This window comes from Squalius cephalus, assembly GCF_949319135.1.
Source record: "Squalius cephalus genome assembly, chromosome: 5".
In the NCBI taxonomy this organism is placed as follows: Eukaryota; Metazoa; Chordata; class Actinopteri; order Cypriniformes; family Leuciscidae; genus Squalius; species Squalius cephalus.
Window position 1 is genome coordinate 6,008,258 of NC_137126.1, and position 144,179 is coordinate 6,152,436.

General features: G+C 37.8%; 3 protein-coding genes across 3 annotated transcripts; all 3 read left to right on the forward strand.

The window, feature by feature from the left end:
• Nucleotides 1-8,306: 8,306 nt before the first annotated feature.
• flrt1a (fibronectin leucine rich transmembrane protein 1a) lies at nucleotides 8,307-80,182 on the forward strand. Its single transcript, XM_079872326.1, has 3 exons — nucleotides 8,307-8,764; nucleotides 58,176-58,841; nucleotides 74,422-80,182. Exon 3 carries the CDS (start codon nucleotides 74,548-74,550, stop codon nucleotides 76,633-76,635), a length of 2,088 nt encoding a protein of 695 aa, XP_079728452.1. The 5' UTR covers nucleotides 8,307-8,764; nucleotides 58,176-58,841; nucleotides 74,422-74,547; the 3' UTR covers nucleotides 76,636-80,182.
• Nucleotides 80,183-105,100: 24,918 nt separating this feature from the next.
• stip1 (stress-induced phosphoprotein 1) lies at nucleotides 105,101-118,640 on the forward strand. Its single transcript, XM_079872723.1, has 14 exons — nucleotides 105,101-105,202; nucleotides 107,975-108,184; nucleotides 108,299-108,440; nucleotides 110,361-110,502; nucleotides 111,977-112,142; nucleotides 112,244-112,370; nucleotides 113,122-113,224; nucleotides 113,399-113,519; nucleotides 113,628-113,724; nucleotides 113,839-113,963; nucleotides 116,987-117,023; nucleotides 117,116-117,219; nucleotides 117,316-117,488; nucleotides 117,813-118,640. Exons 1-14 carry the CDS (start codon nucleotides 105,185-105,187, stop codon nucleotides 117,883-117,885), a joined length of 1,638 nt encoding a protein of 545 aa, XP_079728849.1. The 5' UTR covers nucleotides 105,101-105,184; the 3' UTR covers nucleotides 117,886-118,640.
• Nucleotides 118,641-121,652: 3,012 nt separating this feature from the next.
• On the forward strand, nucleotides 121,653-141,691 carry fermt3a (FERM domain containing kindlin 3a). Its single transcript, XM_079872720.1, has 15 exons — nucleotides 121,653-121,922; nucleotides 122,771-122,895; nucleotides 124,695-124,928; nucleotides 125,220-125,336; nucleotides 125,722-125,890; nucleotides 134,273-134,375; nucleotides 134,859-134,966; nucleotides 135,105-135,233; nucleotides 136,865-136,911; nucleotides 137,200-137,324; nucleotides 137,400-137,506; nucleotides 139,146-139,361; nucleotides 139,499-139,623; nucleotides 140,900-141,041; nucleotides 141,158-141,691. The coding sequence occupies exons 2-15, from the start codon at nucleotides 122,772-122,774 to the stop codon at nucleotides 141,335-141,337; spliced, it is 1,926 nt and encodes a 641-aa protein (XP_079728846.1). The 5' UTR covers nucleotides 121,653-121,922; nucleotide 122,771; the 3' UTR covers nucleotides 141,338-141,691.
• The last annotated feature ends 2,488 nt before the right edge of the window (nucleotides 141,692-144,179 follow it).

Sequence of the window (144,179 nt, forward strand, 5' to 3'; positions counted from 1 at the left end):
CGCTGATGTTTCTGACATCACAAACTACCTTGTAACCAATCACGTCAACATGTGATTGACAACAAGTGAGTGGAGGCGGGGCTAATTTGCATATTCATAGAACCGCATATACTAAATGAGACAAGGGTGTAGAGTTACATTCAAACTATTTTAAAGGGGTCATATAATGTCATTTTTGTAAAAGCTAATATGATTCTTTAGGGTCTAAATTAAAAGTTTGTAATATACTTTAATTAAAAATTCTCATTAGTATTGTAAGAAAACACTCATTTTACCTGGTCAAAAACAGCTCTGTTTTCAGCACGCCGTTTCAGTGCATACGTCTTTAAATGATAATGAGCTTTGCTCACCCCGCCCCTCTGTTCTGTGTGTACACCGTTTGTAACACAATAACACAATAACGCTTCGTTCATTATAAACTTGGGATTATGAATTATATTGATAACGTTGTACATAGAAAACATGCCATAATGTTTCCTGAGTGTAAAAATAGCCACATTCATCGTGAAGCGTGCAAGCTATTTGCAAAGATTAATATAAAGATTCATATAAAGGTCAATAAAACGTTACACTCACTTGTTCTTCTGGAGGTTCAGGAGGAACACGAATAGTTGGTACTGATCCTTTTTTCAGGAGCAGCTTCTTAGCAAATCCAGCTTTATACTGACCCTCGTTTGTAAAGCAGTCTGGTGAAATGATTCGCGCAAACATGAAAGCATTGACATTGATCGTGGGGAATATTCCCTTCGAAAACAAACTCAGCCACTGCGTCTTCAGCTGTACGGATTTAGAAACATCATCAACATGACTGCTGTGTTCGTTATTACACCCAAGAACAGAACACCACAATCCTCGTTAGACGCCATTCTACTCAGAACTCCAGCTATCAACAATGAACGCGCCGGTCGGCGCATGCTATGATTGACAGCTCGGTCACGAGGGCACGAGGGCGGGTCTGTGTTTGAAACGCTGCTGTCAATCAGCCATCGTGGGAGGGGCGTCGATTTTGTGACGTCACAATATCGAACAGCTTGATTTGAGACAGGAGGAAACATATAATAAGATTAAAAAAAACCACTGGATGGATTTTTATCATTTTATGATGGTTGTGTACAGGCACTGCCAACACACATTTCAGTACAATCAACTTGTAAAAGTGCATGTACCATTATATGACCCCTTTAAGGTTTTTTTGATTTTTTTTTTCAAGGAAAAAACCCTTTTTGTTTTGTAATTTTGTTGATCAAAGATTAGTTTTAAGGGATAAAATAATTGACTACAGGGGGACTTGACGTCGACTAGTTGCTGATCATGGCCTTTAGAAGGTGCAACAGGATAATAAATCTTTGAAGTCCACTTTTACGCTTTGTTCCCAACAGTTAAAATGACAAATAAATGTATACTCCGAGAGCGCTCGACAATATATGTTTGATTATGCCATCTGGATTCTCAAAACTGATTGGTTGAATGCACGTTTTAATCAGCTTATTGTGCATGTAAGTTAATCAGCGCTCTGAACTAATGCGCTTCTGCATTATATTACACACACATACAGTCCATTGCTCGCACATCACATGCAGATTCAGGCGAGCAGAAAAGTATTGTCAACTCTATTCTGTAAATAGCTTAGAAACTAAAAAGTTCCAGCATATATTTCTAAGTATAAAACCCACAGCTTCACTATTAGTAGGGAGACGCTGCCAGGTAGAATTAATTCACACGCAATCGCTCTCTCACTAATTCATTCATATAAATGTAATATTTACTGTGCTACTTTATCTGTATCTGATTTAGAACGAGCAGTGAGAAATATAACGGCCCAAAGACAAAATAACTAATTAAAGTAAGTTGTTACATATAGCACCGATAGCCTTGTGGGCAGCGCTATGTTGTATGCCATAGCTGTGCACAAGGCAACCCGATATTTGAGACTCAGCTCGAGGTTTAGCCTTATTTGTTCATTAATGATGTCAAAAAAAAAAATCTTAAGTCGTTCATCCCCTATTATGGGGTTTCTCTTCTTCTCTCAAATCCACTGAAGCCTTGTGAAATCTCATGGGAGAGAATTCTCCTGCCAATAGCGCTCAAGCGTGCGAAATAGAGGCAGGATATCCCACTCTAATGCCTCAGAATATTTCTCCTTCAGCCACAAGAAGCCATCTACAGCTTGCCGTTGAGGTACGCTCATCAGAAGACGGTGCCTGGATTGATGCTCCCCTGCAGTGTTCCGGTGAGTATGATATTTTTCTTTCAGACGCCTTCGGGACTGCGGTGTTGCCCACTCAGAAGCAGCGCTGCACGGGTCCGTCTGTCCTCCATCAGCAGTGGACCTGAAGGACTCCGGTGATGAGCTCATGTCGAGCCAGCGTCCGCATTCCTCTCACCCAACCCTTCAGGACATAAGCCCGGCGTCTCATGCTCATACAAATCACTTCATCTCCTCACTCATTCACACGATCAGGGTTTGAAATGAACAGTTAGCCAATTTGGTGGGTTATTTATGTTTATTATGTTCACTTTGGTGGGGAAGTTTGTGTAAGCCAAATCTGCGCAGATTTAGTGCAAATACTAAACTCATGAGTCATCATGATATATTAAATAGAGCGTATTGCGCAGAATCTGCTTGGCTTACACACGTCACTACGCAACAAATAACGGCGTGCTTGTTTATTTGCATTGAAGCAATAGCGAAGATTAAAAAGCATTTGGTTAACAGAAAAGACATTGCTATTTTCCAAAATCCTACATTTTTTTGATGTTCTTTGTACTGTATTGATCTGTCCATATATATATATATAAAAGCTGTGACTTGACGTTGTTTTTTTGTTTTGTTTTTAGCTAGCAGAAGTTCTGAATGGCCGGTAACTAAAAAATGTAATAGCCAAATTGGCCGGTGAGTTAAAAAGTTAATTTCAAACCCTACACACGATATAAGCAGCCTTCTGTGTACAGAAGACAGAAAAGTTCCAGTCGCTCACTCATTTGCATGATATAATATATAATATTAAAATTAATTATTAATGCAATGCATTTTAAAGTTTACATTTCCCAACATTTTTCATGTTCCGTGCAGTGCATTCAATTTGAATCCATTAAATTCTTCTAGTTGAGACCTGTTAATAAAATAACTGAAAAGTATACATTATTTACAGAAAGTAAAGTTCTTCATTATTTACTAATAAATGAAAGCCATCCTGGCAATGTTGCGTGTGAGTATTCAACACCCCCCAAACTCTAATTTCTCTAATGTGAAAAAAAGACCATTGCCATTTTCTGTATGCAAAATATAATTTCTATATTTTTCGGTAACACTTTATTTTTATAGTCCACTTTAGACATTCTGCCAAGTATATGTCAACTTATTCTACTTATTCTAGTTGACATGTAGTAGCAAAGTTACTTGTAGTTAGTAGAATGTCTAAAGTGCACTAAATAAAGTGTAACCCATTTTTCTTTGATTTAAAAAAAAAATTCACCCTTCAATTTGTTCTCCAAGATTGGCTCTAAAATAAGGAAAAATGTGTTAAATAGATTTAACACTTTCATCATATCCAATTAACCTCTAAAGTGAGTGGTAGCTCTTTCCCCTAAAGCATTGATTAACATTACCAGCCCTACTTTTTCCTGCATTACAATAATGATGATACATCTGACAACAATCGGTCAGTTGATTTTTTTGGGATAAAGAACAAGTCTATGTTTTAAGTAGTCATTATGTCATCATTATCTTGCATTAGTCTTTATATGAAAAACCCATAGCCCATGAGTAACCATTATTCCCTCGAGCAGGATACTTAACCCCGCAGTTAGCCTGGGGAACTGTGCCTGCGGTTTGCTTTTCACAATCTGCTTTGGGTAAAAGGCATTGATTACCCTTTACAATACGGTCTCATTTGTTAACATTAGTTAATGCATTAGCTAACATGAACTAACAATGAGTTGTGTCACAAATTTAGTGTGATGCACTAAATGCACTTATACACTATGTACCTAAGTACTCAACGGTGAACTTTGTAAGGTTATTTTATCATTCAACATCAGAGTCTGATGGAACGTTATTGTAAAGTGTTACCCAGGCATTTGCAATGACTAGTAGGCAGAAAGACAGCTCAACATGTAATGCATGTTTACGTATCTTAACCAAAATATCCAATGGTTCCACTTTCATTAATAAAGTAATATTTCACAAATGCTGGTCTTAATAATTTTCTGGCCAGCGGGGACTTGAACCTAGGACATTCTTGCTGTGAGACAACAATGCTATCCACCACAACTCCACAAAATCCCTTTTTATGGCACCTCTGGTGCTGTCCGGCATGTCTTGTCATTTCTGGTCATTTCTGGTCAAAATCTGTCAAGCGTTTTTTTTTTTTTTTACTTCATCGGAATAGTACGAAACTTGGTTAAGATTTTGGCACTTGCTATGTAAATAAAAAATAAAAAAAAAAATTAAAAAATTACTGCATTGGAAAAATGAATTTCATCTAGTGGAAACATTTGGTACTGCGCCCAAACAAAATCTTACTGAGAGCTAATTTTTTGAGGTATCAACTTCAAATTTGGAACAGAACTTGTTTAGATTTATGTCTTTTGTTTTCTCGCAGTTTTAGAGTAAAACTTGTTTGGGAAATATAAATTTCATATAAAATTATATACATATATATTTTTGTGCATTCTTCATAATAATAAACAAAGTTCTATAACTAACTTGTTTTTAGTTTCACTTTTTTCTTCTTCTTTTTTCACTTCAGCAATAATCTGTCAAGTGTCTTCTTTAAAGAGAGAATTTAAATCTGTGCTCCAAAGCATTAAAGATTTACAGGCTTAAATTGGAAATTTCATTATTAGGTCTATGCTCTTACATGTTAAAGTGGTTAAAGGGATACTTCACCGATTAGTAGAAACCTGGTAGTATTTTCGAATGACCGTGCTTCCCTCCCTCATGTCCCCCTGAGATGAGAGATTTCTGTATTGTGTGTCTGGAAAAAAACCTCCGAAAAATCACCATTTAGCGTCATCGGAGGCTTTTTTGGCCAGAGGCGAGAGACTCCAGCCAGTAGGAGGATCTCGTTCCGCATGTGTTCAACCCGCCCATAGGGGGATCTCACGATAAAACGGCGTCTTTTCAGTTTCCAGTCGACTAGTATAGTTGTATCATTTCTTCCGATACTGCCCTCTGTAACCGGTAGGCGTGGCTTGGCCTCGTAGGGCAATCGATTGTCGATGATGTTTATTCAGCCAGCGCACATACCTGTATTTACATCCTGTTTTCGGTCGAAGTCCAGAGTAATCGATTATCGAGTTCACGCGCGTGATCATAGGTACTAAACCAATGCGCGTGAACTCGATAATCGATTACTCTGGACTTCGACCGAAAACAGGATGTAAATACAGGTATGTGCGCTGGCTGAATAAACATCATTTTTATTCATATCTTTCACATCTACTGCAGTCAGATTGACCCGCGTTCACCACGAAGGAATCACTCACATGACCTGTGCACTTGTAATGACACATCAAGGATGTTAAGAGCCTAAAAGCAGGTTTAAAACTTGCCCCATTGAAGTCAACAGGGTGCAAATTTTAAAAAGAGGTTAACACGGTGTAGGCAACACCGATTTTTGTCGTTGTTCTCTGTATCGACAGCACTCCAAATGTACAAAAAAATGAGCTCAATGTTAAAATTGACCGGAGTTCTCCTTTAATTTAACATGACTTGCAGTATGTTTAAATGAAAGCTTTATCTATGCAGTGGTGTTTCAATAAATAAATTCAAATAAATAAATAAGATTGCACCTGATGAAGACCTGATGGTCGAAACGTTGTGCTTTTAATACATTTATCTTGAGCAGCATGCAGTGTGCGGACTTCACTTTTCTTTTTTTGTTTCAATAAATAAAATCATAATAAAATAATCCTGATAAAAACTACCAGAGGGTCAATAAAACCAGGCATTGAAGTACAATAAAGTCTGCAACCTATAAGAAGTGTTCTTCAGTTCTTCAAAGCAGTTGTTCACCAAAAATCTGTAATTTAACACTACATCATTCCGGTAAATCTTCTTTTGTGTTCCAGAGAAGAAAGAATGCATACCTGTTTGGAATAATATAAAAGTGAAATCAAATGTATTTAAGTCTAGCAGCATCTTGACAGGGAAACATATGGTAGGGGACAAAGGGACAAGAAAAAAAGACGAGCAGACCTCACCTTCACTCTAGTATAATCAATGTTATATTATGTGAATAAGGAACAGGGAGAGATAGAGAGCAGCAAAACCTTCATTGCATATTCTCTAAGGGCTTGTATATGACATTTTACAGCTCAAGAAATACATACATTAAATCATTAATGTGTTTTAGGAATATGCTTACCTGTGTGGAGAACATCACAGATGGACTCGTCTCAAAGGAGCAGTGCTTCCTGTGGAGAAAACAACATGGCCTCCAACTATGGAGCACCAACCAGAATTTGCAAAAATGTTTGGTTGGAAACATTGAAGTGCTTGGAAAACTTGCAGCCAAAATCGCTGTGTGGTTGTCAGGGTATTGCTATGCATTTAAGGTGTTCTGACTCTTTTTCAGTGTGTTGCTATGTGGTTGCTAGGTGGTTGTTGGGGTATCTTGAATGCTCGAAAGGTGACCCACCTCATCCTCTATTGATAATTCACAAACTCACACCATTGGCTGAGCCATAAGTCGACATGTTGGACAACCGAAACAAAAAGGCAGCTGTAAAATCAACATACAAATCATTTATGACAGAAAAGCCTAAATCTATAAGGTGTTCATAATTAGAGAGTTCTCATTTCCTTCCACTGAGAAGCATATATTCTCACTGACAGTATTATTAACAAAGCATAATTTAGATGCAATTAACCTTAAAATGACAAGCCATTTATCATTTTCAAACAGGGTCACCAGTTCATATGCTAGTGCATTTACAGTCTGATCATAACAGCTCTTTCAGCATATTCTTACTTCAAATGGCTATAGATATTATGCAAATATAAAAGGCATACTAGCTGTAGGGTGTGTTCTGTATTCTTCTAATATTTATTTTGAAAGATGTGTGTTACATCATTTTATGTTGAGGCTTTGAATGTGCACATTTAACCCTCTATGGCTGGTTTAAACCAACATCATAACATTCACCTCTAGGGCATAATGCCCACATGTTCACAAGGACGACTGTACCACTGAGAAAACCCACTTTACGCATCACCAGGGTCGGATGCCCATGCCTATATATGCTCACACGTCTGGAGAAATAATACAATTAGTTAATAATTATTATTATTTCACTCTAATGGTAAAACACTGTAAGACAATTATTGAAATTAACAAAATGTGAAATATATATATTTATATTAGTATGTTATAGTATGCTATATATATATATATATAGGCCTATATATATATATATATATATATATATATATATATAGAGAGAGAGAGAGAGAGAGAGAGAAATAAAACTAATGTATATAGCCTACTATATACTATATAACATTAGTTAAATAGGCTACATTGTAAAAAAATAAAAATAAAATAAATAGTAGGCTATGGGTATAATTTTGTACTGACTTTAAAAAAAAAACAGTATTACAATAAAAGCAGTACTGAGATCAATAATTGCATGCTGGTGGTAAATTGTGGTGCTTACAGGGATAATATCTCTAGACTGAAGCTCAGATACTCTAACAAAGAAAGCCCTCTCTGAGGAAGACTCGCTCCCCTGTGATATCTGCACTTCATAAGCACATAACGCTATTATTCCAGTCTCCTGCTCAGTCTGGGGTGATGATGGGCCGCTGAAACATTCTGCGCTTGACATCGCTGAGAAATTGCCGGCGAATCAAGCTGACACGAATGAGACAATACAAGCAAGCTCTCTAACGATGGGACATCCGATTCACTTCAGCGAGTCGGTTCGTTCAGACGATTCTTTTAAGTGATTCGATTCTTTCGAGTCACCATTTCAAAGTGGTCCCAGTGCGAAGTTTCGCTATTTTTTAGTGAGAGATATTTTTGTCAAATACTGTTATTTGTTTTAGGATAATAAGATTGACAGTTTTTAAATATGTTTTGTTGTTGCCGTACTTAAGCATACATCTGTGTTCATACTTCCACGTCTAGTCTGTGGTTTCTCATTGCTTAACAAATATTGTTTAAATAGATTTGTTGATTATGTATCCAACCTATACTGTTAGCCTACTTCATTAAATACTAGACACTATGCGAAGCAGCTCGAATGAATAAAGGAACCGACTCAGACGAATGATTCTTTTGGGAATCGGACATCGCTACGCTGTGAACCGAGCGTTGAATTATGCATTCGGACTAACAAGGGAAAGTGATGCTCAGAGAGGAGGACAGAGGACTCGGAGAAGATGCATTAAAGGGCGATGAAGTTATGTGAAGCGGTCTCTCGTAGCAGCGTTATACGCACGTATGATTAATTTAATATAGTGTTTTATTGCTACGCAGTAGCCTACTACACGGGGTGGATTTTATTGCAAAGGAAAAACGATAGCCGATATCGGATGGTCGGTGAAAGGAAGAGAGAGTGAGTGAGACAGGGGTAGCATATGTGATTTAATGATGACTTACAGACTACAGCGGACCGTCACTTAATTTTGAATTAGCCTACAGCTTGAATAGCGGGAACTTCGCAATTCTGAGGAAATAATAAAAAAAAAGCGTTTTATTCGGCAAAGGAGAGATGGATGGGGAAACAGGCAAAGGAAGGGCTCTCTGATGAAAAGGTAAGTTGACATAATAAGCAATTTTGCCATTTCATTTGCTGAGTGTGAGCAGTTTTCAGGCATTGCACACGAAATCGCTGCTGTGTGAATGAATGTGAATCCACTGGAATATAACAACAGACGCGTTTAGCGCAGTCAAAATTAAACTGTCACAGCATACAAAGCAACTGCTGACACTTTCACCATTTTTTGAGGTAATGTATCCTATAACCGAATACAGCAGGACAAGCACTAACATATCAGCCGTTCACACGTGTTATGTGTTTCTGCGCAATCGTTTAATTGTTGCTCCATGTACACATGCGTGATCGAGGCGTCGCGTAAGTTAATAACAGTTCAACCTTTAACAAAGCGTTCTGTTACATTGTTGCATTCCGTAAGGGGATTAAAATTGGTGTTTTAATCGTTTTACGCAACAAAAAATAAATACAATAAAAATAAAGTTCAATAAGAATTCATGTGCGCGTGCGGGTGTTCATTACCTCATGATAAACCCTAGTGCGATTTCTGGCTTTGGCGCGAATCATTGCCATTCATAATGTGGAAGTGTTGCCAGACGGGCAGGTTAAAGTACAAATACTAGCCGTTTAGACTGCCTTCAAATATTATTTTTTTCATTTGCACTGTAGGCTACATTGTGCTCATGAACAGCTTCGGTCAATGTGCTGTCACTAAATAGAGAACGGTCTGTAATGCCAAAACCTTTAGATTGAATTGTTTAAAACACAAGCCATATCTTCAAGGTGCTGGAAGCTATATTTGTGAACACCAAAAATAAAATGTGCCTTCTACCTGGCAGATGCCATTCAAATATAGGCTAGGTGTCGTGTTGTTAGAAATCATACCTGACAGTGCTCGAAGCAAAAAGAGAGGGAATGAATTGGCCCACGTTTTTTGCTCTTCGGGAACCTCTGCCTGTCCATCATTTTGAATTTTCAGATGACTGACATAGGTTGACATCTCTTTAGAGGGCGGGGTTTCGGAGTGTCCTTGAGGCTAGCCAAATTTTTGATGTTTTTGGTGGAAATCACTTTCAACATTATTGATTGATTGATTGATTGATTGATTCCCATTAAAGTGGCACATTGGGCTTACTGACGATTTAGTGTTATCACAGCAGCAGGTAGGACTGGCTGAACCAAAGAGCATATCATTTGGAAGGCACCTAATTATTGTGTACAAACATCTGATAAATAGCTGAAATGGGAACCTGTTATGCAAAATTCACTTTTACATGGTGTTTGAACATGTGTGTCGGCAGTGTGTGTTCACAAGCACCCTATAATGGTAAAAATCCACTAACTCCTTTTTAAATAAATTTTTTATCCCCATAAATCATAAGCAGTGTCTCTCCGAAATAAGCCGTTTGCTGTTTCTATGCAATGTGAAGTCATGTTGCACAGGCCCCGCCCACGACTGCTGACAGACTCCGCCCTATTAGCATAGACCCCGCCCTGAGTGAGATGTACACAGTCCGCTATGTTTTTCTCTTCGCCAGAGCATTTAACAGCAGCATTTAAGTAAAAAAAAAAAAATTCTTATTAAAGCTACTAATGTTATTCAATCAAGAGCAGTAAGTTACTTTCTGTTTTTCTTTTGTTGTTTGATTCATATTAACAGCATATAGGTCCTATTACGCTGCTTTGACTTTAATACACAAATCTAATGTACACATGCGATTTCATTACTTGCTGTTTAGTGTTTACGTTCACGACATAATCGGCTGTGTTTATGTGAACTTTGTGTTTTCGACATAACATTGTGAGTGTATTTGACAGTTTAAGCGCAATAAGACCTGAAAAAGAACATAGTTTAATACCCAGCTTTCTGTGCACGTGCTTCGCATATGTGCTCTTAGAAAACCATATCAGAAGTTTAGACTGATATGCCTTTAAAACGCATGCAGATAATAAACTTTCATGATGATGAAGAACTGCAACGTCAAATGAGTGTGACAGCGATAGGTATGATAATCAAAACCAAACAGATGTTTTAGTGTTTGGCAGAGTATATGATACACGAGCTGTACAGGCTCCACCCTCTTCTGGAAAGTGGAGCAGGGAGCAGCAGCTCATTTGCATTTTATTTGCAACAGCATGTTATTCCTTTCACTCAAAAATTGTATATTTACAACATGGTGCAATAAATTATCTTTGTGGTATTTTGAGCTAAAATAACTTCTCAGACACATTCTGGCGACACCTGAGACTTATATTACATCTTGTAAAAAGGGGTGTCTCCAAAATAGGTCCCCTAAAATAGGCCTATTCTAAATCATAAACATAATTTTAATGTCAATCAGGGAATGTTTTTGAGACACACTGCAGATCAGAAATAGCTCTATAATTACATTTCCCAGATGAAAGAGCACACTTCAATTAGACTGTTTGACGTACCTGTGTTATCAGAGAAGCAAAAGCATGGCCACATAAGACATGCCTTTGATTCAATAGGAAAACCTAAGCAATATCCTCTTAAGGCACAGCCGGGTTAAAACGGCTTTAATGTTGTGTTGTTGAATGAATAATCCCCTGGCCTTGAGCTTTAGAAAATTTGGAGTGGTTGAATAAACGAGGATTCTGCCTGCATGCGTAACACTCTGGCTCTCCCACAGGGCACTAACAAGACAGTTCACAGATAGATAACAGTCATTGCATTTGATATCTCGGGCTACATCTTGAAATCAGCAAGTTAGCATCTAAAGGAACAGTTCACCCATAAATGAAAATTGTGTCAGTATTTACTCACCCTCAAGTTATTCCAAAACAGTCCATGGAACATAAATGGAGGTGTTTTAAAGAATATTAACGCTGCTATTTTCAGTATAATAAAAGTGAATGGAAACAGGGCCTTTTCTCTGTCAAAAAGGAGAATAATGCACCATAAAAGTAGTTCATATGACAAGTCTTCTAAAGCCATACAATAGCTTTCTGTGAGAAGCAGGCTGAAATGGAATTTGTTATTCACCGGAAATCGTATTTTCTGTCGTAGCTATCAAACCTCTTTCACACTTTTACATATTTAAATTCGGTGTCCAGATGAAATGATAATGCAAGCTTTTGCTTTCCGCGTCATTTTTAAAGATCGCCCCAAAGGCTCAAAAGACATAAAACTTCAGTATGACTTTACAGGGTTGAGTCTTCATCATTCGTTGCGCCATTGAACAGAGTCTTGTGATTGCAGTTGGTATTGAAGTTTTTTCAATTTGATGGGATATCCAGCGCTATCTCACGACCAATTCGTACGTATTTTCTGAGGTGGCTAATTCGTACAAATTTTTACGAGTTCGAACGATTTGTCTAAACCCCAGTGACAGGTAGGTTTAGGGGCGAGGTAAGGGGTAGGTCATTCGAACAAATTCATACGAATTAGCCACCTCGTAAAATACGAATACGTACGAATTGCTGTGAGATCGGGTTGGAATATCCAATCTGTCCGCTTACATGGCAGGCGCAAATGCATGTCTCTGATTCGTATCAGATTTATTTATTATTGGTTGGTTGGTTTATTTATTATTTTTTTATTTTTTTAATTTATTTAAATTAGGTATATAAGGTTGTCTTGAGTATGTGTTCTGTTTGATACATTTCAGGGTTTTGTCCTTCAATATCCTGCCTTGTCCAACTCTAAAATAAAACTAAACTAAACTAAATTTCCACATATAAATGAAGCCTTTGTGGTCCATAGCATGAGATTTCTTGTCACTTAGACCATCTGCCTTTTTAACAAATTAGGTATCGCACAAACTTTATAACTTTAATCTACCAGCAAGTGCCTGCTCTCAGACCTTGAAATACCAATCAAATGCTACTGCTTGCTTCTACTTACCAATGTAGATTGAATGCATGATTGATTGATTCAGCTGCCCTTCAGTTGAATTCTTCTTTGAAGACTAGATGCAGAGCTCCAAGGATATCGATCAGCGCTTAGATCATTTTCGTTTATATTCAAATCAGGGGTCAGTAAGTCTTGGTGGATATCGAAGCCCTATCTCCACGCTGCAGAAATAACTTGGATATATTTTAGTCATAAACATTTCATGCTTTTCCAAGCATTGAAACGGCTTCATGTATTGCCTTTTAGTCATGGCAACATCCATCATTTTAAAGATCATCTTATCTGAATAACAGTTGTTGGCACTTGGAGCAATTTGTTCAGAATTCAGATTGTTCCTTGCTTTTGCTTTTCATTGTGAAGAGCTTCTCTGCTTCCCTCCGTGATTATCTCGAGGGAATGGATCATGTTTTCAGCACTTCCAGATCCAAGGGACCAACCTGGCTGTAAACAAGTTCTCTCTCAGTCTTCCCGACTGTCAGAGTGGATGTGGATGAGTGTGTGCATCATTTATGGCCTCTCTGATGGGTACCGAAGGTCTCAGAATTTCCCTTCACTGCAAATGATTTCAGACATTTGAAGGCCCCATTGTGAATATATGGTTCGAGTATATGAGCTGGTTGAAAGGTCAATGCTGTATTGCCTGCATAGGTTTCAGTGCATTGGTCCTTTATTATTATTATTGCTTTATTTCACTAAAGTAATTTAAAAAATATACAATGCACAGTACAGTGCTGTGTAAACTGAAAACAGGGATGCACAGTATATTGGTGACCATATCAGTATTGGCCAATAGAAGTGTTTAAATTATCATTAGGCAAATACACTAGGGGGAAAACGTATTTTTCAGTACAAATATTTAAACATTATTGAATCAAAATACACAAGAAGCAAAATGACTTAAACATTAAAAATTGACTTTCTGAAAAAAAAAAAAAAGGAGATCAGCGAGTTTATGCTTTAAACAAGCACAAATTAACTCAATTATTAAGCATAAATTTACTTAATTTTGAACCTTCTTTATGGACATTAAAGCTGAGATATTATGGAATATTGTATATATTATATATGTATCTGTGCACATCATTATTTCTTTAAATTCATGTGCCATCATAATCTTTAATCAAAATATCTTCCCCTCCCACTTATTGCAGAGACATTTCTTCTCTGATGAGGGCGGGGCAACCTGTCACTCACATGAGGTCGACCAATAGCAAACCATAACAAACCATCCAATCAATTCCATCCAATTTTCTCTTGTTCAAGAAGCCGTATACGTCACAATAAGGAAGAAAAGACTATCGCAGCTTCCGTTTCATGCTGACTTTAATATCATTTTGTAGGCTAAATGTATCTTGATTTAAGAATGTTTATATATTTGTACTAGAAAAGACAAAAACAAATAGAAAATAAGACAAATATACTAAATAAGAATTTTTTGTGTAATGTATTTGAAGTAGATCATTTCAGTGGAAGATTATTTCTTTAAAATCAAACAAGTATTTTGGACATATGTTGTTGTTGGTTGCCAGGACATTGCTTTGAAGATGCTAAGTTGTTCGAAGGGGATTTTAACATGTTGTCAGGCAGTTGTTATTTGTTCTCAGTGGCTCTCACTGCAGTTGCTAACTGACCCACGACAAGAGCCCATCCCTAAATTTTGGATCAGGTCCCTCCTACAATGTAAGTGCATGAGATTTTCCTGCCTATTTTATTGTGAGCAGGTAATCGTAAGCCTGAACACTTAGAAAAGTAATAGCAACAAGCTGCGTGATTTGAGTTATGTGCAAAAATGGAATACTTTTTGTTCCTTACATTTGAACAATACCAGTAAACAATACAAATAATCAGCTATCAACTAAAATTCTGGTCTGTTTTGTTAATTAAAGAAGGAAACTCCTTTAAACAGGAAGTCCACATTTAGGACAAAGGACAAACAAGGACAAAGATGCAATCATTTGTGAATAGGCACCTCTTGTTACAAAAATGCTTATTTTATAAGATTCACTTCTCATGGTGAATATAATTTCCCTCCTTTCATAGTTATCTCCATCTCTCCATCTGTTATTTTTTTCCTCTTGTTGTGATGTTTCTTTGATCTCTCCGTTGTTCTCGCCTTGCTCACGCAGATGCTCCTCCCTCTCTGTCTGTCTTCGCCAGGCTGTTGTAAATAGCCATGTTGCTTGTGTCATCAGAGAAAAGGATTGAAAAGAGAAAAGGACAGAGGAGAGACCAAGAAACCATAAGATAGTGAGGTTGGGTTACAGATGAGAGACATGGGTGTGTGTCTTTGTCCCCTAACCCTTTCTTATTCACAGGGTGACAGCTGGCTAGCAGTAGGGTACAGTGGCATTGCCAAAGTCAGTCTTACAGTCTCAGTCTCACAGCAGAGATTTACATCCAGAATTCTGCATGTGTACAATACATACTAAACACGTAAGCATGATCATAATACTTTCACAACCAGCAATATGAATGCTGGATTGTTTTAACCCATATTTGGGTCAACATGGACAAAACCAACCTTAAAAATTTTATTTCAAAATGTAAACCAACGGTTGGGTTTGTCCACATTTGACCCAAACATTGGTTGAAACAAACCCAGCATTTTTAGAGTGCATGTTTTGGTCAAATATGGACAAACCCAACATTAATAATTTTTTTTATTACATTTTTAAACCCAACTGTTGGGTTGTCCATATTTGACCCAAACACTCCAAACATTTTTAGAGTGTACTTTTCTTATTATTTCAAATAAACCATTTGGGTGTCAGATGTGCACTGTAAAAAGGATTTTTGAAATGGTAAAAAATAAAATAAAAAGATTATTGGAGTATGTTTTAAAACTATTTCAGTCTTTCTACTTCAACATTTCAATGCCGTTTCTTTCATGTGGCACGTGTAATACATAAAACTACAATTGTAACATTAATATAGCTTATGGTTTACCTCAATGCAAAACTAGGTATACATATTTAATAACAGTAGCTTGTATAATTAATAAAACAACAGAATTAATAATTAATGTTTTTAACCATGTACAGTATGTCATATGCATTTATCCTGCATACATAATGTAGCCTAGAAATCTAGACGCACCCTAGCGGCAGCAAAATGTATTTTGCAGCTAGGGTAGTCTAGCAACTCTCAATTGACTTTCGAGCTGCAAAAACCTAAATTGGGTCAGGCCAATCACATCGTGTATAGAGTAGGCGGGGCGGGCTTAACATAATGACGACAGTTGCGACGATTCTCTGCTACTTGAAAACAAAGAATGGCTGCTGCTGGAGAACAGTCTTTCGAATCGGCTTTGGCAGCGACTCTGGAGGACTTGGAGTTAAGTTTTTCTTTGAGAAAAGAGCAAAGAACGGCACTTAAGTCATTCTTAAAAAAAGGAAGATGTGTTCGTAGTTTTGCCGGCCAGATATGGCAAAAGTTGAATCTATCAACTAGCTCGGCTGTTGGGAAAACGCTCTGGTTGGTTGAAGCGGTGTCCTATTGCGTGCAGAGGGAATTTGAAAGACAAGCGTTTATCCCGCCCCTCGGATTGAGCCGTGTCTATGGTGAGTTGTCAGACCTAACATCTTGATGTAGGTCTGGCTTGCCAGGCTATACATAATGCATAAAAAAGCAAACTTCTAACATTATAAATATGCTTTCTGTAGCCTACACATTTAATGCATGTATAATGCATACAACGGCTGTTGTTATAAATATGCTTTGTATCATGCATAGCGCATTATACAATTTTAATGCATGTAACACACACAATGCATAAAATAACATTTTACTAACATTATGCTTGTGCTTTCCATCATGCCCAGCACATTATAGGCTACACATTACATATTCTATGCATGTTATATGTTCTGCACCCACAGTATTTTGTCGCACTGTTGAGCACTGTAGGACACACAGGTGAATTCACACACATACTTTACCCCTGTACCTTAACAAATGGAGCATATTGCTTCACATCAGCAGTGGGTAAAACGTTAGCATATTGTGTGACCAGATTATAAAAGTGGATTTAGTAGAAAACTGTGAAACGGTACAGCTGCTAGCTCAAGGCGCACACTCTCTTACATACAAATCAAGAGCGCGGCCGGCGGTAACCATGGAAACAGGATTAGGCCCACCCTGCTGAAACAAAAACCTCCCTAAAACATTTTAAATATGGGAGGGAATGACTTTCCTTCTCTTTCCCTGCGAAGGCTTCCTGTTTGATTAATGCGAAACCTCACGCCAGCATAGTTCATGTGTTTGGATCAATGGATTCCGCCCCAGATTCACACTGCACTACACAAGCCATATCCTCAGAGTCTTTCCACTCTCTTCACCTTCAGTGTGTTGGAGTCTGTCCAGACTATTTATCTGTGAGTGTCTGCGGGAGGTGAAACAGTTGTACAGGAAATCTATTTGTCTTGTGTATCCCAAACAAACAAGCCAAAGTTGGCCTTTCTTTTTCTGATTTAATTAATATTTAGATTTAATGAATTTCATGTTACCTCAGAATTAATTTATGTGTATGGTAGTATTTTAAACTGGATGTAGAATGGAACATGAAATTAAATGTCCTCCTTTTTTAGTGTTTTTTTTTTTTTTTTTTTTTTACAAAAAAAAGCCATTTTGCAGACTGTCCAGGCTGCTCTTTACCATATGATGAAAATGAAGTGACTAGAGACTCTTTCAGTAAAAAAAAATCACTTAAAACGATCTTATACTACCAGGCTTTTGAATGCTTGAATCTGATTGGTTGACGAACATTCTAAAGGCTCCGATATACTCATGGCGAAGATCTTTTTCGTTCTTTGTTTTGGGGTAAAATGAAGTTCGAAATACGTGGCCAGCGATATACGTGGCCACACTGCTGAGAGCAACGGTTAGATGAACATGTAAATATGTGCTGCACGCTTTCCTCTCACTAACAAAATAAACACACAACAAAATTAAGAAAACAGCAAGCAGTTTTTAATAAAGCATAAGAAAAGCATCTGATCATAGCAATGTGGATATGTTTGTGCAAGCTCTGCAATCCAGCACTCTAGCAAAGTCACGTCACGTTTATATATATGTGCAATTATTTTCAGTGAAATGCTCGGCTAAAATAGTTCCAGCAGGTCTTGAACACATGTCCATATCACTTCACCAAATGATTTCAGTTATTTCAAAGGTCTTTACGGCCTACAGCAGCAAAAGAACCAAAACCCACAACGGCACTGACCAAGCAAATAAATATAAACAATAGGATAAAAACGACAAAATATTTCCATGTTTTTTGACACAAAATTACGTTTTATAATGTTCGGAAAGCACACAATCTCTTTCTCACTATTAGTAGAGACGCTGCTGCCGAACACTGTTGAGAGACAGGTTATTCACACACCCTTAATCTCTCTCTCTCTCTCTCTCTCTCTCTCTCTCTCTCTCTCTCTCTCTCTCTCTCTCTCTCTCTCTCTCTCTCTCTCTCTCTCTCTCTCTATCTCTCTCTCTCTCTCTAATAACTGTATTAATAACTGCATTAGTCTACTATCAATGGCTCAAGCCTCTGTTACTAGCTATAAAATTACTTTTCGGAATTAGCAACGGAGGCGTCGGATAAAATGCGTAAGAAAATGTGCACATACAAAAGCGTTTTAAGGACAAAAACCTGACAAATGTTTTGAAATACAACAGGTTGACATTTTGAGCATTTTGAGCACAACATTTTGAGGTGTGGCACCCATAGTATAAGCAGAATAATTGACTCCGGTCTTCTTTGCGTCATGGCCACATTACCACCTCGGGTGTGCATTATTTTATAATAATTCAACGGCCAGTCGTCAATTATTCCTTACAAAAAGCATGGCTTGAGAAGACTTGAAATATAGCACAGAATTCATATCAACTAATTTTGGGGTATTTTGTCATTTTTGGAGCTTGACAGCTGAAGTTATCATCCATTTTCATTGATGAAAAAGAGAACTCCTTTTGTGTACTAAAGGAAAATAAAAATCTTACAGATTTTGAGTGACATAAACATGAGCAGATGAATGAATTTTATTTGTTAGTAACTTTTCCTTTAATATGTCATTTTGAACTGATATATGTGTAGTTATATTTTATGATCATTGCTGTTACTGATAAAATTCCACAGCTCTAAGCAGCAGGTTATGAAGTATTTGTGCATAGCATGAAAAATGTCCTGAAGCAAAACCAGTTGAGAATCATTATTTGAAATATAATTTCACGGAATAAGACATAGTTGATTTTACTGTTACAGTTTACACGAGTTCCTGTTGTGTCTCGTTTCTGCGTGTCTGACGTTTACATTTTTTTAAATTTTATTATCTAATCCTAGTAATCCTCCTCATATTGATTGAACAGGAAGGTTTATTTTGTGAAACATAAAAGATGATATTTAGAAGATTGTCCAAGCTGCTTCTTTTTCACCCAATGAAAAATGAATCAATATGACTTGTGTGCAGTATTTTATGCCAGGGATGGACTACTCTAGTCCTGGATTCTAGTCCTGTCCTGCAGAGTTTAGCTCTATCCCTAAACACCCCTGTAAAATCAAATCAACGTCTTCAAGATTACAGGCAGGCGTGTTTGTTTTCTGCTGGAAAGTGGACGTGCTCCAAGACCAAAACTGTCCATTCCTGTTCTAAGTCCTAAAAAGCCAACAAATAGCTGAGTGAAACTGATGATGACAGAATTTTCTCTTAGTGCACACTTTAAAGATGTGTGCAATGGTGCTGTGCAACACAAACTTCACACACACAAACATGGAACATGCACCCATCTGTTTGCTGTAACGCACACACACAAACGTATATAGTGACACCAGACATAACTATCATTTAGACTCACTGCTTTACAAGATGAGGCCACCACACGGGATGTAATGTCACCACATGTTTGGGATTGGAGCACCGGCTCTTTAACCTCGTTCAGACTGTCAGTCCAAATACGATTTTTGTGCATGTCCAGTTGGAATCCATTCATATTTAGCAAGTGTGAACTGCAAAATATCACATGAAATCAGATTTTTACAAATCCATTTCAAGCTATGTTCATATGTAATATTTCAAATCTCATTTCTGGAAATCCGTTTCAGTCTGACCACTCTATTCGGATTTCACATTGCCATTTTCATTGCCATAAAAACCATAAAAGATATTCCAGAAAATGAAAGAGAGCCACAGGACACACAAATTGGATCTGAACAGTTGCGATACACAGTGTGGACATTCAAGTATTTAGATCAGATTCCAATCGGATACACAAATTATAAGATTTGGACTGACAATGGGCCCTATCATACACCCGGCACAAAGTGTTTTTTGCTAGTTTCAGCCCGACGCAGTTATCATTTTTACGTCCTGCACCACGTTGTTTAAATAGCAAATGCATTTGCGCTAATTTGTGCGCCCATGGGCATGCTGGTCTAAAAAGCAGGTGTGTTCTGGCGCATTGTTGGCGCGTTGCTATTTTGAGGCAACTGAAATAGACTGCGCCATTGACCAACTGAAACCTGGTCTAAAGTCAATGGCGCAATATTTTTTATTTTATTTTTAAGAGCGCATTAGTAATGTACGCCTATAGGCGGGTCCACAACGATCGTACACTCTGCTTATCACACACACAGGGACACGCAGCAGCACACAAACTAGCCAAATAAAAATAAAAGGATTACAATGTAAAAGATTATTATTGTGTACATAAAGATATGATGGAATCTGGCTTGTCCCGTAGATGATCTGCTTGTGTGCTTTAACCTCGTGAACGAGCAGATCCGTATCCTCTCTGGAGAAGCGTTCAGTCTTTCCACTTGTAAATTCCATCAAATGAATCTGCCATGGCGCGAGTGCAACTGGCATTTAAAGGGAATGGGAGATGAGACTCTGATTGGTTTATTGCACGTTACGCCCAAAACACACCCATTACTCATTAAAGGGATAGTTCGGCCAAAAATAATATTTAACCCATGATTTACTCACCCTCAAATCCGTGCGGTTTTGTCGTAAAAATATACATATTTAAAACTTTATAAATGAAAATATCTTGCTTCCGGCAACGGTCGACGCGTGTTCACGGGAGATGGATGCCGGTGTATGACGTAGGACGTAGCGTAGGAAGCGTCGTGACGTAGAACGAAGTACAGCTAAATCAAACGCTACGTCCTACGTCATACGCCGGCATCCATCTCCCGTGAACGCGCGTCGACCGTTGCCGGAAGCAAGATATTTTCATTTATAAAGTTTTAAATAGTATATTTTTACGACAAAACCGCACGGATTATCCTCAGAAGGCCTTCGTTTATCCCCCTGGAGCCGGATGGATTACTTTTGTGAAGGATGCATGCACATTTTGTGACTTGAAGGAGGTGGACCCCATAACTTCACATTATAACCACTGAAAGATCTAAGACATTTTCTAAAATAACTGAAAATGTGTTCGTCTGAAAAATGATTGACATATGCATCTCGAACGGCTTGAGGGTGAGTAAATCATGGGTTAAATATCATTTTTGGCTGAACTATCCCTTTAAGAGAATAGGGACAACTATTTTAGACCATGCGCTGGGCGCGCAGGCTATTTTTCCCACCGTTAAACTAGCAAAAGTGGATTCGTACACACCCTAAATTCACTTGCTCTGTGCGCTAATAGACCATGCGCTTAGATCGTTAAAATAGGGCCCAATGTCTTTGGTCGTTTAGGCTTTGCACTGACAGATTTTGAAATCAGATATTCAGTCACTTGCATCTGACCCAAATCTGGTTCTGAACGAAACTGGTCCCGTTTGTAAGGATTGAAATTAGATTCAAATTTGAATTTCTTAGATCTGTTTTTGTCTGCTTTGGATTCAGTATTCTTTGTAGTTTGGGAAGTAACTGCTCAATAGTGTCTAGGCAGGGGTTTGTAAAATACAGCTATGCCTCCTTGTTCATAACCACAGTGGGATGCCTTGGTGGAGGTGAGCAGAGGCTGCATCTGCTTTATGCATCCTGAATTCTTTCTAATTTCACTTGTTGTAGAAATCACTTGGCATTGTGCTGACACCTGCATCATTACTATAGCAACCAATGTAGATATAAACTGAAAATAAAGTGCACTGTCTAAACAACTGGACATGATTTAATCACTTGCTAAATAGTGTGGACAGTTAGTCTAAAGTTTTGATTGTGTAATGTGAATAAATCCATAATGTGCAGCAAAATGCATAGAAGTAATTTAGTCTTGTTAGTCGAGACAAACATAATGAATGGAGGAGAATGCTTAAGTCAGTGCGTGACAAGGAGTCTCATTAGATAAATATCAGAACTGCTGCTATTTTTAGCAATAAACACTAATTAATGATAAGCAATCTTGATTTGGTTTGCATAGGCTGAGCTTTGAAGGCTGTGCTTGTGGCAATGACACTCTCAGAAGAACAGGTGTAGATCTTCATAGTGAATGAGGAACAATTTTTTCCGCTAAATGAATTACAAATAGGCCTACCCTCATCCAGACAATTACAATGAGTTAATTCTTCATTGTTTGGTTGTGTTTATATGGGCAGAATATTTTCTGGATGCCATTTAACAGACTCCGGCTGTTATCATACAGGAAGTATTTGAAATTGACAACTGTATTTTGAACCAGAAGTTGCAAACGACTTTTCTCCAGTGTTGTGACGTATTTCCAAGTGAAACGGAGTATTGAACAGAGGGCAGGGTTTTACTCTAGCGGTCCTCCTCTCCATCTCTGCTCATATCAGACTAACGGTTTGAGGGGAGTGGTTTAGCGTTTTCAATCCAAGCCGTCAAACCTACGTCATCAGAGAAGGAACGCCATTCCAGACCGGAAGTAACTTTTCAGATTTTGATTAAAGATTACCACGGCAAACAATTTATTTCTGTGTATTAACTTGCACGGATCAAATGTTCACCACAAGACTAATATGCGCTAACAAAGTAAATAGGGTCAATTTTGATTTCATGTCGACTTTAACTCTTTACCTGCTATTGACAAAATTTTCCATAATTTACGACAAAACACTTTCCCGCTATCGATGAGTTTTTCTAGCAATCCGTGTTTTCACTGTTATTCAGTAGGGGACGCAGTTACGGACCTTCTGAAGTAACACAGAATCTCTGGATAAAAAACAAGCGAAGAAGGAGATCTGTGTAAATCAGAAGGTGAGGAGAGGAGATTGCTTATGCACAAATAAGCTAACATGATCATCAAACATTCAACAGCATATAAATCAAATCTGCCTAGTTTACAGAATGAAATGTCGACCCAGGATGAGGTATAGGACTGTGCAGTTTTGGAGGTGTTGATGGACTTGATCTACTGTGTTTTGATCATCGTTCTAAATCCGATCCAGACCAAGTCTTTGAAAAAAATGTGATTTTCTCAGCTTTTTGTTCGAAATGTTTTTTTTGATGAAACTTACCTACATTCAAGTGTTGATAAAAAAAAAGAATGAATGAAGCTAGAATAAATTTTCTTTCTTTGATTGTTTAAAAGCAAAGGCTCTGTTTTTCTTTTTCTTTGAATATATTCAGTGTTTCAACAAAATATTCTGGAGCCATTTTTTCTGAATATTATCAAAAATGCAGGCGTTGGCTGGCAACTTAAAAATAAAATACTGGGAAAAGAGTGGCTTATTCACTGCCTGTTTGAACAAATAACGGAAATCGAGCCCCTTTTTGTTCTCACCATCAAAATAACAAGTCGACTTCATCCATCAAATCTTATTTAACCAACAGCAGCTTGTAAAGAGACAAACATCTAAGAATAATTGCTTTTTTCCAAAAGTATGTATTGTCTTCCAAAAGGAAATGTTTTGTTTTTTGCTGAATTTAAAATTTAGTTTTATCATACTTAGTCTTTTTTTGTATGTAGATAAATTCTAATATTATTTGTTTATTTTGTTACTGGGCAAACACTGGTTGACCATCTGTTTCATGAGGTAGTGAAATCAGTCGGTGTGTCAGTCATGTTTGCAATCTGTCAGGGCTTTATGGATATTGTGCATTAAAAACTACTCTGTAACATTTCTTAATTTGATAGCATGCACGTGCTGGGCAAAATTGGATTACATTAACATTCATAATAACAGAAGGAAGGAGGGAGAAAGGGTGAACCTCGATATAACATTAGAAACAAGCTAGTGCACACATACTGTACATGCACAATTTGTGACCGGCTTTGACACATAATGCGTGTCATGATTTGATTCTTCTAGCTGAGGGCTCAGTGGATATTAACATAAATGTGATTTAAACAATTAAAGTCAACATGAAACCTGTTTAATTTTGTAATAGGAAGATTGTATGGGATGTAATTATCCACTGGAAATTCATTGAATGGTGAAAAGTGTGAAAGGTGGTTGGAAAGTTGGAAAATAAGACATAATCTTCAACATGTTTGCCATGATATATTCATTTTGGAGTGAGATATATAATGATTTGTCTAAAAACGTAATACTTGAATGAAGTTAATGATAAAAACAATATGAAACAAACAGAATAATATAATAAATAGGCCAAACTATTTTCCAATATACTAGGATTTGAGGCACAGACATTCTAATCTCATACTATTTAGGGCAGATCGTATGTGAATTGGGACGCAAGCTTTTCTTGTTTTGTGTCTATGCATTGACACTCACACGCACACACTGATGCTTGTTCAGCCAATAGGGATTTTCCCTTAGTAATGTGACATGATGGAACATGCAAGGGCAATAGCACTAGATTATATACTGTAGATTTGAAGCTTTAGTAGTTCTTTTACCAAAGCTTCAAATCAGTGTTGTAAAATATCACAAAAGAAGTGTAACATTAGTGGTGCACAGTTAGACAAACACCCTTGTTTAGTAGCCATTACATTGTAAAAAAACACACACATTAAAGACGATCTGGATGTCAAACTTCTTTTGCAAGCCACAGTGTAGAAGTACGCAGAATAATCTGCTTTTGTGTGGAAAAACACATTATAAATCAACAATTTTCAACTTGTTAGCCATTAAATATTCATTTTGAGGTATTATGGAGTCTGCTACCAAAATAGCCATTTTATAAGAGAAAGGAAAAACAGGTTTGTAACAGATGAGACTAACAAGTATCTGAATAAAACGATTACAGTGATATCAGAGCCATTATATGATTGGCTTTACGAGCAGCCAGTTTTGACTGTTACTTAAGCAACACTGACGCCAAGGTTGCCATCTCCTACTTTAATAAGAAAATGTGTGGACATTTTCACTGCACAGTACACACAGTATCCAACTGCACATTTTGATGAATAATCTCCATTTGGCTAAATATAATATTATATAATATTTTTAGAATTGGTGACACTAAATTGTCCGTTGCTGTGTGTGTGTGTGTTTGCGCTGTGATGGATTGGCCATCCATATAATATGTTTTCCTGTCTACAGCTCAGATAGGCTGTGGCAACCCACGATCCTAGATAGGACAAGTGGTTTGGAAAATTAATGGGTGGATTGATGGTACTGTTGACAGAACAGTTTAAGAAAAGTACAAAACATGTACACATTGTATATTGTTACCGAATTCATCAAAGATTATGAGGGTATACGGAAATACCCCCCAACCAACACACGTTTTGTAATGTACTTTGCAATTTTACTTGCTTTAACCATCTCTTTGAAAATTGAATCTACTTAATTTAAAATTCAATTTTTCTAAGTGTCAAAGAGAAAAGGGTCTTTATAAGATGGATGCAGGCCAGCTTCTCCTGCACTTTTCTGAGAGAAAGACCAAACTGTATTAGCAGTGAATAAACCTAATCAGAGCATTATCTTTATGTTGCTGCAAGACTTTCAAATCTCTATAGTACTGTGTAGTTTACAAATAAATTAAATAGAATAAAGAATCTTTTCTTCCATACCATCAAGCATCTGGAAATCGACAGTTTGCATTAGGTCAGAGTGGCTATGCATAACATATGGTCTATATACTGTACATTGGTGATTTGTAAAAACATGAATAAGTTTGAGCCAAAGAAATGTGAGCTGTGTTTGTTGTGGATGGTTTCACATGATTTTAGTGCATTCCTTTAAGGCCCCTTGTGAAAAATAAGTGTGCTTAATTGCATTTAATGTGCACTTGTAGTTTACTTCAAATCTTAAAATATATATATTTGTAAAAAACTGTAGGTAGTAATAATATTAATGGAAAAAGGTCATTGACGTGTACTTAGAGAGTTTACTTTCATACTGTAAATGTATTTCTTAAGAATACATTTTAAATGTACTAAATTGCATCTGCTTCATTTCAAATGTCAAAATACAAATATATTTAAATACATGACATACATTTTTCAACAGTGTATTAAAGTATATTTTAGTTTACCATACAGTAAATGCTTGTCAGTACATTTGTCAGTACACTTTAACCATATTCCACAGACAATAGAAGTAGTTCTGAAATTACATAAAGATGTACTTAAGTCTTAATTAAAACGTAACTCTCGTCAAAATGCAACCAAGGGTCTTTTTGTTAATCTACCCGAGGCAAACCTTCGTTTAAAAGCATAATTAGAATGGAAACGCCACTTTTAAGTTTGACCGTATTTTCGTTTTCGGTCAAACTGCCTTTTGAATGGGAGTGCTTGGGTCACTACTATGATAGAATCAAAAATTGCTAGTTTTAAAACACTAAGAAGGCTCGACACAACATGAAACTTTGCTCGAAGTATCACCAGGGGCTCTACACATGAACTCCAGCATTGAGCACATTGTTTGTGTACACAAAGTTTACTACAAAGAAAGATTTTGAACAACTCACTGTAGCTGTGTCTGCCCGCATTTTGACAGTCAAAAATAGTCGATCTCCGAATGTGAATGAACTGACTATGAATTTCAGTACTGTTTCTTATATAAGGATCCTTTTTCAAATACAAGGTCAATATTGATTTTCACTAACGACAAAACAACATATGGAACTAAGCTTTAGGAGCTTTCCATCTTTACTCTCCTCCCTGTTACGTTGCATTCGGAGATCGACTATTTTTGACTGACAAAATGCCGGCGGACGGAAACAACAACAGCTACAGTGAGTTATTCAAAATCTTTCTTTTTAGTAAACTCTGTGTACACAAACAATGTTCTCAATGCTGGAGTTCATGTGTAGAGCACCCGGTGATACTTCGAGCAAAGTTTCATGTTGTGTCGAGCCTTCTTAGTGTTTTAAAAATAGCAATTTTGATGCTATCATGGTCATTTTGGCGAGAGTTACGCTTTAAGTAAAAAGAAAAACACTTAAGTTCAACTAATTGCATTTAATGTAAATGTAAACTATAATACATTTTCATTTTATTGTAAATAACATGCCTGAAAACACGAGTATCTAAAAAAAGCATTACGTTTGATTCGCACTGAAGTATATTCTTTTACAATACATTAATTCCATTAGTACTCTTTTTTAAAGTATGCTAAAGTGTACTTCTTTTTCACTAGGTAGGGTTCAGACCTGGTTACAGAACAAAATGGATGATTCTGGAATTAGTGGGGCTGCTCTAGAGCACATGTAAAATAAAGGTAACAGCACATAAGCACCAGCTCGATTTGTTCGAATCCTTAACCCTAAGTATGAACAATAGACATTGCCTAATTAAAGCCTGATTTAAAGGTCCACTGAAGTGCCTTGAAACTCGCAGCATTATTCAATATGTTGACATAATTTCCACTAAAACAGAAAGACGGCAGGACACATCGACCAGCTCCCCACATTTTTTAAAATAGCCAATAGCGTTTATATAGTTTATATCACAGTTCGACCAGAGCCGTTGAACTCGGTAAAGCCGCTCCTAATCTCTAACAGTTCCTCCTCCTAATCTCCAATGCTATCTCACGACCAATTCGTACAAGTGTGTATAAAGTGGCTAATTCGTATGAATTCGTACGATTTGTCTAAACCTCAGTGAGGGGTAGGTTTAGGGGCGGGGTCAGGGGTAGGTCATTCGTACGAATTCATGCGAATTAGCCACCTCGTAAAATACGTACGAATTGCCGTGAGATCGGGTTGCCATATCGGTTTAAAATACAGCATTCTGTGTAGAGTTCAAACTGGTCCGATACGTCTTGTGGTCTGCGCCGACTCGCTCATATGATCCGCTCTGTGTTATCGTGTCTCTGGACCGGAGCTGAGGAGCTTCGTGTGACACTAACTTGAAACCAGACTTCATTCGCCCTCATGGAAAGCACATTTACACTGTCTGAATCGTTCCCTATCCCCTACAGTATATAGTGCACCATGTGCCATTCGAAAATAGTAAGTGTGTGAACAAGTGACCGATATCAGTCGCAGCTTCAGCTTCTATTTATAGTGTAGGGGGCGGAGCTTCAGATTCTAGATAGCATTTGATTGGACAGAAAATCTGATGAGAAGCTGAAGTGTAGATCGATGTCATCAAAATCATTGATCCATATTGGCGGAAGTGAGTGACTGTAAGGTTTGAACACTTATATCTTCTAAATGCGAATTTTGTTATTATTTTGGAGCACACTAGCTTATAGATAACAGTAAGGTTAACATATTCATACTAAAAGCCAAAAAACGTCCATTTTGATTTCATGCAGACTTTAAAGCATGATCCTCTCAGCAAGTCTTCACACCAATCTCGATCTTCTTTTCTTCCCACATTGCCAAAACACAACAACAGGAAGCTTTCTATAAAGCTGCCAGGGAACAAATGAACACTTGCCAAAAACGAATTGCGAGTGAAAATTGGCTTTGGAGAGTAAATAAAATGTTGGCTGATAACAGTGTTAGGAAATGCAAAACAATATGATAGTGAAATCACAAGGTGAGAATGATATTCCGTGGAAAACACACATAATTGAGAGTTTTGTGTAAAGGACGGGTTGTGCTCTTTGCACAGATACTGTACATCTATCTAACTTGCAAGTGAAATGGTTTAATAGTCATAGAAAATATATATTTCAAAGTATATACAGACCCTTTCCAAAAAATTTGAATATCATGGAAAAGTTTATTTATTTCCATAATTCCATTCAAAACGTTAAACTTCCATAGATTATAGATTCAGGGCCCACAACTTAAACGATTTCAAGTATTTAGTTGTTTATTTGTACATAATTTGGGCTTCCAGCTCATAAAACCCACGAAAACAGGATTTCAAAAAATTAGAATATTACATGAAATCACACAGTAATTACACAGTGATACCATGGTCATTGAAGCAGGTTTTGGTTCTTTTGGCGGTGTGGGCAGGTGCAAATCCTGCTGGAAAATGAAGGAAGCATGAAGTGCTCTGGACATGTCCTGGTAGACGGCTGCGTTGACTCTGGATTTAATAAAGCACAGTGGACCAAAGTCCTCTTTTCTGATGAGAGCAAATTTTGCATCTCATTTGGAAACCAAGGTCCCAGAGTCTGGAGGAAGAATGGAGAGGCACATACCAAGATGCTTGAAGTCCAGTGTGAAGTTCCCACAGTCTGTGTTGGTTTGGGGAGTCATGTCATCGGCTGGTGTTGGTCCACTCAACGCAGCCGTCTACCAGGACATTTTCAGAGCACTTCATGCTTCCTTCATTTTCCAGCAGGATTTGCACCTGCCCACACTGCCAAAAGAACCAAAACCTGCTTCAATGACCATGGTATCACTGTGTAATTACTGTGTGATTTCATGTAATATTCTAATATTTTGAAATCCTGTTTTCGTGGGTTTTATGAGCTGGAAGCCCAAATTATGTACAAATAAACAACTAAATACTTGAAATCGTTTAAGTTGTGGGCCCTGAATCAATAATCTATGGAAGTTTAACGTTTTGAATGGAATTATGGAAATAAATAAACTTTTCCATGATATTCAAATTTTTCGGAAAGGGTCTGTAATTCAAAATACAGTTTAATGTCAGGGGGAAAAATTAAGGAGTAAATTTTTTAATTTCTCCAACCACTGCAAGATTTCAAGAGTTCATTTCTCTATACTGCACTGAAAAGATACTTTGGACCAACATATATAAAACATTTTTTTAATTTGTTACAGACAAATGTATTTGTTTTTCAGCAATATATTACTATTTATGGTTTGGTTCAAACCTTAAATTTTCATTTAATGTTAATTTATAATATTTGTTTTCCCAAAGACTAAAAAATTCATACAAAGTAAAAATATTATCACAACACTTAACAATAAGGTTTCATTTGTAAACATTTAACCACACTAGTTTACGTGAACTAACAACTACCAAAACTTTCACAGCATTTATCATTTAGCATTTATCATTTATTAATATTAATTTAAACTTTTATGAATACATTTTAAGATCTAAAGTTGTATATGTTGACATTAGTTAATGAACTAACATGAACATTAACTAACATTATATTGTCCATTGTAAGTTAATGCATTAATTAATGTTAACAAACGAGACCTTATCGTAAAGTGTTACCAAGATTATTTATTATAAAGACCATACCAAACTTAATCAATACATTTTCTTTAAACGCAAGTCAAAAGTGTACTGGTGTGCTTCTTACGATCACTAGCTTAACCAGGAAGACTTTTACAACTTATTTAAACACAATTGTTTCTTATATTTTTTCCTTTAAGGAGTGTTACTTGCTTTGAGATAAACTGAACAAAACAGGCTTAAACCAGAAACCATTAATTTTCGATTAGACCAATATACAAATGCACTTTAAATAAATGACATGGTCATTTCCCTTTTTTCACTGCAGTTCGTGTGCTGTATTTCCCGGAGACTGTAGAATCTGGAGGGATTGATGTGGATTTGTTCTGTGTTTAGGGTCCATGTCAGACAGGAATCTTTAGGAGTTCACGGTTTGCATCATTGCATTGTTAAGATTGATTAGGGTGTGGTTTATTCTGCGTCTGTACTCGGAAGTACTGTAGTAAAAAATACAATCGAGCTAATGGAGTTTTGCTCTCTGGTAAACACCCAAAACAAATTATTTTCATTCATTATATTCATTCTTGATCCTCAGCGTTCTTCCACAGTTAAAATATACACATTCAGAACACACTTTCTGTTGTACTTTAATGAAATTTATATTAATATGTGTGTGTATGTCACCAAAAGACTTGTTTTTGTTTAGTATATACTGTATATAAGGCCATTTTATGATGGGGTGCTTCCTCCAGAATGCTTCCTCATCAGAACTAGAACTGAAAATCTTCAATTTCCATCCCTAGTGGAGTAGAAAATAAAAGGAGACAAGGAGAGTGTGAACCCTATTGAAAGAAGTGTGACAGACTTGCTAACATGATCCAAAAGATAGAGAAGAACAGAGAAGAAAAATTAAATAGAATGCAGATGACAGGGTTACACTGAAAAAAAAAATGGTTCTTTGAAACAATTTTCACTCAGAAATGTATAGTAAATTGCCATTATTTTAATTATTACAAACAATCGCAAAGAAACGGCAAATAATACATAGAATTAAATGTGAAGTAAACATTTTAAGGAAAAAGACAAAAAGTGTTTTAATGTAAAACGTACTCCAATAATCTTGGTTTTATTTACAACTTTGAAATATATATATATATATATATATATATATTTGTTTTAGTGTACTGGTGTGCTTCTTACTGTAACTAGCTTAACCAGGAATACTGTCTTGGTCAACCAGCTTCACTATGCTAGTCGACTAGATGGACCAGCACTAACCATAACCAGTAGCTTTGAGGCCCTGTATTAATTCCCCGTTTACACCTGGTATTGCGATGTATTTGGGTCGATCGGATCACAAGTGGATGACGATAAAATACAGGTGTAAACAAGATCTAAAATGTTTTGAGCTTTTCCACTTTCGACACTTCCGGAGGTCGTCGAAAACGCATTTGACCGGATTGTTTTCGTAGTGTAAGCGCTTAAGTGTTCGAATGCTTTCGATCAGCCACCAACAAGAATGTGTACTCTCCGCCTACTGACCTAATGCGTAAACATTACGGGAAGCGCGCCAGTGTGGTAGAATTTTAATGAATAAAATAGTAAACTGTCTTTTAAACTAACCATGATTCTAACAGTAATTACACATAAACTTTACTTCCCCTTTTTGGGGCTAACATCCTAACACTTTGAAACACATTGTACTAAAACTTTCTGTTCTTGTCTATTTGCGTTATGGAAAATTATCTAGTGCTGACCATAAGAATATAAAAAATATACTGTCTAGAAGGTGACAATGTTAAAGTCATGAGTTAGGCACGATGATTTGGTTTTTATGTGTCATGTCTTTATCCTATAAAACCTGATGTATTATTCTATGTGGCTGAGATTCTCTGAGAACTGCTCGAGAACTCCCGGCCGTGATTAAAGCATTTAAAGGACATTTGCTGAAGTTTGTCTGTCATTTATGCTGCGCAGCAAGAAAACTAGTTAGGGGAACAAGTTAGTTAGGTGATTATTATTGAACGGGGACGTCGATTTGTAGACGAGACCCAGATAGACTAAACGTCGACAGTAGTCGTTTGGGGACGTCGATTTATAGACGAGACCCAGATAGACTAAAAGTCGACAGTAGACGTTTGGGGACGTCGATTTGTAGACGAGACCTAGATAGACTAAACGTCGACAGTAGACGTTCGGGGACGTCGATTTATAGACGAGACCCAGATAGACTAAACGTCGACAGTAGTCGTTTGGGGACGTCGATTTGTAGACGAGACCCAGATAGACTAAAAGTCGACAGTAGTCGTTTGGGGACGTCGATTTATAGACGAGACCCAGATAGACTAAAAGTCGACAGTAGACGTTTGGGGACGTCGATTTGTAGACGAGACCCAGATAGACTAAACGTCGACAGTAGACGTTCGGGGACGTCGATTTATAGACGAGACCCAGATAGACTAAACGTCGACAGTAGTCGTTTGGGGACGTCGATTTGTAGACGAGACCCAGATAGACTAAAAGTCGACAGTAGACGTTTGGGGACGTCGATTTGTAGACGAGACCCAGATAGACTAAACGTCGACAGTAGACGTTCGGGGACGTCGATTTGTAGACGAGACCCAGATAGACTAAACGTCGACAGTAGTCGTTTGGGGACGTCGATTTATAGACGAGACCCAGATAGACTAAAAGTCGACAGTAGACGTTTGGGGACGTCGATTTGTAGACGAGACCCAGATAGACTAAACGTCGACAGTAGTCGTTTGGGGACGTCGATTTGTAGACGAGACCCAGATAGACTAAAAGTCGACAGTAGACGTTTGGGGACGTCGATTTGTAGACGAGACCCAGATAGATTAAACGTCGACAGTAGTCGTTTGGGGACGTCGATTTGTAGACGAGACCTAGATAGACTAAACGTCGACAGTAGTCGTTCGGGGACGTCGATTTGTAGACGAGACCCAGATAGACTAAACGTCGACAGTAGTCGTTTGGGGACGTCGATTTGTAGACGAGACCCAGATAGACTAAACGTCGACAGTAGACGTTCGGGGACGTCGATTTGTAGACGAGACCCAGGTAGACTAAACGTCGACAGTAGTCGTTCGGGGACGTCGATTTGTAGACGAGACCCAGGTAGACTAAACGTCGACAGTAGTCGTTCGGGGACGTCGATTTGTAGACGAGACCCAGGTAGACTAAACGTCGACAGTAGACGTTCGGGGACGTCTATTTGTAGACGAGACCCAGGTAGACTAAACGTCGACAGTAGTCGTTTGGGGACGTCGATTTGTAGACGAGACCCAGATAGACTAAACGTCGACAGTAGACGTTCGGGGACGTCTATTTGTAGACGAGACCCAGGTAGACTAAACGTCGACAGTAGTCGTTTGGGGACGTCGATTTGTAGACGAGACCCAGATAGACTAAACGTCGACAGTAGACGTTCGGGGATGTCGATTTGTAGACGAGACCCAGGTAGACTAAACGTCGACAGTAGTCGTTTGGGGACGTCGATTTGTAGACGAGACCCAGATAGACTAAACGTCGACAGTAGTCGTTGGGGGACGTCGATTTGTAGACGAGACCCAGATAGACTAAACGTCGACAGTAGTCGTTGGGGGACGTCGATTTGTAGACGAGACCCAGATAGACTAAACGTCGACAGTAGACGTTAGGGGACGTCGATTTGTAGACGAGACCCAGATAGACTAAACGTCGACAGTAGTCGTTGGGGGACGTCGATTTGTAGACGAGACCCAGATAGACTAAACGTCGACAGTTGACGTTCGGAGACGTCGATTTGTAGACGAGACCCAGATAGACTAAACGTCGACAGTTGACGTTCGCTGACGTCGATTTGTAGACGAGACCCAGATAGACTAAACGTCGACAGTAAACGTTCGGGGACGTCGATTTGTAGACGAGACCCAGATAGACTAAACGTCGACAGTAGTCGTTTGGGGACGTCGATTTGTAGACGAGACCCAGATAGACTAAACGTCGACAGTAGTCGTTGGGGGACGTCGATTTGTAGACGAGACCCAGATAGACTAAACGTCGACAGTAGTCGTTCGGGGACGACGATTTGTAGACGAGACCCAGATAGACTAAACGTCGACAGTAGTCGTTGGGGGACGTCGATTTGTAGACGAGACCCAGATAGACTAAACGTCGACAGTAAACGTTGGGGGACGTCGATTTGTAGACGAGACCCAGATAGACTAAACGTCGACAGTAGTCGTTGGGGGACGTCGATTTGTAGACGAGACCCAGATAGACTAAACGTCGACAGTAGTCGTTGGGGGACGTCGATTTGTAGACGAGACCCAGATAGACTAAACGTCGACAGTAGTCGTTCGGGGACGTCGATTTGTAGACGAGACCCAGATAGACTAAACGTCGACAGTAGACGTTCGGGGACGTCGATTTGTAGACGAGACCCAGATAGACTAAACGTCGACAGTAGTCGTTTGGGGACGTCGATTTGTAGACGAGACCCAGATAGACTAAACGTCGACAGTAGACGTTCAGGGACGTCTATTTGTAGACGAGACCCAGGTAGACTAAACGTCGACAGTAGTCGTTGGGGGACGTCGATTTGTAGACGAGACCCAGATAGACTAAACGTCGACAGTAGTCGTTGGGGGACGTCGATTTGTAGACGAGACCCAGATAGACTAAACGTCGACAGTTGACGTTCGGGGACGTCGATTTGTAGACGAGACCCAGATAGACTAAACGTCGACAGTAGACGTTCGGGGACGTCGATTTGTAGACGAGACCCAGATAGACTAAACGTCGACAGTAGTCGTTGGGGGACGTCGATTTGTAGACGAGACCCAGATAGACTAAACGTCGACAGTAGTCGTTGGGGGACGTCGATTTGTAGACGAGACCCAGATAGACTAAACGTCGACAGTAGTCGTTCGGGGACGTCGATTTGTAGACGAGACCCAGATAGACTAAACGTCGACAGTAGTCGTTGGGGGACGTCGATTTGTAGACGAGACCCAGATAGACTAAACGTCGACAGTAGACGTTCGGGGACGTCGATTTGTAGACGAGACCCAGATAGACTAAACGTCGACAGTAGTCGTTGGGGGACGTCGATTTGTAGACGAGACCCAGATAGACTAAACGTCGACAGTAGTCGTTGGGGGACGTCGATTTGTAGACGAGACCCAGATAGACTAAACGTCGACAGTAGTCGTTCGGGGACGTCGATTTGTAGACGAGACCCAGATAGACTAAACGTCGACAGTAGTCGTTGGGGGACGTCGATTTGTAGACGAGACCCAGATAGACTAAACGTCGACAGTTGACGTTCGGGGACGTCGATTTATAGACGAGACCCAGATAGACTAAACGTCGACAGTAGACGTTCGGGGACGTCGATTTGTAGACGAGACCCAGATAGACTAAACGTCGACAGTAGTCGTTGGGGGACGTCGATTTGTAGACGAGACCCAGATAGACTAAACGTCGACAGTAGTCGTTTGGGGACGTCGATTTGTAGACGAGACCCAGATAGACTAAACGTCGACAGTAGTCGTTCGGGGACGTCGATTTGTAGACGAGACCCAGATAGACTAAAAGTCGACAGTAGTCGTTGGGGGACGTCGATTTGTAGACGAGACCCAGATAGACTAAACGTCGACAGTTGACGTTCGGGGACGTCGATTTGTAGACGAGACCCAGATAGACTAAACGTCGACAGTAGACGTTCGGGGACGTCGATTTGTAGACGAGACCCAGATAGACTAAACGTCGACAGTAGTCGTTGGGGGACGTCGATTTGTAGACGAGACCCAGATAGACTAAACGTCGACAGTAGTCGTTGGGGGACGTCGATTTGTAGACGAGACCCAGATAGACTAAACGTCGACAGTAGTCGTTCGGGGACGTCGATTTGTAGACGAGACCCAGATAGACTAAACGTCGACAGTAGTCGTTGGGGGACGTCGATTTGTAGACGAGACCCAGATAGACTAAACGTCGACAGTAGTCGTTCGGGGACGACGATTTGTAGACGAGACCCAGATAGACTAAACGTCGACAGTAGTCGTTGGGGGACGTCGATTTGTAGACGAGACCCAGATAGACTAAACGTCGACAGTAAACGTTCGGGGACGTCGATTTGTAGACGAGACCCAGATAGACTAAACGTCGACAGTAGTCGTTGGGGGACGTCGATTTGTAGACGAGACCCAGATAGACTAAACGTCGACAGTAAACGTTCGGGGACGTCGATTTGTAGACGAGACCCAGATAGACTAAACGTCGACAGTAGTCGTTGGGGGACGTCGATTTGTAGACGAGACCCAGATAGACTAAACGTCGACAGTAAACGTTCGGGGACGTCGATTTGTAGACGAGACCCAGATAGACTAAACGTCGACAGTAGACGTTCGGGGACGTCGATTTGTAGACGAGACCCAGATAGACTAAACGTCGACAGTAGACGTTCGGGGACGTCGATTTGTAGACGAGACCCAGGTAGACTAAACGTCGACAGTAGTCGTTTGGGGACGTCGATTTGTAGACGAGACCCAGATAGACTAAACGTCGACAGTAGTCGTTGGGGGACGTCGATTTGTAGACGAGACCCAGATAGACTAAACGTCGACAGTTGACGTTCGGGGACGTCGATTTGTAGACGAGACCCAGATAGACTAAACGTCGACAGTAGACGTTCGGGGACGTCGATTTGTAGACGAGACCCAGATAGACTAAACGTCGACAGTAGTCGTTGGGGGACGTCGATTTGTAGACGAGACCCAGATAGACTAAACGTCGACAGTAGTCGTTGGGGGACGTCGATTTGTAGACGAGACCCAGATAGACTAAACGTCGACAGTAGTCGTTCGGGGACGTCGATTTGTAGACGAGACCCAGATAGACTAAACGTCGACAGTAGTCGTTGGGGGACGTCGATTTGTAGACGAGACCCAGATAGACTAAACGTCGACAGTTGACGTTCGGGGACGTCGATTTGTAGACGAGACCCAGATAGACTAAACGTCGACAGTAGACGTTCGGGGACGTCGATTTGTAGACGAGACCCAGATAGACTAAACGTCGACAGTAGTCGTTGGGGGACGTCGATTTGTAGACGAGACCCAGATAGACTAAACGTCGACAGTAGTCGTTTGGGGACGTCGATTTGTAGACGAGACCCAGATAGACTAAACGTCGACAGTAGTCGTTCGGGGACGTCGATTTGTAGACGAGACCCAGATAGACTAAAAGTCGACAGTAGTCGTTGGGGGACGTCGATTTGTAGACGAGACCCAGATAGACTAAACGTCGACAGTTGACGTTCGGGGACGTCGATTTGTAGACGAGACCCAGATAGACTAAACGTCGACAGTAGACGTTCGGGGACGTCGATTTGTAGACGAGACCCAGATAGACTAAACGTCGACAGTAGTCGTTGGGGGACGTCGATTTGTAGACGAGACCCAGATAGACTAAACGTCGACAGTAGTCGTTGGGGGACGTCGATTTGTAGACGAGACCCAGATAGACTAAACGTCGACAGTAGTCGTTCGGGGACGTCGATTTGTAGACGAGACCCAGATAGACTAAACGTCGACAGTAGTCGTTGGGGGACGTCGATTTGTAGACGAGACCCAGATAGACTAAACGTCGACAGTAGACGTTCGGGGACGTCGATTTGTAGACTAGACCCAGATAGACTAAACGTCGACAGTAGTCGTTGGGGGACGTCGATTTGTAGACGAGACCCAGATAGACTAAACTTCGACAGTTGACGTTCGGGGACGTCGATTTGTAGACGAGACCCAGATAGACTAAACGTCGACAGTAGTCGTTCGGGGACGTCGATTTGTAGACGAGACCCAGATAGACTAAACGTCGACAGTAGTCGTTCGGGGACGACGATTTGTAGACGAGACCCAGATAGACTAAACGTCGACAGTAAACGTTCGGGGACGTCTATTTTGTAGACGAGACCCAGATAGACTAAACGTCGACAGTAGACGTTCGGGGACGTCGATTTGTAGACGAGACCCAGATAGACTAAACGTCGACAGTAGACGTTCGGGGACGTCGATTTGTAGACGAGACCCAGATAGACTAAACGTCGACAGTTGACGTTCGGGGACGTCGATTTGTAGACGAGACCCGGATAGACTAAACGTCGACAGTAGTCGTTCGGGGACGTCGATTTGTAGACGAGACCCAGACAGACTAAACGTCGACAGTAGTCGTTCGGGGACGTCGATTTGTAGACGAGACCCAGACAGACTAAACGTCGACAGTAGACGTTCGGGGACGTCGATTTGTAGACGAGACCCAGATAGACTAAACGTCGACAGTAGTCGTTCGGGGACGCCGATTTGTAGACGAGACCCAGACAGACTAAACGTCGACAGTAGTCGTTCGGGGGCGTCGATTTGTAGACAAGACCCAGATAGACTAAACGTCGACAGTAGACATTCGGGGACGTCGATTTGTAGACGAGACCCAGATATTTAGGTTTTAGGGAAAATCTACTACACCAGCAAGGCGGGATTTAAAGTTTGTCGGCTGAAGACCCAAGTTTGGTTTGAAGACGAAAAACGAATCAAGCACAATGTTCTCTCAACATTCCTGATCTCTAACACACACTTGCGGCTGTCAGAGCAGAAAATAAATCTGCTGCTCTCTGTATGTTTTTCTGTTGTCTCCGTGCACGTTCATATGTAAATTAGATCATTAGATCAAAAGATCTGAAAAAAACTCATACATTTACTCACCCATAGTCCCTCTCCTCGAAGAAATCAGGACAAAAGTGGTTGAAAGTGGACAAAAGAGATGGATTAAAACACTAGTAAACAGGTGTGTGTCTGCCTCTCCCTGTAGGCTGTGAGAAGAAGGGGAGCTGTGGGTGAATCAACACCTTCAGGGAGATTTGCATAACATGCATATAGAGATACATCGGATCAGTTGGATATATGGTGAAAGCTCTCATCAGTGTGGAGATAATTAAATCAGCATCACAACCTCCAAACAAATGCACACATCAGTCCACATTTGCACATCACATATTTACACACAAGATCCACATGCACATGAATGTGTTTTGTGAGCTCATATCCGCAAATACATACAGTATTATTATTTAAAATAATAAAGTTATTATTTATTTGCACATATAAATTACGAAACGTGCATTCATACTCAATTAATTTTGCATTAGTGGATCATTTTGACAGAATGGTTATCTTTTAGACAGAATACAAATGGCTCACATTTATTTGTTCATTAAATGAGAGATTTTAGTATTTGTTTATCCTTTAGTAACTTAATACATTAGGACACTTTTGTATCAATACAACGACAAGATCAGTTTAAAAGATAAGCAATTTTAAAGATATTAATATATTAATTTTAGAAAATAATGGTTATTCTTTATTTTGGTGGTCCACTTTAGACATTCTACTAACTATTAAGTAAATTTGCAACTACATGTCAACTAACTCTCAGTAAACCCTAATGCTCAAAACAATTATTTGGTTTGAGTAGGACTAAACTAATTAGTTCAGTCAAATGAACTTTTGTGAGTAGCACTTTCTTTTTTTAAAAAGTTCAATGAACAGTTTTGAATAAATATTGAATAATTTACATTTAAGATCAAATTTGACTTTTTATTCTTCTGCCACTGAAAATAGTCCCACTGGAGCCAATCCTTAGGCTTTGAGTGCCACCAAGAAACACACGGACTGAAAGCCTATAATAAACACTGAAAGTCTGGAATAAACTGTGAATTATAGACAATTGACAGGATTAAAGTGTTTTAATTAATCCTCTCAAGAGCCATTCTGGCTGTTTTATTTTGGTGTAAGAGAACACACAATGACAAACCCCTCCAGTTTTAAAAGAACTCGCTCCTCGATCACAGACAGTTTCAAAGTTCTCTCTCCTCTCCGCTTCAATTCGTTTTCTTATAATTTCCACACATATTCCTGTCATGAGTGCCACAAACGGATAGGTGAAATGGTGTCAGCACTCGGAGAACAGTTGGATCTTCTTTCGTGACATGCATGTTCTCTTTCATGTCTGCATTCCCAACCCAGCACCGTTGGGCTACTTTTTATGAACGATTATAAACCAAAATTAGGTCAAATCAACCCAGCGTTTGGGTTAAAAAAGAAACCCAGCATTGTTTAAACTGCAGTGTACCGCGTTTTAAAGAGGCCATATTATGCCCTTTTTCAAAGTCTTGATTATGTTTTTGGGATCTACTAGAATAAGTTTTCATACCTGAATGTTCAAAAAAAAAACATTTTTCATTTATTGACTACTTTGTAACCAATCACGTCAACGTGCGGGCGGGCTTTAGCATGTCATTAATTATGACCGCTCTGAAGCAGGGGCATCTCAAGAGAAGACAGGTTATCCCGGTAAATTTTTCTGTTGATATGAAAAATCAGGTGCTTTTAGCAACATAGCGGGTGAATATGATGTATATTATGATGTTATGATGAATATGCCTTTCTCCAGTGAGATTCTTAGTTGTGCAAAGCGTTTCTAAGGATGCTGACTGATGCTGAAGTCAGACTGAGATGGCAAATGGGAACATGGTTTGTGTAACATTAGCAGCACATTATTAGCTGTTTTATAACATAGTCAAACAAAAGGCTAGTCATACTAATTACCGTTATGTGTCCAACAGCGTCTAAGTTGGCAGAGTGTATTTCTGAACTGGTGTGAGTGGAGGCGGGGCTCATTAGCATATTCATAGATCCCATGTATACTAAACGAAGCAAGGGTGTAGAGTTATATTCAAGCTATTTTAAGGCAAAAATATATTTTTTTTAAATATGTAATTTTGGTGATCAAAGATTAGTTTTAAAAGATAAAATTGTTGACTACAGGGGGACTTTAAAATGTGTCAGTTTTGTGAACTCAAAAGAAAAAGAAAAAACAATTACTCTACTTAAAACAATTAATTATTTTGAGCATAAGGGTTTATTTTGAACACAGCTACCAAGTTTTAACACACTACTAACGCGACTCTTTGCGGAGCTTTTCATGCTTAAACAGCAACATTATACTGTATACTAAAGAATAAAAAAACAGAGATATTTTATACTTCAAAAAAATCACATTGTCACGGTTAAGCTCATGAGATATGAGTTTTTTGACCAGCGCATTTTGGAGAAAACATCTGAGGCAGTAAGTGCACCGCATTACATTTTCATCAACTTACTGTAGCTATGTGGGTGCTCAGTCTTTCCTGTCATTTAGCCAAAATGTTATTAAAGACAAAGTGCTTCGTGCGGCACTTCATTCACGATAGAGACGTGTGGAGTTATGAGGTTTGACCAACGGTTTGAGGATCCATTGGAGTTACAAGGTTTAGTCACAAACTTTTTAATACTTTTCAGTGGTTAAATATTTGCAGAACCCATAGACAGATGTAAAGGATGACCAATAGTAATGATTTATGAAAAAAAGAAAAAAGAAAATTGACAGAATATGGAGAAACGAGGTTTCCAGCCAACAGCGATGATATATAGATATTATATATAGGGGGTGGGGGGAAACTGATTATGAAAATGGTACTTGCAGTGTTACAGTGTGCTGCTGCACTGCAGCATAAATGCATTACTTTTAAACAAATCATATAAGTCCTGGAGGTTTTGTGCATTTACATTTAGCTGATGATGTCACAAACCCCCATTTCTCCATCTCTCCAGCAGTCCTGAACGGTTGCCAGGGCATTGCTATGCGGTTGCTAGGGTGTACTTAGTTTTTGCTTGGGTGATCTGAGTGGCTGCTAACTAGCCTAAGGAAAAGCAGTCTCTTTGATATTCTGATCCGTTGATATAACTGATTTAATCTAATCTCGTTTTCTTTGGCCAAGTGATTGACATCTGAAAAAAATAAAAAAAATAAAAATACCACACCTCTCCTCAACAAGCCACATGATTGTAACTCAAATGAAGCAGGAAGACGACATATCAGAAATGGAATAATTTAGGTAAGGGGTTTGTTCCCTAACCCTGAATTTGAAAAAGAGTAATAATGACTCTGCCTAGCAAGCACCACTATTAAACTAATCAGTTTATTATTAAGCCCAGCTTCCATTCCACTCCAAAACCAACCACACCTGCAGTCATTTAATATTCACGCTGCGAGTCTGAGCGCCGAACTAATGCTAGCTGGCTTTCTCTGGCAATCTGAGGACATTTGCACATAGCAACTATTGCACCATTCGGTTCTACTCGTCGAGTGGCGCGGTGCATAGTGAAGCAAGGCTTGATTAGGTCTGCTCTTCTAGATCTGTCATTACAGAACACACTCACACACACACATTCATCGGGAAGAGAAGTGAGGGCTCTACACTAGCGGAAGCTGTCAGTCTGAGAGTGTCTACACATTTTAAGGAGCAGTCGCAGATTGAAAAGGGTTATAAGCGCTCTCAGTACACACACACACACACACACACACACACACACACACACACACACACACACACACACACACACACCTACCTCCATCCGCTTCATTGATTGGATCTGTCATGCCATTAGACTGCTGCTTAGATTGCCGAGTTTCTCACGCTTCTTCAGTTATTGATCAGGCTGTGTGTGTTAGTGTATAGGGTCTCATACATAGATAATAGTTGTAATACGTCTTAAATACGTTACACGGTGAATGGAGTTTATATTGTTTAATATTTTTGCCTGTGGCAGTGGGTCTACAAGGGAATGAAACCCTACATTAAACGCATTCTATCGTGAGGTGAAGCAGTAGTTTTCATTTCACACAGTTAGATAAAGTAGTTACACTATCATATGTATTATGCATTCAAAGGGTTATTTCCACAATTGTAGTCTTTTTAACAAGGCATCTGAAAAAAAAAAGAACTAAGTGCAATGTAGTGTTCTCAAAAATATAGATTTTTCAATATTGATACTGAAATATCTGAAACGCTTCCAATACTCATTTTGCAGAGAATAGACTCACGATACCAGCCGCGCTTTCTCACGCTCTTATCTCTCCGACAGACAAACCCGCCTCCCTTCACTCACTCGTTTCATCTGCTCCGGGTGAATATTGCTACAGGGCATGAATTCCAGCGCGGGATTACGCATAATTTTACTCATTCCCACAGATTTTGTGCTCAAACACCCAAAGTGTGCGTAGATAAAGCCACCTCTCAGTACTAAATTGAGTTCTTTCTAAACAGCCGAATACGCACAAAATAATGTCAAAATGCCGGTCTTGGTGAGTATTCACGTAAACACAGTCAGTTATGTTTTAAGTGAACGTAAACAGTTGAGGAGGAAAACACATGTGCAACAGTATAATAGATCTGTGCATCAGGTCTTAAAGGGGTGGTATAATGCCCTTTTCACAAGATGTAAAATAAATCTCTGATGTCCCCAGAGTGTGTATGTGAAGTTTTAGCTCAAAATACCCCACAGATATTTTTATATAGCATGTTAAAATTGTCATTTTTTGAGGGTGAGCAAAAATGCCTCGTTTTGTGTCTGGCCCTTTAAATGCAAATGAGCTGCTGCTCCCGGCACAGAGGGTGGAGCTTCAACAGCTTGCATTCACACTGATATGAAAATTTCAAAAACTTTTATCCTTTTATGTTCAAACCGGATTCAGACAATGATGGAGAGACTCAAGAAGAAGTGACAACATGTAGAAGCAACAGGACGTTTCTGAATGGTTAGTTGATGAATTTATGTAGCTTATGTGTAGTTATCTTCTAGTCATTGATTAGCATATTCTGTCTTGATAATCTATAAATCGTGTTCCGGGGGCGGGGTTTATGTAAATTTTAGCGTTAGTGATGTCACTAATCCGGGAGGAATGTTGTGTAGTCCCTACCAGCCGTTTGTTGTAGTCCTTAAAAAATAATTTCTTTAAAAGAAAATATCTCCCATTGCTTTGAACTTTGAGCGTCATAACTTTGTAGATGTTGTTTATGCTCAAACAGCAACATTACACACTAGATAAAGTTAGAAAAGTGAAATCATAATCAACCACCCCTTTAAAGTTACAGCAGCCTAATATTCCTGCTGCCAATTATGAGATAATATTAAAAATATCTATATGACAGTTTTCGCCCATGGTATCGATGTCAAAATTGTGGCCAGTGAAAATGGTGAGTGGCTTGTAACTTTGGAAAACCACTAGCCATGGTGGCCGGTGAGCAAAAAAGTGAATGTCAAGCCCTGGTTATTTCACTCAAACATCTCGTTATTAGCTATGTTTCCATCCGACTGTTTGCAGTTTTTTACAATCGCTATGACAATTTTTTCAATACTTTTAACAAATTTCCTAAACTCTTAACGCACCAACACACCTACAACACACAATTGGCAAAACAGTTCATTTCATGCTCAAAATCACACATTGTAAAATAAACTCCAACACTAATTTTCAAAATACAATAATACACTAGCAACAATACTATGTCTACCAAAACACTGCAAACATGTCTCAAAATCAAATCATTTTTCAAAACACTAACATATGTTCTCGTCCAACAGAAAAATTTAGTCAATCATAGCACATTGTCATAAAAACACTAACATCAGATGGAATTACAGAAACTGCATTATTGTATATGTGTCAGGTATGCCCTTATACAACAGACAGTATATTGTATATTGTATTGATCATAGATTGTGTTTTGCACTGGTTTCTTTTGAAGCCTCTCTACATTTTTGTTTTGTTGGGTTTAGGACTTTTGCTGCAGAAATTCAATAAAAAAAGACCCATCTCAGAGTGCTTTACAGAATGTACGGTTACAGTAAACCATATGGTCGTGCGACTGAAAGAACCTCAACACCTGAGTGTGTTTCCTAGATGGGAATCAGCTGTGATTTATATTTTTGCATAATTCAATCAGCTGTTTCTCAGTAACAATAGAATAAAATACAGGGGATATATTTGTGTTTCAATTCACAGTATAAACAGCTGTTTACCTTGACCTGTACCTGTAAGGTTAGGTTTAGAACATGGTGTTATCTGTTCTGACATACAGAGTTAAAGCATTGGTAAATTTGGCAGTAAAAATCCATTGTTTTGTTCTTGTTTGAGCTTGTGTGTAAAAGAAGTTCAAGCATTTTAAATTTGTGTTAATTGTATGCATTTTGTGTTAAAGCAACAAGAAATGTGTTAATAGTATAGCTTACACAGACGGATGTAGTGCTAACTGTGTTAAGAGTTTTGGAAAATTGTTAAAAGTATTGAAAAATCTGTCATAGCAATCGTAAAAAACTGTAATGCAAATTTTGGGACATTGCATGTGAAAACGCCAAGATGCACATAAAATGCACATTTTGGAAATGCATTCAACGAATAAATCCCTTGATGCGCAAGAAAAAACTCGCATGACTTTGCCTCAACAGAGGATGTGATTGGATAACTGGACTCACCAGTGGATCAGTTTCATTGCACAGCATCTCAAATGTTCATTTGGTCGTTCTGAAATGAGTCAAAGTCTGTCATCAGAATGGTTGGGTATAAAGGCCTCTCAGAAGTGTCTCTCATTAATGCGTTCCCGAACACCAGGCATCCGCCTCCGAACGCAAGACAACAAAAAGCGTTTTATTGTGTTGGGTCTGTGTGCTCTGAGGCGCAAGTCATTTATGATGTACGGTTTTTGATGTTCCATTTTTATTACAGATATTTTGCGTCAGTTTGCTGGAAGAGCTTGAACAATTCTCTTGAACAAATTGGATGAAAAAGTGCTCTGATCACAAATGTGCTGTGCGAAAGTTTGCGCATACTGTAAGTTAAATTCACAACTTTGGATGGAAGCAAGGTTGTCTATCTTGACAATTAAAACCTATTTGATTTTGTTCCCTTGAAACAAAAATAGATATATGTAGTAAAATTGTCCAGGCTGCTCTTTTCAGTACAAGGAAGAGATGATAGGCCTACAGTATGTGAGAATTTTATATAAGAAGAACAATACGCAGATATCTTTTTGGTTCTTATTTGTGATGGAAGTAAATTAAATGTTTCAAACCACACAAGGCTGCAGGCATTTTCTTTTTGGTTAAACTAACCCTGTAAAATAAATATGTTTTTATTTAATACATTAACATTTTAAACTAAAACTGTATTTGAGATTATCTCATTATATATGAGATTGATTTTATGGCTTCATATACAGAGAGAACAGAAAAAAAAAAAAATGAATCTGTCCTAAGGGCAAAATGGAGAACATAATACACTGAAGTATTAATGTTGTTCTCTTTTAGTTTAATGCATATGTATATATATATATATATATATATATATATATATATATATATAAATATTTTTGTAATATTTCAGTTTGCTTGTTTGTTTCCTGTTTGTTTATATGATAAATAACTCAAATGTGTATCTTTGTATAGTTTCTGTAAACAGGCTATTATTTCTTATTACTCATATTTCTATTTATTTGACAAGATATAGATACATATTATTTAATCCATACCATACTTTTTATAATACATTGTTTTGTTACAGCTAAAAAATAGTATCATTGATGTACTGTTTGTTTTTGTTAATAATTCAAAAATAGAGTTTCTACTTTTCATTTTAATTTGTGTTTTTTCATTTTTTATATCTCTACACAGTTTTTACAGTTTTATTTTATTGTATTATATATTTATTTTTAGTTCTTTTAAATTAGAAATGTTGCCTTTGCAAGTAGCTGAAATAAAATACGTTTAAGCTTTTTATATTTTATTTGTTGAGTTTTATTTTGGTTGTTTTCATAAATTGAACTTAATTAATTACATTTTGTATTATTTGAGCATATAATTTGTCCTTTTTACATTTGAAGGTGAATATGATCTGTCATAGCACACAATATGTGAAAGAAAAATAGGATGATTTAATAAATTCACAATAAATCTGAAAAATAGATTAGCCATAGAACTTTATGAGATTTTTGTGGCCTTAACTGATGGTTTTTGTCAGCTTCTAGAACATGATTGTGTTCTGTAATTCAGAGCAACTCGACTGGAACTTCAGCGATCTTTAACATGTTCACTCATTCTATTCCTCTTTCATCTCTTTTCCACTGATGCACTGACCTTGCTCGATTCCCACCTTGACAGCAAATGTGTGTGTGTGTGTGTGTGTGTTTGAGAGAGTGGGGCAAATCTCACACTTTAAATTGTGTACGTGTGTGTGTTAAGATGGATCACTGAAGTGTCCAGCACTTAAATTGCCTGTTTATTTCTAGCCACCTCATCATTTCCACTGGGAAGTGATAGCTGGCAGTGTGTGCAGTGGAGTGAGAGTGTGTGGGGGTCTTTTTTTTTTTTTTTTTTTTTTTTTGAAGGTGGATGTTAGAGGGGGTTTGATTAAGCTGAGTGTTTTTTTAACAGTGTGTGTTGGAAAGATCCGACATGAAAATGCTGGAAAGCATTGAAACATGATGAAAATGTGTGTGTGTGTGTGTGTGTGTGTGTGTGTGTGTGGTCCAGATATTTCATATGATGTAGAGACCAAATGATGAATAAATGATGTCTATGTGCAGTGTGTGTGTGTGTGTGTATGTGTGTCTGTGTGTGTGTACTTGTACAACTATCTTTGTGAGAACCAGTTTGAGTTTTATACCATTGGAGTGAGGACAAAGAGAGTAAAGTGAGGACATTTTGGCCGGTCCTCACTTTCTGAGAGCCCTTTAAAGGCCTGTTTGAGGGGCAAGACTTGGTTTTAGGGATAAGGTTATAATGAGGTTAAGGGTCGGTTTAGGGTAGGGGTTTGGGTTAGGCACTAGATGTGATGGGTAAGGTTAGGGTAAGCGGCTAGAGATTGCATTGTGTCAATGAATGTCCTCATAAAGATAGATGTACAAGAATGTGTGTGTGTGGTCCTGGTAAATCCCACATTGTGGGGAACAAATATTTGACCGTGTGGGGACATTTTTTTGTCCCCATGAGTAAAATAGCTTATAAATCATACTAAGTGATGTTTTTTGAAAATGTAAAACTGCAGAAAGTTTTCTGTGATGGGAAGGTTTAGGGGTAGGGGTCCCCCCACGAAAACAGCATGTTTTTCCTTCCACTCAATTGGGCATTTACAACATGGTACAATTAATGATCTGTGGGGTATTTTGAGCTGAAACTTTGACCTGAGACTATTAAAAAGGGGCATAATGGGTCCCCTTTAAACTCTAACCCTGAGTATTAAATTCTGGCATGTAATTCACTGTTTATGCTTCATACATGAACCTCAAACCATGCTTCTTACTCAGGAGAGGTGTGCTGTTCTTCTCAGAGAATGATAAAGAACAAAATCCCATAGACTCTTAGAGGTAGGCTTTTTGACACAAGTCAACGATTAACTACTGAACAATCACCCAAAAGATCCTAGTAAAGTATCACATCCTAGTAGTATCACTGTAAAAAAAAAAAAAACCCACCTGCAAAAAGTTCTTCTGACAAATGTAAAAAAAGGTAGCTTGAGCAGTGATTATTTTGTGTGAACTGAACACGATTTCTCTAAACAAAATAAAAGTGGTTTTGTTGACCTTACTCAAGTATTTGTTCAAAACATGTCCAGAAGTTGTCCCAACTTTCCAAATTGAGTAATCTGAACAAAAATGTTAGGCTTCACAATATCATGTAAGTTCCCAGCATGCATTGCAGCAACTATTTTTAGAAGATTATCATTGCTTTACCAACTTAATTTTTTCAGAGTTTGTTGATCATCACCACATTTGAGATTTGTTTTTGAGGTATATGTGCAACTAATTTAAAGAGATGGACAAAGAGTAGCAAGTAGCTGTCACGTACGTCCAAGGAAGACGACGATGGTGATGATTATAAATATAAAACAAGGTTTATTAAAAAACTCAAAGTAGCAGACATCCCAACCTGCAAAAAGTCATTTCAGGGAGGCCCATGCAATTACTTGTTAATTATGTTAAAATATGTAGATTACTTTGACTATTTATATAAGCTGCTTGTACTATTTATGTAAACTGCTTTTATTTATATTCCATTGGAACTTTAAACAGGAGTTTGTTGTTTTCATGTAGCCTTTGCAACTAGCCGGCCTGAATAATATGCACATGAAATGAAACTTGTTGAACTCACCTCAACATGTCTTTTACAATCATTTAACCCGCCATGGGCAATGCTGAAGTCACTGTTACAAACTGTACAGCGTGCAGGACTGTCATTATGTTTTACTCTTATAAGACAGGGATACACTTTCGTGTAGTCTGGCGTAAAATGTGTCTTATACTTTCGTTTTTTGTGGCACTCTTCCTCTGTCATGGCGCTCCTGTTTCTAGATACACTGAACTGATTAATTTGCGGTTCGGGAGAAGAGATAAAAGCCCGCCCACAGTGACAATTGATTGGTTGATTTACCGAAACAGGCCAATCAGGATGCTCTCTAGCTTACATGCGCTTCATGAGGCACACACGCGCAAGGTCTCTCGCTCTCGCTCCCTCTCTGCCGTGCGCGCGCTACACGGTTTGGAGCACAGTCTCTGTCTCCCATGCGCGCTCTTGCTCGCTCGCTCTAGATTCCGGGAGATTTTAACTCATTTGCGGGCATCAGGGAGCCGCTATCAATATGCGGGAGACTCCCGGAACTTCCGGGAGACTTGGGATGTTTGAAGTAGACAGCCAAATGTGAGACAGTTGTGTCAACCACAAACAGTACCAGACAACTGAGAACTGAAAAGACTGCAACATACCGGTAAATACATGGTAAATGTAGCCTGACAAGCCAGACCCACATCAAGATGTTGGGTCTGGGAACACACCATTGTCAGGGCTCAATCCGAGGGCGGGATAAACGCTTGTCTTTCAAATTCCCTCTGCACGCAATAGGACAGCGCTACAACCAACCAGAGCGTTTTCCCAACAGCGGAGCTAGTTGATCGATTAAACGTTTGGCGTATCCGGTCGGCAAAACTCCGAACACATCTTCCTTTTTTAAGAATGACTTCAGTGCCGTTCTTTGTTCTTTTCTCAAAGAAAAGCTTAACTCCAAGTCCTCCAGAGTCTCGACTGGAAAGACCGCTGTTCGCCGGCAGCAGCAGCTCTTCTTTGTTTTCAAGTAGCAGGGAATTCACGCGGAACCGTCACAACTCTGCCGTCATTATGTTAAGCCCGCCCACCGACTCGATACACGATGTGATTGGCCTGACTAGAGTTTGGTTTTTCCAGCTCAGAGAGTTGCTAGACGACACTGGCTGCAAAATAAAATTTGCCGCTGCTAGGGTGCGTCTAGATTTCTAGGCTATGGTAAATGAGGGAAATGAAAAACACCTGTGCAGATCAAATGAATCACCATGACAACTGAAAAGTGGCTGGAAACTTGAACAAAGGAAACACATGTGACTGAAAATAACAAACTAAAAGCATGAAAATGAAACTAAGACGAAAACAGCATCCAAACAGTAGCGGCCTTTGAAAATGTGAGGTAAAGGAAAAGAATGAGGTTTGTTGCACCTTGAATTGCTAAATGCTAAACAGTCTTTAGTTACTTGCCTGTTACTTATTAGGTGAACGAAAGCATTCAGTCAGTTGTTAGTTGCAACTATTATTATTATTGTTATTCAGTGATCACACGTAACATGTCTTTATGACCAACCAGTTTGCTCCTTAACAGCACTGCCATGCTAAAAGAATTTGATGAGAAATATTTGAGTTCATATTGAGATCTCTGACATTTGATTGCAAATCCGCACAGTCTGAGCCTCAGGGCTTCAGTGTTTACATGTTTCATGGGAATCATCCTACGAATGGCTTCATTCTAGCTGCATCTGCATATTAAAATGGGATTGGAGAAAGAACAAATTATACACATCAAAAAAATGACACACTCCACCTTTAAAGCATCTCATTTGTGTTTTTTTCTTTCCAACAGAACTACCACCCACAATTTTCTTTCTACCTATTTTTCTTTTTCATTCAGAAATAATGGGATCATGAAAAGCCCTCGTATTCTTTAACGCTTTCCTTTTTTGACTTTCTTTTCATATTGCCTTTGACCTTTTTTCTCTTCTCCGTTCTCTGTTCCCTAAAAGAGTCACACCGAAGCTCGTGTCCTCCAGCATCTCTAAAGAAGAGAGACAGACAGAACTCAGAAATAAGGCTCAAAATGAATTATTAACAAAGGGAATAAAGAGAAATGGAATAGAAAGAGAACTCACAGACGATGAATCCAAGCGTCCTCCCTCCCGTCTGTGTGTTCCTTTTATTGGGTCTGATATGGTCATTTGGCACGTGTCGCTGTGGAGGTGCTTGAGCAGAGCTATTTAAACAGAAGTGTGGTGTCTCATCTCTGCGCTGTTCTCCTCAGATCTCGCTCTGAATGACTATTATGCCTCAGTGCATTAAGAGTCCGGTCACGTCACCCTGTATGTGTTTATGTGTGTGGCGTCCAATCATTTCAGGTTACTGCACTTTCTGTTACTCCCACGGCTAATTAATATCACACTGCATTCCTGTAACAGCAGTGTGTGTGTGTGTGTGCGTCTGTGCGGGTGAATCTCATGAAGAAATGCCTTTTTCTTGGAATTTGTATGGAATTATTGACACGGAATTTAGAATAAGTTGTATATTGCATAAAACAAACAAAGCTTGTTTAATTATCATACAGACATCACCATGACTTAAATTTAGTGTAACAAAATAGTACTTATTGTTAGAGGAGGGATTTGTGACGTTAGCTAAAAAGTCAGAGACAAATCAACAAATTACATTTTGAAATATCTCAGAGGCAAATTTCTATTTACTTGGAGCATTTATGAATTATTCACAATAAGACCAGAACAGCAGCATAAAGGGTAGATTTTGATTTTATGTTGACTGTAAATGTGCTTTACTGTCATGAAAAAATATATGAAAAATGGTCCTTATATTAGCTTCATTTTTCTTTGTGCAAAATTAGCTGCTAAATATTTGTAATATGTTTAAATAAATATTTAAAATATTTACTTATGATTATTCTTTAGAATTAAGCAATGTCAAATTTAATAAATACATTAACTGTGTTAACTTAACAGCCCTAAGCAAATTTTAATTTTTAATTTCTTTCTTTTTGATTATCGGGCTGAAAAGTGACCTTTCTTGAATACTCTTTGGAGTAGATGTTTATGCAATTAATGTGCTTTTAATAAGCATGTCTGTCCTTCGACCCGGGCAGCTTTTAAGCTGTGAGTTGAGAATATGATTCAAAGATTCGAGCCCGATTGGCTATGGCTATTAGGAGAAGAAAAAGAGAGATTGTTTTAATAATAAGGGAGTGTAATAAACGCTGCATACATGCCTCTCTTCACATTTTACTGCTCATTAGAAGCCCTGTTTGAGAACAGCTCCGCATTCACACATCAAGAGCCGTATCTACTGTACACATAAAGCTGGAGGTTTATTACCGCTCTACTGCTCTCACATTTTTGTTTTATGGTTTCAACACGCACGCACACACTGTGAAACAGGTTCTCTCTGGTTTCTGCACTGTTTCTTGTCAGTATATGAGTTCTGTGTCCAATTAATTCAAACGTTCCTCCACCTGACAGTAATTCCAGCCTCCAATGTATTCAGAGTTCACATCTCCCACTCAGTCTTCATCATTTCGGTTCATTTTCTCATCCCTCTCTAAATGATAATTGAGAATTGACGCACTGGTGTGTGTGTGTGTGTGTGTGTGTGTGTGTGTGTGTGTGTGTGTGTGTGTGTGTGTGTGTGTGTGTGTGTGTGTCTGTGGTTCAGGTATTCCCTAAATTATGGGGATCAAACGTTCTCACAAGGATAGTAATAATAACCTGTAATCTTTCCATAGACATAATGATTTTTTTATACTGTACTAACTGTATAATATATTCCAAATTTGTGCATTTTCAAAAACATCAATTAGTGATTTTGACACACACACACACACACACACACACACACACACACACACACACACAGAGAGAGAGAGAGAGAGAGAGAGAGGGAGCGAGAAAGGATAGAGAGAGTAAAAAATGAAGACTAGAACCCTTAACTTTTTTTTTCCTTGTGGCATTATTTTCATGACATTTAAACCCATTCCCTGAATTCTCATTACTATAATGCTGTAATGTAATATTAAAGAAATACATATATCATGGTGGTAATTACTGTACTGCCTTCAATATGCTAATTTTAATTGAAAATATTATTTTGTTCAGCCTGTATGAATTTTTATTACTGTACTACTGTAATAAAACCTAATGAGAATCATCAATGAGAACAAACAAGCTTAAAAGAAAAACAAAATCCTAATTAAAAATTCCGGTGGAACATTTGCTTAAATGTCACGAAAATAACATCGCAGAGCATCACGTTGTTAGCGGTCTTAAAATAGGCTTCATTTTCTGGAAATAATTATTTTTGTTTTCACTTGAAATAGTGTGAAATAATATCCAGATGTGAAATCCAAATGTCCTGGATGCAAATTGTTGAGATCACAGGCAGAGTTCTGTATAAATTAAAATGCTAGTTTCTATCACCTCTGCTCTCAATGCAACAGAACTGAAGCTTCATTTCAGTTCTGATGGTATAACTGGTTTAGACATGTATTAACTATCTAACTGTCATGAGTACACCATGCATGGATCAGTTTCTCATAGATAAATGTGTTATGTGTTATTTGTTATTTATTAGATAAATATGACTTATTTGCTGAGGCAAAGTTACCTACAAATTCACTGCAGATCACAGATTATAGTTAACCACAATGTTCTGTCTATACACTGTTGAAGGGCAAAATTCCCCAATGGAAAGAAAAAATAATGAAATGATGAAATAATGAGATGATTATTATCTTAATTGTTTCTACTAGACAGCAGTGAGATTAAATGCATTGGCTAAACGCTTTTGCTTAAGTCTCCTGAAAAAAAGAGAAAGAGAAAAAAGACTTCTAGTAATCTCACACTTGTCTCTTGAGTTTCAGAAGAGTTCTCAGCAATGTCAATGTCACAAACTGCTCTGATTTGCCAAGACACCGAATAATTTAGCCTGAACTCAAAACATTATCATGACTAAAATTTCTGCTCATTCATTTGAAAACTCTATTACCAGGGATCCTGACTGAATTTTTCCAGATCCTTGTGTTAACAGGAAAATATATACAGGTGCTGGTCATATACTTAGAATATCATCAAAAAGTTGATTTATTTCAGTAATTCCGTTAAAACAGTGAAACTTGTATATTATATAGACTCATTACATGCAAAGTGAGATATCTCAAGCCTTTATTTGTTATAATTTTGATGATTATGGCTTACAGCTTGTGAAAACCACAAAATCAAAATCTCAAAATATTAGAATATTACATGAAATCACACAGTAATTACACAGTAATCCCATAGTCATTGAACCAGGTTTTGGTTCTTTTGGCAGTGTGGGCAGGTGCAAATCCTGCTGGAAAATGAAGGAAGCATCTCCATAAAGCTTGTCTGCTGAAGGAAGCATGAAGTGCTCTGGAAATGTCCTGGTAGACGGCTGCGTTGAGTGGACAGCACAGTGGACCAACACCAGCCGATGACATGGCTCCCCAAACCAACACAGACTGTGGAAACTTCACACTGGACTTCAAGCATCTTGGATTGTGTGCCTCTCCATTCTTCCTCCAGACTCTGGGACCTTCAGAGTCAACGCAGCCGTCTACCAGGACATTTTCAGAGCACTTCATGCTTCCTTCATTTTCCAGCAGGATTTGCACCTGCCCACACTGCCAAAAGAACCAAAACCTGCTTCAATGACCATGGGATTACTGTGTAATTACTGTGTGATTTCATGTAATATTCTAATTTTCTGAGATTTTGATTTTGTGGTTTTCACAAGCTGTAAGCTATAATCATCAAAATTATAACAAATAAAGGATTGAGATATCTCACTTTGCATGTAATGAGTCTATATACTGTAATATACAAGTTTCACTTTTTTAAAGGAATTACTGAAATAAATCAACTTTTTGATGATATTCTAATTATATGACCAGCACCTGTACATATAGATTAGACCCACAAATTTATTTCTTTTTTATTTATTTATTTATTGCATGCCTTTATCATGATCTTTTATTATATATGTGCTATTTGTCATTTTTCATGTTTTTTTTTTTCCAAGCATGGTATCACACTTTTGGAATTTTCTGATGTACATCGTATATGCCAACATTTGATTTTTCTTTGGTTTGTATTTGTTTCTGTTTTTATTTCACTAAAGACATTTTAGGAAGAATATGGAACACGTTTAAATGAACAATTTAATTACGTATTTAGAAGAAAAATATCTGAGAACTCCATTAGATAAAAGAGCAACCTATTTCCTCTGGGCCTTTTAACTATTTTGGAAGACTTTGAAAGACTGAAACACTCTGGATATTGGTATTTCTTCTTTTGTACGGTTTAAGATGGCTTTTCTTACCCTTCGCATTTTACATAAAGGTCAGAAGATTCAATTTTAGTAGATTAAATTTAGCATTTTTATAGCTATTCAGCATTATGGCATCAGGCAGAATGGATACGTTTTATTGGCAGATTTTCAACTCTATTGAGAACGACTGTCAGTATTAAGAATGACTGACGGACTTTGAAATTGTCTGTCGCTAAAAGGCCCAGAGACACATCCACTTGCAATCCCTCTTTACATTGTAACTGATCACTTGCCAATATTCAAGTCTTTAAAAATGAATTAAGAATGGCATTAAATTAATATCTGTATGCTGTTGAATTATTCTTTCTGCATTGCATATTCTGGTAGAGTATGTCTGTGTTATGAATTGTTGTTGGGTGTATATAGATGAAACTTGAGAACACAAGTAACTCTAAAACAGGCAGTAATTTAATTTACATTCACACTGTCTATTCAGAATATGATATATCAGCATGCAACACAAACACAGATACACAGTAGTTCTGTTCCAATGCCTTACTGTCTACTGCCTATACACTACATTTTTTAAATTGACTTTAAAACAATTTTCACTCCGAAATTGGTAGTAAAATGCACAAATAATTACAAAGAAGCGGCAAATAAGACATTGAATGAAATGTGACATTTTGAAGTAGAAAGACTGAAATTTCTTGTGAAACATACTCCAATAATCTTTGTTTTATTTACAACTTCCCTTGTAGGCAGCATCCTATGTGAACTAAAATTAAAATGTGTGATTTGAAACTTCATATGCAGCAATCCTGGTCCACACAGATTGCCTTCCACACATGAACCACACAGGAGACTTGATTCACAATTTATTGCAGGAGATTTTGACATTATTAGCATGTTGCTTAGCTAAAAAAATAGCAAAGCACAGAATGCATAGCACTCTTACATATTTGGGAAAATAGTCAATTTTATCAGGATTGAATTACTGAAATTCTTTGAGAGAACCTTGCCAGAATGTTAGTCAAAGTTCTGAGAATGTTCATTGTTAGCTGGGAGGCCTTAACATGTTTTGCTACAAACACATACTGACCGAAGCATCAATGTCATTGTCAATTTAGCCTCTTATTAACTGATTAATGACTGACTACACTGACAAACAGTAGAACTTATAAGACTGTGTAAATAGAGAATTTGGGAAATAGAACTAACCCTAGGATCAGCAACATCTGGGGCCCTATCTCACACCCAGCGCAATTGACTTTGTACACCGACGCATGTATCATTCCTATTTTGCACCCGCGCACAGCGGACTTTTCCCTCCACAGACGCACGTCGGTTAACTAAGAAATACATTTGCGCTCCTGGGGGCGGTTCAGCGCAAAGAGGAGGCGTGTTCCGGCGCAAACGTTCCCTCATGCTATTTTACAGGTTTAGAAAACAATTCCGCCACTGACCGAAAAAAAACAGTTTAAAGTCAGTGGCGCATTGCGCATGTTATTCATATGCTATTTTAAGGGCGCATGCTTGGCCTTAATCAATGTAGCGTGTGCACAACACGCATACACTTTGATTCTCTCATCTACACACAGACGCAGCAGTTATCATTTTTGCAAATCATACATTATTACGATAGATAGATAGATAGATAGATAGATAGATAGATAGATAGATAGATAGATTATTATAAAAGCATACATCTAGCTTACACATTTACCCAAATTATCATACGCCTGTTTAACCGAAGTTAATTTGGGTGTGTTTCTCCATCCCCAACGTCCCTGACGACCCTGACGGCTGTGAACCGCTCCTCGCGTGCGCCTGGCAAATCCGCCGTTATAATAGGAATCCGCTTTAGAACAAGTGCGCCTGCTCTTAAAGTGAATGTGAGATGACGCTCTGATTGGTTTATTTCACGTTACGCCCAAACCACACCTATGAATAATGAAGCTACTTCAGACCAACCCCTTTTAGATTTGCGCCGGGCATGAGAGTCATTTATCCCGCTGGTATAATAGCAACAGTGCCCAAGACCCGCCCACAAAGTTACTTGCGCTTTGCGCTTGACACTTGCGTTTCAGATCGTTAAAATAGGGCCCCTGGTTTCTTATGATTTCTAAGGGTGTGTTCACACTTGGTGGGTTGAGTTTGATTAAAACAAACTCTCTGGTGCGATTTCTCTGTTAGTTCGGTTTATTTGATGAAGTGTGAACACTGCCATCTGAGCCCTGGTGCACACCAAACAAGTGGACCGAGACTCCTGAAAAGGTGAAATTTAGCCCAGAACACAGCATTATACACAAAATATAAGTCATAAAAGACTTTTTTTTTTTTTGTATCTTTAGGTTTGGTGTTTAAAATGACAGTGCGAACACTAAGCGAATCGGGACTAAATGTATCGTTTTCTTTTTTGGTTCTGACCAAAAGAACCAAGAGAACCGACCTAAAGTGTGAACACACCCTAAATTATGATTATGGTGGTAGACATGTTTCATATTGGTCAGGCTGGTTAGAGCTGGTAGAGCAGATTAATGATCTGATTTTCTAAACAAGGTTTTACTGTTCTGGGCTGTGTTTCCCAAAAGCATTGTGAGCTAAGTTGATCATAGAGAACATTGGTGGCAATGGTCTGCGCTTTTGGGAAACGCAGCCCTGGTTTCTTTGAATCCAGTCACTTCCAATCCATCTTTAACAAATGACCCATTTCTTTTCATACAAAACATCAACAGGACTATACTGTCAGTGTAATGTATCTTTAACGCTGCCATCACTGAAAACTGTTCGCAACGCTAGCTTATATCTGATTATTGAATTTTCCCTTTTTGCTTTGTCTACAGAACAACCTCCCTTTGGACTAAACAAAAAAATGATGAATGTGCTTTTTCCTTGACTGGTCCGGCACAACAGAAGGGACTCCACTTCAATTAGTGAGGACATCTGAGGACTCTTCTTTCCTAAGGCCAGAACTGAACAATGACAGTGAACAATGGCACATAATTACAAATAACTCAGTTTTGTGGCTTTTCATTCTGAGTGAGGAAGAGAAGTCAGATATTTTGTGAGCCTGCGTGCCGTGAAAGAGGATTTGAAGTACCGGCTTGCAACCCAATTGGTTAGTTGGAATTCATAAGGAACGTGGGTGAGATATCTAATAGTTTTTCCATTTTGAGGTGCATTTTATTGAAAAAAGGTGAGCCTATTATTGCTGATTTAAATGATTCAAGCAGGTTTTTACTTTTTACTGATTGGATAGTCCTTACGAATCTCAAATTTCTGCATGGACCGCCACTCGCCTGGAATAAAACCGCTCAGGATGTACACCGTTGCATCTCACTGATTCTCAGACATCAACCCAATGAGAAGAAGCACACTCACAGTCTGGCAAACAACAGACAGTCAAACAGCAGGTCAGAGATCCAGTGAGTCGATGTGGAGTCCATTAGCTTTCACTGCCAGATCTCCCTCAGAGTTGAAACAGCACCTATTCAGCTTCAGTGTCAGAAGTAAGAGCTCTCTCTATGTTATCTCCTTCTATCCCACTCTCTCCGGCTAGCTTATCCTGATCCTGGTATTGACAGATCTGATGTCCAAGTCAAACTTAAAAGAGTACGTTAGCTTTGTTGTCCTGTTTTCAGGCTACTTTTGTGCCACCAGAATAGTCAATTGATTTGGACAGTATGTGGTTAAGGTCAATATTAAATAAGCAGATATTGACAAAATATTTAGTGTACACTGAACGGATTTCAAAACCTAGTGAGCTGCCTCCGTAGACAGCATTTTTAGGCATCATAGACACATAACACAAAGATTATTCCACATTGTAGGCTGCTTTCAAAGATATCTTGTTTTGGCCAGATTGTAAAGCAGCATTGCATGAGTTCTCCAAGATAATTCTCTAATTAAATGGCAGAAAAAGCAGAAGATATACTTATATCGTACTTATGTTGAATACTGGTGGCATGGTGGCTGGATGTATGAATATTTAATACTGAAACGTTTTGATAAATTACTATTTTTTCCCATTAAATTCTGTGCAAGAACAGAAAATGAACGTTAAATATGAGATGTTGGTCTTAGGGTCTTAATATATTCAACCCAGGAAAACATGTCTATGATGACATTTATACAAAATGTCATATGTTGCTTCTTGCAATTTTCACAACACTTTTAAAGTTCAAAGTGGTGCAAAAAGCATGTTCAGTTTGAACCGAAACAGATAAATTAAAACTAAACGTAGAAGGTTAATGCTCTACCGCATTTGAAAATAACGTACCACACACACACTAAACCCCTAAACCTAACCAATACTTTTAACAAAAGAAATGTAAATAAAATTAGCTTACTTATCATGACTCAAGTCAGTGTTGTACTACTTGAGCTACAAAGTAAGTTTACTACTTCATAGAGCTGGTTATGTGATACTAACGTCAAAATGTACTTATTATCTGCAAATAATAAAGGTGTTCTGAGGTCAAAGTAACCATACAAATAATAAGCTTTATTAATCAGTAACCTACCCCTGTTGTACTGCCACTAGCGTTCATTTCAGCTGGAAACTGCAGTGAAATGTAGGTACATACAATAAAAATAATAATTAATGCGTTTAATGCATTATCTGTTTTTTCACCTCTTGAGGCTTTGCTTATGAGCAGATTCCAAGCCTCTAATACTATATTGTACTGAATTGCATTAAAATCCAGAGTGTTATACCATGCATCATCTTACTTAGAGCGGCAATATGTTTGGACATAATGTTTTTCATAGAACTATTGAAACTTGTGATACTGACATTATATACAGGAGAAAGGATCAAACACTAAATGTTTTAATTTGTAATTTAAGTAATTACTAAATATAACATTTAGTAGAAGTATTTCTGATTCAAACAGTAGAGCAGAAAGAGTGATGACAAAGACAGAGGAACACCATCTGGAGTTACTTCTCATAAATAATAAACCAAAGCTACAGTAACCAAGACATTTATTATTATAGCTTTATAGGATGATTGAAGTTTAAATTTATCATAAGATACAGTTTGAATTTGTACATATATTTATATGTTATGTGCAATTGATCATGATCAGTCACAGAAGCCATGTGCGATCAATTATTAAAAAAAAAAAATGTATTCATATGCAGGCCTACTTTTTACTTTAATAAATTGATACTGTATCTTTGGGCACACATTAGTTTGCATTGTATTTTGATTTCTCTAGAACATATAGCGAGCCTCATAACAGACAATAGATAAGAGCGCATGTCTTAGAGCTGCCTGCGCTAGAAAGAACATTGCCACTGTCTCTTTTAATAACCGATAACAAATTATAGTCCTGGATTGCCTCTTATTATAATGCACAGCCTGCTGAACAACTAGAGATGTGATGTTTCCTCTGTTTTAGACATATCCACGCTGCAAGCTATTTCATAAAGTTGTTGGGGGGGGGCCCAATGAAAAAGATCCAACTCATTACACGATACGCTGATTAATTAATTACATTTATTACAAATTAATTGCAAATTTCAATATTTGCTGAGATAACCACCCAGATGAAGAATGAATTTGAATTTAAAGGTGCACCCAGTAATTTTTGTTCCAATCCAGCATCTCCAAAGTTGAAATGGATGTAGTGATAGTCTTTTCTTCTCTATTGTGTCGTCTGTTTGAGGGAAACCGCTTTACAAACAAGAAAACATTTAGATTTGTTTTTCTCCATCAGGAAATGATTGGATGGTTGTGGTTTGCTATTGGTGGATCTCATGTGAGTGACAGTTTGCCCCGCCCTCACGCCAGTAAACACATCATCAGAGAAGATAATGAGTTTTATTCAAGATTACAAGGGCACATCATTTTTTTTTTAAATGTATTTAAAAAATAATAATATTAATAATAAATACTGCAGTATTCCATAACAAAAATTAACAATAACAATTTTAATTTCATGGTGACGTTAAAGGATTAGTTCACTTTAGAATTAAAATTTCCTGATAATTTAAAGACATGTAAACGAACCAAAAACAGGATGTGATGTCACAAGATGCGACCCTAAAAAGCACAGAATGCTGGTTTTCTCGTCTGAACAGGCGTCAGAACCGTGTCTTCTTGCTGTAAATCTTCACTTGTGTGTGATGGAGGAATTCCAGGTGCTGTTTTGACTTCTTTACACATTTTCTAAGATCTTTGTGAGTTCTAAGTAAAAATACCATCATATGTACACACATACAACGAGCGCATTTAGTCCAGCACACGGCATATGTTTTGCATGTTCAGTGAGCAAAATAAATGTCATAAAAGCTGTTTTGTTTGTGTTGTTGTACCTTTGGGTTAAATGCTAGGCGAACCTGGACTAAATGTATAATTTTCTTTTTGGTCCGGACCAAAAGAACCAAGAGAACCGAACTACAAGTGTGAACGCACCCTAAATGTGTGACGAATAACGTGAAAGTTCTGCTCAAGTGCATAATTGTAGTTTCCTCCTCTATATTGCATTTGTCCTTGAAGCAAGCCATTTCATAAAGTAATGGTGACGAAATCAGCCAAGCCAAAACTGGTGTGAACAGAATGAAGTTGCGTCAGCGACTTATCAAGAAAACAAATGAATCATTACATCCCTAAACCTTACATTTGGAATGGTACACTTTATTTTACAGTCCTGTTCCTCATGGTATGTACTTATTATAGTGCTTGCAATAACTGGGTAATAACTAGGTACAAACCCTGAACCCACCCCTAAACCTAACCTGAACCAATTACCTTAGATTACCTTTGTACTTTCTTAGGTAAGTACACTGTAAGTGCACTGTAAGTACATGTAAGTGCACGGACTGTAAAATAATGTGCAACCGCTGGAATCCAACCGTTCCAACTGCTCAGCCCATCAGAATTAGATCAGACTGAGGGACGTGGCAGAGGTCACTGATGGCATTAGACATCAGCGTTCAGAAAGCAGATTATCACTGCATTTTTTATTTGTTTATTTATTTATTTTTGTATTTGCATGCACGGCTATCAGAGGATTGTGTCAGCTAAAGGAATGATTTGGGATTAAAGAGTTAGAGGAAGTCAGGTTTGTGGTTTGCAGGAACTGACAAATGAAAAGAGAATCAAATGAAGATGAATTGAGAGGAAGATTATGAAACGTTTCGGCTCAAATGCAAGCGTCGGTGGAAAAGAGAAGCTGGAATTTGAAAAGAACAGTGAAAAATGGTGCCATGATGAAACAGAAGGGCATGAAAGCGGCGCAGAGAAATTACGACTCAATCGTCTGCCTCGCTTCTCATGCAGGGCACGTTCGGAAAAGGAGAGAGAGATGACGGGGTGAGAGAGGGAGGGAGATGTGGCGAGGGGATTGAGATTGTTCGGCCTGGATTTAAACACACTGCCATTTTACAAAGAATGATGAATTGAATACAAATGCAGTTCTCCTGCTGGATAAAATACACACCTTACTGACGCAACCAGACAAACGCACAAATTGAAAGGCGACATTCTTGTGAAAGTGTCATCCCTAAATCTACAGATGAGAGACAACAACAACAACAGACTGCAAATGCAAATGTCACGCATAAAACCAGCTCTAAAGCGTTTGGCGCAGAAGCTAATGATGCAATGACACACCTGGCCAAGAAACAGTCTAAATTTATAATTGCGTTCGGTCTTCTATAATGGAGACAGCATGTATTCATTTACAATTAATGGCTATAGAGCTAAATACCCTCAAACAAGTACTTTACCATACTTGTTGGAGCAACCAATGGTTTCAGTTTTGCATATGTTACAAATGACAGTGTAAAGATGAAAAAGAGCAAATTTAAAACATTATTGCTGGATCACTTATAAAATTGACAGGTTTGCCAGAGAGGACACAGCCCAGCAAGCAATTTTGCGTTTAGAAGACGTCTAATAGCCGTCCAAACCCAGCCCTGACATCTAGGCTAATACAAGGCAAAATTTGGGCTGTCAGTGAAGATTTAATAGATGTCTAACAATAGCCCATGAAAAGACGCACAGAGAACATGTCAAAGAAATGAAACCAAACACCTTGTAATCACTGTTGACTTTGATCTCGCAAGTTATTTTGACATGTAACCAAATTCAAGGGTATTTTAGCTAGAAGTGGGTTTCTCCTCAATTCTGATTCAGTCTCTCTGTGTTTTTTTAGTCATTGGAGTGTAGATTAGCAAAGGGTCAGCTGTGGTTGTTATCGTCAGTTGTCATTTTTCTGTTTAGGCTGTCGTCATATGGATGTGTGGGATTAAGATTTGATTTCAGATTTGTGTTTGCTGACTTTACATGTTGGTTAGACACTCTTTTCCTCTAAAAATAGACAGGATATTACCAGCCAGAATAAGATTCTAGTTGTGAAAATCTGACTCTTCATACAGCAGGGATTGAGTCATTTTATGTCCAACCAAAGCAGAAAATATAAGTATACATTTTAAATCGAGCACATATTTGAGGAACCTTTTGCTCAGTAAACAAGTTTTTTAATATAATATATTTCAGTAAAGATAATTTGCACACAATGAAAAGAAAATTACGTTTGCTCAGAGGTTTATTCGTCATAGCTCAGGAGATTTAATGGAGTTCTTAGTTATGTTATTAACTTTTATTAACTTTTGTTCTCAGAAATTGAGAAATAGAATTGGGTGCACTATGCCTTCAACATAGACTTGAAGATTAGTTTCAATCTTATTCATCCACAACACTTCAATCAAGCACATTACATACATATTCATAAACATCCAAAGACAAAGTTGATACCTAAATTAAACGTTTAAGATAATCATCACTTAGTATTCTGAGTTTAGAACCTGAGTTTGAGTCCCGACTGAAGATCCTTTTCCTGCCCTGTTCCTCTCTCTCCTAACCTTGTTTACTGTCTCTTCTCCTATACTGTCCAGTCTATTAAAAGGGAGCAAAGCTCAGAAAAATATTCCAATAATGGAGTCTTGAAGGGAGATTACAGCAAGAGATTACAGCATTTCTTGACACAAGAAATAGCAGTCTGCCTGCTATTTATTTATTTTTGTAAAGAAGCCAAATTATTCAATTTTTCAAAGTCTTGATTTTGTTTTTGGGGTCTATTAGTACAGGGTTTCATGCCTAAATGTTGCTTAAAAAACACATTATTCTTCACATATTTTACATTGTTGCAGTACATCTCTTCCCAGTCTGTCAGTAGTCTCAGTCTCAGACCGTTGGCTGAACGTCAGATGCATATGACGTACGAAATTGGAAACACTCCAGGAGTTTCAAAGTCGTCATCTTATTGGATGAATTCTACAGGATTTCCAGGAGACACGTGTGTTGTGTTCCTTAGCGGTCCACTTGGAAACAAAGCTGTCGTGACACCAAAATCCCTCACATGAAAGAAGAAAGCCATCGTGTTTAAAACTGACACAATGATCAACTAAACGCTGGATTTTCAAAAGTATGTGAAGTATGTGTAGATCACCGCCTATACTCTTTAAAATACGTCCATTATTGTGAAAATCAGTCCAGACCTTCTGCTCTCAATCTGAACATCTGTCTACAGGAGACTAGTCTGTCAGTAATGCTCTGGAGTGCGCTTCCTAAAAGCATTGTTAGCCAACTGTGGTCGCAATTTCCGTTGAATTGTGTTGTTAACGACAGAAACTGCAACCATTGTTGGCTTTATGAAACGCACCCCTGTTTAGTTCCTGTCTCTATGAAGCCCCTCCTTCTGAAAAGCACAATGTGCTCTGATTGGTCGCTGGACCAGTGTGTTGTGATTGGTCAACCGCTTCAAGCGTGTTTGGGAAATGTCACGCCCCTTACCATAACCGTAAGTTTCAACACACTACTAAGTCAACTCAACCAACCCCCTTTTATTTGCATATGCATTAGCCAGGAATTATTTAAATTAGGAACATTTTGATGTGTATGTTCACGGAAGAAAACTCAAGACTACAATCCAGGCGTTTCAGGGAGGTCAGAAACAGTGTTCACTGATATAGAAAAAAACTCCCATTGGAGTGACTTTGTGCTTTGTAACTTTGCAGAGCTTTTTCATGCTCAAACAACAACATTATATACTAAAGAAAATGAGAAAAAGCATAATAGCTCCTCTTTAAAAAGGTATACAGTATGTATGCTGTGCATAGCACGCAATTTTTTGTTCATATGATATACCCAGATGATTTGTACCATTTATGTTCCCTAGTATCCAGGGCACAACACTATAGTCCAAAGACACCAGGACCAACCAGGACCAACAGCACAAGCTGACCACGGCTCCCTATAGGGTGCTGTTGGTCCTGGTGTTCAGCTTCATTTGGGAGACCTCATTGGCTCAGACTATAATCCAGCAATGTTGATGTATTATATCTTCAATAATCTTATATAACATAAGCACACTACATGGATTACATATCTTACAATGCAATGCCCTTTTGACAAGGCCTTCCATTTTTAATGCGATGGATGAACCACCAAAGCAATATCAGCCAAGAGACTTTTCTTAAATATTTGATCAGACTGCACAGACAAAATCAGAATAAAAATGCAAAATTGTCCTTTTTCTTGATATCTTAGATAAAAACTGGATGCATTAAACATGTAACATATTGTAGTGAGCTCATTTGATAAAATGTGACAAGAGTAAGATAGCAAATGTTGTCATGCACAGTACAGCATATTATTTCACATTCTGAAATACATATTTTCCACAGGCCTATTCTATTGTGAACATAGTCTAGGTAGTAAAACTGCTGTAATTTTTTACTTGGATCCCAGTCTTAAGCTGGTATTATTTAGCTCCTAGAATGATTTTAAATCTGTTATGCAATGTTAAAACTTACAAAGTTAAAAATGATAAACTATATTGTCACTGACAGTGATTTGAAGCAACAAAGCAACCAAAAGTCATTCTTTTAAATATGACCTAACATGCATGTGTGTCGCTTATTATTCAATAAACAACTTTGTAATGTTAAATACCTTCTATCCAAATCCACTTTCATGCTATGAATCTATAATAAAGCTATAATAAAGCCTTAAAATTAAAGAGAAGGCTGACATGAAAAGACGGAGCAGAGAATAGCGCATGTATAATATACAGACATTTAACAACACATTTTTTAAATAACACATTTCGAACTGCTGCCAACAAGCTAGAAGCTTTTGTTGCATATGACACTAAATATATGAATGCAAAGTCTTTAGTAACATGTTGATAGCTCCAGTCGTAATATTGTTTTAGTCACTTTTATAGGCACTACATGGTCATAAATATAAGGATATTATCAAATATAAAAAGCTTGCTCAGATGACAGTTTTATTGCTCGGATGTTGCTCTGTTTTTTTTTTTTTGCTCAGGACTAAAAAATAAACAATATCTTACGGTAAGAGAACAGAGTTGGTAAAATCAATGATCAGATCATTTTCTTTTGGGAGATTTTGATGATAAATATATTTGAGTTCATAATGAGTAAATCTAGGCAAATCTGAGCACATTTTAGGACTTTTGTTGAGATCTCCTGGAGACTTGTGTGAGATCCTTAAGTCTTTATCTCAGGAGAAAAGCAGATTTGAGAAAAGCCTGCATGATCTCTACTTAATCTCATGGGAAACTATGAGAAACAGCTGAGATATTAAAGAGATTTCTTTGTGATTTTCCTTCCACGGAGTGTCCAGAAATGATCTTCATTGTTACACAAATACAAAATTAAAAGAAGAAAATGCATATTTTAAAGAAGAAAATGTTTTTTTCATTTGATCAAATTAAAGCGAAGCATACCCTTTGTGCAAAAAAAGAAAAGAAAGAGAACACGACAACACAAGATTTTTTTTTCTTATTCAGTTATTCACATTTTAATATTCTTTTCTCCTCCAGTTTTCCTCACATGGTTGTGTGGCCTTTTTGTTCAGTCCCCTGCCATTTCGTTGTGGAGGCGAACACAGCTTCAGCGCTAATGCTTCCAGGATTTATTTTTAATCAGAGATTCTGTTGGGACAGACATCGAGCCAAATGAATTCGATGGCAACAGGTTTTGATGGTGGAACGGCTCCTTTAGCATCCAACAGGGATCTGGAATATGTACTTATTTAACGTCACTCTCAAAGAGAGGCGGGAAGGGGAGAGATAGAGATCTGAAGCTTTGATAGTCAGTAAAATGTGGCAGCGCTGACAGCAGACTGCTGACACAAGGAGAATATAAAAACCATTTTTTCTCCCTCTTCCTCAGGTCTTGTTAGGATGTGGGGCTTGTGTACAGTGTGTCAGAGAAAATAAGGAGGTTGGAACCACAATGTCTTTTTTAAAGGTGAAGCCTGTCATTTTTGTCTGTGTTGAATCTCCTTTCCCACTTTACAGCAATAGTTCACTCAAAAATTTGATATTATTCACACTCGTGTTGTCCCAAACCCGAAAGCTGTTACTGTTTTCTGTCGAGAATGGTTAAAGAATATACATGCTTCTTCTTTTACATACAACAACAAATAATTGTGGCCAATAAATAAGTGGCCCATTCAGTTATTTGTCGGATGTTAACATACATGACGTTATTACAGCTATAAAACTAAAAGCTACCGAGCAACTTACAGATGAAAGAGCACTGTATAATGTTACATAAATCAAAAAGGAAAATTGACTTGGCCAACATGTTCGAAAATTATAAATCCATAATATAAATACGCTTAAGACCACCAGATATATGTCTTAGATACACAAGTTACCATGAAACCACCACCAGTTATGTAATTACTTGAGTCTGCTTTACTATAAAACACACACACATTTTATGGTAAGTTAGAAAAGTCTGAACTGCAACCGGTGACAAACAATACGAATATTGCGGTCTTTGTGGCGTGGGAAGTTCAACATAATCTAGGATAATATGCAAATACTGTATGGCAAACAAAATGTGACTTTGGAAAAAAACTAAAATCATGCTATAGTAACCTAATATATTAATATTAATGTTGGAAACCCAATACACTTGGCAATTGGGATTCTTTTTTTAACTTGTTTTAAATGTTTCGCCAATCATTATTACATAATAGATCTGTATCTAACATGGATGGATCTCTAACTGCCGCAATAGAATAAAACTCACCTGATATTTTAATAACAATTACAAAAGAATAAAATAAAACGTATGTTGTTACATTTTCGATTTTGGAAGGGTCCATTTTGAGCAGATGTTTTATATCATCACCACTGTCATTGTCAGAGTTCATTTCCCAGTACATTCAGCATCTTGCTCATATTCTCGATCTCAATTCCAATGAGGAATAAAATGGCATTGCACTTATTGATCATCAGAGATTCAATTATTGTTGTGCAGAAAAAAAATATACTTACACTATTACATAGGCCTACCTCAGGTCTCTAGTGACCCTTTACACTATAAAAAAGAAATTAATTAGAAAATAGACATTCTTTAAAGGGATTGTTCACTCAAAAATGCAATTTGTCACCATTTACTCACCAATCTATATGAGTCTCTTTGTTTTGTTCAACACAAAAGAAGATATTTTGAAGAATGTTGGAAAACAGACAGTTGATGGTAGCCATTGACTTCCATAGTAGGAAAAAAATACTAAAAAGTTCAATCCCACGGGGATTTTTTTAAAGTCTTTTTTAAAGCGTTATGAGCCATGAATCAAAGCAACCAGCTACAATGTGAATTACAACAATACAAACTTTGATTTGAGGCAAAATAGCATCTGAAAATAGACCGATTCAATGTGATTTGCAGTGCTTAATGGGAGTGGATGTTCCCGCCAAGCTTTATTGGCACAATTTGAGTCTCTGATTGGTGGAATTTTCTGTACAGCATCATGGGTAATGAAGTTTTTCACCACAAATGTAGCTGTTAAACATGATTATTTAAAAAAAAAATCGAAATAAATCAAACGAATGGCTTCAACAAAACCATATACCATTGATTAACAACCTCGTAACACACAGTAGTTCTTAAGTTATTGTTAAAAATAAATTTCTCTATGGAGTTTTTACTTCCGGCGCTCTATACTGCCACATGTTAACAATAGTTATGATTAGATTCTGAAATCAGATTGGATAAGTCCCATTCAGAGTATAAAGTAGCCAGTATACTGTACACATATGCATCTGTATCGCAAACAGCCGAGTCAAGTAAAGTCACCTTTATTTATATAGCTCTTTATGAAATACAGATTGAATTAATGCAGCTTTACAATGATAACAGGACAATTATTCAATAATGCAAACTGTTCATTTCAGCTGTACAACAGCTAGCCAAGATAAACTATAGTATCTAGCTGAAGAGTATTTTATTGTGATTTAGTTGATTAATGTATTAAGTTTTACCTATAAGTTTTTATTAAGTTAAAATATTGAATATTGACATACTTGCCACTAGAGAAATCAGCATTAGGTGTCTGATCTGAAAAGGTTGAAATGTGTTTTTTTACTTCACAAATCAAACAGGCCGTTGTAAAAATATATTGATAGTAAATTGAGAGTAGGTGTATGAATAGATTTGACTGGCACACTGCCTGTCTCAGTAAATTGATGGATGGATGGATTAGGTCTATCTTTTAGCGCTATTTGAAATCCACTGTGGGACCTGTATAAAGAGACATCTCATCCCAAAACATCAATCCAAGAGCTCAGTGACTTAACAGTGTCTCTCACCCCTGTCCCTCCATCTCCCTCACAGCTTTCATTCAAACTTTAATCGCTCTGTTTCCTCAGTTACTTGTAAACGTCGATCAAAATCCCCTCTCTCCTGCACCTGACATTTTCAGTTCCCAAAATATTTACAGCAATGCATTGCCTGACAGATAATCTGTAATGTCGTGTAACGACTTTCCACAGGGGACGTTGCAGTCGACACGTGATGCAATAAATTTGTGTTTTAACAGTGTTTGCAGTTCATTTGTCAAAAAGCCGAAATGCTAACTTCAAGATCTGTTGAAACATAAGGATGCTTCTAAAAAATAGACATGATCTGTCATGGTCTGAAGACCACAACCATTCACGTCTTCTTCAGGATTTATAGTGGTCAAGGTTTTATATATATATATATATATATATATATATATATATATATATATATATATATATATATATATATATATATATATATATTTTATATAATAACACAGAAAAAAAGGTAGTAGGAGTTTGAAGTGACCTGTTGACCAAATGTTCAGTTTAAAGCAAATAAAAGATAAACTTACCTTTATTTTTCTTACCTTCATTAATCATTACAATCAGCAGGTTTGCTCCAAACTCTGAGAACGCGTCCACAGTTTGTACAGCCTTGTGGCTTGTAGTATGCTGTAATATAAAGCATATAAAATATATAAAACAGAGGGGGAAACAAATATTCTAAATTAGTAAATTAGTCAAAAGAATTTTGCAAAGATGCAAATATAAAATTAAATTCTTTTTAGAGCAAGTCTAGTAAATGTTTCACAGAGTGAAGTTATTTTTTAAATTTCCATTGAACATTTCCACCAATATTGCTGGAAAAAAAGGATATATTTCATTGAACACATGTATCTATACCGGGTCATACTATATGGGCTAAACTGATACAACAGGAACCTGCTGTTTATTGACAATAATTTGAGAAGGATAGCTTTGTTTGAATTTGAAATACTATCTAATGTATTTAAATATTTGTATTTAAAATCTATAAGTATTTAATCCCTTTTCAGCAAAATATGAATAACCAAGACATACAAAACAATTCACGAAAATGCAAAAAAAAAATAAAGCCATTGGTTTATACCAACAGTGACCTACAAATTGTGACATTTACTATTTTTGTTTAAACTCACCATTCATTTTTAATGTGACATTACAGTATTTATTATAAATGATTTATCCGTGCACAAATAACTTCCCCTTTGTTTTGCAGCGATCAATTCCCGATGGACAAAATTAAGTCCCTGCATCTTTTTTTTTGAGAATACGTTTAACTCAGATATATGTCACAGTAGAAGAAAAGACTATCACAGCTTCCCGTTAGCACTGACAGTCTTTGGAGAGAGGTTTTTGAAAACAATTGGCTATACATAACCACAGCTAGAACAAAAAAGCATTTATATACAAATGGACATGTGACTCCAAACCTTATAATTATAGTATGGCTCTTGTGACTAGTGTAGACTAGTGTATTGTTCTTTTCTAATAAAATACAGTTTTACTACAAGCTACCAAGTGGCAGAAGGGACGAGCCAAAATAATTTGATTTCACTGTGAGTTTGGTAGATGAAGCACTGAAGCGATGCACATGCAGTCATTCAGATGTTCCTCTGGTCCGTCCCAGAGTCCCTGGATGTAAATTGATATAGTCTTGTCCTCTCCTCCCACTGGAAGGAATATTGGAAAGGAGAGAGAGCAAGACACCCCGAGGCGACAGTCTGTCTGGACAGCCCCATTTTTACAATTCCCCTTGTGACTATGCCACACTCCTTCCTCGCCCCCACACGCGCACCTAAACATCTCGTATACACACTGAGGATGGCATGCATATATACACAGATACAAACATCCACATACAGGCATACAGTGTGTGCACACATACATACAATGGCACCAGCAGTGTGGATGGACCAATTACAGTCAGTCTGGTTTGTATGCTGTTGCGGGTACAGTGGTGTCCATGTCTGACACACACATAATCAACAAGATTATTGCACAGCAAAAATGTACTTATACATATTATTCACTGCAGTTTCCAGCTGAAATGAACACTAGTGGCAGTAAAACACCAACAACTTTTATTCCTTTACACACAAATTATGATTTCAGTGATGGTAGATTAAGACTTTTAATACGTTTTACAATGGACAATGCTATAACTGCTGAACAATATAGCATTGCTGGTCACCAGCATAAGGGATGATTTGCATGCATGGGAAGTGTTTGTGCTGGTGGACCAGCCACACAAACTCAGTTTTGCTTGCCAACTACACCAGCACTTTACCAGCATAAACCAGCCCGGGCCAGCATGGAATTCATGCTGGTTTATGCAGGATTTTTTTAGCAGGGATGTTATGACCTTTAAACACGTTACCATTAGTAAAACATTTTTCACAGCTCTGTATTTTTGGATTTTCTAAAATGACAAGGTTTCTCTGTAGCTTACCTGGTACACTTGTGATGCGGAGCGCACGGGTACGAGTCCTGAAACACGAGTCGCAATAAAAGAGCTCAATGACTTGTAGAAGCAAGCTAAAATTGTCAGGGTTTTGAGTGAAAAGATGAGGCAAGATGTAGGGAACAATGGGCTTTTATTGCCGTAGGGGAAAACGCCGGCAGCAGGACTGGGCTGGCAAGGCTTAGCAGCACTTATACTTAAAGTTCATTTGATTAAGTACTTTAGTCAAGTTCAAGTCATCTTTATTAATACTGTATGTACTACGTATGCTAATAGCAATGTGCTAAAAGTATACTTATTTTATTTTACAGTGTCCTTGTTACATATGTTACATGTACTTACCATAGTAATAACAGTAAATTGTGCATAATTACATGCAACTAACCCTCAACCAAACCCTAATCCTACCTTAACCCTATAGTAAGTGCATGTAGTTAATTAATTCCTGCTTAATCCAGACAGTCAAAACACATGCTTACTAAGCCCTCCCACTCTCTCTGCATATCATTCTCTCTCTTGATCCTTCATTTTTCTACTGTGTCCAGTGACTTGAATACCCAAAATTGGTCAGAAGTCTCATTTGACCAAATTTTTTGTTTATTTGGTCAATTTTTTACATATTTGGGTGCAAACAGACTGCACTGCACTGCTTTTGCACTAAACCATAGCTCCATTTTCACCCTATTGTACAGTATGTGTACCGTTTTGCCAGTTATTCTTTTTCTGCCCTAAAAGTGAGTCTTCTCTTAGGTCATTGCATGGAACATGTGCTTATCCATTTCTACGCAAACATTTTTTGCAAAGGTTGCAATACATCCTTTTATATCCAGTCTGTTTGGTTGAATGGCCATAAATTGGTTGAATAGATAACCATAGTATCTCACCAACCCGATGATTTCCATGGCTATATATTTTTTATTTATTTATTGTATTTTTTTTTTTTTGGTCATTTCATGTGTTAATTAGTTTTCACAAGTTTAATGCTGTTAGCCTAATAGGGATTTATTCATTAAAAGCCCTCTTTGATGAGAAAAGGATGGCTAATCTGATTATAGTGTAAATTTTATAATTGGATGGTCATATGTTTAAGAAGACATTGTCAACTAAATAGCCTCCCTATTATTTTTGCAGTGTAGTTGTCAAAATAGTAGCTTAACTGAATGTGAGCTTGAAGCTTGTAACTTGTTGTTTAAGATGTTGTTTTAAAGTAGCTTCCCAACACTGCTTGTTTTAGGGGAAAAGTTTGAGTTTCAAATCCACATTTTATTTTATTTTATTTTATTTTATTTCACCTTTATTTAACCAGGTAGATCAGTTGAGAACAAGTTCTCATTTACAACAGCGACCTGGCCAAGACAAAGCAAAGCAGTGCGACAAAAACAACAACACAGAGTTACACAAGAAATAAATAAACATACAGTCAATAACACATTAAAAAATCTATATACAGAGTGCAAATGTAGTGCAAAATACAATTTGATTAGTAAGATAGGGCAATAAATAGGCCATAGTGGATTCATTCACAAATCCAATATTGTACAACACAATGTACTGCTACATGGTTGGAAGTAGCTTGTTCCTGGAAAAGATAGGTTATTTTGAAAACTTGCTAAACTAAATGTAGTTAAGTTAGTTGCATTGCAACTTTTAGGTACAACTCTTGTCATAAATTCACTTTTTATTGAAGAGGAAGCCATGTCAGTCTTTCTCACTCAAAACATTTTAATACTTGATGATCAGTGCATCAGTAAATGAGGCCAGCAGTTCAAACATCAGTTGAACTGCAACTAAAATGGCTTAAATCGTCAGCATGAATAAGCAATTAGACATGATTCAGTTAACATGTGCTGCCATGTATATGATGTTAGCCTTTCTCTGACTTTTATTGGAACATTATAAACATCTATGCAAGGTATTAACTTTTTTAAACCAGTTTCTCTCTCTCTCTTTAATCTTTTCCAGGGTGAAAGAAAACACGCCACAAGTCCAAAGTCCAAATGGACTTCTGAGTCATCTTCTATAAAGAACCATTATATTGGTTGAATTGCTATAAAAGGCAAGCGGAGGCGAGGAGAGCTTGCTGGTTGCATGATGGCTCCTGAAGGTATAGGGGAGCTTCGAGACTTGCTCTTCTTTCTGCTGCTGTGCTTCACGCTATTTGCTGAGCTATTGGAGATGACTGCAGCTTCTTCACTGGGATTGGATGGTGAAGGTGACATAGTGTGCCCTTCTGTGTGTCGCTGTGACGAGGACTTTATTTACTGCAACGACCGCGGATTGAGCGCAATCCCACCTCTACCACCATCTGCAACTGTCCTGTATCTTCAGAACAATCACATTGACAATGCAGGGCTTCCTAGGTCCTTGGAGCATCACACTACCGTGCGTGTTATATATCTCTATGATAACGAGCTCGATGACTTTCCATTGAATTTGCCACCTTCATTAAGAGAGCTCCACCTCCAGGACAACAACATAAGAGTGTTGCAAAGGGCTGCACTTGCTAGACTTCCGCTCCTTGAAAAGTTGCATTTGGACGACAACTCGGTTTCTACAGTGAGCATTGAGGACCAGGCCTTTGCTGACAACCCTAGATTACGTCTCCTCTTCCTTTCCAGAAACCACCTTTCCAGCATCCCATCTGGTCTTCCTGCCTCACTTGAAGAACTCCGTTTAGATGACAACCGAATCTCTACTATTCCCACTCATGCCTTCCGAGGTTTGTCCTCTTTACGCCGCCTGGTCTTGGACGGTAATCTTTTAGCTAATCAACGTATAGCTGATGATACCTTCTCACGTCTGGCAAACTTAACAGAACTCTCCCTGGTCCGTAATTCACTTCAAACACCCCCACTTAACTTGCCCAGTGCCCATCTGCAGAGACTCTCCCTACAGGACAATAATCTTATACACATGCCTCGGGGCTCACTTGATGGAATGCGCAGACTACAACGCCTAGATCTTTCCGGAAACAATCTGACTACCCTTCCCAGAGGATTGTTCAGGGACTTGGACAACCTGGGGCAGCTGCTTGTGCGAGGAAACCCATGGCACTGTGGGTGCAACTTGCGCTGGCTGCATGACTGGCTGGAGGCAAAAGGGAACACAATTACCGTGAGAGGCTTTATCTGCCAGACACCAGAGCGAGTCCGAGACATGGCGCTTAGAGACCTCACAAATCAGATGGATGAATGTGAGTTAGCTGCTGCAGGTGGTGGAGGAGTAGGTACAGGTGTTGGCGTTGGTGGTAACAGGGTGAGTGGTGGAGCGGTGGGAGTCATTTCTACCACTCTTTCTGCCCCTCAAGGGTCCCTGTTCACTCTCAGGTCCAAGCGACCAGGCCTGGGTCTTCCAGAAACAGGGTTGGACTACACATTAAGCAGCAGTGGTGTGGGCAAGAACCTAGCCCTGAATGTGAAACCCCTATCCCATGACAGCATCCGTGTTACTTGGAGTGTGGCGCAAACATCTTCTTCCTTTCGATTAAGCTGGCTTCGCCTGGGAACTAGCTCTGCCATGGGGTCCATCACAGAAACTTTGGTTAGGGGTGACCGGCGGGAGTACCTTCTCACTTCCCTGCAGCCTGCTTCCAGCTACATCATTTGCATGGTGCCTCTGGTGTCTAACAGTGGAAGCCGAAGTAGTTTGCCCGGGGGGGACACAGAATCAAATGAGGTTCCAGTTTGTGCCAGAACAGAAACGGCTGATCCCGGCCTGCCTGATGAGGAACAAGGTGAAGAAGAGAGCTCTGATCAAATGACTTCTCTGCCACTTGCAGGAATTATTGGAGGTGCTACGGCAATAGTTTCCCTTGCTCTTATTATTGCCATTTTCTGCTGGTATGGGCACCGTGCAGGGCGCCTCAAATCACGAGACCATTACAGCCATAGTGGCTCTCGCAAGAGCAAACACTATGATGACTACATTGAGTCAGGCACAAAGAAAGACAATACTATCTTGGAGATCAGAGGTCCTGGATTTCAGATGACACCAATGGCAACAAGGCAGACCCTTCAACCCAAACCAGTGCGAGAGGATTACATTATACACACCATCTTCCCCTCGAATGGCACAGTTCCATACAAGCCAACCCAAAACATGACCAACTCTGGCTATGGTACCAACCGTGGCTATAGAGAAGGAGGCATTCCAGATATAGATTACTCTTACACATGATAGCTTTGATTTAGAAACCATAATTAGGAGTCATGTATTGCATAGATACACAGTTTTTAATCAACATGGGCTCAGCTGAATCCCTTTGTGCCTTCTGGTCTCCATTACAATGTAGCCTGCTGTTCATGAGACTATAAAACTTTTAATTGGCCCAGATGCTTATAGGGAAGCATTATAAATGTGGTGCCAGGAGGCAATGATGCCATTTCAGGTGGTGATACCAAATGCTATTTTCACCTCCCGGTGTAATGATCAGTGTCCCTGACATTGCTGTTTTATCTCTGGCTGGTGCACTGAGGTGGATTCAAGGGCAGCCCACACTGCATTCAGCTTACAGACTGTTTATAAAGCTAAATGCATTTAAAGGCAGCCTTCTCATCGGAAATAACCAACCTGCTATTCATTTTAATAGTTTTCTCCTATGAGATGAAGGTTCCTGAGGATTTGAACCAGGATTTTGAGTCCTGCATAAAGCAAGATAACCTCTTTGCTCAGAGAAACTGGAAATGTGTTGTGGCTATTGGTCCTTCTGGAAAATGCATGGGTTCACATGCATATTTGTTTTTGGAGATATGAGCTGCAGAACACGACTATATTCCTAATAAAGAAGGAGTGTCTGGACCATGCAACGACATGGCCCTGAAAAACTACAGCAAGGTTTGAAATGCCTCAAAAACTAAATTAATTTGAAATCTTAAACACTTGAAAGCTGCCTGATGCTACTATGATAACATCCGACAAGCGTTACGCTGACTGTTTTACTTTCAGACTGGTGTAAAGTTGAGAGGATGAATGAAAGGGGTTTATGTGTCTTGAGGACTTTCAATTTTTAAAATTGCAACTGAACCCTGGTGTGTTGATAGATACAAACAACGCAAGTTAGATATTGGACATTGTCATGACTCTGTTCCCTAGTTTGATTTTTGTGTTGTTTGTTCTTTTCAAATTTGTTTCACTCTAATTTTTTAAGTTATAAAGCCCTGCTGATATTTTCAATGTAATATTCAAAGGTTTTCCTCTATAACTGAGGTCAGTCTGTTATCACTTATCCATTATTAAATCCCCCAAACAACCAATCAGAGCTAAAGCAGCCAGACAAGCCAAGCTCTCCCACTATAAACCAACTGTTTCGGTTTACACCAACATGACAGTATCACACTTATTAAAAATAAATGTCTGTAAAAACTTCATGGTAACACAAAACTTGCTTGTTTTCAGTAGATTGTCCCCTATAATGTTTTGCACAGAGAGGAAACCAATGTTCTTTTAAGGTGAACGCCACATTCTTAGCACAAAATTGCATTCTTTAAATCGTTTATTTACATCTCCAAATGTCACTGAAGTAAGGGATATGGCCTCGTTGCTAACCACAGCAGTTGTACTGCTACGAGTCTTAGGAAGAAGAGAAAGGGTGTTAGAGGGAAACCAGGAATTTGAACCATAACACTGTGGACCATCACTGTGGGAGATAGAGAGTGCATCAGAATGTTGTATAATTTTGTAAGGTGGATGCATTTTGCTGAAAATTCTTTTTCACTTATTTCCTTGTGTAGAAATGATCTGTTTGTCAATGTCTTCAACCCATTAATTTAAGCCAACAGCAGGAGAGAATCCTAATCAAGGACCTCTTATCAGTCAATTTACGCAATGGTAGACGGTGAGAAAATGTATGTGTGCATTGTACGAAAGACTTTCCCAGAGTCTCTGGACATTTCTGTTCTGCTCTTCTGTATTTGTATTTATGTATTTGAGGACTTGTGGAGAATTTAAGACAGCTTACACTGCCTTGTATTTTATGTACTATTTGGCAATGTACTGTACTTGTCAAAAATAGGAAAGGATGTAGAGAGAGAGAGAGAGAGAGAGAGAGAGAGAGAGAGAGAGAGAGAGAGAGAGAGAGAGAGAGAGAGTAGAGTTTTCTAAACTAAAAAAGACCAAGAGATTATACAGATAAAACATGAATTTGATATTAAAGCAGGGCCCCAACCGAAATGAAGGCTGTGGTGTTGAACTGTGCATGAAATGTTTTGTCATCTTCTTGCTGTCTGCTGTTGTGCTGGCGTTTGTTTTTTCTCCTTTCCCTCTGCACAAAGGACTGCTACTAACTTCTGTTTCAGAGATGGAAATGAATCAAGACTTCATGGTATTTCAGTACAAGTTGGTTTCATGGTCTCACAGTAAGTTTTTCTTTCTAAACCAAAAACATCATTTTGCTTTTAATGAGCCTTCATGAATTTTATTGGTGGGGTTTCCAGCCTACATTTTGTATTTTTATCGTTTGTTTGCTTTATGTAGTTTAACAACTACTTCGCTCAAAAAGGGAAATTGTGTCATTGTTTTTTCATTCCAAATTCAACATGAAAAATGACAAGACTTACTTCTGGAACACAAAAATTTTAGCTGAACCGTGAAGCAAATTGTTGATCAAATGAAATTTAGTCATCAGGTCAAAAGGACAAAAAGGCATCATAAAAGCACAAAAAAGTAGTCTATATGACTCAGAAGAATATATTCCAAATATTTTGTGTGAAGAACATGGCAAAATTGAAATAGTTATCAGAATAGTTCTCATACTGTACATGAAATGAATGACTCCAGATGCCATGAGTTCTTGTGTGTCTTGTAACCTATCAAAACTAGACAAATTTAACTGAATGAGGGTTAATGCTTAGCTCAATTTTGGCTGAACTGTCTGCATTCATCTTAGTTATAATTTGCAACTGCTTTCAAGAGAAAATTCACTGCATCTCAAGAGCAATTGAAACATGTTAAATAAACTGTTATTTTATTTCCCATGATTACTGTAATGCAGATTCATGCAGCTCTCACAGAGGCAATGGGATTGCAAGGTTTTGCAAGGTGTAAATGGGTTCTTGCATTCAAGTTCCCCCTATAGATCATATTTTTCTCTCAGCTTGCAGCTGAAATGTTCAGGCGTTCATTCCCTGTCTTCACTCTCCCCTCCCTTCTTGAGAAACCTCTTTGATCTGCCGCCATTGTTTTCATTTGAATTTGCAGCATGTGCGAAGAAGGATTACAGAGTCAGTGTGTGTGTCCTTGCGTGTGTGATGATGATGTTCTTTAGGGGTTCAAAAATATGGAGGCGTACATTAAAAGTATTTTCTGTTGCAATTTTTCCTGTCTGTTTTATTCAAACCATCTGCAAATTCGGCATCTCCTGCCGACTCTGACCAGCAGTTGTTCCACCTGCACCCCATTAACGCAGATGTCTCTTTGCACACGAACACGCTCCGCTATATGCATACACAAACACACACACTCCTTCTGTTGTCACCCCTGAGACAGGAGCTCAACCTGCATACTCATTCTGTACAATAACAGCAATACTTTCCCCTCACACACCACCCGTTCTCACTCCCAAGGCATCAAATACTGCTGTTCGGGTTTTTCATGTCTCTACACAGATGATAAAGATGTCCCTTAGTGCATTTATAGCAACGTGGCCATTAACCCCATTGCTTTCAGCACAAAACCTTTAGCGTTAGGTGCTTTCATCCTTGGATCAGTTGCTTGGTCCGAGCACGAGTTCGGTCCCCTCTCCTGATATTTTAACTATTACTGTTGGTTTAGAAAAACTATACTTAACACTATTAGTTATCTCGTGTTGCTGGCGACCCTATACACTTTTGACAAAAGATTAATTAAAAAACAGACATTCCCTTATAATTTTTTTTCTTGTTATATTGTTTATAATGACCCATTTGGGAAAGAGTCCATTTCTGCTGAAGGCATGGGCAACATTTTTGCAGCTAGCAGTGCATCACTCAAAGCGAGTGAGAACACACAACACACAGATTTACCAAATCAAAGGTCATCAATAACGGTTCACTCCTGTGATTTAGTACGATTACGTCTATATCAGCAGTGAACCGTACTGCAGTTCACATGAACCGTACCCCAGACCACCTTTTTTAAGTGGACTTGTTTACAGTTTGCGGGTGTGCAACCGAGTTCAGAAAACAGCATTCACATCATTCAAATGAACCAAACTCGGACGTCAAATGAAAGTGTTAGCATGAAAGCACCCTAATGATGTTCCGGATTTCAAAAGGAAGCTGTATTATGAATGAACTATTTTTGCGCATTTAAAGCCGGATTTACTAACTGCTTGCTCCGGCACAAACCCTCTTTTGGCTTTATAAAACTACTGTAAGGATTTACTGAGACACGCAGCGTTGAAAGGTCATGTGGACAGTTATTTTTGCGGTTGACCTTGTTGATTACACATTTGAAGGAGTTTCCTTGTCAGACCGCTACATTTATGAGTAGAGAGTATTTGTTTTCGGTAGTCAATGTACTGGTGTTAGCGCCATCATGTACCACCCAACAACAACAAAAATTGCACCTGACATTGAATTTGCAAATTCTCAGTAATACAGAACTTTCAACTCCCATCTGTGGTTTTATTAGAAAAATAATAACGGCCGCTCGCTAATTTCCCCTATTTAGTCAGTCTGGCTCTTGAATTCAGACTCAGAGTGATATTTTGGGGTGTTATTTTCAATTTGAATTTGGCAGTAGTTGATGCCTTGAGAGTGAGAGCCTGTCACTCGACGATATCATCTGAAGGCTTCCTCTCATTCTCTGTCTGTCATATGTCACTGGAGCACTCTCATCTCATCTCATCTCTATGGCCTTCCTCACTGTCATAACCGAGGCATCTGGGATGGTGTAATATGACTCCTTTTTTTTGCTGTCTAAGTGATGGAAGCATGCGGTTAATGACCCCTGGCTTATAGAGTTCAGTTGTGTGCAACAATAGGAAAACATTCCCGATACAAGGCTTCAATAGATTTCAAAATTGATTTCATTGCCTCATGCAGTCAATTTTATGTTATGAGAAAATTATTGCTGAACCCCGCTCTGTGGCAGAGCATGGTACACTAGAGGTATCAGATAGTAATGAGATGGTACTTTGACATATACTGGTACTGAATGATTATCACACTGAAAAAAAGTTAAGCGTAACCTGAACAATATCTGTTGGATCTAAGCTTAAAGAAACACTGTGTAACCTCTAGTGGTTAAAAGACAAAACTGCATGCATTTTGTGGAAGAACATTGTTTTGGTTGTGCTATGATTCGGCTCTGCGTGACTGTGCGGATGAATATGATCATCCTCCTGCTCATAAAACATTCCCTACTAGGCGTAAGAGATATAACCAGTTTAGATGGAAAGGATCTCGAGCTGACTAGCTGAAGACGTTACTGTAGCTTTACCCATTAATAGACACGCTACTTCCTTGAGAATAAATTCCCTCACAGCGCTACAACAACCATAATGTAATGATCCTTCACAATAGATGATGCTTTATAATGAACTCTGTCAGAGAGCTACATATGGCAGTTTAACTGTTCAATAAATTACCTTACTCACCTGTTGAGTAATTTAAAATACCATCTCCTCGTCGCTTTTACAACATTTCAAATCCCTCGGTTCTCATCATCTCTGAAAAGCCAAGACAATGTTGATTCTCATTTTATTACGAGCTCTGTCGCTTTCTCTTTTAACCAGCAGACTCTCCTCTGTTCTGTGTTTTTTTTAACACGCTCCCACACATTTCGAAGGTTGCGTCCTCCAGGGGTCGCATTTGTCAGCCGCATAAGTTATAATGGATGTCTTATTTCAGAACAGTAACCATTATAATAAGACATCCTTTATAACGTATGCGGCCAACAGCACATGCGTCAAAGTAGCCAGAGCAACTTTTTTCTATTTACGGATATGACAAGACATATTGCGTATACGCAATTCCCCGCTGAAACCATCCTGCTAGGTCTAAAATTAAACACTTATCATAGGCTTACCATTGTGAATCAAACAAAAGCACGTTTTGGAAGAAGGATTGATGATGTATTGACTCATTATTCGCCAGTGGGGGATGGAACATAATATTAATTAACAATAAAATTCATCAGTAATTCATCAGTATCAGTTTAGTAAATTAGTCTTGTTTCAAGGATGTTTAGATCTTTTTAACAGCAAAACATGACAAAATACTGATCAAGATGGTTTTAATAACTTTTTGTGCAGTGCATATTTATATAACTGCATTTACACTTAAAAAGTACCATGTTATCATTTTTTTTTTACTAACATTAAAAGCATGAATAAAATGATTTACTTTTTTATTTGTTGCCCATATATTTACAACAAAAACAAAACAGCAAATATGTGTTTTTGGGGGGTTCATGGTAAATACTGTACTGAATAAAGTGCTGTACTGAAAACGTACTGTCCAGTTTACTAGATAATAGTGTTATTGTGTCCCACTGTTTGTTTTTTTTTTTTTTTTTTTTGTGCAAATATAGTAAATATAACTTACAAAGAACTAGACCCTTTATGATTATTAAAGTTGGCAATTGACCGGATACACAGTGCACACAAATACATCATACTTTTTAATTAAATCCTTATCATTTTGTTATATTTAATAAAATTTTCCTTATTTTTCAGACTAAGTGAACCCCTTACTGTTTCTCATGTTTGATGCATATTTCATTCTATGAACTGCTGTTGGATAATGTCACCAGAGCAAACAAATGCTGCTATCATTACTTAAACAAAACCTGAAACTCCAAGTGAATCACATTGTTATGTTTTAGTTCTAGTTTTAGTGTTTTTAAAAGTAGAAGGTATGAGGTCACTGACTTTTTATTGATTGTTTATTTGCCATCTCACCAAGCGAGAGAAAAACAGTTTTATTAATTTTTCTCTCTTCCTCTGTCAAACTGTGTGATGAAAACTCAGACAAAAAAACAACAACACTATTTTGTATAAAGTATGGTTTTTTTTTTATATGTGATTAAAGGCAAATGTACTGAAACTGCCTCTGGGACTGAGTTCTTTAAACAATGTGAATGCATTAACTTGTATGTTTTATTTGTTATATGTGCATTAGAAAGATGTCAGCACCAAATTAGTGTTCGTTGTTCGTTGTTCCCAAACTTTAAAAGAATAATTGGTCAATAATTGGTCAAACTTTTTTAATTAGTTGCCTTTAACTACTATGTACTTACATCAACAAATAAGTACAACATACATGTATTCATGTTGTATTGAAAAACACATTTGCTGTTACTGAAGTGGGAACAGGGGTAAGGTTAGGGACAGGTTTGGTGGTATGGGTAGGTTTGAGGGTGGGTTAAGAGGTAGGGGAAATGCTGCATAAGCTAAAATAAAGCACCAACATAAGGTCCAGGCCTGGTCCTCTCTCGTCTTGTACTTGTACTGCCGTCACTCCTCCTTTTATCCCTCCGTAGCTCCTCTGTGGGTCTCAAGATCAGTGTGGCGTGCAGGTGATGCTCATAAACACTCGCACCACCAGCCTTGCTCCGTTCCCACTGCTTTCGACCCCACCCTGCTTGTCCCAGGCAGCATGCCATGTGAAGACCATTGACCTTAAGGTAAATATTTTTATGTTATTTTCAGTGGAGATACAAACTTTAAAGGTGCTCCAAGTGATGTCCCGCGTTTTTTTAGGCCAAATTTTTTTTTGTCACATACAGCAAACATCTCCTCACTATCCGCTAGCTGCCTGTCCCCTGAACACACTGTAAAAAAAACGCGGTCTCTGTAGACAGCCCAGGCTCAACAAACGGCAATAAAAACAAACTGGCCCAGCCTGGACCACGAAACATAACAAACAGTGTTCCAGCCAATAACCGACAAGAATGATTTGGGGGTGGGGGGTTAGTGCGCGTGCACATGAAGGGGGGTGTGGAGAGTGGAGGAGAGAGAAGCATGAAGAGGGACGTTAGCTAGAGGAGAGATGTCCTATGATGACAACGACTAACGTTAAAAATGTATATTCTTGAGAATTTTGATATGGCCGACACACGACCAAAGAGAGGACATTCTGATGAACAAACAACAAAGAATAGGGAAAAGGAGAAGGAACACGAAGTCCCGAATTTACATCGGAAAAGCGTTCAAAAGGTGCCGAGAACTCAGCCGGCAGAAGGGCTTATAATCCGACATTCAGGTGGCTCTGTTTTTGCTGGACGGGGGTAAATCCAGTTTGGTTTTTCGAAATGGTTCATGACTGTTTCAGGAAGCACGGAAGGGAGGGAGGGGGAGGGGACGGGATAAGGAGGAGGGAGGGTCGAGCTAGCCTCCGTTTTGTTTGACAATACTTTGAACGTCAACAAGAAGTGACGTCACCATCGCTCAGAGCGCCTTTAAAATAGAAAACAAGAGCAATTGTTTTGAAATACTGTTTTTTAAATTGATTTTGGTTTAATTAATGAAAATTAATTGGATGGTAGACATCATATAACTGCTAGCATGTAGACATTTATACACTGGTTAAGTGTAGAGTGAAAACTCTAAAATTTACTCTCTCACACATAAACACACACAGCTATCCTTTGCAGAATTAATTATTTTCTGTATTTTTGTGCTGTTTTATTGACTGCCAATATTACAAATCCCTAAACAGGAAAAAGGCAAAGAGATGCTGTGGTTGAGAAGTGTGCATCAGTCCAGTGGAGAAGAGCTATTCTGCCCATTCTGGGCCCTCTCTGAAGAGAAGGAGAGGAAATAAGAGAGAGGTGAGAGAAATGCTGAAATTATTATTCTGAATCAACATCCCCCTCATCTGTGGGGAAAGAATCTGCTGAAAATGAGTTTTTTTAGTCGACATATGTGGCTCTGAACGGCCTTCCTCAACTTACCAGAAACAGCTTTGTTGTCATTTCCCCAACAGACAGACACTCCTAAGGTAATAGTACACCAGTCTCTCTCTCCCTCTATACTTTCCACTCTCTCTTTCTCTCGTTCTCATTTATCTTTCTCCTAGCCCTACCTACAACGGCATAGCAATATCAACATTTCTCTACTTTTCATTTTTCCAGGTACTGACATGAAATAGGCAAAATTGTACACACTCTACCAAAAAAAAAAAAAAACAATAGCCAAAGCCTCAAGTTTTGCGTGTTACTCTAACAATGTCCAATCAAATTAGAGGACCAGAGCTAACTGCTGGGTTGTGTATAACACATAACACATTTAATTTGTGATTCTTGATAAGAATTTTCACAAATCATTTGAACTCTTTCCTCGCCAACATTTACTTAAAAAGTTGCCAGACAGCGCCCACATTTTTAATCATATTTACAACACTTTTATGGCCCTTTTCTTCAAAGACTTCATGATCTTGATGATCAGAACACAGATGGAGTAGATGGAGTCCATCAACACCCCCAAAGATGCACAGTCCGATACCTCTTTTTGGGTTTTTCTTAATCCCTTTGGCTTACTTATGAGTAAACAATCGTCTGTTTCTTCTGGTTTACGCAGATCTTCCTCTTTCGCTTGTTTTTGAATCCGAAGATGCTGTACTATTTCAGAAGATCCCTACTGTATAACAGTGAAAACACGGAAAAATTTGGCAATGGCGGGGAAGTGTTGTATCTTAAATGATGGAAAATCTTGTTAATGGCTGGGAAGCGAAATCGAATACTTCCCTATACTCTATAGTATGCGAAAAACAGCACACCAAATGAGTAGTATACTTCCAAATACATTGTATTTTTTAAAAAAAAACAGTAGGCAAAAAGTACTCAGATGACCTACTATTCCTCTGAGATTCTGAGTTGGCATTTGATGGACACTTTACCATCCTATGAGGCCACGGGAGAAGATTTGGAATTGGCTGGTGGGTAACGTGACAGTATCAACATGGCGGATGTAGTACACCCAAATTTACTTCCCATATTCATACTATAAACATACAATTCAAAGTCAATTCAAAATCGAATGTAGTACCTACTCAGACATTATGTGATTTTGGATGCGCCGGTTGTGTCATAAATGACAAAAAATCTTGTCAGTCTTGTAAAGAGATTGCATTCAGAAATAGCAATTTGTAGCCGATGAATATAAAAATGTATATCTATTAAAATTCCCTAATATTTTCTGGTTTTCTATTGGAAATACCAAGCATAAGATTAAATGTGCTAAATAAAGTGATAAAGTTTAGGGATGGAGGCACAGACCCAGAGCAGATCACCAACTGTCTCACATATTGTGGCATTCAAAGACATACTGTGTTGCTTGTCGCATACTTGATGACAAGAGCTGGAGACACGTACTTCCTTCCACTCAGCTGTTAGGTAAATGATGACTGTGAAAGGCATGTTGGGCCGGTGTAGGCTTGGGTAACAGGGTGAAGTGACAGAGGGCCGGAGGCTGTGCAGTCAAACATGACAGATGGCCTCTCTGGAGAACCCATTCTGCACCAGAGGACACATCCTTACCATCCATCCTTTTCACTCGCTCCCTCTCCTCATTCATACTCCTTACTACCTCTGCCATTCTAGAGCCTACATATTACTCACAGTTTTTTCAAGTGCTTTAGTGCAATTTTCACAAGCAAGTGGTACATTTTCAAAGCTCTTTCTTTCAAATATTTCTTTTGAACATTTCAGCATGTTTTCAATTGTTGGTACAGTACACAAAATCAAAAAAATATCCTTTTCACTATACAAAACAATATAAATCTATATAAACATTCCATTCACAGTAACTGCCTTGCATAATGCTATTACTATCAAACTTTTCACTTGCATTTCATTTTCTATCATTTAATCCTGATCGTAATGGTTATTTAGTACATATTGATTTCTATAGATTCTAGAACTGGTGTGCAATTTCTTAAATGGATAACTTAATTTAATGAATTCTTGGTATAATTTATCTCAGATAATAACCACAATGTTCAAAGTGTGTGTGTGTGTGTGTGTGTGTGTGTGCGTGCGTGCGTGCGTGCGTGCGTGTGTGTGTGTGTGTGTGTGTATGTGTGTTTGAGAGAGAGGGAGGGAGATCATTTGCAATTTGTTAACACAGATCACTACAAGACTTAATATAAGACAGCTGAAACAATCTTTTGACTGTACCTATCAGATTGATCAGAGGTAGGGAGACAGATGGCATCAAATACAGGATTTTATATTACAGTATATGCCACGTGATATTGTAAACAGAAGCCATATTACTTTATCTCACCTTGAAAGAGTCAACTATAGTATAAAACTGTATTGGCAGCAAACTGTTCTAGTACAAAACTTTGTGGCCATGTCATACTTTCATCACACCTTTTGACAACTTTGCTCTATTTATGGAAATGACAAGACACGCATGCGTGACGTTTGTATGCAATTTCCCACGAAAAACGTCCTGTCATGTCTAAAATATAAACACCTAATATAACCAGCTTACAATAGTGAATCAGGGTAAGAAAAAAACATATTTGGGAAGAGGGAATGATGATGTATTTCAATTCTGTTAATTTTGAAAAAAAAAAAAAAAAAAAGATTGTCAGGTTAAACTCACACAAATCTAAATAGAATCAAGAATAATAAAAAGGGGGAATACGCAGGAGAATCAGAATAGCAACAATAACACAAACAAGACCGAACAAGAATGGAGGAAACTAAGGGCTTAAATACAAGGAAGAGCTAATGAACTAACTGAGACAGGTGTGGGATTAATTAGAAACTATGGAAACTAATGACACAGGGGAAAACAGAAACAGGGAAACCTAAATCAAACCACACTGAAACTAAACAGAACTAAAGTATAACACCCTCATGTATTTAAATATATCTATAATTACACATTTGTAATGAAGTTGCAATTTAGTACATTTAAAATATATTAAATGCAATATCAAATATTGTTATATGTGGTTTAGTATGTCAGTCAACACATCCAAAATATGTATATTTTAAAAGCATGAAAATAGATGATCAAAATATAAAATGTACTTTAAACTTGTAGTGCACTTTATAAAAGTGCTTTCAAGTGTGTTAAGAAACATTATTTACACTCTTTAGGCACACTCTTTAAATGTGTTCATTTCAGTAATATTATATTATCTGCAAAAAATATACTTAAATATATAAAAATATACTTTTAAGATTTTAAGTACACAACAAGGGAACATTCAATACAATTAAGCACACTTCTTTTTCACAAGGATGCTCTTTTCCACATAGTATGGTGATTATATAACAGCTTTGTGCATGGCCATTTTTTGTCCGTCTGAAATTGAACTTTTAAAGTGCATGCGAAGGCTCTTAGTGTGAAAGCAAAATGCAAGTCTACTGATGCATTGCTTACACATGCGAAACAGGGCCCACATGCCAGCTGCAGGAAGCCCTGCATTTCAATTCAAGCATACAGTAGGAGATGAACATGTATGGCTAGAAGCCCAAGGGCGTTACCAAGATGGTCATCGAGTGAACTGACAAGCTTAAAAAAGACTTTGGTTAAGAATTCCTCAGAGGTTGAATGGACTGGAAAGAATGTAAAAGGAAAGACAGGTTTTGTTATTATATCCTCCCCTTCTGTCTCTGTCACTGTCTGTCTCTCTCTCTTATTGATTATTCCAGAAAAAGGGAGAGGTCACTGGCTACACATTTGACTTTTTCCCTCGTCTTCTTGTCCATTGACCTCCATTTGTCTTTGTCTCGCCATGTTCCCTCTGTTTCCTGATCTTCCACCCGTCCATTCACTCAGCCCCTCTTTTCTGACTCTTTGTCCTTCATTTGACTCTCATAAATCAATCAATCCCATTTTCCTTTTTATCCTAGTAACAGTAAGCGTGGCTGAATTGCCTACAGCCATGTGCAAGGTTGAAAAAACTGAAACGGAGCATCAGAGAGAATGAGAGAGCAGGACACAGCATTTACTTACCTTGCAAATCTTATTAAGAGAGAGGATTGAATTATAATGTATTATTTCATTTGATTAGTGCATTTCAAAGCAGCTAATTAAGCATGGAAAAATAGCATTAGCAAGGACAAATTTTCGACTATATGTGTGTATTATGTGATCACTACTTTCTAATGAGGTCAGCAGCATTTTGTTAAAAAGGACAAAAAGGAACAGTGATAAAACTAGATTTCCATTTCCTAAAAGAAAACCTAGTACATAAAAAGCAGCCTGAGAATAATGTTTTAGGTAAGTTAAGTTTAATTGAATGCTTTCTTTGTGAAAGCAATGGAAAATTATTCAATCTGGTCCACACAAACTTCTGTTTTGCTGACTGTGAAAAGAGTTTTGACTTCAGTTCCCATCAGAAAAAAAAAAAAAAAAAAAAAAAAACAGTAATCACCAAGACACAACTGTATGATCTTTTGACAATCAGTCAAAAGCCAACGATGTAAGATACATGTTTCAAATCACTCGTGTTGCTGAATTAAGTATGCTACCATAAATCAGGCTACAGATGTCATCATGTTAGAAAATGGAATTACATTAGCTTACTTTGGTAATTGAAAGGGTGACTTACAGTAATTTGACAGCCCCATGGTAAGGCATCGGTTTACAGTATCACATGGCGTACTGTAAATCAAAATGTCTGCATCCATTATAACAGTTACCTGCTATCTGTCTATGTTGGGTTTCCATGTCTTATGGGGACTTTCCATAGACATTATGATTTTTATACTGTACAAACTGTTTATTATATTACCAACCTATCACAGAAAACTTTTGCATTTTTACATTTTAAAAAAACCTCACCAAAAAATGCCCCCACAATAAACAGATTTTGAATATTGTCATCTTTGTAGGGACTTTAGATTTGGTTACCTGACTTACAGAATCTATTTACCAAATTACAATTAAGATCATTTGGATTAAATGATAGAAAAAATGGATTAACCTCAATGAGAAGAGATTTCAATGCTTATTTAGACATTCTACTAAATACAAGTAACTTTGCAACTACATGTCAACTAGCAGTCATTAGAGTATTAGTAGACTGTCTGCTTCATATCTGCTAACTCTTTATTTTGATGCTCCACCAACAGACATTCTGACTAAGTAACTTTGCAATACGTGTCAACTTTATCTACTAACCTGAACCCTAACCTAACAGTCTACTAATACGACAGGTAGTTGACATGTAGTTGACAAGTTGCTTATTGTTAGAAAAATGTCTAAAGTCAAAATAATAATCAAAATAATATCAAAATAAAGTTTAACAATTGGTGCCACTTTATTTGTCTTTACTAAATCATATACCAAACCTGTTATAACGATTCGCTATTTACATGACAGAATTTGCAAGTGGAAAGACTGAACGCTTCTCCAGAGAGGAAACGAATCAGCTTGTGCGCTAAGGTTTAACGCACGCAAGCAGACCATCTACGGGACAAGCCGGATTCTATTATATCTTTATGTACACAATAATCATATTTTACATTGTAATCCTTTTATTTTTAATATTTGGCATGTTTGTGTGCTGCTGTGCATCCCTGTGTGTGTAATAAGCAGATAATAAGTGTAATAAGCAGATGCAATAACCTATATAGGAGGTGCATATTACTAACACGCTCTTTAAATAACAAAAAAAATATTGCTCCATTAACTTTAGACCAGGTTTCAATTGGTCAATGGCGCAGTCTATTTCAGTTGCCTCAAAATAACAACGCGCCAACAATGAGCACAAATGGGCGCAAATGCATTTGCGATTTAAACAAGGTGGCGCAGGACTGCGTCGGACTGAAACTAGCAAAACACACTTGTGTCACGCCTGGTGCCGCATTGCGCCGGGTGTATGATGTATATGGTGCCGGGTGTATAACAATAAGTGAATTGTTTCAAACAATTATTTTGTAGTAGTAGTTTAATTGTAAGAATCGTTCAGTCATAATAGCATCATGAAAGGCAGTTACTGTGAATGAATGTTTACACTGTAGATGAAACACTTGTTATAGTGAAAGGGAAACTTTTTATGTTTTGTACTAACGTAATGATGAAATGTTCGAGAAAAAAAGTGCCTTTTTATGATAGGCTTGTAATAGCCTACCTTACATGCATAATTGACATAAAATCCATAATGTTTTTAATGATATTTATTATTCAGTTTTATCAAAAGATATGAGGCCATGAGGTTTTGTGCTTGTGCTTAAAGATCTGTTGTGACTTAAAGAAAAGTTTTGACAGGCTTGTGAAAACAGTACCAAAGCAAAAAAAAAAAAAAAAAAAAAAAAAAAACAGTAATGCAATTGTGAGGCTGAAAATTAAAACAAATAGTAGCTAGTGTTTACCAAGAACATCGCTATATGCAATATATGTAGACACAAGGATAATGCTAATCACAACAATCCAGGTATACAAAGCAACAGCATGATTGGTTTTCCCTCAGTTGAAACATACTCCCGATAACAAGAGATGTGGTCTCTTGGTAGTTGGTGCACTGTAAGCACAAGGAAATCTAATCTAATCTCTCATCTTGAAAACACACTAACGCAACACAGATACAAACACACACACACATGCTTTTATCAACAAACACACAATCTCTGCTCGTTTCTAAAGCCTATTGCGTTTTTTTGTGATTTAGTATTGACCCTTTCTCCCTTGTGACACACACACACACACACACACACACATTCTTTGCTTTGATTTAATGTTGATCTCCTTCTCGCTGGCACACATGAGCCATTAATTACACGAACCAGTGCCTTAATCCTACGACTATTCCCACACGGACACAGCTGTCTGGACATTGCTGCAGATGGAATAAATCAATCAAATATCACTCCAGTAGTCTCTCTCTCTCTCTCTCTCTCTCTCTCTCTCTCTCTCTCTCTCTCTCTCTCTCTCTCTCTCAAGATGTCCTTTTTTAACGTTTCTCATCTTTTCTCCTTACCCTTGTGTTACAACCCCTTGCTCAAGGGGAAGCAACAAAACGAGGGACACAAAAATGAAAAGTCTTTTTAATGGAGCGTCTGAACCACATTGACAGGTGTCACCAATGGACTGCAGATTGAAGTAATTTGTGGGCGGAAAAATTCACAAAACTCCCGAAACCAAGCCACAGGCATCGTTACACTTGGGCTCCTGCATCAGTTCTACACCGGGGGCACGTTCAAGCTCAAACCGGTGCGCAACGTTTTGCTACGGTTTCCGGGTTGAACGACATGTTTCCTGGAAACGGTGTGCAACGGGGTTTGAGATGTTTTCTCTTGTTTGGTGGGTGTGTAAAAAATGTAAGCCCAATCAGCAGCAACATTTATATAAACCAAGCGGTATTAAAGAGACAGCTCGCACAGTGGGTCCAAGTAAAGTCGTTTACAAATGTGTCCGCTGCAGCTCGGTATACGCAACAATTAAAATATTAGAAGACATGTTTGTCATGAGAGTTTTATAGTAAAAATATAGCATATCAACAGTGATCAGCAATAATGACAAGCCTAATAATCATAATAACAATAATAAGGTCATATATCATTATGCAGTCTCGAAGGTAAACAGTGGATTATCCTTCACTTGAAATGTTTGTCTTTTCATCCTGAAATGCGAGGCAAATGTTGGATCACAATAATTAGGAACCACAGTTTCCACAAATCCCTTCACTCGATTGGAATGTTCTCTTTTATTCTGGATGGCAAGGGCAGTGACTGTAACATTAAACACGTATTTATACCGATTTCATCAGGCTCCGAGAATTCTTCAAAAAGAACACAAATGGCCTTCTCAGCTGCCATAGTTTCAACTCTTTCGTCATCAGAACAGGGTGTTCAACACACCACCGTTTCCGTTTAAAAAACGTTTTGCAACTTTTTGTTGGGGCTGAACACAGTAGTTGGCAAAGTCACTTTGTAAAGAAACACTACGCGCCTTTAGACTGAACGTAATAGCTACACATGCGCATGACGTCACCGTTTTCACAAATTCGTGTTTTTGTAGTTTACACAGAGACGATTACGGTATAGTTTTAAAAAAACGTGCATGTAGTTGCCAAGTAAACATTTCCTCTTTTTAATTTTGTTTAACTTGATGTACTATTTAACTAAACCTAAACCAAAAAGTTATTTAAAAAAAAGATACACATGACATTTAAAAAATAAAACTACTATAAATGACAAAACACACAAAAAAATAACTAAAACTTGAAAAAAACTAAAATTAAAATGAAAACTGCAAATATAAAATAAAAACTATTTCAAAATATTACATAAAACTACAATAGTATCTCAATTCAAAATTCCATTTTATATCAGGTAAGTACTTAACATGTACTTAAGTGTTTGATACAATATACTTACATATTGAAGTAGTATACGGATAAGGTTCGGGACAGATTGCGTGGTACGGTTAGGTAAGGTGGGTAACACTTTATTTTACAGTGTCCTTGTTTCATGTTACATGTACTTACCATAGCAATAACAGTAAATTATGCATAACATGCAACTAAACCTCAACCAAACCCTAATCTACCCTAACCCTATAGTAAGTACATGTAGTTAATCATTATTACTCAGTACTTAAATGTATAATTAAACTGTAACAATGACACCATAAAATAAAGTGTAACCATAAGGTGTAAGAGAAGGTTGAACAGTGTAATTACATTTGTAATTAAAGATGTAATTACATGGTATTGTTCTAAATGCAAGCACGCCACAAAAACGTGTGCACAATAAGTGCATTGAATCAAATTATTAATTCCTTTGCCTTTTTGACAACCTTTTAAAATGATGGAAAAAAGGTACAAATTAATGGAGAAACCTACAGAAATCATCAAGTCTGTTTTCACCCACTATATTTGTTTTTAGTTTTCAAATAACTCAATATAAATATGAATAATAATGCTAATTGTTATCCAGTATTATATGAGGATGTATACAGTTAAAAAAGGAACAAAAACAGTCGTGCTGTCTGTATGTGATAAAGCTGCTCACTCTTGAAACAGAGCCAATGATTTTTTTTCTGCATGATTATGTGATTGTGCACTGCTCTCTTTAGCATGCTACCAGTCTTTCCTCCTCATATACACGTTTATCTCACACTCTACTCGTCTATCTCTCACAGCCGTCCTCAGCGTGCTGCACTTCCTTTCCTTTTGGCAGGGCCTCCCTCATTTCTCTCTTCATGCTGTCGTTTTCTGCAGGCAATCTAGCTGTGCACTGGGCTGTGAAAGACTCTCTCTCTCTCTCTCTCTCTCACACACACACACACACACACACACGCACACGCACGCACGCATGCACGCACACACACACTCAGTTGAACATAAATGCACATTAAATACACACTCAAGACACAAACATACAGACGCATTATATACAGCCTCTCAACACCTTTCAGTGCAGCTATTTGGCACATGTGAAATGTTTTACAGGTAAGTGTCTCTATCAGCTGAAACAGATGATTTTTCATAGTCAAGCCATACACACACACAGAGAGAGAGAGAGAGAGAGAGAGAGAGAGAGAGAGAGAGAGAGAGAGAGAGAGAGAGAGAGAGAGAGAGAGAGAGAGAGAGAGAGGCATTATTTTTATACTGTACAAACTGAATATTCGATCCTTTAACCCTGCTCCTAAACCTACCCATCACAGAAAACATTCTGCATTTTTACATAAAAATGTCATAAAAAATGTCATAAAATAATAATAATAATTTATTAGCAGTTTTGGGGACCAACAAATGTCCCCACAATGTAGGGAATACCTAAACTACACGCACACACCTGTATTTTGGGTTTTCTACATTAATTTCCCATTCCATAGGACCGTTTAAAATGGCAAAAGGTGAATGAAAATGATGACAATTTAAAGTTGTGTTTGCTTACTGGTTTAAGTCAAACATATTCTGGTCTCTCTATAGCCTGGACCCCTCCTTCAAAGTCTAAGAGATGGAAAAGTAGCATTGCACCTTCCACACACACACACACACACACACACACACACACACACACACACACACACACACACACACACACACACACACACACAGTAAGCTGTGCTTCATACAGCTCTAGTATTGACAATAGACAATGGACTTTAATGTGACTGCACCTTTACGCTAATTATGAGTCTTAGCAAGCATCATGTAAAAAATGGCCCTAATCCTTCTGGTATATTTCTACAAAGACTTTCATTACGAGTAGCATGAGTTCACTGGAGCAGGTTTGTGTTGTTTTGATGATCCTGGCGCAGTGGGTTTACCTCCCAGCTCTGATTTCACAGCTCCTCTGCTGTTAACAGTCTCTTCTCTCCTCAGTCTGTCACTCCCAATCACTTCAGTGTGAACAGGACACACACACACACACTGAGAGAGACGTTTCTGCGGACAGAATCTTTAGAGAGAAAAGTGGTGCGGAAGGACTGTGAATGGCAGGTTTTTAGTGGTGTTTGCTAAGGCAACCCGTATTCTCGTGACTCGTCCTGCAGTGTTTGAGGCTGAAGGCATGAATGATACCATACCTCAAACCATGCAGCTTGTTCACTTCAAGAGCAATCACTTTTATAAACGTTCAGACTTATGACTTTTGCCTGGTGGATGATAAACAGACAAAAACAGTCTGTTATGCTGCTTGATATTGGAAACTGTTATTTGTTATCATATTATTTTAATGGAAAGTCCAATCATGAACACACTGGTTTGTAGTGCAACATTTTTTTTTCTTTTGTTAATTCTTCTGGTTATTTACCTAGCAGCTGATGAATCTGAAGTCTCACACATTCACAGAAAATAGCTTAATTCTGTGTTGTAAAATAAGGATAACGAGAGTTTGAGGTGGGTTCTCAGCTCAGTGTCAAAGCACATTTGCTAACCACTAGGCCAAGACTAAACGGCAGATTTACTTGTGACACTTCACTTGGCAAACATCCCCATGTCAGCATTTATAACTCTGATATGGTGAAAGCTGGATTTCCTGCCAAGCGACTCTTGAAATTTAAAAACATACACTGATTGCATAATTATAGCTTTGATTGCATTTCAAAATAGCCTATATGATTTGTAGATGTTAAATCACCAAATCAGGTTTATAATGTGTGTTGAATATATTATAAATATATATCAGCCAAAAAAATAAATAACACAAGGTTCACGTCAAAATGTAATCCCAAGACTTCATCTATTGTTACAGTGTGGGAACAAACAAATGAAAAAAAAAAAAAAACAACACACACAATGGCCCTTGATTTTCCATTCATGTTATTCCAGTGAAGAAAACAATGGTGCAACAATATCACATGCAATACCATGGGGCTTCGTGATTGCTATTCATATATCATTGTATTTACAAATGACTGTAAAATGTAAAAAAAAAAAAAAAACATTTCCAAAGCACACAGTAGAAGCATTTTATTGTTTTGTTTGTATCTTGGCTTAAGCATAATTTGTGTGTGTAAACACATGGTGACAATTATATAATTAAATATAAGTTGAATTATTTAAATACGTTCCTATGTGTACACATGCACACACACGCATACAGATACAACCACATAAATAGTGGATCTGGGGAAAATCCAGACCTGCATTTTTATTATTATTATGGTATTATTATTATTTATAAATGCTGTGATTGCCATCTGCTGTAAGTTACTTGTAACTACAGTTAGCTGCAGATATTAGGCTATATGAAATGATAATTGTCCATTTGTGAAAAGAAGTGGTGATGAGTGTCGTAGAAAGAAAGCAAGAAAGAAAGAAAGCAAGAAAGCAAGAAAGAAAGAAAGAAAGAAAGAAAGAAAGAAAGAAAGAAAGAAAGAAAGAAAGAAAGAAAGAAAGCAAGAAAGAAAGAAAGAAATTCTGTCATAGTTGCATAGTAGCAAGAACTAGTTTGACTAAGTATCAGTTAACCAAAGGGCAATCTTACTTTTCCAATTCGAATTAAACAGATCTAACTTTTTATGTAGCCTAAATTACTTAAAAACATTATAACCAGACTTAAGGAAAACATTTAGATGACTAAATTTTAAGACTAGTCTAAGAAGTTTTTGCAACCGGCCCTCTTCAAAACATTTTTTAGGAGAAACATGTTCAATTTTAAATTCTTACTAATATTATAAATACTGAAACTATTATTTAAATAGCATTATACATTTCAGAATATTGTTATAGTGTTAGTTCAGTAAATACATTGTTTGTTACAGTTATTTTACTAGTATATATAATGTGTTCTTATTAGCCAATCAAATGTGGCTACGTCATTACGTGGGGATTAGTTCACTGCTTGTTTACGTTTAGCGTGAGATGCTCGTAGGCTCCGGTGCGGATGGTTGTAGATAAACCCATCATCGCTGGGCAAGAGCATAAAACCCCCGTTGATGTAAAGTTGTGACTTAATAAGTAAAGTAAAGTTCCTGAACGTACTCTCTTTGTTGTGTGCTTCTCTTCACGCCTCCACGGACACTGAGAAACCAACACGAGAAAGCACAACAATATCAAGGGTGGTTACTAGTTTAGATGTATCTTCAGTGCACAGCATTGCATGCAGCGCATATTCCAAACAAGATAAATCCTTTCTTTTTAACAAATGTAATACTAGTGTAATGCTGACATGTAATAGTACTAACAATGAGGCCCTTGGCTTCACATTTTCATTGCGAATATCAAAGCATCAAAGAAGTAACTGACCCTGTGGTACTAGATTCCAGAGGCCTCAATGTGTCACATAGCTGATTAGATCAAATTGACCGTTCGCAAAGACCCGCCCGCTATAGTTACTGTTGCTATGTCCGACAAGCCACGCCGCTCTCATGCCTCACCATGTTGACCGGATGTTGGATGGCGGATTATGATGGTCAGATCACCTGTCAATCAAACTCCCTGCGAAGGGTCAATTGGTTTACTCTACCCAAGTTTCTTTGTGAAAGAGAGATTGTCACACCAAAGTCAACTCCAGAGCTTCTGGTGGGTAATCCTGAAGTCAGAATCCAAGAAATCCAAGTTTATGAGAGACAGACAGGAAGGAGGTCAGACAGACAAAATGTGTTGACAGACACTGAGTATAGTGTAGACTGGCACTGAGTATAGTGTAGACAGACACTGAGTATAGTGTAGACAGGCACTGAGTATAGTGTAGACAGACACTGAGTATAGTGTAGACAGACACTGAGTATAGTGTAGACAGACACTGAGTATAGTGTAGACAGACACTGAGTGTAGACAGACACTGAGTATAGTGTAGACAGGCACTGATTATAGTGTATACAGACATTGAGTATAGTGTAGACAGACACTGAGTATAGTGTAGACAGACACTGAGTATAGTGTAGACAGGCACTGAGTAGAGTGTAGACAGGCACTGAGTATAGCGTAGACAGGCACTGAGTATAGTGTAGACAGGCACTGAGTATAGTGTAGACAGACACTGAGTATAGTGTAGACAGGCACTGAGTAGAGTGTAGACAGACACTGAGGATAGTGTATACAGACATTGAGTATAGTGTAGACAGACAATGAGTATAGTGTAGACAGACATTGAGTATAGTGTAGACAGGCACTGAGTATAGTGTAGACAGACACTGAGTATAGTGTAGACAGGCACTGAGTATAGTGTAGACAGACACTGAGTATAGTGTAGACAGACACAGGGCTGCCAACTCTCACGCATTGAGCGTGAGACACACGCAATTGACACTTTTCACACGCTCTCACGCCACACATCCATTTTCTCACGCACAGAAAAATTGCGGAGCAAAGAGGTACTTTTAATATTAAACTAATTCTGAGCTCTTAGATTCCGTAAATTTTATTACGAAATTCAGACAAAAATACGTTTGGCGCTTGTAAATGTGACGTGACAGATCGCTGAGCGCCTCAGTTCAAGTGCACGTGAACCGATCATCTGTTACTTTTTTATTTAAAGATGCAGTACAACTTACCGAAAGTATACATAATATCGACCAATTAGTGTTTTTCAACCACGGAAAGAGGTTAATATAACAGCAGGAGAACAATTATGTCACATAACGTTACATTTACCTCAGGAAAGCCATTTAATGACCATAGCACGTTAACTGAATAGAAAAAATAGCTAGAGAGGAGATTTTGCTGAGCACTATATTACATATTTATTATATTTTTACTTATGTCATTAAATAATTGTTATTATAACAAAAAACTGCATTATATTTCATTTAATTTGTTATTTTTAACCTTTAATAATACCAGCAGATTGGGCCCTCTATGTTTACAGCATTAGGTGAGATTATTTTTTTTAAATTTAAAATATCGGAATAAATTCCGATAATCAAAATCGGAATCAAATCACAAGAATGGAATTGAAATCTTGAAATTTTTGTCAAGCAATAATAAAAACTGTATCCTACCAGTCATTGTACAATGTAAACATTGTAACATGTTGTCACTAAACTTCATAAAATTCTATTTAGTTACCAAATGTTTTGACAATCACAATTACATACCCCCCCCCCCCCCCCCAAAAAAAAAAAAAAAACTCACTCCAAGCTAAACTCAAAAGTTGGCAGCCCTGCAGACACTGAGTATAGTGTAGACAGACACTGAGTATAGTGTAGACAGACACTGAGTATAGTGTAGACAGGCACTGAGTATAGTGTAGACAGACACTGAGTATAGTGTAGACAGACACTGAGTATAGTGTAGACAGACACTGAGTATAGTGTAGACAGGCACTGAGTACAGTGTAGACAGGCACTGAGTATAGTGTAGACAGGCACTGAGTAGAGTGTAGACAGACACTGAGTATAGTGTAGACAGACACTGAGTATAGTGTAGACAGGCACTGAGTATAGTGTAGACAGGCACTGAGTATAGTGTAGACAGGCACTGAGTATAGTGTAGACAGACACTGAGTGTAGTGTAGACAGACATTGAGTATAGTGTAGACAGGCACTGAGTATAGTGTAGACAGACACTGAGTATAGTGTAGACAGACACTGAGTATAGTGTAGACAGGCACTGAGTATAGTGTAGACAGACACTGAGTATAGTGTAGACAGGCACTGAGTATAGTGTAGACAGGCACTGAGTATAGTGTAGACAGACACTGAGTATAGTGTAGACAGACACTGAGTATAGTGTAGACAGACACTGAGTGTAGTGTAGACAGACACTGAGTATAGTGTAGACAGGCACTGAGTATAGTGTAGACAGGCACTGAGTATAGTGTAGACAGGCACTGAGTATAGTGTAGACAGGCACTGAGTATAGTGTAGACAGACACTGAGTATAGTGTAGACAGACACTGAGTATAGTGTAGACAGACACTGAGTATAGTGTAGACAGACACTGAGTATAGTGTAGACAGGCACTGAGTATAGTGTAGACAGGCACTGAGTATAGTGTAGACATGCACTGAGTATAGTGTAGACAGACACTGAGTATAGTGTAGACAGGCACTGAGTATAGTGTAGACAGGCACTGAGTATAGTGTAGACAGGCACTGAGTATAGTGTAGACAGACACTGAGTATAGTGTAGACAGGCACTGAGTATAGTGTATACAGACATTGAGTATAGTGTAGACAGACACTGAGTATAGTGTAGATAGACACTGAGTATAGCGTAGACAGACACTGAGTATAGCGTAGACAGACACTGAGTATAGCGTAGACAGACACTGAGTATATTGTAGACAGGCACTGAGTGTAGACAGGCACTGAGTATAGTGTAGACAGGCACTGAGTATAGTGTAGACAGGCACTGAGTATAGTGTAGACAGACACTGAGTATAGTGTAGACAGGCACTGAGTATAGTGTAGACAGACAATGAGTATAGTGTAGACAGACACTGAGTATAGTGTAGACAGGCACTGAGTATAGTGTAGACAGACCCTGAGTATAGTGTAGACAGGCACTGAGTATAGTGTAGACAGGCACTGAGTATAGTGTAGACAGACACTGAGTATAGCGTAGACAGACACTGAGTATAGCGTAGACAGACACTGAGTATAGCGTAGACAGACACTGAGTATAGTGTAGACAGGCACTGAGTATAGTGTAGACAGACCCTGAGTATAGTGTAGACAGACACTGAGTATAGTGTAGACAGGCACTGAGTATAGTGTAGACAGACCCTGAGTATAGTGTAGACAGGCACTGAGTATAGTGTAGACAGGCACTGAGTATAGTGTAGACAGACACTGAGTATAGCGTAGACAGACACTGAGTATAGCGTAGACAGACACTGAGTATAGCGTAGACAGACACTGAGTATAGTGTAGACAGGCACTGAGTATAGTGTAGACAGACCCTGAGTATAGTGTAGACAGGCACTGAGTATAGTGTAGACAGGCACTGAGTATAGTGTAGACAGGCACTGAGTAGAGTGTAGACAGGCACTGAGTATAGTGTAGACAGACCCTGAGTATAGTGTAGACAGGCACTGAGTATAGTGTAGACAGGCACTGAGTATAGTGTAGACAGACACTGAGTATAGGGTAGACAGACACTGAGTATAGCGTAGACAGACACTGAGTATAGCGTAGACAGACACTGAGTATATTGTAGACAGGCACTGAGTGTAGACAGGCACTGATTATAGTGTATACAGACATTGAGTATAGTGTAGACAGGCACTGAGTATAGTGTAGACAGGCACTGAGTATAGTGTAGACAGACACTGAGTATAGTGTAGACAGACACTGAGTATAGTGTAGACAGACACTGAGTATAGTGTAGACAGGCACTGAGTATAGTGTAGACAGACACTGAGTATAGTGTAGACAGGCACTGAGTATAGTGTAGACAGGCACTGAGTATAGTGTAGACAGACACTGAGTATAGTGTAGACAGACACTGAGTATAGTGTAGACAGACACTGAGTATAGTGTAGACAGGCACTGAGTACAGTGTAGACAGGCACTGAGTATAGTGTAGACAGGCACTGAGTATAGTGTAGACAGACACTGAGTATAGTGTAGACAGACACTGAGTATAGTGTAGACAGGCACTGAGTATAGTGTAGACAGACACTGAGTATAGTGTAGACAGACACTGAGTATAGTGTAGACAGGCACTGAGTATAGTGTAGACAGGCACTGAGTATAGTGTAGACAGGCACTGAGTATAGTGTAGACAGACACTGAGTGTAGTGTAGACAGACATTGAGTATAGTGTAGACAGGCACTGAGTATAGTGTAGACAGACACTGAGTATAGTGTAGACAGACACTGAGTATAGTGTAGACAGGCACTGAGTATAGTGTAGACAGACACTGAGTATAGTGTAGACAGGCACTGAGTATAGTGTAGACAGGCACTGAGTATAGTGTAGACAGACACTGAGTATAGTGTAGACATGCACTGAGTATAGTGTAGACAGACACTGAGTATAGTGTAGACAGGCACTGAGTATAGTGTAGACAGGCACTGAGTATAGTGTAGACAGGCACTGAGTATAGTGTAGACAGGCACTGAGTATAGTGTAGACAGGCACTGAGTATAGTGTAGACAGGCACTGAGTATAGTGTAGACAGACACTGAGTATAGTGTAGACAGACACTGAGTATAGTGTAGACAGGCACTGAGTATAGTGTATACAGACATTGAGTATAGTGTAGACAGACACTGAGTATAGTGTAGACAGACACTGAGTATAGTGTAGACAGACACTGAGTATAGCGTAGACAGACACTGAGTATAGCGTAGACAGACACTGAGTATATTGTAGACAGGCACTGAGTGTAGACAGGCACTGAGTATAGTGTAGACAGGCACTGAGTATAGTGTAGACAGGCACTGAGTATAGTGTAGACAGACACTGAGTATAGTGTAGACAGGCACTGAGTATAGTGTAGACAGGCACTGAGTATAGTGTAGACAGGCACTGAGTATAGTGTATACAGACACTGAGTATAGTGTAGACAGGCACTGAGTATAGTGTAGACAGACACTGAGTATAGTGTAGACAGGCACTGAGTATAGTGTAGACAGGCACTGAGTATAGTGTAGACAGACACTGAGTATAGTGTAGACAGACACTGAGTATAGTGTAGACAGGCACTGAGTATAGTGTAGACAGGCACTGAGTATAGTGTAGACAGACACTGAGTATAGTGTAGACAGACACTGAGTATAGTGTAGACAGGCACTGAGTATAGTGTAGACAGACACTGAGTATAGTGTAGACAGGCACTGAGTATAGTGTAGACAGACACTGAGTATAGTGTAGACAGACACTGAGTATAGTGTAGACAGGCACTGAGTATAGTGTAGACAGACACTGAGTATAGCGTAGACAGGCACTGAGTATAGTGTAGACAGGCACTGAGTATAGTGTAGACAGACACTGAGTATAGTGTAGACGGGCACTGAGTATAGTGTAGACAGGCACTGAGTATACAGGCACTATGTGTGTGTGTGTGTGTGTGTGTGTGTGTGTGGGGGTGTAGGGGGAGGGGGGATGAGGTATTCCCTATGTTACTGGAACAAAATGTCCCCACATTTTTTTGGTCCCCATGAGGAAAACTGTTATAATCATATTATGTGATGCTTTTTTAAAATATAAAAGTGCAGAAATCTTTCAGTGAGGGTTGTTTAGGGGTAGGTTTAGGATTTAGGATTTAGGTTTAGGTGTTTAGAATACACAGTTTGTACAGTATAAAAAAATCATTGTCCATAGAAGGTCCATATAAAACATGAAAACCCAACATGTGTGTGTACGTGCAGTGTTCAGGTAATCCCTACGTAACGCTAAACACAGCAGTCTCTTGCTATCATCATTTATCGTAATTATCTATCAGTATTCCTATCAAATATTATATATTATTATGAAAAGTTGCCTCCCATTATTACACTTTTTTTCATTACACGTTGCCCCAAGAACACATTAATATGCAAATTAGAAACTGTTCAGAATGATATATTGTATTGAATAGGACTACCATTTATTTCCATTTTACCCACATGATGCATAAAGTAAAATTGTATATCATTTAATTCCGTTATATCTTTCATAACATAGTTGAGAATCATCTTTATACAAAGTTTTTTTTCTTTCTTTTTTTAATCCCGAAACCTAAAAATGTTTTGTTGAATGAAAAAAAAAAAAAAAAAAATTCCCATTGGTTTTGCCAATACATATCATCTCATGTTTTTTACGACTTTGTTGTAAAAAGTCCTGGTGTCCACTACAGATGACATAGCATAACATATGAATAAAACACATTTTTTATATATGAATTATGAATTATATATTTTTTCTCTATGTGTTTATTATGCTCTAAACAATATATTAAAAACACATGAAAAAAATACTAAATGAAAAACTTTTTTTCTGTGTCTCAGGAGGATATAGAAACGAAGAGAATTCTAGAACAACTCGGGAACATTCAGCATTACTTTTCTCATCAACCTCAGTGCTCGTTTCTTCAATAATCAGCGGTTAATCCAATCAGAGACGGCGGCGCTGCTACTACGGTTAGAAAAGTAACACTCTTAATTTCTACTTCTCAAATGTCTCTTTCATTCGGTTGCCAAGCATTCCGCATCGATTCGTACATATGTGCCAGAATTTTCTGGAGACTGATTTAGCTTCATAATTACAAATTTCTTCTTTTGTGTGATATAAATATGAATAAATGCACAAATTACAATAAGTAAGAATGTGTGCCTACGAATAGTTTGTATAATGTAATTTAGTTTCAATTATTATGTGCATCATGAGACATTACATAAACCGCATAAAACTGATGGGGTTAAACTACGATACCTGGCAACCCATCTCCCGGCTACATTGATAATAGGCAGAGAGGCGGAGCGACGCTAGTGTCTTGGTAGATTCTGGAACCTCATGCCCACTATGGAGAAAGTAAGTAACTTGTATAGAACAGCCTGTATTATATATTATGAAGAATATGGTGACTTTTTAAATCATTGTGCAAAATAAACGGGTAAAAATGTTATAAGTGTTTTGCTTATTTTAAAGACGTACTCGGTGTAGCTCAATATACACCGCATCAATGATAGTAATGGCTAGTTGGCTAACAACGCGTTAGCAGCTGGATGTGTCACGCTGTGCTTTAACCTGCGACCTCTGCGAAGGATTCTTCTGCAATGGTTATCTTAAAGAAGTCGATCATTATAAATACAGATCTGTTCTGTGTGAATTATGCGGTTTTATTCATCTGGTCGATCTCCTCCATCAGTTAGCAAGTTAGCATAAGCTCATGTCAGATCTAGAGACTTCTGTGTGTGTGAAGGGCGGAACGTCATTTCATTCAGTTAACTTACTCGTGCTAATTTTAAGACTAAACTGATGTGGTTTCTTATCTTTTCTTTTAAATGATATTAAATGGCATTCCAATCAAAGTTAGAAATATGTATAGCATTGTGAAGTCTCCATAATTCGGCAAACGTTACAATAATGGGACATTTCTAATAATAGGATTCTATCATAACACTAATTAAAACGAGTTGTTTTTAATGTGCTTAAAGGGACAGTTCGCCTCAAAATGAACATTCTGCTATCATTTACTCACCCTCAAGTTGTTCGAAACCTGTATGAATTATTTCTTCTGGTGAACACAAAAGAAGATATTTTGAAGAATGTTGGTCACCCATTGACTTCTGTAGTAGGTAAAAATAAATGCTGTTGAAGTCAATGGGAACTGTCTGGTTATCAACATTCTTTAAAATATATTTTGCGAAAAAACTCATACAGGTTTGGAACAACTTGAGGGTGAGTATGATGACAATTTTCATTTTTGGGTGAACTATCCCTTTAAGAATTGTAAAAAAAAAAAAAAAAGTCCTGTTTTCCCATAGGGTCTTTTTTCATTCACTTGGTATTATGCAATTCTTATTGGCCTCTATTAAATAATTTAAGCTAAAAAGAGAGAAGTGTTGCAAAGTGGGAGAATTGCCTCAGCTGTTACTGTCGTTTTATATCAGATTTCAACAACAGATGCTGCACTCCTGAACACATCGAATGTGTCATCTCACACAGTTCACTGTTTCTAAGAGCTTCCATTTAAAACAACATAGTTTAGGTCGTTTAAAAACCAACACACTCTTAGGTAGGGTTGCTCCAGCCGTTAACAAGTTAACACTAGAGTCTTAGTAACTACTAGCTAGTTTGTAACTAACTCTGTACTTTATTTGGTTTTTGATTATAAAATCAAACTTGACAATTCTTATTTATTTTACGAAATGTTGCACTATTTACCTGTCACTCACATGAGTTTGACCAATAGCAAATTACATCAATCCAATCAATTCCCGATGGATAAAATCAAGTCCCGCCCTACATTTTTGTCCTCAGGCAATTTCACTCATATACAGACTTTATGCACCAGAGAAACAAGAGCGCAGCTGTCTTTAGAATTTTGTCTTTAGAATAGAACTTCCGTTTTTGTGGTAGCTCTATATATTTCTATGGCATTGCTGTCAGAGAGTAATTAACTGGTGAAGTGGATTTAATTGAAGAGTTTACAAAAGTTATCATGAGCATTGCAGTGTTTGAAGCGGATGTCATAACAAATGTCAGTAGACTGGGAAGATTTTAAAATGAGCGGTTCATTCATAAATCTGTCAAATCTTACCTTCATGCTGTGGAAATACAAACCCGAAGACTGAACACAAGGAGCGCAGTGCTGAAAAGGGGCGGGGCTACATAAGGTCTATACATTACAATAGTGAATAAAAAAACTTCTGTTTCATGCTGACTTTAAGACAGAAGAAAGCTAGCAGGTCGTGAGCTCTCCGTAAAGTAATGCATAGTGGAATAACATGTTTACCTTCGATGAATTACCCCAGAATTGTTTTCAGTTTATCCTTGATACTTTTGCCTCGCATATCTAACAGTTAAAATTTTTACATCGAAAAACGATACTACTTAAGTATTATATGTAAATAACATCCAGAAACTGTACTTGAAGTTAACAAGGATTAGTAAAGAAATACTGATACAAAAACAAGAAGTGACGACATGATTTTTTTAATTTATTTTTTTACATTCACCCTTATAGTAAAAGTAACAAAGTAAAAGTGCTCTCTTAACATGTAAATGTCAACATTATCATGTTTCTACAAAATAAGTTTGGCAGTTGAAATAAGTGCTTATTGATGCAATTAAGTCAACTTGCTATTTTTTTTTATCAGAGGCTTCCATAATCATTTAGTTGTTATTTAAAGGTGCATTGCGCAAGTCTCTGAGTTTTTGCGAAACTGCAACCAGAGGTGTGCACGCTCATGACGTCACGCCCAGTCTCAAATTCCGTCCCGAATCCCTCTTATTTATTTTACTGTACAGGATTATAGAGGCAATCGCAGTGATCAGAGAAGGGCTCATTCAGCCCATCAGGCAATTGTTTAAGCATGTATGGGTTAGAAAAATGGGTATTTTTAACATGAAATGTTGCGCATTGCACCTTTAATCAGTTTAACCAGAATCAGTTATTTAGTGTTACATTACAACTAAGTTAAATGTTGCAAAATTTAGTATTGCATAAGTTGCAACTTGAGCACAGCTGATGTTTCTAGTTAAATTAAGTGCTAAATGTCGCTGCTGTTCTTATCTTGACGTATTAAAAAAAACTTGATTAAATGTAAATGTTTACTTTTCATCCATCCTTGTCCCTAGGTATCACAACTGAAAGATCAAGGTAACAAAGCGCTGAGCGCAGGAAATGTTGAGGAGGCGGTTAAGTGCTACACAGAAGCCCTGGCCTTAGACCCTTCCAATCACGTCCTCTTCAGCAACCGCTCCGCCGCCTATGCCAAGAAGGGTGATTATGACAATGCCCTGAAAGATGCCTGCCAAACCATAAAGATCAAGCCGGACTGGGGCAAGGTGAGGTTTTTTTTGGTCTATTTTTCCCTGATAGATTGCCATTTCTACTTTAGTTCTCTTCTTCTTCCAGAGCCATTCTTCATTTTCCATATGTTGTATTCTGTCTTTTTTAAGGGTTACTCGAGAAAAGCTGCTGCTTTGGAGTTTCTTGGGCGACTAGAGGATGCCAAAGCGACCTATCAGGAGGGGTTGCGTCAAGAGCCGTCCAATCAGCAGCTCAAGGAGGGACTTCAGAACATGGAAGCACGGTTAGCAGGTAAAGAATGTTTTTATTCTTTTGGCATAATTTTAGAAGAACTGCCAAAAAGAGTTTTTCCTGCATTGAAAATATTTTGCCGGCTGCCAAAATTTATTTGAAAATTTAATGTGACGTTACCACCTGTTCTGCAGGACCGGTACCTAGGGCAGTGCGATTTAATCAAAATTGATTTTCGATTTTGACTTCCAACCATTATGAAAACAAGATAATCAAGTTAAATCGATTATTGTGCCGCTGCCTCATTCCGTCCAGGGCACTTTCCTTTCCCTAACACCGGTACGCTTTCGTTCCTCCCTAAAATCATTGTAAAAGTGTTGTAAAATGCAGTAAACTACAGGATGTGTTTGATATTAAACTGTTATTAAAAGAGCATTAAGCCGCAAAATAGGCACAGGGTCTAGGTGGCTTTCTGTATGCGTGCTCCAAGTCGTAGCCTAAGGCGGATGAGAGATATTGGCTTCGGAAAAATGTTAAAATGCCTTTTTGGGGAGTATTTGCGTAAATACATTGGGTTAAATGTCTTAAAGGAGTAGTTCACTTAAAAATGAAAATTCTGTCATAATTTACTCACCCACAAGTTGTTTCATTTTCTTTCTTCTGCTGAACACAACAAATATATATTTTGAAGAATGTCAGTAACCAAACAGTTGGTGGACCCCATTGACTTCCATTTTTTTTTTATTTTTTTTTTTTTATGGAAGTCAATGGGGTCTATCAACTGTCTGGTTACCGACATTCTTCAAAATATCTTATTCTTCAAAATAACCTTTGTGTTCAGCAGAAGAAAGAAACTCATACAGGTGTGAAACAAATTGAGGGTGAATAAAGGATGACAGAATTTTTATTTTTAAGTGAACTATTCCTTTAAGTAAACGTACATAGTTGACTAAAAACGCATTTGTAACAGTGTATTGGATCTGTGCATTTAAAGTGACAGCAGACTAATATACCTCCTGCAGTCTCTCATTAATGATAGTCAAACAACAATTGGCAAAAGAAAATCACTCGCTTATCTTGACTGAATAACTTAAGTAGCTTTAATGAGGATTAATTCGATTTTTCCATTTTTTTTGTTGTAGAGTATTACTTATCTGAATAAAAACCAGTTAGTACAACTTCCTGAAAACCTTAAAACACTGTTTGCTTATTTAATTTGTAATTAGTTTCTTTGTTTTTATTGTATTGCTGACAGTTTTCTTGTCTTTAAAGATTTATTTTAGGACCCTTTTTGTTACATTAGTTAACCTAGTATTCGTTTTTGCTGAAGTATCGATAATTGTGAAATTTCACTGATATTTAAAATGACTCCTATCGTAAAATAAGACTTGATCATAATGGCCACCAAAAAAGTTTTTTTAGTTTTGTTTTTTTTGCCCCTACTCTCTGACCCCCTGAAGGCTGCTGTGTAATTCACACCCTGACTAATATTGCGGGACGCATTTGAATAATCCTATAAATGCATCTAAAAAACGCAGAATCGAATTAATTGAATCGCATCGAATTTTAAGGTGAATCGTCTCAAATCGAATCGTTCTGAATTTGCAAAAATCGTTTTCGAATCGCGAATCGAATCAATTCACTGTCTACCCAAAGATTCACAGCTCTACTAATTGATGATTATTATTTTTATTTTTTTTTCTTGTTCAAGTCAAAATATTCACTCTCAGTCTGAATAAGCCTTAAAGCACATATACCTTTGAAACTGGTGTACTTTAAGCATCTTAAGCCTCTGGGTAAAAAAAGAAAAGTCTAGTAGGTTTCCACCTCGTTTCCACTAGGTCTTTTTTAGTACCTTTTTTTATACCTTTTTTTTCTAAGATTAAATGGTTATTTGTAGTGTGTGTGGTGGAGCATGGCAAGAAACAGAAGGATAAATCCTCAGATTTACTGTGACTTATGTTGTCATGTACTTTTCAGAGAAGAAGATGATGAACCCATTTTCCATTCCCAACTTGTATGAAAAGCTGGAGGGTGACTCTCGAACCCGAGCGCTGCTGTCTGACCCCAGCTACAGGGAGTTGCTGGAGCAGCTCAGGAACAAGCCCTCAGAGCTTGGCACGTAGGTGCTCTTTGTACCTTTATGCTGCTCGCTTTCTGTCTGTGTCTGTCTTAGCAGAATGTACAGTTATGCCGGGGCCACACCAAAAGATATTTCAAATCTTATAAGATTTTCAAAATGTGAGAGACCACAAACATGAGGACAGATAAGCCTAAATTTAACAGTTTTGCTCCAAGAGTGTGTGGTGTGCCGTGATGTGAAGAAGACAACGCACCACACATGAAGAGATTTTCAACCAGAGTCCCGACTGTGAAAACGGGAAATCTCGCAAAATCTCTCGAGACTTCAGAATAAACATTTCGGACTATAGGCAGGTAGAAATTGCTATGATAGTGTTTGGATTGCTTTTGACTGAACATTGCCACAAATCGACATGCTGATCCTCCATCTCTGATGTCCATATCCATTTCACACAGCTCGCTTTCTGATTGGGTATCGTTTAGTTCCACCTGACAATCAACAGAGTACGTGCGCGTTTGTCCTCGGGGTTCCCCCACACACATCAGGATTTCTGATCGTAAATATTCAACATGTTGGATATTTACGATTCGAGATCGAGGCGGCTCCGATGTTCTTCCGACCAGGTTCAGTCACTCTTTACACACAGATCACACCACAGGAAAATCTAATAAGATAATCTGTAGAACAAATCAAATAATCGGGACTACATTTAGGATTGTTGGAAGGGGAGAAATCGGGCCGAATATCTTGTGGTGTGGCCCCAGCATTATCTTGTCATTATCACAAAATAATGTAGCCTAGAAATCTAGACGCACCCTAGCGGCAGCAAAATGTATTTTGCAGCCAATCACATCATGTATAGAGTAGGCGGGGCGGGCTTAACATAATGACGACAGTTGCGACGGTTCTCTGCTACTTGAAAACAAAGAATGGCGGCTGCTGCTGGAGAACAGTCTTTCGAATCGGCTTTGGCCGCGACTCTGGAGGACTTGGAGTTAAGTTTTTCTTTGAGAAAAGAGCAAAGAACGGCACTTAAGTCATTCTTAAAGGAAGATGTGTTCGTAGTTTTGCCGGCCAGATTCAAAAGTTGAATCTATCAACTAGCTCGGCTGTTGGGAAAACGCTCTGGTTGGTTGAAGCGCTGTCCTATTGCGTGCAGAGGGAATTTGAAAGACAGCCGTTTATCCCGCCCCTCGGATTGAGCTGTGTCTATGGTGGCTGTGTCTATCTTGATGTAGGTCTGGCTTGCCAGGCTAAAAATAATGTGCAATGCTAAGCGAAGGTCTCTTGTATAGTGGTTGACCATATATTGCATTATGGGATACAATATCCCACACACTGACCCCATGTACTGCACATTTTGGCAAATATTAGGTTTTCTGGGTATATAGTAAATTGTTATACTCTGTACATGCCGTATTTTCCAATAAATGTAGTATGCCTTTTCTAGCATATTCTAAGAATTTGTTGTAATCTCTAGTTGTTTCCCTTTTTTTTTTTTTTTTAACTGTAGTAAACTGCAGGACCCTCGTGTGATGACCACTCTCTCAGTGCTGCTGGGGCTGGATCTGTCTGGCATGGATGAAGATGACGAACCGACTCCGCCCCCTCCTCCTAAACCCAAAGAGACGGCTCCGCCCCCTCCTAAAGAGGAAGACCTGCCAGAGAACAAGAGAATGGTACTCTTTGCCAAAGCACATGGTTTGATGTAGCATCACTGTACATGTAGTGCTCTGACTGAAGTGGCTTAATGCTTGTGTCTGACCCTAACCCTGACCAGGCTGTGAAGGAGAAGGAGCTGGGAAACGCTGCATATAAGAAGAAAGATTTTGATACTGCACTGAAGCACTATGAAGAAGCTGTAAAGCACGATCCCACCAACATGACCTACCTGTCAAACCAAGCAGGTAAGAATTCTACATATTAGATATGTGGTGCAGTGGTTAAAGCTAGGGTGTGCAGTTTAGTAGAGGCTAGCAATAGCAAGCTAGCTTTGGATCACATTAAATGATCAAGTAAATCTTTGGCGGGTACAAAGATTCTTTTTGGCAGCCGTCAAAATATTTTTAATGCAGGAACAACCCTGCAACTGATACTAAATTTAAATTCAATAAAATCTGTAAATTCTCTGCACTTTTGTGAAATCGTGAAATAATGGAAATATGTGAGAATCATGTAACCAACAGTACATTTTATTTATCTATTATAACTTATGTCGTTTTGGTCACTTGGCTGTTTCCTTATAATGATCCAGAAACTCTAGTTATGCTCTGTTTTTAATATGATGTCATTACGTTGCTATCTTTCGCTGCTCGTGCAAATTCATTTGAAGAACCAAATTAGCCAGAGATCAGTTATAATGATTAGAAGATCTGGCATCTGTCATATAATCTTTATATATCTCTCCGTATAACCATGTAATCACTTAAAAACAACAGTGAGATGCATAGCACCAAAACAAGAATGCAACCTTTTTGTAAATGCTCATTATTGTGTTTGTCAGCTCTTGCCCTTCCTTGGTTCAAGTGTGCAAATGAATGGTTTGGTGGCGAGTTTATTTTTAAAGTCTTAAATAGGACGAAGCCACCTTAACTACTCTTCACAATCACACAACTGCTGGATGCTTCTGATTCAAATGATTTGTTTTCACTCTCCCAGCTGTATATTTTGAAAAGGGGGATTTTGATAAGTGCCGAGAGCTTTGTGAGAAGGCCATTGAGGTGGGCAGAGAGAACCGAGAAGACTACAGACAGGTTGCCAAGTAAGTTCGTTTTCTATACTAGAACAAAACTGAAAAATAAATGTTCATTTAAATGGTCTAATGCTGTAGTTGATTTCCATTAGAAGTGTAAACGCTTTAAACGTCAACTTTAAACTTTCACCTTTGGTTGCTTTATAGTATGTACAAAATCTCTTTCTTCCTGTCCTTTTGCAGGGCATATGCCAGGATTGGTAACTCCTATTTTAAGCAGGAGAAGTACAAAGAGGCGATCCAGTTCTTTAACAAGAGTCTGACAGAGCACCGCACACCTGACGTCCTCAAGAAATGCCAACAGGTCATTGTGATTTGTTGAAAAATCCAGATATCCTAATATATTGTTCCTGTTAGACTGTGGTGTCCTGGTCATAATTCACCTCAAAATTAAAGTGATGAAATCTTGCAGGCGGAGAAGTTTTTGAAGGATCTGGAGAAGCAGGCCTACATCAATACAGATTTGGCTCTGGAAGAGAAAAACCAAGGCAATGATGCCTTCCAGAAAGGTGTGTATATGAACCAAATCCACGTAACCTCACACAGGAGATTCTGATTTTGAAAATAAGATATGTATAGTAATTGTTAAGATTCGAATTGTTCTGTTTGTGTGTATTTTGAAGGTGACTATCCTTTAGCCATGAAACATTACTCTGAGGCCATAAAGAGAAACCCTTATGATGCAAAACTCTTCAGCAACAGAGCTGCCTGCTACACCAAACTACTGGAGTTCCAGCTGGCCCTTAAGGTACAATCACACCTCAGGGCTCCAGGCTAACGTTTAAGAGCAGTGGCACCGGTACCATTAACTTCTACAGATGGTGGCACCAGCACCTGATTTAGTAGCACCGCACATAATATCAATAATATTACATGTTTTGTCTCTTAGAAATATACATTTGACAGTAGCTTTAGTTGACTGTAGCTTGAGCTTGGATGCGGATATAAAAATATTTTCATTAACGAAAATAGTAACATCTGTAAAAAAAAACATTTTTATAAAGTAAAATTTAAATATTCTGACTGTACGAGTTAGAACTCTACTCTTATTAAAATAAAACCTTTGGTCTCATAAATTTGTAGATCATGATAACTACAGTTAAAACCACGCATAGCACCACATTTCAATAGTAGAAAACAGGGGTGTAACGATATTCAAACCGAAAAAAACGAACGCGCCCCCTGCTGCCCGCCAGGCCCTAGCCCATTGTTGACGGTGACCTCGCTTTACCTTATGTCACAAAACTAATTTTTCTTCCTTGACATTTGATTAAATGGTAATTAGGGGTGTAACAGGACACAAAATTCAACAAATACATGTACTATCTGTACAAGACAAATACAGCACTGTAGCCTAACCACCACCAATAATTGCAATAAGCTATGCGCTTTGTTACTTTCGATAAGAAACAGTGTAATTTTTCAAGTTATGTCCATTTTATCACGAAATTCAAACAATAAATGCTGTTTTGACTCTTTAATGTGGTGTGACAGATTGCTGTTTAGGCGCCTAAGTTTAAGCAGCGTGAGTGAATGCGTTCAATAAACATGAATGAACTGAAGGAATGTTGAAAGATACAGTACAACTTAGTCAAACGTGATCTATCTCGTGTAATTGCTCAATCAATCTTTCAGCGGCGGAAAGACATTAGTTAAACAGCTCTCTAGAGACAGCTTTCGCTAAATATATGCACTATATTAGCTTATATATTCATTATATTTTACTTAACCTGTTAGTGATGTCTTGATTATTTAATGCATGTTTAAAATACCTGTCATGAAAATGACAGCCAGTGTGTAAATTATTATATTTCAACAACAAATTGGTAGCCTGACAAGCTACACCCACATGAAGATGTTGGGTCTGGGAACACACCATTGGCAGGGCTCAATCCGCAATAGGATAGCGCTACAACCAACCAGAGCGTTTTCCCACCAGCGGAGCTAGTTGATCGATTAAACGTTTGCCGTATCTGGTCGGCAAAACTCTGAACGCATCTTCCTTTTTTAAGAATGACTTCAGTGCCAACTCCAAGTCCTCCAGAGTCGCGGCCAAAGCCGATTGGAAAGAAGCAGGGAATTCACGCGGAACAGTCACAACTCTGCCGTCATTATGTTAAAGGTTGTATCAGTGATTTCAGGCCCAAACATAATCAATCACATTCATCTAATCTTTTCTAACGATCCGCTAGCTGCCCGCCCCATAAGCAGGCCGTCAAAAAAACGCGTCTCTGTAGGCAGCCTAGGCTCTGAGATCTGCACACAAAAACAGTTGGTTTCACCACCACAACAACACCTCACAACACCCACCCCTGTCGGTGATTGGTTGGAACACTATTTATTTTGGTTTTGAGTGGTGGTGAAACCAACTGTTTTTGTGTGCAAATCTCAGCCTAGGCTGCCTACAGAGACGCGTTTTTTTGACGGCCTGCTTATGGGGCGGGCAGCTAGCGGATCGTTAGAAAAGATTAGATGAATGTGATCATTTATGTTTGGGCCTGAAATCGCTGATACAACCTTTAAGCCCGCCCACATACATGATGTGATTGGCCTGACTAGAGTTTGGTTTTTCCAGCTCGCAAGCCAACGGAGAGTTTCTAGACGACACTGGCTGCAAAATAAGATTTGCTGCCGCTAGGGTGCGTCTAGATTTCTAGGCTTACAAATTGGAGTAAAAACATAAATCGCAACTGAATTTAGGCTAATAGTTTGGGCTCTGTTGTTAAAGGGATAGTTCACTTTGAAATTAAATTTTGGTATGTTTTAGGTCAAACCGTTCTTGTCTGACAGTCATATAATGCAGGTCTATGGTCACGGTCTCAAAGAGCATGCACAGAGTCCAAATTAAAACAATTCCCCATCGTCCAAATTAAACAATTCCCCATCGTAAGTACACATTGATGGCCTAAGACACGAAACGAGCGGTTTGTGTGAGAAAACGAACAGTATTTATATAGTTTTTACCTCTTGTAACACAGCCACGTCCAAGTGATCTGAGGGCGCGAGGGCATCCTGGTGTGTGTCGTGTGTGCAGACTGGTGCATAGATATATACACTAGATGTCACCTTGGCTACGGCAGTTGGAACGAATGTCTTTAATGCGACATCTAGTGTATATATATCTATGCACCAGTCTGCGTACACGTCACACAGCAGGAAGCGCGCGCGCCCTCAGATCACTTGGACGTGGCTGTGTATAAGAGGTAAAAACGATATAAATACTGTTCGTTTTCTCACACAAACCGCTCGTTTCGTGTCTTAGGCCATCAATGTCTACTTACAATGGGGAATTGTTTAATTTGGACGATGGGGAATTGTTTTAATTTGGACTCTGTGCATGCTCTTTGAGACCGTGACCATAGACCTGCATGATATGACTGACAGACAAGAACGGTTTGACCTAAAAATATCAAAATTGAAACTACTGCGGAAACAAAGACACCTACATCTTGGATGCCCTTGAGGTAAGCTAAAACATACCAACATTTAATTTCAAAGTGAACTATCCCTTTAACCTTAAATATTATAGTAATGTGCAAGTAAGGGCTCTCTATATAGTTAACAGCGTTAGCAGAGATTAAAAGAAATTGTCCTTAAGAAACCTTTAATTATTTTTTACAAAGACAGAGACACAGTTTGTTCAGTAAACCACTGTTTAATAAAAAAATAAAATAAATTTTTGTTTAGTTTTTTACATGAGATCATCGACTAGTTGTTAACTATTTTACCATTCTGTCTCTGTTAACCATCAACTCTTGGTCTGTTTATCAGGACTGTGAGGAGTGCATCAAACTGGACCCTAACTTCAGTAAGTGCTATACATTTTTTGCTTTACTACCCTGTTACTGAGTTATTGTTTTCTGCAAAAAACTTTACACTATCCACTTTCACTTTATTTAGTTAAGGGTTACACACGCAAGGGAGCAGCACTGGAGGCTATGAAGGACTTCTCCAAAGCAATGGATGTGTACCAGAAAGCTCTAGATCTCGATTCCAACTCAAAGGTATGGCAAAACTAATGCATCTCTGAGATTTTTAGGAGTATTGTGCTGGTGAAGATGGCCCTACACTGCTAACATTATATTTCTCCGTCACTACAGGAGGCCACAGAGGGTCTGCAACGCTGTATGATGAGCCATGCAACACGTAACGACAGTCCAGAGGATGTGAAGCGGAGGGCCATGTCCGACCCAGAGGTGCAGCAGATCATGAGTGATCCTGCCATGCGCATGATCTTAGAGCAGATGCAGAAAGACCCACAGGCCCTCAGCGAGTAAGAAAAGCAAATATTTGAATCTTGAATCTAGGAAACTTTGCTTGTTACTGATTTAGATTTTTTTGGGGGGGCTGTAAATTTAAATGTAGAACTGTAACAATACTACCATAATTTGCAATTATTTACCAAAGTATGCAACATGAAAAGTAATCCAGCATTACTCTGAGATTTAGGGGGGAAACTGAATTCATGAGAATCTCAAATGCAAAAATCGTAATGTTCTTGAATTTGTGGAATTTGCACAAATATAATTTAAATATTATTTTTTTTGTACACATTTTTTAAATCCTATTTCTTCTGCAATTTCTTCTGTCCATCCAGTCATCTAAAGAACCCTGTCATCGCTCAGAAAATTCAGAAACTGATAGATGTTGGGCTAATAGCTATTCGGTGATCCAAGGAAACCAGAAGAAAACCAGGACATTTTTCATCTACAGAACAACAACAGAAGAATACGAAGGATGGCGGCATTCCAAATTATTTACTTCATCAAATTTAACTGGCACCCTTACCCTTCTCCTCCCAATCGTCCCAATAGGAATGTATTTTTTTTAAAAGCCTTAATTGGATTGAAAATGCAACGGTCTTTCCTCTGCACTACATTCAGTAGTGTCAGTTGTACAAGTCATGGTTTTCAGGCATTACAGTGTTACAGAACGAAAAGATCTAGCCAGAGTGTTAAAAGAGCGGTTTTGAGCCTTCATATTAAAAGCATTTATTTTTTACATCTCAATATTTGCCATTGTTTTTTTTTTTTTTTTTGAGTAAAATTTCGTTATGCTTAAATGCAGATATGTCATTCTGAAACTGTCCTCTTTATGATTTTTGTACATGTTTTTTCCCCCTGCTTTGGAGGAGAAGAGGGGAAGGGGAGTGATATGACATTAGCTTGCCATCAGTGATTAATTTACACAGTAGGCCTGTTAGAAATCTGTCTGTCTCTGATTCTGAATGCTTCGCTATTACTGTATTATATAATGCACTTCTATTTGTGGGGGAGAGGTTCACAGTTCAGAGGGCTTGTTCAAGCTAAATCGCCTCCCACCTGTTTCGCTTCAGTTCATACTTTGCGATCGATTAACTGACTGTGATTTCAGCATCACCATATTGAAATGCAACATCAGTTTAATAAAGTTCTGGATCCATGAAGTTGTGTGATGTTTGTGTAACTCAACATGCATTCAATATGTTTATTTGGAATGGTACACTACCATACTTCCACTATTTTTGTAGTGTGCATTTTATTGTGTGTAGTATTTGAACAAAGTACACACATGAGCCAAAACATTATGGCCACCTGCATAATATGCTGTTGGTCCTCCAAAACAGCGCTGACCCGCAGAGGCATGGACTCTACAAGACCCCTGAAGGTGTTTGTGGTGTCTGGCACCAAGACGTTAGCAGAAGATCCTTCAAGTCCTGTAGGTTGCGAGGTGGAGCCGCCATGGATCGAACTTGTTGGACCAGCACATCCCACAGATGTTCAACTGGATTTAGATCTGGGTAATTTGGAGGCCAGGGCAACACTTTTAGCTCTTTATCATGTTCCTAAAACCATTCCTCAAAAATGAGGCCATTTCCACCAGGGAACACCATTGTCAAGACGAGGGTGTACCTGATCTGCAACAATGTTTAGGTAGATCTCACATGTCAAATTTACGTCCACATAAATGGCTGGACCCAGGGTTTCCCAGCAAAACATTGCCCAGAGCATCACACTTCCTACACAGGCTTGTCGTCGTCCCACAAAACATCCTGGTGCCATGACCTCCCCAGATAAATGGCGCACACATACATGGCCATCCGTCCATGTGATGTAGGAAAATGGGAATGAAAATGGGACTCATCGGACCAGGTGACCATCTTCCACTGCTCCAGTTCCGACGCTTGCGTGCCCATTGTAGCCGCTTTCAATGGTAGGGTCATCATACCATTGATAGGCTACTGCAGAGTGCGCTACACTGTGTGTTGTGACACATTCCTCCCATGCATATTTAAAATTTTGTATGATTTGTGCCCCAGTAGACCTTCTGTTGGCTTGGACCTGACGGGATAGCTTTTGTTGCCCTCGTGCATTGATGAGCCTTGGTCGCCCAACACCCTATCGCCAGTTTGGGGTTTGTCCGTCCTCGGACCACGGTTGGTAAATTCTCACCACTGCTGACTGGAAGCAACCCACAACCCTTGCCATTTCAGAGATACTCTGATCCAATCACCTTGCCATAATTTGGTCCTGGTCAAAGTCGCTCAGATCTTTATTCCTGCCCATTCCTCCAATTGTTTGCTCATCATTTAATCTACGCAGTCCTTAATATGTGGCCTTGTTAGAAGATGATCAACTTTCCATTTCACCGGTGACTGGCCATAATGTTTTGGCTCATCAGTGTATGTTGGGAATGCCAGGATGACCTGTGAAACAATACAGTGTGTACAGTTTATAAACAGAACACAATGTTTGGAGAGCCATATCTCACAATATATGTTCAATGTGAACCGACTGAACAAGAAGCAATAACCAACTGCCATTTCCTTGATACATTGGCTGTGTTTATAATGGAGTATACTGCCTTCAGTTTTTAAAGTAGGATATAGTACACCATATGCACTATCAAACAGTATTTCGCTGCATGTGACTTCAATTTGTGCATGTTTGATTCCACCATCTGATACACAATCAGCTGGGAGAGATTCACTTGTAGGTGTTTTGGTGTGATGGTACTAAATTGCAAGTCTGTAAACTTGTCCACTATAACATGTATGTACGTTTTTTTTCTTTCTTTTCTTTGAGTGTTACCATCCTGGTATAGCTACAAGCTAGGTCAACCTGGACATGACTACCGGTCAAAAATTTAGAAGAGTTAACATTTTTACACGTTTTCGAAAAAAGTCTCTTATTGTCACCAAGGCTGCATTTATTATTGTGACAGTAATATTGTAAAAATATTATTACAATTTTAAATAACTTTTAGCTTTTTTTTTTTTTTGCTTTAAAATATTTTAAAACGCAAATCTTACTCCAGTCATTACTCCAGTCTTCAGTGTTATGTAAACAATAAATAAAAATCAGACTTGGAAAAAATAAGAAACTTCTTTCAAAGACATTAATTAATGACTAACTTTTGACCAGTTTTTAACCAGCAAAACAGGTAGAAGCAACATATTGCAGGCAAACTGGGCATTGTTGAAAAGGAAGTAATCAACGGCTTCTGACTGTTTTTCTGAATGTTATTAATGACACTATACAAATGATTTACATTTTACAGCTGCCGGGGACGGATTTCGCGGGAAAATGCATAGGCTATGTCATCAGGCTGAGCGTCAAATATAAGTACAAAGAAGAGAAATAAGGTTTGTTGTCATAACTACTGAAAAAATGAATAATTCAGTCACGGCAAACCTCCAGGGAATCACCAGGAGTGAAAAACTAGACAAAAATACGTTATTTATTTGTCCATCCGCTGTGATAAATTGTCCTGGCTGTATGTTTTTCTCTCGGTCTTGTTCGTCTTCAAACTATTCAATTGTGATGTCTTTTATAACTATTGACATGGCTGCATTAATTTTTATTAACTCAGATTGCAAAACAGTCATGTCATCTCACTTTTGAATAGATAAAATAAAAAGTGAAGCGAGCATTAATCTGGTCATCTATTTTTATTGCAGTGCTTCACAAACTACCCAGCAGGGAGCACTATATGGTTACTAGAACTGTTCATGTATAAATCCAGTAATCTTAAGAAAAGTCAAATTTATTAAACTAGCAGTTTTCAAGATCCCTTCCATGTAATGAGCTCAACTGAGAGTCCATAGTTATAACTGTGACACTTTACAATAAGGTCTCATTTGTTAACTTTGTTCATTAACTAACAAATATATGTTTGCAGCATTTATTAACCTTTGTTAGTTGATAAAAACGTTCATGCTCATGCTAGTTCACAGTGCATTAACTATTGTCAACACAACTTTTGATATTAAAAAATGTATTAGTAAATGTTAAGATTAGCATTAACTAAGACTAATAAATGCTGTAAAAGTGTTCATTGCTAGTTCACGTTAACTAATGTAGTTAACAAATGAAACCTTATTGTAAAGTGTTACTGCTATATCAATATGAATATGAGTGCGGAAAGGAGGCTAATAATTGTCTTTGTTTCATTTTAGAACTGCATCTCCAGTCTGCATCACAGGAAGAGGAAGAGAAACCTATTTATTGTCAGCTGAACCCTTAAGAAATCAGTCTAAAAAAGAGAACAGCTATTCACTCTCACAGACGGGGTGAAACCTCAGCAGAAAAAGACAAGAAAGAGAGGAGGGAGGAAGTAACGGCACATGTCTCACAAGTTCTTGAGAGACAGCGAGATAGAGAGTGCAAGAGGCCAAGGGCGTAGCCTGTACCATCGCTTAACATTTTTGGAACCACAAATATACGAGGTAAGAAACAGAGGAAAAAATGAAACTGAACAGAAAGGAAGGAAGGGATGTTTTGTGTGATGGGTGTTGTGAGGTTTAGAAATGAAGAGAGGGGTGGGCACGCATGGGCCTTCAGGCCTAGATGGGCTCCGTAGACATGCTAACTTTGGTTTGGCATGAGGATTTCTTAAGTTTGTTTGTTTTTGTTTTTTAAATATCTAAGTGTCAAGTGGTGCACCCTGATACATTCACCAAAGTTAATTAACCAAGGTTTGATTTTGTTTTGAAGATCTTGTGTGTGTAGATTGAACGGAATAGCAAAGTTAAATCCACAAAGCATGTTTATTTAATTTCTCTTTTTCACTAATTCATATTTTTGAAAACTGTATATGATGTTTTTTTGCACACTTAACATAAAACTATTAAGCAAATTTTAGAGAAGAGCAAGAGTGCTAAAGGTTAAAAAAAGTCTTTATGCAAAGTACTTTCACACAAGTCAAAACTGAAATTTGATTTAAATAGTTATATATATAAACTATTATATGTATAAACTATATATATATATATATATATATATATATATATCATTATACACATGATTATATTTATATATATATATATATATATATATATATATATATATATATATATATATATATAACATTTTATATACAAAAGAAATATACATATATATATCATTATATGGTCAAAAAAATGAATTGTGAACTTGTTATTTGTCAACCACCCAATTGTATGTAATTGTGCTGATTAAAGCTAACCTAAACTGAAAGCTATAGCAAAACTATAGAAAAGGGAAATAGCTGAGATTGTGGAAGCATAATATCGAATGGCATTTCTTTTCAAATCAGAATGGCATCGTGGGACCTGTCCGTCAGTGTTGAGGAACTGGGATCGGAGGCACCACCTCTTAAAGTCAGCGTCACCTCCGACCTACATATTGGTGGAGTCATCCTTAAAGTTGTGGAAAAGTCACGTGAGTTTTTGATGTCTGATTTATTATAAGATGTTTATCTTTGCTAAGGACATTATAGGATTGTTGATTTCAGACACAAGTCTCTGACACAGAGTCTAATACCCCGTGCACATTGTACGATTTTGGGCTGTCCCAAACGAAAGATGACCAGTCGTCGCGATGTCTGTGGTCGTGGCTCCTGCGACCAAAGATAGCCTGCGATCATTTTCTGACAGTGTCAGAAATGTAGAATGATCATGTAACAGTGTGTTTTCTGCTATGACCTACGTCCACTGACTATAAATATGCAACATGAAATGGCGTATTGAACAACTCGACATGGTGCTAAAACTTAAAACTACTTACCTCAAGCTCCATTTGCAAAACTGGCACGCCAAGTTGGCCGCTTTTCTCTAGCCATGACCGTGTCCATATTCTCCTCATGATGTTTTATTAACAAGGTTCGGGAGGAACACATTCTAATGATCGAACAATCAAGTCATTCCAACCAGCTGCCAGCAATCAGTAATCAACAGGTCCACTCAATCAGCATGATTTAAGGCCTATAAATACACACAGTCGACACACCCATATTCCTCGACAGTTTTCAGCATCCCTCCACCACCCCATCTCCTCACACTTATCTGGTTATCTTTCTAACCAAGAGATACGGGGGGAGTACACTGGGTTCGGGCCCAATTTCCGAGCTCGGAGCCCTCCCCCAGCACGACAGCATGCCAAATACGCATAACTATTATCTGATCATTCGTAAGTGTGAACTCGTGAATTTCCCTTCATCCTCTTTTTTCAGCGCACATAAAAACCACAATAGTGATTCATCTTGCTCTATTTATTAACCTTTAGTGGATGCTGATGATGTTTTATTCTTCTATACTAACTATACTAAATAAACCAATACTGATGACTCAGTTAGTTAGACAACAACAAACCACCACTTTACCTACACACATTTTTATTTTTTTTAAGACAAGTCATGATCAAAATTAACGCTACAGATTGTTTTTGTTTGCTAACTACCATTTAAATCCTGGGTTTCACTTTATTTTGATGGTCCCTTTAACACATTCTGCTGACTATAAGTAATGTTGCACCTACTGTATATGTCTACTAACTCTCATTAGATTTTCAGTAGAGTATTCGTAGACTGGTAGGGTTAGGGTTAGAATAAGTTGACATGTAGTTGCAAAGTTACTTATAGTCAGCAGAATGTCTGTTGGAGGAGCATTATAAATCCAAATCCTGCATGTAATGCAGCTCACAGTCATCGAACCTGTCACAGATCGATGATGTAAAAGTCCAGATGAGTCTTCTTGCATGCGTCCGTTTTTTAACGCTTCTTGACTGCCGCACAGTCTGACATTAATGACAGCTGAGATCTTACAGTGTGACACGGCTTACAGCGGGGATCATGTTCCTACAGTCTGACAAGCAACAGTCGTAAAGGATTAAATTATAAATTGTACAGTGTGCACCGGGCTCAAGTCAAGTCTCAAGTCTTTCCAAACAAAGTCAAAGTCAATTTTCACCATACCCTGTTCAACGAGAGCATACAATGAACAGCAACTGGACTGAAACACTCTACTAAACGAACAAAAAAGTATCTAGTTAATAATATAATTTTTTGAAAATCTCTGCCATTTCCCAACCCATTAATATTTGCACATATTCAAACATCACAAATTTGACATCACCAAATGCTCTAATCTTTTTTGAGACATTCTTCATCCTCTTTTGTGTTTCACACAAAATGTGTTTGAAACGAGATGAGGGTGATGACAGAATTTTCTTCTCTTCTGTAGAAATAAAGAGGGATTGGTCCGATCACGCTCTGTGGTGGGAGCAGAAGCAGCAGTGGTTGCTGAAACCGTCCTGGACGCTGGATAAATGTGGAATTCATGCAGACGCCCGACTCTTCCTCACGCCCCAACACAAGCCCCTGCGGCTGCTAATGCCCAACGGCATCAGCGTCCGCCTGAGAGTCTGCTTCTCCAGCCCTGTGTTCCGCACCGTCATGGGCATTTGCAAACTCCTGAGTGAGTGATGAGCTTCTGCCTTTGAGATCATCTACCCAGCTAACAGGGAACTTTCTCAGAAACGTTTGGCAAGCGTTCTGGCAAGGTTCCGTCAAAGTTATGAACAAACGTTCTTCCGGTAACCTGTGCAAGAAACAGTCAGTGTCTACAATAGATGGAAGCTAGTTCCAAACCAAACGTGGTTTAATTTTATTTAAACTATTTGGAGAATAGTTTTAATGATGCTTCAAAATTTCTGATTGAAAACTTCTGCACGACACCTGTACATTACATTTGTTTTCTCTCTTTTAGACATACGCCACCCAGAGGAACTATCCCTACTTTGGCCAGTAGAAGGGAAAAAGAAAAAGAAAGATAAAGATGTTGAGGCAGAAGTGTATGACATCACCTGCTCACCACTTCCTTCAAGTGAGCTATACATATACAGAAAATATTAATTCCAAACCAACTCACATAACGTAAGACCCACTGAGCTAGGACTTATTTAGCATACTTAACTGTTGCTACTATCAGAAATGGAAACAGAATGACCTTTATTTCAATTTATGGTTACACAAACACACTCACAAGGATTTTGTCTTGGTTGCAGGAGCTTGCAGTGAAAAAATAATTAACTTTTATGTGTATATCACAGTACAAAAACCTTTCATCATTATAATGCCTGCACAATTTATTTATTAATTCAAGTAAAGTTCATGTAAATCTGCTCTAAAATTAAATTTGTATGTTTAGTTATTATTATTATTATTATTATTTTTAAAATATATGTGCTAATATATTTGTGCAATTGCAGGCACCATCCTGAAGCTTGCCAATGGCATGCCTGCTTTCTATGCTGAATCTCCTGAAACTGAGGCTGTGTACAAGATGCTGGCGGTCAGTCAGCCTCCCCCGGCCCCAGAGACCATTGCTAAAATGTACCGGACAACTAATGTAATGGAGAAAGCACAAATTAACAGCAGGTAGAGTAATACGCTAAAGGCAACATGTAGTATACAGGGCCACTAAATTCAATGAAATACTGAATATTGCGTGTGTGAAAATGTTCTATACGGTGCACTCAGAAAGTTTTCAGAACCCATACATTTTGCACATTTTGCTTTGTGCAGCCTTATGCCAAAACACCATATACCACAAAGCAAAAACAGATTTGTGATAACTTTGCAAATTTATTTAACAATTTATAATAACAAATTATTTAATAATTTATTTATTTTTAGCGCCTTTGGCAGTGATAACAGTCTCAAGTCCAAAAGGTTTTTTTTGCAGTGATGCCATAGAAGAACCATTTTTGACTCCCTAAAGAACCTTTCAGTGAACAGTTCTTGTTGTGAAGAACATTAATAAACTATAAAATCTTTTTTGACTATAGGCCTTTATCACAACACAATAGAACGCCGGAAGTAGCCGCGAAGCAGTGTACAGCGTCTTCCGGTTATTGCATTCACCATGGCTTCATGTTAATTATCACTGGACTACTTCGCTCTCGCGTCTCCCAAAAGTTTAATTTTTTTGTTTGTTTTCTTGATTCCATTTGAATGGTTTAATTAAATTGTTATAACCAATTGTTTAAAATGTAATGATTTAAGCAAAAATTTCTTCAAAGGTTAACCAAACTTTTATTTTGACGGGTTGCCGTGTAGACCTTCTCTCTGTGTTTTATGATGATAGTTTCTCTCAAATGAAGCTAAAAAATGCTGCTGAAGTGACTCTCAGAGCGTAGTGCAGGGCCATATGTAGCAAAATAAAGTGTTTGGAACATTTCATATAGATTTTTGCAACTGCTGTTTTTTGACTTCTTCAGACACTATAGTTTGCAAAACTACCTGTTTCCGATTTTTTCCCGGGCTGCACAGGCCCAAAATCCAAGATGGCGGATATATCACCAAAAATTGCAAATAATCGCCTTTTTAAACATTTCAAACGGATATATGTTAGGTATATCATTATATACATACATTTTCTAATTAACTGATTGACTTGGGTAATAAATATGACCATGGGTAACATGAATTATCATGATTATCAACCAATGATGGGTGTAACCACCATTATGCTATTTATTGGCACACCCGGAAAAACGCATTGACTGATTAAAAGGTTCCTTCATATAACCTAATAATCATTTTAATTAAAATAATGTTCTGCGCTCACCACAATAATTCTGTTAACAATTCTGTTAACAATCAGAAAATTATTGGGGAGAATGGATTACATGAAGCCAATGGAAAGATGGGAAAGATAGCCAGCCTTTGTTACTAGAAAACGATAAACAAAATGAAACTGTTGAGCTTTTGCAGGAAGAGGGAAATTATTTTTCCAGCCTGGGCAACTGGTGTTTTTTTACTTGCTAGGACCCCACTGAATACAAAACAACCTGTTTCCAATTTTTTTCTTGATTTTTAGTGCCAAAATTCAAGATGGCAGACAATATGCAGACAAATCACATAAAATAAAATTTAAAATGGTAAACTTTTGATGAATGTATTCCTAATAAGGCAAACAAGTGAGACAGACTATTTTCAAAATATTTATTGGATCATTTGCCAAAAAATTGGGTGAAAAATTGGAAAAAATGGAAAAGAAAAAATCTGCATTTTGTTTCATTATTGAAGAGTTCAACAAAACAGTCAGCCATTGTCACTCAAGTATTTATCCTCATCACTCTCACTGTCACTGTCTGACTTTTCAATATTGGTGCATGTCTCCTCAGAGCCCTCACACCTGCAAAGTTGCGTGCATGGTAAGTTGTTGCTCTTGCAAGAACACCTTCTACTGCATTGGCTGGCAAGACAAGAGCACTTCACAAGCTCCACAACAGCCTCTGGTGCTGGTGGAAGTTTTGACAGGACAGGAGTCCATTGCCCATCATCAATTTGCCTCCATCCCAGAGATAGTGCGTCAAGAATCTTTGGAGCAGGCACTGCATCTTGTGCCCAAACATTTGCTTGCCAGTGTGCTCTCAGAATGTGCTCTCTAACTGCTCCTGAAGTGGGACATAGTTTTCCCACTCCCTGGTTGGGTTTTAGAGTTTTAAACATGTTCCACCGAAGGGCTTTAGCTGTTTCATAACCAGTTTTGAAGAGCTGACACATGAATTTCTCACATCCAGCTAACACGTCTGGAGATGGATGAGGACCTACACCAAGCCTACAAAGTGCATTAATGACATCATCATCTGTCTCCATGAATGACTTGAAACAAGAAACCTTTCCTTTCCCACGGATATGGCCTGTGGTATCGCAACCTGTGAGTGCATGGAACCCTGGTAATGCTACTGCATACATGATCAGTAGAGTGTCCGCCTCTTCTTGTGAGCTCCTCATGCTCACCATGTTAACTTTTGAGGCCATAACACCTTTGTGTGTGTGAACTGTAATTGACAGTTTACATAGTTCAACAGCTTTATGAGCAAGGTAGAGAATGATGTTGGCTTTTTTCTGCCATGCTTTTTTCTGCATGAGGAGCTCACAAGAAGAGGCGGACACTCTACTGATCATGTATGCTGTAGCAGTAAGTCATTTTGGCAAAACCCCACATATCTACACATGTGACACAGATGTCTTGGTGCTTGCCCTACGCAGGGCGTCGACGAAAGATACAACTCCAACCTATTTACATGGCTCTTGGCCCAGAGCGTGCAGTAGCATTACCAGGGTTCCATGCACTCACAGGTTGCGATACCACAGGCCATATCCATGGGAAAGGAAAGGTTTCTTGTTTCAAGTCATTCATGGAGACAGATGATGATGTCATTAATGCACTTTGTAGGCTTGGTGTAGGTCCTCATCCATCTCCAGAAGTGTTAGCTGGATGTGAGAAATTCATGTGTCAGCTCTTCAAAACTGGTTATGAAACAGCTAAAGCCCTTCGGTGGAACATGTTTAAAACTCTAAAACCCAACCAGGGAGTGGGAAAACTATGTCCCACTTCAGGAGCAGTTAGAGAGCACATTCTGAGAGCACACTGGCAAGCACATGTTTGGGCACAAGATGCAGTGCCTGCTCCAAAGATTCTTGACGCACTATCTCTGGGATGGAGGCAAATTGATGATGGGCAATGGGCTCCTGTCCTGTCAAAACTTCCACCAGCACCAGAGGCTGTTGTGGAGCTTGTGAAGTGCTCTTGTCTTGCCAGCCAATGCAGTAGAAGGTGTTCTTGCAAGAGCAACAACTTACCATGCACGCAACTTTGCAGGTGTGAGGGCTCTGAGGTATGGCAAGCTGTTTTAACTTTTATTAATTTCCAGGATATGAATCCTTGATATCCAGGGCTGGACTGGTAATCTGGCATACCGGGCAAATGCCTGGTGGGCCGACGTGCTTTTTGGGCCGATACATCTCATACTTTTTTTTTTTAACGGCCCATAAAACTCGTACATCGGCGGCCCATTCGTTTTGTTTTGTTTAATTGACGGCGCTGGGTTAGTGTCGGTGTAATGCATTGGTCAAAAAAAAGTAAGCGTTAGTTTTTTTGAAACCCGTGAAAACCCGTAGATCAGCGGCCCATTGGTTGACAGTGGGCTGGCCCAATCACATCTTTAAACACCTCCCCCTTTGGGCTTAGAGTGAGCGTGCAGTGTCAAGTGTGTATCTGTCAAAATAGTCTGAGAGATGGAGAAGAAACGCAAAATAGATACAGGCCCTTCAAGCAGACGCTGTAAAATGTGTCAAAATATATATGTTTTCTGCAGCAGCAGGACCTTCATCAGCTCCAGTGGCTGATGAGGAGGATCAGGAGAGAGATGAGAAAGTGTAGAGTCCATGGTAAGCAGAACTACTTTCAAAACACTTTGGCTATGAGTGTAGGAACCCATTACCCAGTTACGCATTATTTCCACATCTGCATTGTTGACGATTACAGAAATTTACTAGAACTTTAATGAGACGCGTTTTTATCCATGTTTTCCGCCAAAATAAAAGCTTGATGCAGTTTCCGTCAAAATAAGAGATCATGTGCTTATCTTTTTCAAGTTTAGAAATTAGTACAAAACTAATTATGAAAGTTTTCTTTATTTTTCAGTGCATTTGTTTTGCAATATATGGCTATTAGGCTACTGTCATGAGATTAATATTATAACTATTATTATGTAGTAGTGTAATATAGACAGACACTGTTACTAAAAGAGGTTTGATTTTTTCTTTGTTTAATTTGCACACTTAATATGGGTTGGAGCTTTTTAATTTTGAACTCTCAAACTGCACCAGATTGATGAATTTAACATTCAAATGCCCCCGAACCCCCCTAGAGGGACAGAGGTCCACCCACCACAGTTTTACCAAAGATCCTGTGGGAAACACTGGCATTGCTATGCCAATGCAGCTTATAGCTTGTTTTTTGGATGCATCACTGTGGAGTATAGTTCAATTGTATTAATAAATGACAATTTTGTACTCATTTCATCTGTTAACTCGTTCCTACTCACTCATTACATGGCATTAGTGGTTTTAATGAATAGGAGTTGAACAAAAACATATTCAAGGGCGTGCAAAGATGGGTGATGTTTATGGTCATATGTAGTGGGCCAGTCTGGGCCAAAATGCCAGGGCCGATTTTCACTAGTTAAAATTATAATTCTTGATATCAGGAATAATGTTTCTACTAGTAACAATGGCAATTTTTGATATCAGGAATTACATTTCAACTATTACAAATTTTCATTCTTGATATCAACAATTGAATTTTAACTAGTAAAAACTATAATTCTTGATATTAACAATTGAATTTCAACTAGTAAAAACTATAATTCTTGATATTAACAATTTATATCCTGGGAATGGCAATAGGCAAGCCATTTTGACTTTTAATCATTCGCAGGATATGAATTCTTGATATCAACAACTAAATTTTCATTAGTTAAAATGATAGTTATTGATATCAGGAATTAGATTTCTACTAGTAACAATGGCAATTTTTGATATCAGGAATTACATTTCCACTAGTAACCATGCTAATTCTTGATATCAGCATTTACATTTTCACTAGTTAAAATGATAATTCTTGATATCAACAATTGAATTTCAACTATAGTAAAAACTATAATTCTTGATATCTGTAATTGTATTTTCACTAGTGAAATGTCACCATAGGCTGCCATTCAAAATCAATTGTTGATATCAAGAATTGATTTCTTACTTGTTGAAATTCCAGTTTCACATATCAGAAATACAATTCTTACTAGTAAAAACCTTTATTTTTGATATCAAGAATTCAATTGTCACTAGTTGAAATGTCTATTCTTGATATCAACATTTGAATTGCTACTAGTAACAATGTTCATTTTTGATATCAATAATTCCATTTTCACTAGTGACAATGTTAATTTCTGATATCATGAATGTTATTGTTACTAGTAAGAAAGCCATTTTAGATATCTGAAATTATATTGATATCAGAAATACATTTTCAGATATCAAAAATGAATTTTTTTACTAGTAGCAATTCAATTGTTGATATCAAGAATAGACATTTCAACTAGTGACAATTTAATTATTGATATCAGTAATTGCCATTTTTACTAGTAACAATGTAATTATTGATATCAAAAATTATATTTCTATTATATTCATAAATTCACAAATTATATATCATTTTAAAGCTTAGGATCTCAGCTTTTTAATGCATCTAATTACATTTATTAACTCCTAACGAGTGCTGAGTAATCCCTCTAAAACCGAGTGTACCGCCAGCAGGCGCCACCTAGCTGCGAAAATATTCATTACCATATTTTTCAAAAATCTTGCCTTGATTTGAAAGCTTAGAGTCTGAACTTTACAGTGAATGACTTTGAAAAACTCTTAAGTATTGCTGAGTTATTTGCTGAGAAATAGAATTTCTTTTTTTTCATAATCTATAAAATAATGTACTGCAATGTGTCAAAAACATCATACAGCTCATGAAACATTCACAGATTATTGAAAATGGCACTTCATTTTTTACAGCATATTATTACAATTAAAATGAGCCCAAAATTAACATAATCTATTGCTTTTATGACAAGATATTCTTCATGGAGAAAAAAATTGCCCATGAGGGGGTGTCAAAGATAAAAAGCCTACAAAAATCTCTTTTCCAAATGCTGTAACTTTTGATTCCTTTATCCAAAAATAGGGGGGGGGGGGCACTCTTGATGTTTTAGAGTGTCACCCCTTTATTGCTGTGCACTTTTTTTCTGCACAGTGGCTGATTTGTAGTTTGTACTACCAAAAGTTTCTCTGAGTTTTCGTATTTTTTCGTATTTCCCATTCATTTCCTATGTCGGTCATTTTTGACCGGGAGGAAGCTAAGTGTGACTATTTTTTTTACGACCCTTTAACATATCCGAATCATGTCCATGATTTGTGTGTTCACATAGCTAATACAACAAAAGTTAAAAAAAATAAATAAAAAAAATTCCAAATGTAAAAGTTTTCATCCGTTTTTGACCGAAGAAGCCCAGAGGGGTTATTAACTAGTGAAAATGTAAATGCTGAATATCAAGAATTAGCATTGTTACTAGTGGAAATGTAATTCCTGATATCAAAAATTGCCATTGTTACTAGTAGAAATCTAATTTCTGATATCAATAACTATCGTTTTAACTAGTGAAAATTGAATTGTTGATATCAAGAATTCATATCCTGGAAATGAATAAAAGTTAAAACTGCTTGCCATACTGAGAAGACATGCACCAATATTGAAAAGTCAGACAGTGACAGTGAGAGTGATGAGGATAAATACTTGAGTGACAATGACTGACTGTTTTGTTGAACTCTTCAATAATGAAACAAAATGCAGATTTTATTTTATTTTTTTATTTTTTTCAGATTTTTTTTCCTCTTCATTTTTTCCATTTTTTTTCCCATTTTTTTTTGCCCAATTTTTTGGCAAATGATCCAATAAATATTTTTAAAATAGTCTGGGTCTCACTTGTCTGCCTTATTAGGAATACATTCATCAAAAAGTTTACCATTTTAAAGCCTTCATAGAAGTGAAAAGATTATATATTTTATTTTCTGTGATTTTTCTGCATATATTGTCTGCCATCTTGAATTTTGGCACTAAAAATGAAGAAAAAAATTGGAAACAGGTTGTTTTGTATTCAGTGGGGTCCTAGCAAGTAAAAAAACACCAGTTGCAAAAATCTATATGAACCGTTCCTAAAATAACACAATTCCCCACACTAGCGGCTGTGTTGATGAAGTGCATTAATGTTAATAAGTAAGGCTGAAAAAAATCGCGAGCGTCATGCGTGCCTCAGTGTGTGTGTGTGGGGGTGTGTGTGTGTGTGTGTGTGGGGGGGGGGGGGGGGGGGGGGTAAATGAAACGCGTCGGTGCCATTCATTCACAGAGACACGCAGAACATGCACGATTCCTATTTAAATAGTCTTTATGCGGTTTAATATTGACAGACACTGGTCTATATCGCGATTTTATTTAAGTTTACTGACCTACTTTTCATCTAAATGTGTAACCACCGGAAGTGCGAGTACACTGCTTGGCGATTTCGAACGTTCCGAAACCAGGAAATGAGATAAAGGCCTTATCGTTTAGTGGTTTCACAGAGCTACAGGTACTTCACTGAACCACCAATGCCAATAAAGAACCTTTTATTTTTAAGAGTGTATGATGAAGCTTTGCATACCTGGCTTTGGGGATTTTCTGCCATTCTTCTCCACAGATCCCCTTGAGTTCTGTCAGGTTGGATGTGGACCCACATTTCCAGGTTTCTCCAGAGATGTTTGATTGGGTTCAAGTCCAGGCTTTGTTTGGACCAATACATGACATTCACAGAGTTGCCCCTTAGTCACTCTTGCAATGTCTTGGCTTTGTGCTTTGGGTCGTTTGAAGTTGAACCAATGGCCCAGTATGAGGTCCTGAGTGCTCTAGACCAGGCTTTCAATAAGGATATCTTTGTGTTTTGCTGCATTCAGATTTCCTTCTACTCTGACCAGTCCCTTAGTCTCTGAAAAAAATTCGGCATTAGGCTACACCATGACAAATAGTGAAAAAATGAAGCGGTCTGAATACTTTCTGAATCCACTGTGCATTTTCTAAACTGCTCACCATTTTACTATAAGCAATAATGGTCCAATGGTAATTTAATATGCTTTTGGACATTTACCATGGCAGTACTTTTGTAGGTATTATTGGTAACATGTAAATACCATGGTACAAATATGGTATTCATTCAGTCTATTCATCAATGTTCAACCATCAGTGTGATACCAGTCTGATCCCATCACACAGTACCTGCACATTTAGGATTTTATCAGTCGATACATGACCCCAGCTACAGTTGCATACGATGCGCATTGTAAAAAACATCAGTTATAATATGCTGTAATGATAAAATCTCTGCTCAGGTGGTTGGATTCGTCCCGTTCTCTCCTACAACAGGGAGTCAAAGAAAATGATAAACTCCAACTGCGTTTCAAATACTACAGCTTTCACGACATCACACCACAGGTAGGCATGACGCCATCAGTCTGTTCTTCATGTGTTTCTCAATTAGAAACAGATTTGTGTTTTTAGTGTTTGGCCAAATAACCATCAAATATGTGCAAAATGAACAAATAACAGCTTTAACCAGTAAATATCATTACAACACATCACATTATTTAGATTAAATATTTTTGTCCAGCGATAACTCCAACAACAGAATTTAACAATGTAAATATAAAATTAAACTTAATAAAACACTTTATTTTGTTAGAAACCTAATTCTGTTTCTACTTAAAGAGGTCAGACTTTGATGATGTCACTACCTCAAAAATGATTTTTTTTAAATAGTATTTTTCATAAAATGTATAATCTACAGACAGTAAAAACAGCAATACTTATTTTTTTAACAAAAACTTTTTAGAAACAGTCAAATCTAAATAATGTTTCTTTTGTCATCTTCTCCCCCATACAAATTATGAAACATTGAACCTGATATGTACCTGTCAGACTGATGTGGTGCGCCTGACACAGCTGTATGAGCAGGCGAGGTGGGCCCTCCTGCTGGAAGAAATTGAATGCACAGAAGAAGAGATGATGGTCTTTGCTGCCTTACAGGTATAGGTGATGGAAAGCAGATATCAATGCATCATACTCATAAACAATGATCTACCTAAACACAACTGAAGCTTAAGTGAACGTTATTCAGTTATTCAGAAAGTTTTTATGATCTTTTTGTGTGTGTGATCACATCAGTACCACATTGGGAAAGTGTCTCTAACGGAGCAGTTTGTGGCATCTAGTCCGGCTATGGATGATCTAGATTCAGCTCTACAGTGCCTGGAGGTGAAAATGGAAGGAGAGAGCAGTGCAGACGACATGCTGGTCAGTTTCATGACATACACACATCTATCTATAAATTACAGAAACGTCTGTCTGTCTGTCTGTCAGTAAGTCTGTGTGCGTGTCTGTTATTCGCATATCTCTCGAACCGTTAGTCCGATGGATTTCAAACTTGACAGGTGTCTTGCTACGGGCACGAGTAAGTGCAGTGCCAAGTTTGACGTTGTTTGGATTAGAAATGCAAAAGATATCGTTAAATATATCGGTAAAAGAAGCATAAACATTCTGACATAAACACTCTGTCAGCTACACTGTTTACTTCTGAATATTATATTTTATTCACGGCCATCATTTGTAGTAACCTATTCACAAACTGTTTGCTCAAGCGTAGCATTTTTTCGGAGTTCACTGTGTCGCGCTTATTCATTTGTGGATGTTAACTGAATCTGTTAGCCAGCTACGCTGTTTACTTCTGTATATTATATCTATCTATAAATTACGGGAACGTCTTTCTGTCTGTGTGTTTGTGTGTGTGTGTGTGTTATTCGCACATCTCTCGAACTGTTAGTCCAATGGATTTCAAACTTGACAGGTGTCTTGCTACGGGCACGAGTAAGTGCAGTGCCAAGTTTGACGTTGTTTGGATTAGAAATGCAAAAGATATTGTTAAATATATATCGGTAAAAGAAGCACACATTGGCTTTTTTCGCTCTAGCCGCTGGCCACTCCTTCTCTCACACACACACTGAGTGAGCACGGCGCAGGACCAGAGACAGAGAGGGTCAAAGAAAGCAGTGGAGATTAAGTAGCGTTTTCTCAGAGTTCACTGTGTAGCCTGCTCCCTCAATCGTGTAGTTCAATTTTCCATATTTATTGCATGTCATTATGTCAGTATCAGTATTTGCTTTCTACCATGCACAAATAAAAATGTCACTGAACTTTTGATCTAGTGCCTTTAACAATAGAGAACAGGCACATATTTAAATTCTCACAAAAAATAAATGCAAGGACAAGACTACACCAAACCAATTGCATATGACAAAACTGACAGACAGGCCTACAGGATCAGGATGAAGTTAACAAAACAAGCATAGCGCGAGCATAGATACAGAACAAGTAACAAGGAGAGAAGCAAAAACAGGTCAGAAACCAGTTGCTGATGAGAATCAGCTGTGTTCTGCCACCACGTGGAGGAAGGAAACAAAAACAATGCAAAGAAAAGGCAGAGAAGACAGAAATCCAACCCAAGTCTTGACAAATATTGACTTTTAGATATTAGAATAATGACGTTTAAGCATGATTTCAGCAATTCAACCATTATGAAAACAAAACCATCTATGAAACAACAAAAATGAAAAAAAAAAAAAAAAAGGACCAATTGATTGTTTTGTTTTGTCAGGAAATAAATGAACGATATTAAATAACATAAAACAGATGTGAAAACTTGCCCAAAACTGATATTTAGGAATACTCTTGTCACAGTTCACAGTGGTTTTATTTATTTTTTGTTTACTCGAGACATATCATCATAAAATATGATGATATTGGAAAAGTAATTTGATGTTTCAAACCATCCCAAAATCATAATTTTGGTGATAGTCACAAAGTCACTTAGATGTATGGGTCATGTGAAATGACTGTTAGCATCTCTAACATCTCAAATGTCCATACAGGAAACAATGACAGCGCCAGAACTACATGACTACTTGAAAATATTCAGGTAAGACACAAATCCCAGCCCCCCCTCCAACATGCATACCTCACTTTTTTTTTTTGTGGGAAACTCAATTCAGACACATATTCAGTTCTGACAATATTGTAACATAACTAGATAATTTCGATATTATATTTAATGTGTAGCCAAAGGAATTTTTTTTCTCCTCCTGCATCTAGGGAAGTTTTTCCTTTTTTGCCACAGTGCGTATTCACAACGTGTATTGTGAAAAGTGCTATAAAAACAGCCCTCACGTTTTACGACTAATATCCCTGTGGTTTTACCTTCTCTCAGACCAAAGAGGCTGACACTGAAAGGATATAAACAATACTGGTTTACATTTAAGGATACGACCATCTCCTACTACAAGAGTAAAGAGGAAAGCAGTAAAGAACCAATTCAACAGATGAACCTTAAAGGTGATCACACACTCATCTATTAAAACATGTATGTACTTGTCACACAGACGCACAACAAGTCTCTCATCAACACAGGTTGCGAGGTGGCCCCTGATGTAAGTGTTGCTGGGCAGAAGTTTTGTATCAGGTTGCTGATACCCGGGCCAGAGGGCATGAATGAGGTCTACTTGCGCTGTGAGCATGTAAGTCAATGATTATCTGTGTACAACAGCTCAGCTATGACATCAGTATGTATACACTCATATTTGTTGGTTAGCCAATTTTTTTTTTTTTTTTCAATGGCTGGAGCAGCTAGGGAGTGGCCAATTTAGTCCTGTTTGTTAATGCAAACGTCTAATGAGCCAACCACATGGCAGCGACTCATCACATAAAGTGTAATGTAAATGTAATGTAAAGGTTCTATATAGAACCCTAAAGGGTTCTGTCAATCGCTTCATATATAGAATCGTTTAGGGGTTCCCATCATGGGATGGTTTTATGGATTTAGTTTTATTTTTTTTATGAATTAAGCAGCTTGTAAACACACTTTAACACTAGAAGAAATTGAAATCGTTAAACATGAAACATTCTCATAAAGTGTTCTTTTAAATTAAGTCAAGAACCCTAGGGATTCTATATAGAACCCAACTGAACCCTTTTTTTTTTTTTTGGGAGAAAACTGCCATTATATGTATTATAACTGAAAACATCATAGACATAGTGTAATAAAACAAACACTGAAATTGAATTTTTTTAGGTTTTCTTACCACTATTCTGAAGATGAAGAAGTCAAAGAAATAGTTATGGAAGCAAAATAGCCTAAAATCTCAAAATTGACCAGCAGTGTTGGGGTTTAGTGCATTACAATCAATGCGAGTTACGTAACCAGTAAAGTAATACATTACTTTAAATTTACAAGAAAATATCGGAGTAACTTTTTCAAATAAATAACGCAAGTTACTTTGTTTTCCCATTTATTGATTTACACATGTCCTGTTCCCATGTTGAGGTGTTGTGTGCGCTGTGTGAACGTGATGGTTAGTTCTAGACTAAATGTGAGCATGCATTTACTCATCTCACTTGCAAAAAAAAACAGATTCAGTATTCCTCAAAATAAAAGAAAATGAAATGCAAACTTAGAATATTATGCTAACCTGCAATAATTAAACATGATAAATAACACAAATATACTTTATGTATTTAATCATCTTACTTTATTAAATAATGTCTTTGCCTCTGACCTTCGATTATCCAATTTAACCATACTAATAAGCAAAAATGTTACCAATAAAAAAATAGTTTCGCCCTATTCTTTTGCGATCCAGAATGGCAGCACAGCTGAAAGGTTTGTTTGAGCGGCGCGCTCTTCTGTACTTGTGTGAATTTGCATTTCCTTCAGCCTGAGGCTTATTCATTTCACTTTTGGTGGGAAGGGCCTAATATAAAATATAAAATATTTTTTTTGTTGTTATTAAAAAAACAAGCAAGCCCAGCCCAAGTGAGGAAAAAGTAATGCAAAAGTAATGTAACGCATAACTTTCCATAAAAGTAACTAAGTAACGTAGTTACTTTTCAGGGAGTGACACAATTGTCACTATATATCAGTTGTGTTTGTTAGTTTCGTTTTCTGTGGGTTTACATACAGTAGAAAATGTCCAGGGGTGTGTTTCCTAAAAACATTGTGAGCCTAATTAGATTGTAGAGCTATTGTAGATCTAAAATATTAGATCCTTCTGACATGCCAGGAATATTGGATCCAGTCTCTACCAAATCCCATCAGAAGATATCCTTTTTGTTTGGTTTTAAAATAGCAATAAAACTCTGACTCTGTCTTGTTCGTAGGAGCAACAGTACAGCCGATGGATGGCAGCATGTCGTTTGGCCTCGAAAGGCAAGACTTTGGCTGACAGCTCCTTCTCTAGTGAGGTGCAGAGCATCCAGTCATTCTTGGCCATGCAGAAAACCACACCTAGTAATAACACAGCTCAGACAGATGAGAGTATTAATACACACAGCCTCGTCTCTCCACGCTACCAGAAGAAGTACAAACCCAAACAGGTACCACGTTTCTGGGTCATTGGAATACACTTGAACTGGTTAATTACTGCATTATTAGTCTTTAGTGTGACATTTCATCCCTGCTTTTTTTTGTTCCTCTTGAACTTAATCTCTCTCTCCCTTTCTCTCTTGTTCAGCTCACGCCGAGAATCCTGGAGGCCTATCAGAATGTAGCTCAGATCTCATTAACAGATGCCATTCAGAAGTTCCTTCAGATCTGGCAGGCTCTGCCTGACTTTGGCCTCTCTTATATTGTAGTGAGGTGAGTTTAGTAAAACTTGTTTGTAGGCAGAGCCTGTCATGCACCACTTCTTTTTAAGACTGTGAATCATGGTAGTCTAATGGTGTAATTTTATAGTATGCATGAGGGCCAGGTTCAGATCCTAACACAAATAATATGACATTTATTTTCCCGCTGATTAATGGCTTCAACAGAAATATGTACCATCCATTTATAACCTTAAAGTAGGTCTATCTTGAAACATTTACCCCTGGTTTCACAGACAGGGCTTAAGACTAGTCCTAGACTAAAATGTAAGTCTGAGCTGTTTCCACTGAAATAAACTTGCACTGACTGATCTTAAAAATATATCAGTGCCTTTTTAGTTTTAAGATGCACATCGGTAATGTTTTTTTCTAAGCATGTTTATAAAAATTACTTAAATGTCCTAATTGATCTATGGTCTAATCCTGGCTTAGTCTAAGCCCTGTCTGTGAAACCGGGCCTTAAAGGGACAGTTCACCCAAAAATTATGTCATTAATGCCTCACCTTCATGTCGTTCCAAACCCGAAAGACTTCGGAACACAAATTACGATATTTTAAATGAAATCTGAGAGATTTCTGTCCCTCAATTGACAGCTACACAACTACCACTTTCAAGCCAATGTGCATTCACGCAACAACGTCTGCTCTCACTTCAACACAACACACACGTGTCGTGGTGCTCTCGTGAACGCGCGTTGGAGATTAATATTTTGTAAATAAAGTGGTAAATTGTTTTTTTGCGCAAACAAAGCACTTGCGTCGCTTCATAAAATTGAGGTTGCACCACTGGAGTCACATGGATTACTTTAATGTCTTTACTACCTTTCTGGGGCTTGAAAGTGGTAGTTGTGTAGCTGTCAATGGAGGGACAGAAATCTCTCAGATTTCATTTGAAAGATCTTCATTTGTGTTCCGAAGACGAACGAAAGTCGTATGGGTTTGGAACGACATGAGGGCGAGTAATTAATGACAGAATTTTCACTTTTGGGTGAAATACCCCTTTAAAGTTAAATTTCTCATTTTGAGAAAATGAAAGAAACCTCAACCCAACTGTGCTCTATTCTGTTTGATGTAACACTTTACCTTTAACTATTTAGAAAACAATATACATTTTGATACCATGACAAAAGATTACATATTGCTAACAGAAAATGTTATTAATAATAATAATGATATTGCTGAGTAAAAGAATCTAAGCAAAATAATCAATTACAATCAGATTGTAAGTGACATCAGAAACAGCATGTACAATTTCTGTCCTCATAAATGCAGGTTTAAGGGTTGCCGCAAGGATGAGGTGCTTGGCATTGCCAATAATCGTTTAATCCGTATTGACCTGAGTGTTGGAGATGTTGTGAAAACCTGGAGATACAACACCATGAGGCAATGGAATGTCAACTGGGACATCAAACAGGTAATCTGTCTTTATATGTATTATGAGATTTTTGAAGTGCAAAAGCTTCTTCCAAGCTTTCGGATTGATATCAAATATCACTGTCAAATAATGAATCCCTTCCCTATCTGTACCAGGTTGCCATTGAGTTTGATGGCAATGTGAACATCGCATTTAGCTGTGTAACTGCAGACTGTAAGATTGTCCATGAGTACATCGGCGGCTACATCTTCATGTCTACACGAGGACGAGAGCAGAGTGACACCCTGAATGAGGAGCTGTTTCACAAGCTTACAGGCGGCCATGAAGCTCTATGAGGGGAAAGAAAAGTCTTGGACTGCCAAAATATGAAGACAAAAAAAAAAAAAACATCTGAGAAATGTTTATTAATAACCCCAAACGCATAAATACACACACAGATATGGCCATTCATGAGTATTTGAAAAAAAAAACAAATACTGAAAAAACCAACACTATTGTGTCCTCACAGGTTTGTGAGACCTGAGGTGTTAGCAATGTGGGATTTCTCTGTTTTTGTCTTATTTGGCTTTGATCATTCTAATGGTATGTTATTTTCAATGACAACACCATATCCTGTAGTTATTAAATTTCAACGTCAAACCTTGGCAGGTATTTACTTTAATTTTTTAAAGTTTAGTTTCTAATGCATCTGATTGTTATTGTTGTCTTTTTATTATATTTTAATATAATAGAGGGGAGGGGTGGGGGAGTGTGTGTGAGTGAGTGAGTGAGTGAGTGAGTGAGTGAGTGAGTGTGTGAGTGAGTGTGTGAGAGTATAGCTCTCTCAATTGAGCTCAATGCGTCAACTTCGGAGCTCAAGCTTTTGGGTTCTTGTTTTAAGTAGCAATGAAATACCATGGTGTACAGCGTTGCTAGGCTAGGATACAATGATCAACTTTGCAGCTCAAGCGTTAAAAAGGATACACTATGGTGACATTATTTGGCGCAGGAAACCACAATGCTAGTTTCACAAGCCTTGCACACAGAAGACGATGAAAAAGAGCATCCTGTGCACTAAAATGAATTTTGAATCAAGTATGCTAAAGGATAGAGATTTGAATTGCAATTATATATGGATATTATTCTAAAATGGTGAATATTATACTAATATTATATTTTGTATAAATAAAATATACAAATATAAAAGATTTATACATTTTCTACGTTTAATATATTTTATAATATACACCACTTTACTGATATTCATTTGTTACGTCTTTCATCAGAATTATGGGCAAATAATTGCCTGGTTCTGCATTAGGAATTTAGCATTAAAACACGATTGAATGAATTAAATAAAATGTAATCACAACCACAGATTTGATTGTAGGCCTGTTTTCAAAGGTTTAGAGAGAACAGGGGGCTGTTCCATAAACCAAGATTAGAGTATAAGCCAGGCTTATTTCGGTTAGTCAGGCTTATTTTTGGTAGATTCGGTTTCATAAAGCAAACTTAAAATAGTTCAAACTCAGTTACCCTGGCAACTTATGCTGGGAAACTAGCCTGGTCCAGGGCAGGCTAACTGTCAGGCTAAGCCTCAGTTGTTACACAGATCCTCTAACACTGACTTATAGGAACACAATGATATTACCACTGACACTCTCTCATACCATTATTGGACTTTATTAACCATTATTAGTCCAAAAATAAATACACAGTATACAGAAAATCAACTTAAATAAGGCTACAATGATAAATTAGACAATATATCTATCTATCTATCTATCTATCTATCTAGACAGACAGACAGACAGATAGATAGATAGATAAATAGATATAGATATATATATATAGAGATATATAGATATATATAGAAATATAGAGATATATAGATAGATAAATACAATATACTACAGGTTTTCTTTTTTTACTGGCTGAATGTTTTGTGCCCAAGATTTAATTAGATTGTTTTAAAGATTTATGAATACATTTCTCTCTGGTTTTGTTTGCCAGCTGTAGTACATGTTTATGATTAGAAGAACATTAGAACACAATCTAAAAAAAAGCTTTTTAAAGCAGAAGTTAAAATCACAAAATTAAAAATAAATAATTACAAAAGCAGAGTATAAATTTTAACTGGTAAGATGAATCTGAGCTTAGTAATTGACAGTATATTAGCCTACATTTGATTTACCCCATTACAATAGTCCCTTTACAGTTATTGCTATCATAAAAATACACTTGTAGGTTTAAAATTCTAAATAAGGCACATCTAATGTCCAAATATCAAATATTTTAGTATATATATATATATATATATACTAAAATATTTGATATTTGGACATTAGATGTGCCTTATTTAGAATTTTTGTGTTAAATATGTTTGAATTGAAAGCCACAATAAAGTACTATATATATATATATATATATATATATATATATATATATATATATATATATATATATATATATATATATATATATATATATATTACTTTATTGTGGCTTTCAATTCAAACACATTTAACACAATTATACAAATGGACAGTTCCTTTAAAGACATCATATTTTCCCCCAATAAATATTCATTATTATTTATTTTTCCTTCTACTTTTTTTTTCTTTTGTGATAATACCCACCAACACATAGCCTAAAAAACACATGATTAGAACAATAACCAAAAAGTAGTTAGACACTTTTACATATGATTTAAGGGGGAAAAGACAAAAAACAATAAATAGATATTAATATTAATATAGGGTTATATAAAAATGTAGTTAATGTAGGCTAATATATAGGCCTATTCCTTTATTTTATGGAATATTCTTTGATTTTAGAGTTGCACATATCTTTTCAAAATGTATACATTTGCTCTTAATTTCATGTTATCCTCTCCATAATGTACTTTAGAAACTAAATATACTCATTTAAAACTGGGGATTCTTGCTTTCTCCAAAAAAGTATTGCATTAAAAGCTGTAATTCTCAGCATTCTAAATAAGTATACATCATCTTTATTAAGTAGCATAGGTCCTATACCCAAAACTATATTTTGTATCTTTATATATAGTTTCTTAAAATAAACTTCCCTGAATTAGGCTACTTCTGTTAACTGAAGTACTTCTGTTCGCTAGAGGTTCAACTTATCCAACATCCTAAAGATAAATTATTATGATTAGAAAATATTTCTAGTGTTATA

Bases quoted from the DNA above. Each gene is read 5' to 3' on its own strand.
- flrt1a (XM_079872326.1), top strand. From the start codon at position 74,548: ATGATGGCTCCTGAAGGTATAGGGGAGCTTCGAGACTTGCTCTTCTTT.
- stip1 (XM_079872723.1), top strand. The intron at 113,225-113,398 runs GTAAGTTCGTTT...GTCCTTTTGCAG, and splicing joins GACTACAGACAGGTTGCCAA to GGCATATGCCAGGATTGGTA. The intron at 113,520-113,627 runs GTCATTGTGATT...GAAATCTTGCAG, and splicing joins TCCTCAAGAAATGCCAACAG to GCGGAGAAGTTTTTGAAGGA.
- fermt3a (XM_079872720.1), top strand. From the start codon at position 122,772: ATGGCATCGTGGGACCTGTCCGTCAGTGTTGAGGAACTGGGATCGGAG. The intron at 136,912-137,199 runs GTAAGACACAAA...ACCTTCTCTCAG, and splicing joins GACTACTTGAAAATATTCAG to ACCAAAGAGGCTGACACTGA. The intron at 137,507-139,145 runs GTAAGTCAATGA...TCTTGTTCGTAG, and splicing joins TCTACTTGCGCTGTGAGCAT to GAGCAACAGTACAGCCGATG.